The 144,179-nt window shown below is 45.0% G+C and overlaps 1 protein-coding gene across 1 annotated transcript; it reads right to left on the reverse strand.

Annotated features, from left to right (window-relative positions):
- Positions 1-5,012: 5,012 nt before the first annotated feature.
- Positions 5,013-106,182, reverse strand: XPO1 (exportin 1). Its single transcript, XM_040429734.1, has 25 exons — positions 105,643-106,182; positions 68,628-68,759; positions 48,227-48,328; positions 33,653-33,725; positions 32,905-32,966; positions 32,774-32,818; positions 32,491-32,672; positions 29,842-29,890; positions 20,864-20,983; positions 20,621-20,749; positions 20,372-20,530; positions 20,058-20,255; positions 18,021-18,159; positions 16,922-17,103; positions 16,627-16,783; positions 16,366-16,529; positions 16,028-16,162; positions 15,221-15,404; positions 15,016-15,122; positions 9,938-10,132; positions 9,376-9,544; positions 8,313-8,447; positions 7,565-7,724; positions 6,706-6,802; positions 5,013-6,048 (listed from the first exon to the last, which is right to left on the reverse strand). The coding sequence occupies exons 2-25, from the start codon at positions 68,751-68,753 to the stop codon at positions 5,902-5,904; spliced, it is 3,216 nt and encodes a 1,071-aa protein (XP_040285668.1). The 5' UTR covers positions 68,754-68,759; positions 105,643-106,182; the 3' UTR covers positions 5,013-5,901.
- Positions 106,183-144,179: the final 37,997 nt, after the last annotated feature.

The following is a 144,179-nucleotide window of genomic DNA, read 5'->3' on the forward strand; positions in this document are numbered from 1 at the left end:
GCAGGGAATCTAGCTGCAATCCCAAAAAGGTCTGTACCGTGCTGGGTTCTAATCTGGATTTTTTCATATTGATCATCCACCCCAGATGCTCTAGAATCTGAATCACTCTCCAGACAGATTTCTGACACTTCTCTCGTGATCCTGCTATTATTAAAAAGTCGTCTAGATACGGCAGGAAAAGAATATCCTCCTTGCGGATAAATGAGGCCACTTCTGCCATTACCTTGGTGAAGGTTCTTGGTGCGCTTGATAGTCCGAAAGGCATAGCCTGGAACTGTAGATGTCTGGTCTTGCCGTTCCTGACTACCGCCACCCTCAGGAATTTCTGAAAGAAAGGATGCACCGGAATATGCAGATATGCATCTTTTAGGTCTAACACTGCCATGAAACACCCTTGGAAGACTAAATGAATTGCCGATTTTATGGTCTCCATTTTGAATTTTTTTATGACTAGGGATCTGTTTAATTGTCTTAAATTTATTATAGTCCGAAATGAACCGTCCGGTTTTTTCACCAAAAACAGAGTCGAGTAAAAACCTCTCCCCCACTCCATTTCTGGTACTGGTATCAACACCTTTTTGACTATTAATTGATCTACCTCTTCTGTCAATCTTTTGGATTCCCTGGTGACCACAAATCTTTGTGGGTAATGTCTCTTGAATTGCAGTCTTAAACCTTCCTTCATAATATTTGTGACCCAAATACCTGCTATATCCTTCCAGGCAGGAAGGAAGAATCTTAATCTCCCCCCTACCTGTAGTCTGGCGTCATTTTTTGGACATCTTATCCTTCTGGGAGGAGGAGTTCCCGAACATAAAGCCCCTACCTCCTGACCCCCTGGGTCTGGTGAACTGATCCCTGTCTCCTGACTGTCCTCTTCCCTGAAATCTTGATGCATTCCGAAAGGGACGCCTGTAGGGTCTAAACTGTGAAAAAGAGGATTCCTGTGGCATCCTCTTTTTCCTATCCGCTGCTTTCTCTAGGAGAGCATCCAGCTCTGGGCCAAACAGGAATTGACCCTGACAGGGAATACCACATAAGCGCTGCTTAGAAGCCATGTCTCCTCCCCTCCAGTTCTTCAGCCATAAAGCTCTACGGCCTGAATTAGAGATGGAAGCAGACCTGGCTGATAAACGAACCGCCTCAACCGAGGCGTCGGATAAAAAATCTGCCGCCTTCTGTAAGGTGGGTAAAGAGGCTAGAATTTGTTCCCTAGGACACTTGTCCCTTAGCTGTCCTTCTAGTCTTTCAAGCCAGATGGCTAATGACCTAGCTGTGACCGAAGCGGCTATGTTGGGCCTGAAGGAAGCCGTAGATGCCTCCCATGTATTTCTAAGGCAAGAGTCTATTTTTTTATCTAATGGATCCTTCAAAAACCCCATATCTTCGAATGGTAGGGAAGATCTTCTAGACACCTTGGATATTGCCACATCTAATTTGGGCGCCTTGTCCCAGGACGTAGTGGCCTCTTCCTCAAAAGGGTATTTTCTTTTAAAATTTTTACTTATGAACGCCTTTCTGTCAGGTTTTTTCCATTCCTTATCTATTAGGGCTGATATGCTTTTATGTAAGGGAAAACATCTCTTTTTCTTTTCCCGTAGTCCCTCAAAAACTGTATCGGCCATGGATATGTCCTCTCTGACGTCTTCCAATTCCAAAGTAGCTCTAATGGTCTTCAGAAGTTTTTCTGTATCCGTTACTGGAAACAGAAATTTTTTCTCTTTCTCGTCTTCTGATAAGGATGAATCTTCAGACTCTTCATCCCTATCCTCCTCACTATCATCTACTGACTCCACCTCTGAATCTACTCTTTCCGCTGCTTTTTTAGGCTTTTTTGATGTTTTAAGGGACTCCTTAACCTCCGATCTAATGAGTGCTCTAATACCCTTCATAAAATTCGGGGACTCTTCTGCCAGTGTTCTGTCAATACATTCCTGGCATAATTTTTTAGAATAAGATGAGGACAAGGGGCATCTACATAGTGCGCATTCCTTATTCTTTCTCTTTGATGCGACCTTTTTAGGTGGTACCTAAGAAATGACAGCAGATACAAAGAACACCATCAGTATTTATATCAACCGTTGCCTCTTACCCTCTCAGAAGATCCTATACCGGCATCTGCTTTTCCGCGTCCACTTCTTCTGACCTCTTGTCCTCCTCCATAATATACCTAGAGGCATAGAGGTTTTTAGGATAAATATGAAGCAGGGAACAGCACCTCTCCTTGGAGAGTACCACATGTTCCCTGGGAGCTTTCTTGTGCCAGAAGTCACCAACCTGGTCCGGATGCAGAGTACTTTCTGAAAGGAAAAATGACTAGCAGCCCAGCGTTAGGAGAAATCTCTGCAGGTTCAATAGTGCCTGCCAACACTGAGAACGCTGCACCGCCTGGTCTCCCCTTTTATTTCCGGTCACCTGACCGGAACTTGTATCTGGAACGCACGTCTCACCTCTGTGACGTCATTCCGCGACTTCCGGTTCCTGCTCCGGTGCGTTCCACTGCTCCTGCGTCGGCAGTCTGCAGCACACACGTGCGCACCCGGAACTATCGCCCTCTGGCGTGTTCCATGCGAGCCGCTCGTGCGGCCCCACGCGGTCTCACTCCTTTGAGGGACCGGTGTCCTCAGCCTCTGTAATGAAGAATCGGCCCCGGACCGACCTCCATCGTCCCTAAACAGACCCGGCACCCGGTCTCAGGCTGGTAAGACCCATAACTCTCTAGGCTTTCCTAGGACTTCCAAGCCATGGGCCTCCTAGAAATAAAAACTACAAGTCTCCTGCTCCAGGGACAGGAAACCTCACTGAGGTGGGAGAGTGGCTCCACCTTTTTTATGCTACAGGTTTCCTGTCCTTGGAGGCGGAGCCATCTCTCAGTGGTGCTGTCGTGGGGGAGGGGAAAATTCAGTGGTGGAATGGCCACAATTGACAACTGCTGAAACCAGTTATTGGCTGCTGCAGAGCATGTGACCATACCCATGAAGCTCCAGATCCAAACAGTCCTGGGACCAGAACTTTGACATACGGACATCAACGCAGAGGACCGGAATGGCGGGGAACAGGCAAGTATGAATCTTCTATTTACAGAGGCAGGCTGCGGGAATTAGGTAAAGTCTTTATTCCCGGAGAACCCCTTTAAGCCTGTATAAATAAGACCCATTGTGCTAGATCCTGGTATAGAAAACACACTTTTCCTTGCTTATGTATATACGGTTGATCTGTCCATTTCTTTTAAAACTAAAATGTGTAATCAGGCATTTCCTAGTTATCACCCCAACTCTCTTGTGGTATTATCGCTGCCTAAGGGCTCATGCACACGAATTTAGGTATTTTGCAGTCCGCAAAAAATAAGGATGACGTCCATGTGCATTCCGTATTTTGCGGAACGGAAGAGCTGGGCCCTAATAGAACAGTACTATCCTTGTCCGTTATGCAGTCAATAATAGGACATGTTCTATTTCTTTGCGGAACGGAAATACAAACATATGGAAACGGAATGCACACAGTAACTTCTGTTTTCTGTTTTTTTTTTTTGCAGACCCATTGAAATGAATGGTTCCTCATACCGTCCACAAAAAAACTAAACCAAAACATGGAATTACTATACTAATTAGAAAAGGATGTGCTCTATAATTTGTAGAACGGTCAAATGGAACCCAAAAGAATACAGATGTGTGCATGGCCCCATAGAAGTGAAAAGGTAAGTGGCGCTATCTGCAAAAAAAAGCATCCAGAACTTAGATGAAAAATATGATCGTGTGCATGAGGCGTAAATATTGAGAAAATCTGCTCATATGCTACATTTTTTTAATCAAGGGGATTTCCAGATCTGTTCAGTCTCTCATTTGTAGTCTTGTGAAGTTAAAGGGCTTCTGTCAGCAGATTTGTACCCCTGAAACTGGATGACCTGTTGCATATGGCCATGGCAGTTGAAGGCATCTGTGTTGGTCCCATGTTCATATGTGCCCATATTGCTGATAAAAATAATGCTTTAATAAATGCAAATGAGCCTCTACACCTAAGGCTACTTTCACACCTGCGTTAGGTGCGGATCCGTCTGGTGTCTGCACAGACGGATCCGCACCTATAATGCAAACGCTTAGATCCGTTCAGAACGGATCCGTTTGCATTACCATGAACAAAAAATAAATAAATAAATAAATAAATATATATATATATATATTTTTTTTTTGTTCATGATAATGCAAACAGATCCGTTTTGACTTTACATTGAAAGTCAATGGGGGACGGATCCGTTAAAAAATTGAGCCATATAGTGTCATCTTCAAACGGATCCGTCCCCATTGACTTACATTGCAAGTCTGGACGGATCCGTTTGCCTCCGCACGGCCAGGCAGACACCCGAACGCTGTAAGCAGCGTTCAGGTGTCCGCCTGCTGAGCGGAGCGGAGGCTGAACGCTGCCAGACTGATGCATTCTGAGCGGATCCGCATCCACTCAGAATGCATTAGGGCTGGACGGATCCGTTCGGGACCGCTTGTGAGACCCTTCAAACGGAACTCACAAGCGGAGCCCCGAACGCTAGTGTGAAAGTAGCCTAAGGCTTTGATCTCTCTGCAACTGCTGCACTTTTATTGACAGGACCAGGCACAATGATATTTTCACTGCCTGGCCCTGTCAATAGAAGTGCAGAGGGCGCAGCAGTTGTAGAAAGCAAAGTCTCTAGTCTAGGTGGAATGGCAACACCCCTGTTGCCCTAGAAGTTAATTTGCATATATTATAACATAATTTTTAGCAGCAATGCAGACGCATATGAACATGGGACCAACACAGATGCCTTCAGCTGCCAAGCGCACATGTAACAGGTCAGCCAGCTTCAGGTACAAATCTGCTGACAAACGGTGTTGCAGTTCTAGATTATATATTAAGAACAGGTGCTACATATATGTTGTATAATGTCAAGAAACAGATCTAATTACAACAAAGTTGCACTCTCTAGTGAACGCCAAGTATTTCTCAGTCGCCTTTAAAAGACCTATTCGAGGCCAGAGAAATAAATGTAAACCAAGTTTATTTTGCTTTTTAAGTAGTAGTGTTCTTAAAGCACTACAGCATGGTAAACAATGTAAATTAGTACAAGTCATCTCAAAAGCCAGAGTTTTATGAGTTGTTAAAAAGATGCAAGCCTATTCTAACAGGATAAATATTTTTTTTTTAACCATTTCACTTTTCGTTAATGAAGGCTCACAAATGAGCAACACTCCTCATTGAGGAAAACAAAAAGCTGTTGTCGACAAAGCGACAGCACACACAAAAACAAAAAAAATGTGTAAAAATAACTAACTGTACTGTGTTCCCATACTTTCCATAGTTGCTTTACAATGGGATGATATGCACATGATCTTGCTGCAAAAGTCTATTCAACTTGATGTATTTAATCCAACCCACTTCAACTCAAAATAATTCTGTCACTACTTCAGAGAATGCAGCAATCCCCTACTTGTCTCCTAAAGCCGTTTTTTATTTCAATGACATTTCTTCTATGCTGCAGTACCCACCAGAGAAAACTCAATCAAAAATATGGATCTTCTATAGGGGTGAAGGAAACTATTTTGCAGCAATAAACTTAAATTAAATAAATTTGACCGCCCTTAACCCCACAGCCACAAAACGGGGAGAATTTTTTTTATATATATATAAAAAAAAAAAACGTAATTCTTTATGTCATGCAAACCTAAAGATGACCAAAGCTTTAAACAATGGAAGGATAAATTCACAGAAAATCTGTTATACAAAAAACACATAAGAAAAAGGGCCACTAGGTGACATAATTTACAAATTGGCATCATTTTGGTCAACAAGAATCAAAGTGATGTTATCCTGAACAAAACCAAATGTTCAGTGGGAGGAGGGACAGTAACGGCATAACTTGGCTTCTAAAAACTAATCACACATTTCTTCAGGAATCTCATGTGGGTTAAGTATGCCAGGAACTGACATCTGTATTCTGTGTTTCTCTTCCTGGGCTTGCCGAAGGGCAGTTTCCCTTTCTTCCAGAAACAGGTCTGAAGTATCTTCTCCAGCATACTCCTGGAGAGAGATCAGAGAAGAAAAAAATAAAATAAAAAACAGGTTGTAAATATGGATGTATCGGGATAAAACATATTTAGAGATGAGCGAATTTCCGTTCATGAAATTAATTCACACTTCGTTTGGTGGTAAAAGGTGAATTGCGTTATGGATTCCGTTACCACAGACCATAACGCAATTCTATGATGGAATGCCTTTAGAGGCATTCCATCATAATAGAAGTCTATTGGCTGCAAAACGGATCCTGTCCAGTTTCCGGCAGATCCGTTTTGCAGCCCATAGACTTCTATTAAGACGGAATTAATAACTAAATGCCTCTAAAAGGCATTCAGTTATGCATTCAGTCACAGAATTGAGTTATGGTCCGTGGTAACGGAATCCATAACGCAACTCACCTTTTACCTATAATGCAACTCACCTTTTACCACCAAACGAAGTGTTAACGAATTTCAAAATAGGAAATTATATTCAACTCTTAACAATATAAAACATAGGATACTTATTGAAAAAGCAGAAAATAAGCGGTCAAGCAACCCAAATTTTACATTACTGAACAAGCTACAATATATAATTTAAGATGACAAGAAAAAATGACACCGAATTTCAAATGCAGTCCACACAAAAACATGCCAGAATCATTAAATGTAGAATTCTTACCTTAATCTGTACAAGAAAGTCCCTAAGGTGTTCTTTAAATGCGGGAATATCCTGATTTAAGCTGAAGAGGCCAGTCACAAAAAGTTTAACTTGTGCACTAAAGAGGACAAAAATAAAATAATTCATTATGTTACACTATAGTAATACTAAGACCTGCCCCTTTTATAATTAATTTCTAGGCTTTGAGTTCCTTAAAGGGGTTCTCTGGAGAGGGGAGACATTAAAAAACAAACAAAAAAATAAATAAAAAATAAACACTACAGCCAGTGATTAGCTAAGCAGGTATTTACAACCACTCCCTGTTACAGTCCTAGTATTTCATAGAGGTAAATGATCGCTTGTCCCATAGACTGCAAAGCGTTACCATTGCAGCCTATGGAAGTTTCATTATGTTCCTATATAGAGTCCTGCCAAAGGCAGGGTTCCACAAGAACTATTGCTGTGGTAGCCTCAAGCCTTCCAACCATCAGCAACCTAATCTTTGCACGGGTGACCCGTTCAGCATTCTCGGGGAAAAAGCCTCTCAGATGCCATGGTCACGACCGTCCACTGGATCGGAGGGTAAAATTTCTTAGTGATCAGTGTTATCAGCGATCAGACACATCAGCTCCAGATGTCTGCTGTTTAAAACAGCAGAAACTTAGATCGCTCAGCTCCTGAGCAGGCAAAATGTTTAAAAACCCAATTTCCGCTGTACATTAAATGGCAGAGGTCGGGAAAGGGTTATCAACTTAAACTGCAATTTTCACATCACAGCGGCTTCAGTTCTGCCCCAGGGCCCTAACCCTTATATCTATTAGTTCTGATAAATACCTAAAATGAAAACATTTGAAATATGATTTTTAAGTTAATCACTTACTCTTGTAGATGAGGAAATGCAGATTTTAGAAGATTTGCCACATATTCCTGAATAAATAGTTGGTTATTTGGTGGATTTGCAGGATTTAATGCTGCATTTATCTTTCCTTCCTCTACCAAGTTAAACATGTACGCCAGAATTGAAGCATGCATTGTTAAACCTATGAAAAAAATAACCAATTTTGTTTAATGTTAGCGATCTGTTTAGGCTACTTTCTCATGCGCAGGACAGCAATCTGGTAGAGGATGCTGGGAATCAGCCGGACAAAAACTGTTGCGTGCAGAGGATTTTGTCCGGCTGAATCCCAGCATATTTGCTGGTAATCTGAACTACTATTTGTATATCTTGTCATTTTATCAATTTATGAAACGTCATAAGGATATGGTAGATGTTTTTTACAGTGGCAGTCTAAATGTGTTGAACCCACAGCAATGAATGAAATAAATGGTCAGAAGCATTTGGCTGAGCACTGTACCCATTCTGCTCTGATTAGCTCTCCTTTAAGTCAAGCACAGTGGCATAAGGACACATGACTTTCCATCAACCTGTAAATTACTCTGCATGGACTCAAGAGGACAGTAGCACACTAAGCTAAGCACCTCTATCCCACTGTTGCAGGGATCGTGTGGGTCTTACTAATTAAATCTCATGACATGTCACTATGAATGGTCAAAATTTTTATGGAAAGACAGTTACCCCAATTAGACCATCTAAAGATAAATAAGTGGCAATGTATAGAAATACTTACCAGCTGTATGAGAGGTATCGGTCACAACAGAAAAGATGTGCTGTAATATATCACAGAAGTATGTTTGATAGAAACTCTGTGCAGCAGCCTCCTCCTGAGCAACATTTTGCAGTAAAGTATATAGGATCTGTAATCCTGAAAATGACAGTGGATCAAGTCAGTAAAATGCACCATACAGATTTTTATCTAATAACCAAAACTAATTCTTAAAGTTGTTGTCCACTTTCTGACTTAAAAAAAAGGCCTAGATTGGTGTGTGCAGATGTAGAAGACCCTAACTTTATTTCTTACCACAGCTGCTTGGTTCCAGAACCACAATGCCCATTGTGCCTTTGGGTAAAAGGTGGATGCCAGCGGCTGTGCCCTGTAGTGATTCCTCAAGATACAATGGCCTCAGGATACAATATTTTCAACATAAAAAGTTATTTTCTGGCCCATCGTAAGTTGAAACTACACTCAACATACAATGTCTCAGACTCCGATCCAACTAGCCAAGGCCACTTCTCTGGTAAAATAACTATTAGTTGCTAGTTTTTAGCTATTCCTGACTGATATGTAAGGACTTGTTTTATCTGTCTTAGTTGTCTGCTATTTTTTCTTAAATCTTCATCATCTCATCTTGGGTGACATTTTGGGGCTTTGGAATCTTTTACTAAAGTTACAATGGTTTCAACAAACAATAGTCATCCTGGAACCAATCAATATTGTATCTTGAGGGACCACTGTACTGTGGGGGCCCAGAAAGCATTCAGTGATTGCGCAGACACGAGAATTTGCCACTAAGTGTCAGCAGAGAAGATGAGCGTCAAAGGGGCTTTATCAGAAAGCAACAGCACTCTGCAAACACAAAGTACAGTAATACTATAGTTGTAGAATTTTCTATAACTATGGCATTACTGTACTTTGTGTTTGCAGAGTGCTGTTGCATTGTGTTTTTTTCTTTGTTTCTAGCCATGCCAACGTGCACCTGCGCATTGGGATGTGCTGACTGACCCCCTTTTTCTTATCAGAAAGCAGCCAACCCCTTTAATAACATAACAGATTTCTTTTGATCTTCAAATACCTGTGTCTGCAACATTCCTCATTGTGTGTTTAAATGCCCAAATTATGGAGTCCAAAACCAGTTTAAACTGTGCTGGCGGAATAGCCAAAAAAGCAGGGAAACAGTGAGAATTTACAGCTTGCAAGAGCAGAAAAAAGTTTGTCCTGTGATCTGGATATTCCTCAAAGTCCTGGATAAAATATAAAACAGATAACGGGAGTGAATTTTTCAATACTGACAGTTCTTTGACATTTACACTGCATTCTTCTTCAATGTTTACCATGTACAGATCTGACAATATTGTAGTTGCCCACCCCGATATTACAGTATAGCCCTGTTCATCTGAATGGAATTCAGCTCCTATGAGCTTCAGTAGCTGACACAGCCACTTGAAAGTCTACAGAGCTGTGCCATGTAAAACCAGGAAGGCCCCTTCAATCAGCTGATTGGTGGCTGTGTGAGGAGTTGGACCACCACCGAGATAACATCAAAATCCCAGCAAACGAAGTATGGGAGAAAAAAATAAAAAATAAACTAGAATGTTGCAAACTCTAAACGGCAACAAAGAAATCTTTCCACATACCTTGTTTATCATATTTAATGTGCATTCAAACACAGCATCAAATATTTGAGGTATTTCAGCTGTAATATGGCCTCCAAGTTTGTTTACAATAGTGGCCATTGTGCTAAGTACTTCAGGCTCCCTGGCAGCAGGAACATTTCTCTGGTAGTCAATAAGAACAGCATCCAGCAAAGGGGGGACAAAATTTTCAGCAACCTGAGCACATAAATAAAAATTAACACACTTCAGACCAATACAATTAGTGTCTGGCACACTAAAATAAACACTCATTATAATAATTAATATTAAGCATTTGCTTTCTTCAACTACACGAGATGGACACTATACATCCAGTGGTGGATCCAGCAGGATGAATCTACATTATTATGGTTACAGTTTTATCAATTCTCTCACAGGAAAAATGTAGCAAATGGCAAAATGCAATAAACTGCACCATATTGTATTAAGAATAAATACATGGAATGATAAACTTGGCGCCAAAAAGTTCCCAATTTTTTGTGCACAAGGCCTATTTTGCGTGAAAATGTGTTCCTTTCTGCCGCTGATGGATGCCCAAGAGGTGTCTAAGGCTACTTTCACACTAGCGTTTTCAATTCCGCTATTGAGATCAGTCATAGGATCTCAATAGCGAAAGCAAACACTTCATTTTTGTCCCCATTCATTGTCAATGGGGACAAAACTGAACGAAATGCACCAAAATGCATTCCGTTCGGTTGCGTCCCCGTCACATACAGAATAACGCTACAAGCAGCGTTTTTCTGTCCACGATGTGGTGCAGAGCAAAATGGATCCGTCCTGACACACTATGTAAGTCAATGGGGACGGATCCGTTTTCTCTGACCATAGAAAATGGATCTATCCCTCATTGACTTTCAATGGTGTTCAAGATTGATCCGTCATGGCTATAGAAGACATAATACAACCAGATCCATTCATGACGAATGCATGCAGTTGTATTATGCTAACAGAAGCATTTTCTCATCCGCATCATTGGGGGAACAGGCTAGACCATGGGTATAGCTGCTGCCACTAGGAGGCGACACTAAGCACAAAAGTGTGAGCTCCTCCCTTCAAGCTATACCCTCCCTACAGGGACTAAGCTAAAACTGTTTTTAGCTTAGTGTTCGAGCAGACCTCCCTGCTTTGCTTGCAGGTCTGCAGTTCTCTTTAAAAAAAATTCCTCCTTGGAACAACTGTGTCCCCCTCTGGGGACAGAACAGAGTGGGCCTCCAGCATATTCACGGAGGCAGACATTCTACAGATTGAGTAAAATCGCTCTATCCTCCGGTCCCCAGCCCCCTCGCCTTCCACCAGGCCCTGCAAACAGTGCGTTCCCAGCAGGCGCCAGCTGCCTTTCTCTGCTGGGCATCATTTTGCCGTTCCCAGCTTCCTGTTTGGCACTCTGCTCCCTCCCTGAGGCTCTTCCGGTCAGCCCCGCCTGTACGCGAGGCCCTGCGGCCTACTAGGCTGGATCTTCCGGAGGGTTAAAGGGGGCGGGTCCTGTGCTTTCTGGGCGCAAGACCAGCAGCCCTCTGAGCTCCGCTCCAACACTCAGCTTAACCCCCTCTGAGCTGGCGCATTGTGTAAATACATTGCAGCCTCATGTCCGAGGCACCACCCTCACAGCTCTGCAAGGAGAAGGCTGATTAGTCACTCTTTATAGACTGTAGGGGATTGGGACCGTATGTAATTTTAACAATTCTTAACCCATTCGAGCTTCCGGTTCTCTGGGCCTGGTTCTCACAGCCCTATACTTAGCCCTAGCAGTTGAGATGCCATGATCACGAGGTGGTTCTCCCACGGTGAGGCTCATCCCTTACAATGGCTAAGTAGTTACCCTACCACTGGTTTCGGTAAGCCCCATCACATTCCTCTCCTTCCTTAGGCGGAATATGTGCATTTACCTGGACCCCGTATGTCAGGAGAAGGGAACGGAAAGACCTGCTTCCCATACAGAGGAGGCGAGGAACAAGCTGTGAAATGTAAGACCAGAGATATCCCTGGCCACAAAGTCTCAGAGAAAAAAAAGGAACCAGTCACAGGCCCTGGTAATACAAGCGGAGACCCACTGGTCAGAGATATTGGAGTAGAAGGACTCCAAACAGCCTAAGGAGGAACAGTTCTCCAAACGGGGGAAAGCCTCAAGAAGGCAACAATGAGGACCCAGGAGGGAAAAGGACCAAACCGGGCCCAAAGAAGCAGCAGTCATACAGAGCCTGTGCGGTCAAAATGCCATGGGTAGCTTCCCCAGAAGGGAGCGGCCAGCTGGATGGTCTAAGAAAGAGTGGGGGTCAGGGACTCCAAGCAGGATTACCTGGACAGGGGCTCAAGGAGGGTCCAAAGAACCAGACCACCTAAGGACAATAATAGACAGAAAATCAAGCAAACAACATCGGCCATGGGTGACCAACCATCCCAAGTGTAGTGACCAGCAAACTGTATAACACTGTCCCAGAAGGGGCAAGTACAGCAGTCTGGATTTGGTAAAAGAATCTCCAAACATCCAAATGTCAGAAAGGATGCAGAAGTCGGCAGGGGAAGCCGGGAGAGACTACACTGACATGTAGAAACCAGCAGCGCACATTGAAACCCCCAGGGAAGGAACTGACAGGTGCAGACAACGGCCAGGCCCAAGCGAACAGCCCTTCTGTCATGAAGCACAACTAATCAGAGAACATAAGGGAGTACCAAGAACATCCAGACCATGGAAGAGGTACAGGGCGATACCAGAGCAAGCAGTGGAAAAGGCCACCCACCGGCAGGTGTGTGGCACTCACTAGTGCTGTCACAGCCATATCAGAGAGGACATTCAGCGAAGACGCTTGTCATTGACCACCCAGAAGGATTCGGTATGGTGTAAGGACATTCAGCGATGACCCAAAACTGCAGTAGCAGCTGGTGCTCACAATGCTGCGTACGGTTGCAGGATAGAACTTCCAGTGGTGATCCCTGTACTCTGCCAGGACTGTGCCATGTAACTATCTGAAAAGAAAGCAGAGGAGCAGTAATAACGCAAGTACTCCATCATGAAATGGGGTAACGCGGCTGTGCAGCATGCAGTAGTACTTTACAACCTGCCCACGGAGGGGGGAGCAGTTTTCTGGTGCATAACAGGACTGGGAAGTCTTGTTAAATAGTGCGTCAGGTAATGAAGTAAAAAATCATTCCTAGAACAGAGGCAAAGAAGACTAGACTGGCCTGGCTCAGGAGGAACTGCACCTGGTGTCAGATCTCAACAGGCCAGCAATATACTGAAACTAACAAAGCAACTCTACTCTGCCCAGGAAGGGCGGAGACATATGGATACCAGGTATGTCATGTATGCTAGAAGCAGAAAATAATGTGAGGAATACAGCATCAGGAGATTAAAGGGGGGTGCACAGATTGTACCAATAGGGCATAGCTCCTGGAGATACTGCAAATACTCCGCCTATAATGGAGTATTGTGGCTGCATGGTGCTCATTATAATGATAGTGGAACAGAGCTACAGCATTTGGAAATGCTACATTATATGGAGGCTGTACAGGTACTCTACATAATAAGGGAGAAATACGGCTGTGTAGTGCAGACTTAAAACCAGACAGGTGTAAAGTGCACAGCATCTGGAGATGGCACAGGAACTCCACGTCAGAGGGGAGCGATGCCTGTGTGGTGCGCACTAGAACCAAAGAGGTGCAATGGCTACCCCAGGGGTAAGGCAGAGGGCTTGAGGGGGAGACTGGAAAAAAGGAAAAAAAAAAAAAAAAAAAGCCAGCCAGAGGCTGTCCTACCAGACCCCAGGTGCTGTGTCCCGAAGAGGTGCTAAAGCAGCTGCAGGTGAGATGCCGGCAAGATGGAGGCTTCTTCTCCCAAGAGAGAGAAGGATCCGCTCCCCAGGCTAAAGGCCCACGCTTATCCATGATAGGATGTAGAAGATGGCCCGGGAGGGGTTATGGAAGAAGCCCGGGAAACCAAGAGGGGGCAGGACGAGCGCGGCCTAGCAGGCTCAAAAGCCGGGGCCTCGATTTATGAGGTGGCCGCGATTGCAATGCTGTCAGCGGCAGACCGCGGGGGGCCCCCGGGAGAAGAATGGGTAGAGACGCCTGGAAAGGAGCGGCTCTGACTAAATTGAGGAAAAAGGGGCCGGAGAAAAACGCGGCCGAGTCCCGGCAAAAGCCGGGGACTAAAAGTAGATAGGAGGCCGCAAGGGAAGCGGAATGGCCAGGGAGAAGAGAAAAGGAGCCTGGGGGTGCCCCCCCCCTCCCCCTTAGGGATAAATTCCTCCCAGCCTGGGGGAGAAGGAGTTAAAGGCAGCGGAATAGCACCCCGGACTCCTCAAAAAGGTGGATCCCACCCCCTGGTCACGACAGGGGACCTCACCCGGGACCCCCAGTAACTCTGGGACAGGAACGCAGGGGAAATAGTCACCGTCCGATGTCTTCAGCCGCCGCAGGGTCACCCATCGGCAGACTCCACACGGGGACCGTGGGAATGCCGGCATGCCACTGGGGACTGGGTGACCGGTGAGGTACCTGAGTACGCGCCCGCAGGGGGTGCAACTAAAGTGGCAAGCCACGATGAAGCCCCATCCTGCAGCAGGTTGAGACCTGCAGAAGAAAGGAAAAAAATAAAAAATAAAGTGCAACAAGACCTGCGAAAAAAGAGCAGGTCATGTCTGCCTCCTACGGACACTAGACTAAAACTACACAGCCTAGTGCTGTGGAGAGGGTATAGCAAACCTGGGCGGAGACTACCTTTTTAGTTATCTAGTACCTCCTAGTGGTAGCTGGGCATATACTCATGGTACTGTGTCCCCCAATGCCATTAACGAGAAAGTTGCATATAAATTGTATGTAACGTACTGATTGAAATCCAAGCTCTTTCCATGCTTAGGAGTCATGTATGGACAACATTCCCTGTATGGGTGTTCGCGAGTCAATAATTCTTACTGAATCTTTTCTCACAAAACTATCAGTTGGCCCAGCTCTTTCTGCTTTATCACAAGATGCATGTAGACTGGATAGCATTATTATGCTGAGCGGTTACAGCAAACTGTTTAGGCTGTATAAACACTACAAGTAAAAATAGATATACTTACCATTTGGGGGTCATTAGACCTGCTCACCCAGCCGGAAATCAGTTTTAAAGTTTCCTTTTTTACTGTTCTCATACTTCGTATCAGAGGTTGCTTTGTGACCATTTCACCTTTAAAGATGGAGGAAAAAAAAAAAGTTACAATTATGACTTCCATGTGTAATGGGCGATACACTCCAAAACACAGACTGAAAATTTGTAAAGCTTACCATTTGCTTGAATAGCTGCAGAAATATTTTCACTTAGGCACTTGTACACATTTAACATATCCAAGTAAATCCTTCCAAGCTGAATAACAAAAGGGTGACCAACCGCTTTACATGCCCTAACATTTGTTTTTAGGATACTGCCGAGTTGTTTCACCGTTTCTGGATCTTTCAAGATATCAACATTCTATAAAAGGGAAGAACAAAAAATAAAAAATAAATAGCTGCAGATTCTAGAATTCAACTTTATTTGCCCATGAATCAAAAATAGACCCACACAAAGAACTTCATGACAACACTGCACCTGATCAAATTCTGAGGAGTGACACTTAGAGCTTTGGCATAGGCCATAATAATAAAATTAAAAAAAAGTCTGATTTTCTAAGTATATAAGAAAACGTTTAGATAGACATGCACTTCCCAGCACATGCTAATGCTCTACGTCCCATCTTTATACGTTGCCATTGCAGTCAGAGGCTCCAACAGCTTTGACTGACAGGACCAGGCAGTGTGAATGTACCCACACCTGGCCATGAAGTCTCATGGAAGTGCATGCGCCGAATGCATTGCCATGAGACTTTGTAACACCAATGGGGCTAATATGTTAAACATAGGGGCTTTTTTCTATGAATTGGCAGCACATATAGAGATGAGAAACAGCATTAGAATATGCAGACAAGCGAAGAGGATGATGGTTTTAGTTAAAGGTATGAAATGATTCCCTTTAAGAATATCATTGCAATTCTCTTTAGATTACTTTCCAAATGTTAATAACTTTGAAGCAAAATTCTTAATTTGTACATTACCCACCTTAGTGGCTTGTTGAATAATACTATCCCATACTTGATTTGGAAGCAACATATATTTCTCTATCAAATGTTCTTGCACAGGTTGATCTGTCTGAGCACCAATCATATATCCAACTGCTTCATAAAATGTGTGAACCTAAAAAAAATAAAAAATAATATATAATAAAATGTAAGAAATGGAAATTACTTAAATGGGGTTGTTAGTTTTTTTGTTTTATATTGATGATCTACTCTCAGGATAAGTCATCAATATCAGATAAGCTGGGAGCTGACTCTTCTCTTCAGACAGCTGATGTAGAGAATAAACATTAACTAACATTACCATAAACATTACCTTACCTGTTGCGGCTGAAGGTCACATATTATAGTATTAATATTATTTAAAATTTCATCTATGAAAGGCATCACTTCTCCAACTTGCACTTGAACAAAATGTCTACGACATTTTTGAGCGATCTTGATAAAGGTATCACATGCCATATCCTGCACACCATCGTGGGTCTCTGAAAAAAAAAAAAAAAAAAGTGTACCCAATTAGTACAAGCAACATTTGCTTAACGTCTCATATGGTGCTAGATCAGGTTAAAATATATCCCATACCATGCATAAACTCAAATAGTTTGTTCACAACTGTCTTCAGAAATTTCCAGTGGGCTCTTAAAAACCTGGGATACTGGCCAACAATGTACATTATGTTTGATGCAATTATGGCTTTATTGTCTTTTCCACGCTTTTGCTCACAGAGACCAAGGAGATCCTACAGATTAAAAAAAAAAAAGAAAAAAAAAATCTTTGCAGGTAACTGCACAGACAAAAACCTGTGACAAGTCAGAAAATGTTAGGTTTGGTTTACAAAATTGATGGACCGCCACAAACCTAATACAGCAAGACATACCTTTATAACTGTTACAAGGAACCGCTTCTCATCCTCTTCATGCATGGCTCCACTAATTGAACCAATGGCCCAACACAAAGTGTTCAGATTTTTCCATGACCATTCGGAGCCATTAACTTGATTGTGCAGTTTCTCAGTCATAATTCTTTCAGTATCTGCATAATCCAGATGTGTGAGGTATACTGAAAAGAAAACATTTCTTTGAAGGTCAGGATCGCAGAATCAACTCATCCAAATGCTAAAGCAAAAAACTGCACAGTAAATGACAACCAAGTTCTGATGACAGAGCTACTGCAAAACATGTTCTACAGGGTGCTGGAACCCCTCCAATCAGATATTGATGGCCTATCCTGAGAAGACGATAAGCTATCAATTTAGAACTACTGAAAAATCCTATTAAAGGATTTGGCCAAATTGTTTATGGCATTTTGAGATAAGTCATTGTAGTTACGTATGCTCTATACATGCACACAAGACTTTGTACTGTCCCCCAGCAGTCACAATGAAGGCCCTCAGCTGCTCCTGTATCGGTGAAGTAAACATACTCACATTACATCCTCCAGCTCATGGACAGAAGATGCTTATTCTGCCGACAACTGGACATTCGGGGAGCTTCAATGACAGCTATGGGACATTACAAAGTCATGTATGCTTGTATGACTAATTTGGCTAACCCCTTTAAAAGGGCTTTTCAGTACTTTTAAATTGATGGGCTATCTACAGGATAGACCAGCCAATATTTTATTGATGGGGGTACAACACCCTGCTGATCAGCTGTTCAGCAGTAGCTCTGGCACCAAAACTACACAGCTCAATCCACAGTGAACAAGGCTGTGTAGTTCTGGTGCCGGAGCTACTGCTGAACAGCTGATGCTATTTGTAATTGGGCGTTTGCTATTGTGTTTATAAAAAAAAAAAAAATTATTTATATATATATATATATATATATATATATATATATATATATATATATATATATATATATATATATATTTACACACAGTGTGTGATACCCCATAATTGCCACAGCTTTTTCTCTTTTGCGGGGGAGAACCTATAGTTCATGAATGGAACAACTTGAGATTTAGAATAAATTTACCTAGTGTTTCCCTCATATTCTTATACAGGTTGATCGAATCTGTGTCCTTCATAAATTCTCGAACAACTTCACCCTGATCATTCTCTACAACAAGAACTTCCTCTGGTTTAGCCATTCGACTAACCATCAACAAACGCACCTAGATAGGGAATATACGAAAACAATTAGCAATTAACATATTTCTCTTAAATCCTTCTTTCAAAAAGACACTAAACCTAGACATAAATAATGCAAGCAAAACAGGAGATACATTTGTCCCCACTGTATACTAGTCTGGGGGATTTTCTGCATGTTTCTGAAACAATCTTCTAATTTCTTCCATTTTAGGGGCTGGGGAATAGCCGATAGGGTGGTGCGTGATGATCCGTGCTGCACTGCAAACATTTAATTACCTTAAAGCAGGGATGGCCAACCTGAGGCTCTCCAGCTGTTGCAAAACTACAACTCCCAGCATGCCTGGACTGCCTACAGCTATCAGCCTACAGCAGAGCATGGTGGGAGTTGTAGTTTTACAACAACTGGAGAGCTGCAGGTTGGCCATACCTGCCTTTTCAAGAATCACCTTATCCACAACACTGTGATTGGTTTCTGTCTTAAATAAAACTTAACTTTTAGCGTTAGAAAAATATATCTTTATCTGAATTGCTAATAAGCGCTCGTTACAAGTTAAGTATGATCTGTAAGGCTACTTTCACAATGGCGTTTTGGTTTCAGTTTGTGAGATCCGTTTCAGGGCTCTCACAAGTGGCCCAAAACTGATTCGTTTTGCATTCTAAATGGATAAGGATCCGTTCAAAATGCATCAGTTTGCCTCCGTTCCGCTCTGCAGCGTTTTGGTGTCCGCCTGACTATGTGGAGGCAAACGGATCTGTCCTGACACACAATGCAAGTCAATGGTGTTCAAGACGGATCTGTTTTGGTAATGTTAAAGAGAATACAAACGGATCCGTTCTGAACAGATGCATGCGGTTGTATTATCGGTGCGGATCCGTCTGTGCAGATACATGACGGATCCGCACCAAACGAGAGTGTGAAAGTAGCCTTATTAATGAGGGGCCGTGGTGATAGCTGCTCAAATGTATAAAAAGTATTATAGGACTGATTGGAAATATTGATGTCTATTGCTAACTATTAGCCTTGGGATGGGGCACAGAGCTCTTGCCCACCCCCATCAAGTAGCGAGATATCCATTTTACAAGTAGTATGTTTCCATGATAGAATGACTTAATTAGGGTCCCTGCACAAAAAAGTAGGCCATGTTTACTAACCCAAGTTCACCTAGACCAGTGATTGTGAACCTTTTAGAGCCAGAGTGCCCAAACTGTAACACAAAACCCACGTATTTATCGCAAAGTGTCATCATGGCAATTTACCCTGAATACCAATATAGTGGATCTTCCATGTACTTTATTTAGCTATAATACCCTGCCTACATTCAGTGTGCTGCCTGTGCTCTTCATATAGTGTGCCCTGCGCTGATGAATGGCAGGAAAAGTCTAAAGCATATTGGTACACCATAGACTTTTTCCAGGGTGCGGGTGCCGCCACCATTAACCTAGGCACTGCAGTAAACTGCACTAAAATTTGTGTATTTAGTGCTTGAGAAATCCTCTACGCCTAGCTGGACATCATCCTCCCAGTAAGGATAACACTGTTCACTCATCTAACATGCCCTTAGTGGTTCCTGGTGTTAATACCAGAGGGAAAGCCCTGGGTAACATGGTATGATGCTTATTTAGTGTTCATACAGTACAACATAGTCTATCTTAGGGCAATTGTCAAGCTGTCAGAAGTGCCACAATGGATAATATGAAAGTGATAATACACCAATACCACCTTGATATCAAGGCCGTAAAATACACCATACATCAGAAGTCAGTACGTGGACTTTCATTAACTAAATTTTCCCTCAATGCATTTCTCAAAATTGCATTACTGATACTGATTTATCATGAAACAAAAACCTCATGTCTTAGATCAGAAGTAAATATGAATGACCTGGCTTTATCTTTTAGAATGAGAAGCACTAGATTATACCTTTGATAAAACCGGCAAATATAGCTGTCTTCTAGGAGGGACATCAAAATGTTGGCTGCCAGAAAGTAGCGGTGATGTTGAAGTTGAAAATGGACTCTCCCTGTACAACTCTGCAGCCAGATGGTTCCAATACTCCAGGCATATTTTGAAGATTTCAGTTTCTTCTACTTCAGACACCAGCAACATGTAATGAAGAGCCTAAATACAGTAGGGAAAAAAATAAAATAAAATTAGAAGTAAACCCCATTACAGTGTTCAACACATGAAAAAAAAAACTAAAAATGCAAAACACTGCTATGGGTAATGTAACCAACCTCCATCAGAGTTTCCCTTAAGTTGAGCCTCTTTTCAATGAGTTGTCCATGCTCTTTAAGAAAAGTGCACAGGAACAAGCTGAGGTTCTGAATGAAATTCTGCTCATCATCTTTTCCATTGGAATATGCAAGACGGATATTTGTGTTTAACGGCAACATCTGTAATCGAAAACAAAAACAAAACAATGACATCTCAAGAACAAGGATATTTTCCCTCCTTTTCAAATTAAAAATAAAATAAAATCTCACCTGTTTAAGTTGCATCATAGTCAGTGTGAAGAGTGTCACAAACTGTTCTTCATACTGGCTGACACTTACTCCGGCTATTTCAGTTAGACATTTTAGAGAAACATTTCTGAACATTGGAACATTTAGAAACTGGATGAGAGGGGGGGGGAAATAATAATAAAATAAAAAAAAAGGTTAAAGTTTTCCCAATTTCTTCCACAGCTTACACAAGTCCGAGTCATTCAGGCACATCAAATACCTTACCTTATATATTAATGTGCTGATCAGTTTGGTCTCAAATATGTAACCAAGTGGTATCCAGTTTAGAAATCGCAGAAGAGTTTCCAAGGTTGCATGAACAAGTGGAGCATTTTGGGAGTTTTCCTACAGGTAGTGAAATAAAATGAGATACTTAAGAGACATCTTTTCTATAAGAAGTATATTATAAATGTAACCAGTACCAGGTGGTAGGTAACAAGTCTATACTTTTCTATCTTCGGCTACTTTCACACTTGCGGCAGAGTGATCCGGCAAGCAGTTCCGTCGTGATCGGGCAAAACATATGCCAACTGATGGCATTTGTAAGACTGATCAGGATCCTCATCAATCTTAAAAATGCCTGAAATAAAAAAAATGCATTGAATTGTCGGATCAGTCTTTCTGGTGTCATCCAGAAAACGGATCTGGCATTTATCTTTTTCACTTTTTTTTTTCAGTCTGCGCTTGCGCAGACTGGAAGGACGGATCCGTCATTCCGAACACCGGATCCAGCACCAATACATTCCTATGGGAAAAAATGACGGATCCGGCATTCAGGCAAGTCTTCAGTTTCTTTCGCCGGAGATAAAACCGTAGCATGCTGCAGTTTTATCTTTTGCCTGATCAGTCAAAATGACTGAACTGAAGACATACTTATGCATCTCTGAACGGATTACTCTCCATTCAGAATGCATAGGGATACGGAACTCAGTGCTGGAAAAGAAAAACGGTAGTGTGAAAGTACCCTTAAATAATTTTTTCACCACTTACACAGGTAAATCTGCTTGTAACGAGCACTGATTGACAAGACAACCAAATCAATCTGTGCTTGTTTACTTCTATTTCACCATCACTACATTTGGACTCCATTACTGTCAGCACCACAAAAGGTGTGCTTCAGACAATTTTTTTTTCTGCATAACATATTAGACACGTGAACATTTGCTTTCTGGAAATGATCAGGAAGGAACATTTTTCTTCTTTTTAAGCCATGACATAAGACTGAAGGATCTGTTATGAAACATACCAGGAGCATAGTTAGGAAAACTCTAGAATCAGACTACTATTAAGAACATCTGTGCATAAATCTTTCCGTTCTTCAATAATGTTTGGCAAATAAAGTTTCCAATTTTATTTTATTTTCAATATATCTATTTGGGTATAATTTCAGTGTGACAAGTCATTTTTAACCTCTTGGGGACATAGGGCGTACAGCAGGCACCCTGGGTCAATGCCGAGTGGGGGTCCTGCGACCCCCCGTATCTGCGATCGCTGCGGATTAACCCCTTCTATGCCGCTGACCGCAGCATAGAAGGGATTTGTTTTAAAATGTAAACAGAAGGCAGCCCGAGGCCGTGCAGAGGCTGCCCAATGCATCGCATGGCATCGGGACCTGCCTTCTATGGGAGCCGAGGAGATCCAGCCTCAGGCTGGGTCTCCTAGGCAACCCGTTAGTGTTACAGGCAATACAGATGTATTGTAATGCATTGCAGAGGGGATCAGACCCCCAAAGTGAACATCAGAAAAAAAGTAAAGGGGGAAAAAAAAAGTACAAAAAAAGTGTTAAGAAAAAAAAGAAAGGACAACCCTTTCCCCGTATTTTATAATAAAAGAAACAGAAAAAACAAAACAAAAAAAAAACACACATATTAGGTATCGCCGCATCCGTAATGACCGGCTCTATAAATATATCACAAGATCCACCCTGTCCGATAAATACCATAAAAAATAAAAACTATTTGTCACCTTACATCACAAAAAGTGCAACACAAAGTGATCAAAAAGGCGTATGCCCCCCAAAATAGTACCAATCTAACCGTCACCTCAGCCCGCAAAAAATGAGCCCCTACATAAGACAATCGCCCAAAAAAAAAAAAAAAAAAGTCTCTCAGACTATGGAGACAAACCATTTTTTTTGTTTAAAAAATGCTGGTATTGGGTAAAATAATAAAATAAAAAAAATGTGATAATCGCCGCATCCGTAATAACCTGCTCATGACCTAACCCCTCATGTGAATACCGTAAATAAAAAAAAATAAAAAAAAAACAAGCATTTTTTGTCACCTTACATCACAAAGTGAAATAGCAAGCGATCAAAAAGTCATACGCACCCCAAAATATAGTGGCAAACAATCATCTCATCCCGAAAAAAAAAAAATGAGCCCCTACCCAAGGCAGTCGCCCAAAAAATAAATAAAACTACGGCTTTCAGAATGCTTTATGTAATACTGAAAACAAAAAAAAGTTGTCATATTTGAAAATGTCGAGTCTGTGACAACGGGCTCTATAAAAATACCACAAACCTGATGAATGTTGTAAACAAAATAAAAACGGTGCCAAAACAGCCATTTCTTGTTACCATGCCTCACAAAAAGTGAAATATAGATCAACCAAAAATCATATGTACCTAAAATAGTACCAACAAAACTGCCACCTTATCCCATAGTTTCCAAAATGGGGTCACTTTTTTGGAGTTTGTACTCTAGGGGTGCATCAGTGGGGCTTCAAATGGGACATGGTGTCAAAAAAAAAGTCCAGCAAAATCTGCCTTCCAAAAACCGTATATTGTTCCTTTCCTTCTGCGCCCTGCCGTGTGCCCGTACAGCAGTTTACAACCACATATGGGGTGTTTCTGTAAACTACAGAATCAGGGCCACAAATATTGAGTTTTGTTTGGCTGTTAACCCTTGCTTTGTAACCGGAAAAAATGGATTCAAATGGAAAATCTGCCCAAAAAGTAAAATTTTGAAATTTTATCTCCATTTTCCATTAATTCTTGGGGAACAAAGAATTATTTTAAAAAATAAAAAATTTTGACTCATGAAGTACAATATGTGACGAGTAAACAATCTCAGAATGGCCTAGATAAGTAAAAGCGTTTTAAAGTTATCACCCCATAAAGTGACATGTCAGATTTTCAAAAAAATGTCCTTAAGGGGTTAAAATGGCACCATTTTGGAGGGCATGCAATAGAGATTTATTAATCCTGTAGAAAAACGTAGGCAGTCTAGGAATACACGTTACATCTTAGGCTAGTTTTATACTAGCGTTAGACATCTCCAGCAGGCCACACCCCATAATCATATAAATGAAACCCCCTTGATGGCATAAGAACAGTGGATTTTCCTAGAAATAGATGCACCAGATGTATTATTCCAGTCATTACACTTAGGCTACATTCACACAACCGTATATTTTGCGGTCCGCAAATTGGGGATCTGCATAAAATAAGGATGACGTCCGTGTGACATCCATGTTGCATCCGCTTTCTTTGTGGATCCATTAAAACAATGCCTATCCTTGTCCGCAAAACGGACAAGAATAGGACATGCTCTATATTTTTTGCGGGGCTATGGAACGGACATACGATGCAGACAATGCACAATGTGCTGTCTGCATTTTTTGCGGACCCATTAAAATGAATTGGTCCTCATCCAATCTGCAAAAACAACAGAACGGACACGGAAACAAAATACGTTCGTGTGAATGTAGCCCAACTTACAGTCTATTAGATCCTGCCTCGGCCTACAAAGCTTCCGTACATTATAGAGGAGCCAGTTCAGTTTTTGGCGATTTTAGACAGTTTCTGCCTCAAAATCAGCTTTAAAAAACAAAAACGCACACTTTTTTTCTCAAGTGTATTTTTTCAAAATCAGTTGTGTGAAATGCCCCTTAGGCCTCTGGCTCCTACAGAAACCATTAGCACCCTGAAATCACAGAGATGGTGAAAGGGCCTGCCTCTGAAGTCACATCATCTAAGGGGTTAAAAAGCAAAGACTAGAGCAGTGGTGACGAACCTATGACACAGGGTGCCAGAGGCGACTCTCAGAGCCCTCTCTGTGGGAGCCCACAACCTGGAAAAAGTCTATGGCAGGGTTTGTAAACCTTAAAGACAGTCAAAAACAAACAAAAAAAATTAAAACTTATGACTACAAGGAGCCACAAGCTATACATTTACACACGAGTCACCCTACAAGATGCACCTAGGTTTAAACCAAAAAATAAGCGAAAATCTTAGATCAGACTCCTCATCAGACCTCCAAATAAGACCCCCAATGCTCGGATCAGACAACACAAATCAGACTCCCAGTGTGAGACCCTCAGTGCTCAGATCGCGTGCGAACGCCCACCCAATATGCTCAGATCTCCCCCCCCCCCCTACCCAATGCTCAGATCAGAGCACCATGCTCAGTTCTGTAATTTATGTATTGATGTAAAAGGAGATTTTTTGTGAAACTCACCCGTAAAATCTTTTTCTCGTCTTTTCCATTGGGGGACACAGACCATGGGTATAGCTTAGAGGTATTAGTAGGAGGGACACTATGTAAATACAAAAGAGCTCCTCCTCCTCGGGCTATACCCCCCCCCGACTCCACCAGGAGGAACTCAGGCGTTGCCAAAGCCGTAGGAGAAGGAGACAAGAAAAAATAATGGAAGCCATAAGGTCCAACCACAAAAACTGAATTGAAAACCCCTCCTGCAACAGGCAGAATGGGTGGGAGCTGTGTCCCCCAATGGAAAAGACGAGAAAAAGATTTTACAGGTGAGTTTCACAAAAAAAATCTCCTTTTCTCGTACTTTATTCCATTGGGGGACACAGACCATGGGACGTCCTAAAGCAGTCCATGGGGTGGGAAAAATATCAGCACCGCCAGGAGGAACATCCAACGGTCAAACAGGAAGCACAGCCTGCAAAACCCTGCGGCCAAAGACAGCATCAGCCAAAGCCAGAGAATGCAACTGATAAAACTTCGTAAAGGTATGTAAGGACGACCAGGTGGCCGCATTACATAGCTGAGATGCAGAGGCACGATTGCGCCTTGCCCAGGAAGCCCCCACCGCCCTAGTGGAGTGAGCGGTAATCCGAGCCGGGGGAACCCTACCACGAGCGCGATAAGCCGCGGAAATAGCCGAGCGGATCCATCGCGCCACAGTGACCTTGGAGGCCGCCAGACCCTTACGAGGTCCCTCAGGAATCACAAAGAGGGAATCTGAACGGCGGACGAAAGCAGTAGCCGTGAGATACACCTTCAGGGCCCGTACAACATCCAGGGAATGCAGAGCGCGTTCCTTGGGGTTTGCCGGAGAAGGGCAAAAGGAGGGCAGGACCAGATCCTCGTTTAGGTGGAAGAGAGAGACCACCTTGGGCAAAAAGGAGGGAACTGGACGGAGCACAACCTTATCCTGGTGAAAAACCAGAAAAGGCTCTTGACAGGAGAGAGCAGCCAACTCCGACACCCGTCTGATGGAAGTTATGGCCACAAGGAAGACCACATTCCAGGTGAGAAAAGTCAGGGAGACCTCTCTCAGAGGCTCTAACGGGGCCGACTGCAGAGCGTGCAGTACCAAATTGAAATCCCAAGGAGGCAAAGGGGGAACATACCGAGGAAACTAATGTGCCACTCCCTACAGAAAGGTCTTCACAGAACCCATAAGAGCAAGGGACCTCTGAAAAAAGACGGCCAACGCAGAAACCTGACCCATCAGGGAACTCAGCGACAGTCCCATCTCAAGCCCGGACTGAAGAAAAGACAGCACCATCGGAATGGAAAGGCGAAGGGGAGGGAACCCCAAGTTCTCACAAAAAGTCAGGAAGGCCTTCCAGGTACGATAGTAAATCCGGGAGGAAGCCGGTTTCCTCGCACTGATCATGGTTCTAATCACCGAATCCGAGAACCCCCCTCTTCTTCAGGATGGCGGTTTCAACAGCCACGCCGTTAAACGAAGAGACTGTAAAAAGAGCGGGCCCTGAGACAGTAGATCCTCTGTAGCGATGAGAACGGTCGGAATCCCTTCCGCCTCGATCTTGACCTTCGGTAGTAGAGGAAGCGGAGTGAAGACAGAGGAGGCTGAAGTCCTGCCACGGAGACACCAGCGTGTCCACCCCGTACGCCATCGGATCCCGGGCGCGAGCCAGGAACACCGGGAGCTTGTTGTTGAGCCTGGACGCCATCAAGTCCACATCCGGACGGCCCCATCTGCGGCAGATTTCCTCAAAGACATCTGGATGCAGAGACCACCCGCCTGGATCCACCTTGTTGCGGCTTAGAAAGTCCGCTGTCCAGTTGTCCACTCCTGGAATGTAAACTGCTGACAACACCTGAACGTGCGACTCGGCCCACGTCAGAATTATCGTCACCTCCTGCATCACCATCCGGCTGCGGGTCGCGCCCTGATGGTTGATGTAGGCCACAGCCGTGGCATTGTCTGATTGAATCCTCACCGGGCGGCCCGCAAGGAAAGGAGTCCAATGGGAGAGAGAGTGGAAAATCGCCCTCAGCTCCAGAATATTGATCGGAAGGCGAGACTCTGCCGCCGACCAAACCCCTTGAACCGTGCGAGACTGGAGAACGCCGCCGCAACCCAGGAGGCTGGTATCGGTGGTGACGATCGTCCAGCAGAACGGGAGAAAGGATTTCCCCGACCTCAGGTTCATCAGGGACAGCCACCAAGGGAGAGCCTCCCGAACCCGCTGAGACAAGCGGATGCGATCGTCCAGACCCAGAGAGGTCTTGTCCCAGAGGGAAAGGATCTCCTGTTGCAACAAGCGAGTGTGAAACTGGGCATACGGAATGGCCTCGAAAGAGGCCACCATAAGACCCAGGACCCGCATGCATTCCCGTATGGAGAGGAACGGGGAGCGCAGCAGATGCGACACTGCCCCCTGGATCTGGGAGGACTTTGAGACTGGCAGGAATACGCTGGCGGTCGAGGTGTCCAAAATCATCCCCAGGAAGGGGAGCTTCTGGGACGGGAGGAGAGAGGACTTTGGGAAATTGATTATCCAGCCGAACTGTTCCAGAGTCTGAACAGTGATCCGGACGCTTTCCTCGGCCTGCGGTAGCGAGGGGGTCTTTATCAGGATATCGTCCAGATAGGGCAGCAAAGGAATGCCCCTGGTACGAAGAAGCGCCATGATCGGTGAAAGGATCTTGGTAAAGACCCGAGGGACGGTTGCTAACTCTGTGATCGGAACATGCAGATAGGCGTCCTGGATGTCCACGGACGTGAAGAACTCCCCTGGAAGAAGAGAAACAACGGAGCGGAGAGATTCCATTCAAAACCTCGGGGGGACTGGTCTGGACAAGAGAAGGGTGATTCTGTCCAGGGGCAGGGCAGGAGGTACAGGTTCCAGTGACCGAAAGTGGGAGAAGACACTCTATACAGGACCCTATTGGGGTCTGAGAAGAGGTCTTAACAGACTTAGGTTTAGGCATGATGGCAACCTAAAAGATATAGCTGCAGCTAGAAGCTGAAAACAACCCTACCACCCAGGCAACAGCACAGGTAGCACCAGAGAGGAGCAGCCACCCGGCGAGAGCAGCTCTCAGACGCAGGAAGGAGCCGGAGCGAAGCGCTAGGCTCCGCCCCCTAGACGCGTCATAGAGGCGCGAAAAAAGCGTGCGCTCCGCTCTCAGGGCTAGTGAAGAAATGGCCCCCGGCGCCGAACGCGGCGGATAATGAAGGTATGGCAGTTCATGCAGGGGAAGGCAGAGAACCCCAATCTAGCAGGGATCCGCCGCTGGAGGGTGCAGTTGTAAAGTAGGAACCGGCGCCGGCACCGCTCAGATCAGACATGTCTGCATAACAAGTAGCCAGCATTCATGCCCAGAGAGGCCATGCCCTTAATAAAGTGCCTCCAGAGCCTCAGCGCCCCAGACAGAATGAATCACCCAATTCCCCTTCACCCAGACGGCCCATAGGTCTCAGTGCAGAGGAGGGGAGGGAGAGGGGGGAGGGGCACAGAGGATGCAGCTTTATACTTATCTGCTCCTGAAGTCTTCTCCCTCTGTCCAGTACCAGCAGGGCTCACCTCTTCAGACATCTGACTCACCTGAGTTCAGTGCTCTGGATGGAGGGCAGCGGCAGGTGACCCAGGGGCTGGTGGGATGCCGGAGCTAACAGGTCGAGCCCGGATCCACTTGACTTCTTGGGGGGAAATGGAGGCAGCCAGGCAACGTCCCAAAGACGGCGGCGGGCACTCCACAGGGGACCAGGAAGGCGCCATGCCGACCTGTGTCCCCGTCTGGAAGAAAAACAACAAAAGTGGGAAGAAAAAAAAGTAAGTGTCATCCTCCTTCACCAGACACTAAGCAAAGACTGAGTTCCTCCTGGTGGAGTTGGAGGGTATAGCCCGAGGAGGAGGAGCTCTTTTGTATTTGCATAGTGTCCCTCCTACTAATACCTCTAAGCTATACCCATGGTCTGTGTCCCCCAATGGAATAAAGTACGAGAAAATTGTGTACCTAAAACTTGTTTGTACACTTGATTTAAAATAAAAATATTGTGAAATAAATAAATAAATAAAAATCTCTTCCCTGTCCTGATCAGACACTGGGCTCCTGCTTGGGCACCTGCTACTCTGCAGGTCTGACACGCTCTCCACTGTGACCTGATGAGCACAACGTCAGGTTATAGTCCGTGTCTCCACGTACCTATGTTCTCACACTATGTGCTTCAGGACGTAGTGGAGAGGGAGCTGGAAAGTAGCAACAGTGCCTCGATCAAGAAAAGAGATCCGAGCATGGGGTGGAGAGTGAGCCGGCCTGACTGCTTCCCAGCTCCACAGCTAGAGCCACGGGTTGGTCACCCCTGGTCCATGGTGTACCAATATGACAGACTTTTCGTGCCATTCATCAGTGCAGGGCGCACTATGAACAGCACAGTCAGCGCACTGAATGTAGGCAGGGTATTATAGCTAAATAAAGTACATGGAAGATCCACTATATTGGTATTCAGGGTAAATTGCCATGATGGCACTTTGCGATAAATAAGTGTGCTTTGGGTTGCAGTTTGGGCACTCTGTCTCTAAAAGGTTCACCATCACTGGACTAGAGGTTTCTCCAATCTTAGCCATTAAAGGAGGGGTACACCTGTATTGGTAGTCACTCATTTTAGGGTTTAGTTACTGAAAGGTGGGGACCGTCACATCAACTGCCACATTTTGAGGATGATCTACCAAACAGAGGCACATGTACACTTACCATAACAAACTGACAGAGTTGAAATATCTTTGAAAATTCATTGCACATACTGTAGAAGAGGAAACAGTTGTAAGTCACATTGTAAAAACTGTTTTCAAGTTTTGCAATTGATCACAACTAAACTAAATTTAATTACAGCTTAAAGATTAGAAAAGGCACCATAACAAGCAAATCAACCTATACAAAAGTTAAGGATCATTTAGACACGAGGAGCAGCCATTTGTCGGAAGGTAATTGTCCTTCCCGACAGTTGGCTGCTCGTTAAGTGGGGGTAAAGATCTGCATTTACATGCAGCGATCTCCTCCGGAGTATGAGAACGAGGGATTGCTAGTCCTCATACAGCTGCATTATTTCCGAGAAACAGATTGCTGTTTAGATGGCACGATCTGCTGCCCAGAAAAGATAATTTAGGTGCCTGCACAAACAAAAGACTCACCCGATGAACAAGCATTTTGCACCATCAGTTGGGCAGGTTGTCTGGAACGTGCATTACCAGAACATTCATTCCCGATAATCTGCCCATCCAAACCCACCTTTAGACAATGAACATCCCCATACCACAAAGATTACTGCGGCTTGTAAAAGCAGCTCTACTGTGGCTCAAGGATAGGACAATGACCGGGAACAATCCACTGCCTGTATATTGGCCAACACTGTCAGGCCTCTACCAGCCGAAAATTATTGACATATCCAATCAATGTCCGATAGAAAAAAAAAATTCTAAACAAGTGCAAGTAGCCAAGAAGTGGTGGTTGGCTGTAAGATTACCCACAGTTTGGACTATAACTGCACAATTTTTTGGGTTCAGAAAAGCTGTCAAAAAGGGTAACCCGCTGCCAGATGTGTGACAGCAACTTAACTGCTGCTTGCCCCTTCGATAGAAAACACGCATGCTCAGTTACTCTGGGCATGCATGTTTATGAAGTTGGGAGGATTAACATTTCACAAACAAACACTTACTCAATGTGTATAGTCACCTTCAGTTCTAAACTGTGCCATGATGGCTCAGCGTTAGAATGTAAGGTTAAAATTCTGAATATAACAATTTTCTAGAAGCTTTTTTGTTGATACAAACAGGTGGAGTGTTGTCATGAAGAATGTAGGTAAAAAAAAAAAAAAAAAAAAAAAAAAAAAACACTAAAATATATATCTACTCCCTACCTGGCTTGCATAGTGCCAGTTGTGTATATCGATGGATTTGATCATTTGGATTCACACATGGTCTTCATGACAACACTGCACCTGACAAATCAGACCAGGAAATGTTGTCACAATCTCAGTGGTGCAGCCTCGGGCTCTGGAGTGTAACGTCAAACAATTTTTCAATTTTTAGCATTAGAGGGACTTATTGAAACAGTTGACCGAACAGACATACCTAGAGATAGTTGTGCGGGTAACATAACCCAGAAAGCATTGATCTCAGGCCAGTGGTGCTGCTAACGGTCTACTGATTGGTCGCTAAAACTGTCACTCAGAGCAGAGGGGAGGGGCCAGAAAGCACCCAGTGCATAGAGTCCAGGGCACTGAACAGGAGGAAGTGTTTGAACGCATGGACTTCTGAGCCATGCAACCTATATGACTATCTCTCTGGATATTAAAGAGAACCTGTCACCATGATTTTGCACACAGAGCTGGGGACATGGGCTGCTAGATGGCCACTAGCACATCTGCAGTACCCAGGTCCCACAGCTCTCCACGCTTTTATTGTGTTAAAAAAACTTTTGAGTGATATGCAAATTAGCTGATATGAGTCCTGTAGCCGGAGATGAGTCAAGCGTCAAGGAGCCCAGCACCGCCCCGCGTCCTCCGAATCTCCTCCTTGCCGGCTGACGTCACAGAGCTGGAGCGCCGAAATCTCGCGATGCGCGAGCTGGCGCATGCGCAGTGTCGGCATCATGTTCATTCCCTGTGCTGGCATCAGCACAGGGAACGAACTACGCATGCGCCAGCTCGCGCATCGCGAGATTTCGGCGCTCCAGCTCTGTGACGTCAGCCGGCAAGGAGGAGATTCGGAGGACGCGGGGCAGTGCTGGGCTCCTTGACGCTTGACTCATCTCCGGCTACAGGACTCATATCAGCTAATTTGCATATCACTCAAAAGTTTTTTTTTAACACAATAAAAGCGCGGAGAGCTGTGGGACCTGGGTACTGCAGATGTGCTAGTGGCCATCTAGCAGCCCATGTCCCCAGCTCTGTGTGCAAAATCATGGTGACAGGTTCCCTTTAAGTATGCCTGCGCAAATCTCCCAGTCACCTATAAGGCAGTTTTGAGGGTTAAGAATGAGTTATGAGCATTTCTTTCATATACAGTTAGCACACCACCATAAATCTGTCATATTTAACCAATGTCTCATTACAGAAGCAGCTCTAAATCAGGGATGCTCAACCTGCGGCCCTCCAGGTGTTTTAAAACTGCAACTCCCACCATGCCCTGCTGTAGGCTGTCCGGGAATGATGGGAGTTATAGTTTTGCAACAACTGGAGGGCCGCAGGTTGAGCATGCCTGCTCTAAATCACCTTTCAAAATGAATAAAAACAGAAATGCCAAACATTTTTGATTGGGTGTGTGAGTGAAAGCGCAGACTCTTGTCGGGACCTTAATTCTGTTTGGCATTAAAACTGAAGTCATTTTCAAATAAATCATTTACCTGTCTTTTAAGTGTTTAGCTTTTACTTGTGTTATTTGTCCACTGGAAAAGTCAAAAACCTCTTCACTCAAAAGTTTCAGAATTACCATATTGTTCTGGCAGAGGCTCTCGCTGGTTTTACTGGCTCCTACTATATCACTGATAAATGTGGGCCAATGTTTAGGCCATTCTTGTTTCAGTATCTGAAATGATACAGTAGCATTTTTACATTCTCTCCTAAAGCCTCCAGTTCACCACAGAAAGTCATGTCAGGGCTTAGACTATACTTTTTAGCTGGTCTTACCTGAACTAGTATCATGTTCAGTTTTCCAATGTACACATTCTCTTTCTAAATGAAAAACAGATTACATTATTATTACACTCCTGACAGTCCCACACTTGGCCTACAAGTTGAATGTCAAAAAAGTTACTTGCCTCAACACATGTTGCATCTGAAGAGGTTTTGATTATCAGTCCAACCACATATTTCTTTATACCTGGAAAAGGAGATTCAAAAACATTTAATAACACAAACCTGGACTGTAGAACGCGGAGATTACCCACCTCATCGATGTAGTCTTATCTTGTAGACCAATGGAATATAAAGAACGTACACAAGACGAAGCATTACTGAAATTGCCTCCACACTGCAGCACAATCTTTCTGCTTGTATGGGGGGGGCATGCGCATGGGAGCGCGCACACAGCAACGCATGCACACCAGCCCCAGTCTGGCAACCTCTTACTAGTGTCTACAGTTTCTGAAGTACAGCTCCAGGGCACGCACAGCAGCCTTGGAGCTGTTCTAGAAGCTAGTGCCAACGCTGCAAATGAAACTACTCCATTAGGAGCATTAGGAACGCACACAGTGTAGCTGCACAATGACCTTATCACAGCACCACTTGCCTGTACTGTTAACAGAGAAACCCACTCCACAATAAGCCAGGAACTGCCTCACTGCAGACGAGCAGCAGCACGAAAGGTGAGGCAAGACAACCCCTTTAATAAACAAACTGCTGCAGCCCTTAAGAAAAACTATACAATAAAAAATATTTCCCATAGCCATAACTATATCAAGCAAATAAGAGAAGTTCAAAAAGAACAGATTATTAAACTAATAATTAAATTCATAATTAGATTACAAGTTTTATAAGCAAATATTTAGGTTCAAAAAGAACCTTTACCTTCACATTGATTACGAGGAAGAATTTTCCATCGCGTCTTGATCACATTTTCCAATATTTGCAGTCCATAGTACTAAAATTGGAGAACAAAATCAGGTAAGTAAATCAAAGCTACATTTTTTTCAAAAATAAAATCACTCGCTAAATACATACATTCAAATCATTCACTCAAACACCATAGACAATTCAACTAAAACAATTCAGCTACAGGCCCATGAGTTTCCATGCAATTAAAGGGGTATTCCCATCACAGACAATGGGGGCATATTGCTAGGACACCGAGAACAGACCATGGAAAGGTGGCAGAGTGCATAGTGTGCATGTGCAGTGCCCTCCATTCATTTCTATGGGGCCACTGAAAACCCTTGGCCCCATAGAAATGAATAGGAGCGGTGGCCGCGTAAGTGTGGTGCGCTTTCATTCACTTGCATGGGGAGAGCGCTTTGTGGTGGCCACCACTCTCCCCGCTCAGTTTTCAGTGTAGGTGCGGGTCCCAGAGGTGGGACCCGCACCTTTAAGACAATGGGGGCATAACCTACCAATATGTCCCAATTGTCTGATGGGAATACCCCTGAATGTAGACTACTACCCCTGCTGTTTGATCATGATCACACCAGGAAGATGCAAATAAGCTCTCTGCAGCCAGATGGGCAACTAGAAGTCACTTTTCATAGTAAGAAAGACATACAACATAATGAGAGTTGAGGGAAGGAGGAAAAGTTAGAACAGGTGCTACAGTAGTATGAAAGTCTACTTATTTTACATAAAAGCTGCCACTGGCCACAGACTTCGCTGGTGTGAAACTATAAGTCCAGCAATGTATCCCACAGATAAAACCACCCAACCTGGCCACAGCATAGAAAATAGACACAAACTTTCAGAACTTTTATACTCTGCCAAAACAGACTGCAATACAGATTTACCTTTCAGGTATTTTTATGTAACCAACAAAAACATCTCCATAGCTAAAAAAAAAAAGATGCATATATGTATGCCCCGTATGTACGTTCCGCGATCACTCAAAATCTCAACCATCAATTTAAACAAAACTTTGTATACACATCCCTTGCAACCTGGAAAGAAATCTTGGGATATTCCCCAAAAAATGCAAATATGGCACATCACATGACCTACGTTAGCCAACAGAAGTCTGAAGGTCTCTCTTCATATCCTAACTGCCATACACACAGTCACATGTCCCTTAACAGCCAATAGAAGCTCGCAGGTCCTTAGTCTCCACATACACAGTTTCACACCAGGTTTCCATAACAACCCAGCCATTTTTCTTCACTGCTGCAGGTCAGTTTTAAAAGGGACAGGGCGCTGTGTCGGTAACAGTTTAGGGGGCAGGTAGACAGACTTAAAAACCCTCGTCTTCTTTGCTGAGGACGGCGCTGTCAGTGTATACATGTCACCTGTAGTGGTTCCCATGTGTGCAGTCACTGTGGATGTTTCTGCCAGCTTGTGTGGATGAGACGGGATATCAGCACTGCCTCGGCTCACATCATGTCCAAGCCACCACCTAAACCAGTTGAGAGAAGCCTACCCTGGGCCGCTGCCCCCTCCCTGCCATATACACAGGAGCTTAACTCCACCCTTCTGTGGGCTGCCTACCTGTGGCGACACAAGCGTCTACTGCCCATGGGCCTCTGCCGCAGTGCATGCTGGGAGCTGGCTGGTTGTCAGCACACACATGTAGCCTGGGATGCCCTTTACTTCCTGTCACTGAGCCCTTTGAAGAACTCCATGGCAGCCATCCACCAACTAGAGAGGTGACAGCCTCGGAGAGTGGCACTGCAGTGTGCCAGGTTATCAGTGGGGGGTGGTGATCTGGAGGGAGTGTGGAATTTGTCATGTCTAACAGTGCCCTAAGGAAAGTCACCAGGTGCCACCCTCCAGTAGCCTAAAAAAAACTGTGCCAGAACATTACCACACTATGCATACGGCCTCATGCACCACCACATGGGGTGAAAATGGCCGTGCATCGTATATAGCGAATACTAATAAGCACTTGCATTATGGAAGCACTCACTAGTATGCATTAGGTGCCAGGAGAAGGGAAGAGGAGCCACGGCACAAAGGAGGTAAGAGGAGTTTATTTTATTCTGATCTGAGGTCTGATTGGGGTCAGAAACAAAGGGCTGATCTGAGGTCTGATTGGGTTCTGATATGGAGGGCTAATCGGAGATTAGGTCTGATGAAAAATATTTTTTCTTCTTATTTTCCTCCTCTAAAAATCTGGGGTGCGTCTTCTAAAGCGAAAAATACGGTGGGTGGGTATATTATATATACCGTATTTTTCGACTTTATAAGACGCACCTGATTATAAGACGCACCTAGGTTTTTGAGGAGGAAAATAAGAAAAAAAAAATTTTTAACCAAAAGGTGTGCTTTTGGTGGATTTTGAACTAATGATCTGTGGATGACGCACTCTTATGGGGGATCTGTGGATGACGCACTCTTATGGGGGATCTGTGGATGACGCACTCTTATGGGGGATCTGTGGATGACGCACTCTTATGGGGGATCTGTGGATGACGCACTCTTATGGGGGATCTGTGGATGACGCACTCTTATGGGGGATCTGTGGATGACGCACTCTTATGGGGGATCTGTGGATGACGCACTGCTATGGGGGATCTGTGGATGACGCACTGCTATGGGGGATCTGTGGATGACGCACTGCTATGGGGGATCTGTGGATGACGCACTGCTATGGGGGATCTGTGGATGACGCACTGCTATGGGGGATCTGTGGATGACGCACTGCTATGGGGGATCTGTGGATGACGCACTGCTATGGGGGATCTGTGGATGACGCACTGCTATGGGGGATCTGTGGATGACGCACTGCTATGGGGGATCTGTGGATGACGCACTGCTATGGGGGATCTGTGGATGACGCACTGCTATGGGGGATCTGTGGATGACGCACTGCTATGGGGGATCTGTGGATGACGCACTGCTATGGGGGATCTGTGGATGACGCACTGCTATGGGGGATCTGTGGATGACGCACTGCTATGGGGGATCTGTGGATGACGCACTGCTATGGGGGATCTGTGGATGACGCACTGCTATGGGGGATCTGTGGATGACGCACTGCTATGGGGGATCTGTGGATGACGCACTGCTATGGGGGATCTGTGGATGACGCACTGCTATGGGGGATCTGTGGATGACGCACTGCTATGGGGGATCTGTGGATGACGCACTGCTATGGGGGATCTGTGGATGACGCACTGCTATGGGGGATCTGTGGATGACGCACTGCTATGGGGGATCTGTGGATGACGCACTGCTATGGGGGATCTGTGGATGACGCACTGCTATGGGGGATCTGTGGATGACGCACTGCTATGGGGGATCTGTGGATGACGCACTGCTATGGGGGATCTGTGGATGACGCACTGCTATGGGGGATCTGTGGATGACGCACTGCTATGGGGGATCTGTGGATGACGCACTGCTATGGGGGATCTGTGGATGACGCACTGCTATGGGGGATCTGTGGATGACGCACTGCTATGGGGGATCTGTGGATGACGCACTGCTATGGGGGATCTGTGGATGACGCACTGCTATGGGGGATCTGTGGATGACGCACTGCTATGGGGGATCTGTGGATGACGCACTGCTATGGGGGATCTGTGGATGACGCACTGCTATGGGGGATCTGTGGATGACGCACTGCTATGGGGGATCTGTGGATGACGCACTGCTATGGGGGATCTGTGGATGACGCACTGCTATGGGGGATCTGTGGATGACGCACTGCTATGGGGGATCTGTGGATGACGCACTGCTATGGGGGATCTGTGGATGACGCACTGCTATGGGGGATCTGTGGATGACGCACTGCTATGGGGGATCTGTGGATGACGCACTGCTATGGGGGATCTGTGGATGACGCACTGCTATGGGGGATCTGTGGATGACGCACTGCTATGGGGGATCTGTGGATGACGCACTGCTATGGGGGATCTGTGGATGACGCACTGCTATGGGGGATCTGTGGATGACGCACTGCTATGGGGGATCTGTGGATGACGCACTGCTATGGGGGATCTGTGGATGACGCACTGTTATGGGGGATCTGTGGATGACGCACTGTTATGGGGGATCTGTGGATGACGCACTGTTATGGGGGATCTGTGGATGACGCACTGTTATGGGGGATCTGTGGATGACGCACTGTTATGGGGGGAGGAATCTGGATGATGCACTGTTACGGGGGGAGTTCTATGGATGATGCACTGTTATGGGGGATGTGTGCTGTGACACTTAGGGTCATGAGGGGGGCCAGGATAAGATGCTATATGTGTGGATGACACACATATAGCATCTTATGCTGGTCCCCCTCATGGCCCTATGTTTCACAGCATTACAGTACTTTATTCTTTGTATGTAAAGTCTTTCTTTAATCCTGAATCAATCGCTCTCCTTTTGATAAACTAGCTGACACCGATATATCGCCAGCCGCTATGCTGCACAGGGTGGCCGGCGATACATCAGTTACAGTGCGGGGAGGGAGGAGGCGCTGGACGCAACTGTGCACAGAAGTCTTTGTATGTAAAATCTTTCATTATTCCTGAATCAATCGCTCTCCTATTGATAAACTAGCCTAATCGCCTGCACCAGTACTCACTATGAAGTCACGCTCCTCCCACTTCATTAATTGGGGGGGGGGGGGGGGGGAGGGAGTGCGTCTCATAAAGTGAAAAATACGATAGATATATATATATATATATATATATATATATATATATATATGTTACTACCTATCCCCTTCTACCAAAAATATACTAAACCCTGAGAAAACATTGGTCCTTGCTTTTTTTTGGGGGGGGGGGGGGGGGAGGAGTGTCTGCGGTAGCTGCATTTTTTTTTTTTTGTCCCATCACTAGAAGGGACTATGCTTGTCTACAATATGGAGTACAACAGGACATGTTCTATAATTTGTGGAACAGTCATATGGATGCAGACAGCACACAGATGAACCATAGAAATTAATGGATCAGTGTGCAAAAAACTGATGGGCGCGCTTTAGTGCTGTCCTAGCCGTTTTACTGGCTAGGGCAGTGCTAAATCCCGCCCATAAGTGCCGGTGACATCACAGGGCTTCCAGGCAGCCCCATGAAGAGCCTGGTACGTCACCAAATCTCCAAAAAAAAAAATGCCTTTGCCCTGCGTGATTTAGCGCAGGGCAAAGGAGAGCATTGGCGCAAGTCAGTGGGGCTGCCTGGGTAAAAATGGAGGAATGTCCGGGTTCAGCTCTGAACCCGGACAACCCCTTTAAGGGCCCATTCAGACTTGGATCCATTCATCTAAGTGGGGCCGCAAAAGATGCTGTCCGCATCCACGGTTCCGTGGAACACTGGAAAATATTGGATTACACTTACCGGTAATCTGGTTTCTTTGAGCCTATGACAGCACCCCTGGCCTGGAGAGACCGCCTCCAACTCCTCAGGACAGGAACCAGAACCACCTTTTAAAGGAGGGAATCATACCCTCCATCACCAGTCCTTTTCTCAAGAACTAACAAACAAACATTTTAAAAACCTAAGGCCCCATTCACACGGGCGAGAATTCCGTGCGGGTGCAATGCGTGAGGTGAACACATTGCACCCACACTGTTTTCAGACCCATTCATTCAATGGGGCTGTTCCAATGAGCGGGGATTTTCACGCATCACTTGTGCGTTGCGTGAAAATCGCAGCATGTTTTATATTCTGCTTTTTCTCACACAACGCAAGCCCCATAGAAATGAATAGTTCTGCGTGAAAATCGCAAGCATCCGCAAACAAGTGTGGATGCGGTGCGATTTTCACGCATGGTTGCTAGGAGAGGACCCCATTAAAGTCTATTCACTGTATTTTCCCTTATAACATGGTTATAAAAGGAAAATAATAGCATTCTTAATACAGAATGCTTACTAAAATGTGCCTTTAGGGGTTAAAAAATTAACTCACCCTATCCACTTGTTCGCACAGCCAGCATAGTCTTCTTTCAGGACCTGCAAAAGGACCTTTGACGTATTCTCTCACCACGTGGCGAGCGTGATTATGTCAAAGGTCCTTTTGCAGGTCCTGAAAGAAGAAGACAGACTATGCCAGCTGCGCGATCAATTGGATGAGGTGAGTTATTTATTTTTTAACCCCTCAATCAACATTTTAGTAAGCATTCTGTATTAAGAATGCTATTTTCCCTTATAACCATGTTATAAGGGAAAATAATAAAATATACAGAACACCTAACCCGAACTTCAGTGAAGATGTCCGGGTTCATGTCTGGGTACCACATTCAGTTTTTTCTCACGCGCGTGCAAAACGCATTGCACTCGCGCGAAAAAAAGCTGTACATCAGAACGCAATTGCAGTCAAAACTGACTGCAATTGTGTGCCTACGCGCGGGTTTTCTGCAATGCACACGTGACGCATCTGGAGCAAATCCGGGACACCTGTGTGAAAGAGGCCTTAGGCATGACGGATTAGGTCTGGATGCGTTCAGTGAAACTCGCACCATTTTGCAAGCAAGTTCAGTCAGTTTTGTCTGCGAATGTGTTCAGTTTTGTTCCACATGGGTGCAATGCGTTTCGATGTGGGTGATAAAAAAACTGAAGGTTTACAAACATCTCTTAGCAACCATCAGTGAAAAACACATTGCATCCGCACTTGCTTGCGGATGCAATGCGTTTTTTTCAGTGAAGCCCCATTCACTTCTATGGGACCAGGGCTGCGTGAAAAATGCTAAATATAGAACATGCTGCATTTTTCACGCAACGCAGAATTCATGCGTGAAAAAAGAACACGCTCATGTACACAGACAGATTGAAATAAATGGGTCAGGATTCAGTACAGGTGTTATGCGTTCACGCCACGCATTGCACCCGCGCGGGAAAACTCGTTCGTGTGAAAGGGGCCTAAGGGTACTTTCACACTTACGTTAAAGTTTTCAGGTATTAAGTTCCGTCCTAGGGGCTCAATACCAGAAAAATTATCAGTTTTATCCTAATGCATTCTGAATGGAAAGCAATCCGTTCAGGATGCATCATGAGGTCTTCAGTTCAGTCCTTTTAAGTTATTTGGACGGAGAAAAAACTGCAGCATGCTGCATTTCTCTCTCCGGCCAAAAATCCGGAACAATTGCCGGAATGCCGAATCAGGCATTAAAATTAAAAGCAGTGTGCCATAAGCTCCGACAGCCCGCTCAAACTGACCAATAACAAGGCCCCTTACTGTAAGGAGCCTTGTTATTGGCTGTCTCAGGCAGCAGCAGCATCGCTGCACTGCCTGTGCCGTTCACAGTGCTGAAGAATGGCAGGGAAAATTCTAAGGTGTATTGGTACACCTTAGACTTTTTTCAGGGAGTAAAATGGCCTGAACAGGCAGGCGTCCATGTCGCTTGTACAGGCGTCAGTGCGACCTCTGTCTGAACCACAATACGGGATTCACACAGCTGGTGCCCGTGCATTGTGAACCGCTACCATACGGTTGTCTGAATAAGCACTGAGATGACCTGTAAACTCTCCTGACATGTCTGTTTTAACAAATTGTAATCCCCCATGTAATAAAACTTCTGGAACATTTATTATGACTATGTTGTGATGTTCTTCTCTTATACCTGCTAGAAGTTTATGGGAAAAGGTGGCTTTTACCAGTTGGGGGTGTGTCCTTGCATGTTCTGACATTTGGCAGTGTCAGATTGTACAGGGACACATTCCCAATTGATAACGCCCATCAGTACATTTATCCATAAACGGCACAACACAGTCAAAACAATAGATGCTCCAGAACTGTTGCATGGGGGGTGAAAGTAGTTACTAAAGCAGACATGTCAGGAGGGGAGTCTTTTTTTTTTTTTTTGCATTTTTCAGATTTTTCTTTTTTTTTTCTTTCCATACATAAATAATCCATATATACAGGAGGGGAGTCTTTAACAATGGCATATACATTTGTTTTTAGAGAGCATTCTGCTTCCCGATCGTAGGGAACAATTTAACAAAATATACAAGTGCAGTCATAATGTCACTTCTGAACAGTAAAAAAAAAAAAAAAAAAGGGGGGGGGGGGGGGGAGAGAGAGAGACAATACCATTACCTTCCAGGGTGCTGCACAAAGTACTGCAGAGTCACTGACAGCGTTTTCTGTATCAGTTTGAATACCAAGTGGTTGCAGTGATTACTAAAAAGGGACTTTATGTTATCAGTAAGAAAAGGTTTACAATGGTAGGAAATCTTAATACGATACACTTTTGTATCCATTCCTCAGGGATCTTTGCTTGCCGTTATTCAATAGGAACCTTCATTGTTTACTAAAAGACTTGCCCCAGTCATGAGATGCAGGACACACTGCAGGGGAGCTCTGCACTGTTAGGCCGTGGTCACAAAGAGCAGAATTTCTGCAAAGAAACTGTACTATATTGCCGTACCCCTGACAATCAGCTAGTGATAGCCTATCCTCAGTATAAGCCATCAATTTGAAAAAGATGGACAATTCTTTTGAGGTATAAAGTATATTACAGAACCAAAAAAACAGACATACAGCAAATAAGTTTTGCTATAGTTACTTAACAAATAGCAATTTTAAGCATATTACAAAATGTACATATTTGAATACATAAAAGCATAAAGTACACAACTTGCTATTTCACATTCCAAAAGATTCACCAAAAATACCCCAAAACACTATTTGAAGGCTACATTTATGCACACTACTGTCTCCATGGTTGCAGACTTCAAACACCTGTTGAAGTCTGTCAGCCTCCATTCTTGACCCCCCCCTCCCCCTCCAAAAAAAACCTGTAAATTATATATCAAACTCAAGTTATATTTAAAATCTGGCTTACAATGGCTCCTCCAGCAAGATATGATTTATATAACTAACTTGAAACAAGTCGATATTATCATCTTTTTCATATCTCCACATGACCACCAGGTAAGTGGTTACTACAACATACATTACTATACAATTTTAGATTCCATAGTGGACATTATGAAAATAAATTAAATTTAAATAGTCTCTTAATAGAACTTAAATTACACAAGAAAAGGGTTTCTGTAAAGGCCAACCAGTGCAGCAATACCTGAAAGGTAAATTTGGCAGATTCTGCTAATAATTTGACCCAGAATAAAAGTTTTTACGGCAAGAGGTTAGTCATTAGATGACAAAGTTGATCAATATAACTTCAGCCAAAGGGATCATAGAAGCAGTTCACACAATGTGCAAGCGACATAACTGCAGCTGGATGCTGTTGGGAATCTAGAAAGGACATCACAACAGATGTCTAGTCCACCTATGTGTTCACAGAAGATTGGTGGCTTTTGTTTTGCTTTACGGCTCATGCACACGACCGCGGTTTTGTGGTCTGCAAATTGCAGACCTGCAAAACATTGATACCAGCCCGATGCATTCCGTATTTTGCAGAACAGAATCCCCATAACCAACCAGTCCTAGAAACACTAAGGTAATCTTTAAAGGGTTATCCCGGAATTAATACTGAAGACCTATCCTCAGGAGAGGCCATCAATATCACATTGCCTGGGGACTGACACCTAAGATGCCAGCGATCAGCTGTTAGAAGAGGCCAGGAGCTCTGTCAGTGCTACAGCCTCTTCCTAGGCCATGTGATGTCACCAAGCACAGCTGCTATACAATGTACTGGGCCAGATGAACTCCCCAGAGGCCGCCACCATCACCAGAGCTCCGGTGAGCGCCATGGCTTCCCAAAACAACTGAAAGGCAAGGAGACAGGACTCAGACACCTGCCGATGTGATAGGTCATCAATATTATTTCCCAGAAAACCCCTTTAAAAGTAACTAAACTGGTAACATACTTGTAAGAGGCCCCTAGGGCCTTAAGAGCGAATCCACACAGCTATGAGCATATATACACCGATTTTGCTATAGCAGGGATGGTATGCCGATGGGAACAGAATGATACAAATGGCACCCAGCAGACCACATTGACTATAATAGGGTACGTCAAGTTTCCATTACGAGGCGAGGCATGGCATTTACCAGAAAAATAGAGCTGCATTCTGTGCCATTTTGTCCAGAAAAGTTAATGGAATATGAAACTGTGCCAACATAGATGTGAACTAAGCCTAAGGCTCCATTCACACATCCGTGGTGTGTTGCGGACCCGCAAATTGCGGATCCGCAACACACCCGCCCAGCACCCTATAGAAATACCTATTCTTGTCCGCAAGCTGCGGACAAGAATAGGACATGTTCTATCTTTTGCGGAGCTGCGGGCCTGAAGATCGGGGCCGCGCTCTGCAAATGCGGACAGCACACAGTGTGCTGTCCGCATCCATTCCGCAAAATTGCGGAACGGATGCGGACCCATTTGCGGACGTGTGAATGGAGCCTAAGGCTGGGGTCACACACATGACTGATTAGCTTTTGCGGATTTTTATGCGGAAAATCCATGGCATTGTACAGTACCAGCAAAGTGGATGAAAGCTGAAATCAGCAGCCTGTCAATTTATACAGCGTATTTCCCCCTTCTCAATGGAAAGTGTGAAGTCTGTTGCTGTTCCACCATAAAAATAGCAGGTAATGTGTGCAGTTTTATTGCAGAAATGCAGCAAAACTGCAGTCGATTTTTCTGCTAGATTTTCAGTAATTTGTGAACCCAGCCTTTAAGGCTATGTACACCTTTGGGGGCAATTTTTTTTATTTATTATTGCATTGTACTCATTTTGAGCTAAAATAATTTTTTATTGGTCTTTTTGGATCGTTTCCGTCACACCATGAGCAGACGGACTCCTTATCTCTGCTCTCTGACATTATAAACACTCATTATAGCACAGTTCTTAAATAAGGACTTATGATCTCTCAGTAATTTAGAGATGAGGTTTATAAGATATGGCCCAAAGTGAAAGTCAAACAAGTCACAGGCTGAGTTCACATCAGCATTCAGCTTTTCCATTCTCCTGCTCCGTTAGGTTTCCGCTCAGAGGAAGATTTTTGAAGCGGAGACAAAAGTTGTGCCCGCAGGACTTTTGTCTCCAAAAATCTTCCTCTGAGCGGAAACCTAACTGGCCACATTATAGACTATGGGGTCCGTAGGCTCCGTTCCGCTCAGTTATGTGCCGAATCTGTCTTTTCAGTTCTCCTGCTCCTATAACTGAGCAGGAGAAGGGAAAGGCTGAACGCTGATGTGAACTCAGCCTAAGAAAAACAGTTAACCCTGTGACATCAATATTTTTAATAAAGGCCAATTGAAAATATGATTTTTAGCCAAAATTGATTAACATGCAATCATACAAAAAAAAAATATTGCCTCTGAATATGTACATAGCCTTTAAATCATCTTGGTACTTTGGGAGAACATTTGATATGTCATAAAGAGTTTTGATCAGTGGGAGCCCAAGTGCAGAGATCCCTGTCAATTCCAAAAAACAAGGAGAGAGATAGAAGAGCCGCCAATCGAATCTTTTGATGTTATGACATTTTAAATGTTTCCCCCAAATACAGTGCCACTGTGCAATTCCAAATTTAGACAGACTAGTTTCATAATCCTGCACCAATCCATCTCTCACCTACAAGCTTCAGAACGCCAATTAGCGATTGCTAGTTATTAAAGTATTTTGGGTCTAAAGATTCATAAAAAAAGGAAGCATGAAAAACTCTTCCATCCCTTTAAAAATCTATCACACATTTTTGGACTGAAATATAAAATCATGTTCATAGCTGGATGTGCTCTTCAGCACGGGACGTTAGCTAATGGACAGAGCATGCCAACAGCAAATATGTATGAAAATGATCCCTGTGGCTGAAGTTTGTAAATACTCAATGATATCTATCCACTGGTCCCCAAACCTCCCAAACCCCCACCCCCACCCATGAAACAAAACAATTGATGAACAGAATTCAGTTAAAGGGAATGAAAAGGGTAGACCTTGTGGAGGCCTGCCGTCAAAGCCTAGCTGTGTCAGTTGCACAGGAAGACACCCCTTTTCTTCCTATTACAAGCAATCAACATAATGGAACATTATGATTAATATCAGGAAGCGTTAACAGCTTAATAAATCAAAATTGCATAAAAGCAAAATGTAATAGTGCAGAAAATTTAGCACCAAATCATTTGCAGTTTATGTAAATTGAAGAGTTCTTTACCTGCTGCTTTCTTTCTGTTCCGTTAATCATGTCATTTTTTTCACAAGACAATGATTTTTTTTAATTTTTTTTTATAAAAGTACTGTTGATAAATCAACTTAAAACATTAGTAATGTCTGTCAGCATTTTAACAGCAGAAAAAAAACATCCAGGCAAGTAAAAACTGTTAACTATGGTTAGCACTTTGAGGAAGATTAAACAATGATGCCTTAAAAATAATAAAAAAAATATATTATAAATACACAAATGGGGCGCTTTATAGAATAGGCAGTCAACAGCAAAAACTGGCATACATTGTACACAACTGCAAGATAAAGTCAATTTGAAATCCATTAATTACACACATTTACATTATTGCAAATACGTCAAAATGGTTAATGCATGTGACTTGTGTTGAACAAACCGCCAAATAAACTATTTGTTTGATACACTGTCAGGTCACTGATGGGTATAAAATGTGGTCAGGAGAAGCAGCTCAAAGTACTTCTGGGATTTATAAAAAAAACACTTGCTTAACCCCTTCAGGACCCTGGGATTTTCCAGTCCTAACTTTTATTTTTCCATTTCACATAGCCCTATGAGGGCTTATTTTTTGCAGGACAGGTTGTACTTTCTAATGGCATCATTTACGGTTGCATACCATGTAGTAGGGAGCGGGACAAAAATTCCAAATGGGGTAGAATTGGGAAAAAATGCAATTCTGATAAAGGTTTTTTTTTTTTTTTTTTACACTGTACACTATGCGGTAAAATTGACCTGTTATCTTCATTCTCCAGGTCAGTACGGTTCCAACGATACCACACTTGAATAATTTTTCTTGCGTTTTAATACTGGAAAAAAAAATTAAAACCTTTGAGGAAATTTTTTATTTTTTTTTCATAACCATATTCTGCCCTCTAACTTTTTTGTAGCTATGTGTACGGGGCTCATTTTTTGCGGGACAATCTGTTCTTTTCAGTTATACCAATTTTAAAGTGTATATGATTTTTTGATAACTTTATTAAAAAATTATTGGGTAGTTGAAGTGACAAAAAAAGGCAAGTTGGCTGTATTTAGTTTTCTTTGCTATTATATTTGTAAAAACTTTTTTAAGTCACCTTGGGTGACAATAATTGACAATCATTCGATTGCCCATAGTATTCAGTGATGGCAAAATAGCCATCATTGAAGACTTCATTAGCACTATATCAATACAAGGCTGTCACCTAGTGGCCTGTATTGATATATACATCTAATTGACTGAAGCCTGCATGAGGCTTCAGTCAATTAGATCAAGGTAACAGGTCCCCTGATCTCAGCCGGGGAACGCTGTTACAGGAACGGAAGAGCGCAACTTCCGGTTCTGGTCTGCGCAGATGCAGTGGTCACATTTGACCACGGCATCTGAAAGGTAAGATGTATGCAATCAGCCTTATGGCTCATCGCATACATGTGCTGCAGGTCTCTGCTATTTAAAATAGCAGAGGCCCCACGGCTAAGGCACCGGCTGCGCGGGCGCCATGTTTAGGGATCGGACCCATGACGTACAACTACGTCATGGGTACTTAAAAGGTTAATAATGTATTAACAAAGGTGGCCAACATACAAGTCACAGCAAATAAAACGGTTATGGGACTAATCAAATTTTTTGAGCAACCAATTATTCCTTTCTGAAACCAGATAATTGGGAGGCATCTACTCTGCAGAAAACAGGATTCTAGAGTCCACTCAGCACAGGCATCTCAAAAACACAAGCATTAAAAGGGGTTGTCCGGGATTGGGGACATTGGTGTAATAGTACTAGAGTGACATACATATTACATACATGCATGTCCTTCCTTTGCCACGTATTTCTGAAGTCCCGTTTTCATAAAGGAAATTCTTAGCCGGAAGGGACTGTTTTCTTATACTCTGACGTACCAGGTCTCTTGCAGGCGAGCTGAAGCCTCTTCTACTGGCTGCTCATGGAGCCCGGTGACATCACTGGCACTGATGGCCTGGCTTTAGCACTGCTCTAGCCAGTAAAATGGCTAGGACAGCGCTAAAGCCCACCCATCATAGCCGGTGAAGTCACCGAACACACTGCCGGGCAGAAGCCTCCGCCCGGCAGTGTGTTATTGTAAACAAAAGAGCCTTTGCCCTGCGCGATTTAGCGCAGAGCAAAGGAGAGCATAGGAGCATAAACTGCTCCGATGCTCAAGTCAGAGGGGCTGCCTGGGTGAAAATAGAGGTTTGTCCGGGTTCAGCTCTGGATTCTATACCATCTACACTAAAAAAGGGCCATCGGAGTAAAGCTGGAACCATAGTCCCTTTTAAACATTTTGATTTGTAAAAAATAATCTAGAACTAGTCTTAGCAGACAAAAGCTGGAGCCGAGCAATAAAGCCACCTTCCTCAAAGTAGTGCGCACAACAGTGTAGAGGAGCAAAGCAATTACGGGTATTGTGCTGTAAACGTTTCATGTTCTTACTTTGGTGTTCATGTTCTGTGAAAACTCCAGGATGGTGTCGACTCTTGTCCAGGCGTCAGGATGTTCTTTTAAGTGAGTTAATACTTCCTGAGCCATTCTTTGCTATGATTAAAGAGATAAGCATACCTTTGTAAGGTAAAAATCATGTAGACAGTGGTTATGTACATTATTCAAATGCACCATTTATATGAAAAAAAATAAAAAAAAAAATAACTCATTTTCTACCATTAATAAACAGACTCACCACAGAACATGCCCTAAACTACTCTAATAGTTGGACAGTTTAAGAGACAGACCTAGAATAAGTAATGTGCAAGAGATTGTCCTGTACTATATTATGTCTGATATTTTCTAACAAAGCCAGAGCCCTGTATCTCACATGGATCCAGAGATCTCCTTTTCATTGTTCTGGGGTAGCAGCTCATCAGGGAGTGTCCTTTTTTTAAATCACAGCTCTAATAGTAGATATGGCTGGTGGCAATTAAAGAACTGAGCATGTGTGACCACCACCACATTACATCAGAGCTTAAATGGGTTGGCCACTTTTTGGTTACTGGTAACCAAAGCGTATGCAAGATCAGTATATGGCACTTACCAAAATATTTTTGTGGATATTCTATGCCGTCTGCTAGATTTCATAATCCATGCTGCCTTCTCAGGCAAATCTTCTGTGCTGTTCACACAAAGGTTCTGTCCATAAGATGGCCGCCGATGAAGGGTCATTTGACCAGACATCACGCAGCCTCCTTCATTTACACATACAGCACCTGCACAAAACTCCCAACAGTGCAAATGTAGTGTAATTGAATGGAAGCTGATTTGCCTGGTCACATGACTCACCATCAGCAGCCAGTTTATGGACAGGATTTCCGTGTGTACAGTGTAAAAGAGTTGGCAAAGAAAATGGCACAGAATTTGAAAGACTATATTAGTAAGTGCTATATAATCAGCTTACAAACACATTGGTCAACCGTAAAACAGAAAGTGGCCAGTCTCTTTAAGAATCCATGGCATGCATTGGCATACTGTACAATAACTTTAGAGGAATACAAGTCAGTAAAAACAAAGATGAAAGGGAACCTGTCAATGGGATTTTGTGTATAGAGCTGAGGACATGGGCTGCTAGATGGCCGCTAGCACATCCGCAATACCCAGTCCCCATAGCGCTCTCTGCTTTTATTGTGTAAAAAAAAAAAGAAAAAAAAAAAAGAAGATTTTATCCATATGCAAATTAACCTGAGAGCAGTCCTGTCCCTGAGAAGATCCCAGCCCCGCCCCGCATCCTCAGAATCTCCTCCTTGCTCCCCGATGTAAGAAAGCTAGAGCACCGTAATCTTGCGATGCGCGAGCTTGCGCATGCACAGTGTCCTCATAGTGTTCCTTCCCTGTGCTGGCATCAGCCTCAGGGAAGGAAATGCGCATGCACTAGCTCGCGCATCGCAGGTATACGGCGCTCTAGCTTTCTGACATCGGGGAGCAAGGAGGAGATTCTGAGGATGCGGGGCGGTGCCGCGCTCCTTCATGCTGGACTCATCTCATGTTAATTTGCATATGTATCAAATCTGTTTTTCTTTACACAATAAAAGCACACAGAGCTATGGGGACTGGATATTGCGGATGTGCTAGCGGCCATCTAGCAACCCATGTCCTCAGCTCTATACACAAAATCCAGGTGACAGGTTCCCTTTAAGGTCCCTTTTCATAGGCCAACAAAGCAGAGAACTATCGAAAAGGAAACGTTCTTTTCCTGATAACTGCTTATCAGAGGAGGCGATCAATCATTTCCTCTGTGTATGTAGGGAATCACTGTTTCTGGGCAGGTTGCTGTTTATAAAAGGACAATCAGTTGCCCGGGAACAATGATTTTGGTGTCTGCATCAACAATGCTCACATACAACGAATTTGTGTTTTCTCACTTATTGGGCGATTGGCAGCACTTTTACACAGGGCAATTATAAGGAACCAGTGTCCCGAGGAATGCTCCTTCCTGATAATTGCCCTGATTTGATGGCCAGAGTGAAAGGACCTTCACATATCCTGAAATTCTCTCTTTTGCATCATCCAGGCATTACAGTACCTGGGATTGAGGGGTTGTTGCAGTGACATTAGGACTGAAACTATTCATCGATTTAAAAAAAAACAAAAAAAACCCGATAAAATAGAGGCAAAAAAATCCTCGATGCAGTTTCCCTGCATCGAGGATTCATTTGAATCACGTAACCACGGAGCGTGAGTGAAATGAAGCTTCTCACTCATCGCTCCGTGGCCTCCCGACTTGGCACCGCAGGGCCTTGCGTGCACATAGTCAGCGCGCTGGCTAACGCTGTGTGCAATGTCAGGTCCCTCCCAGTGCCTGCTGGGATGAAGATGCGTCTCCTGCGGACTCCATGTGTCAGCACACGCAGCACTGCCAAGAAAGGCAAGTATATTAGTGGCGGGGGGAACCTGTGATTTGGCATGGAGGGGCTGATCTGATGGCACTGGGGGAGTGGGGGACATGGCAATGGATGGCATGGGAGTCTGGCTCTGATTGCAGCAAGGGAGAGTCTGATAGTGGCAGCCTGGGGGTCTGATTGCAGGCTTGCAGCATGGGGGGACTGATTCGAGGGCAAGGCTGACTGACTTGGAGGGGTCTTATCAAAATGATATGTCACTTTGCAGCATTTTTTGCCCGGATCCCCATTAGTCAATGGGCATCCAGCTATGACAAATGCAGCCAGTGAACTCCGGCAGTCTGATCCTCCACTGGAACAAACTGCCGGAGTTAACAATATAACCTTGGATACACATTCTGGCCGAAGAACAGCCTGCAGGAGTATACCGTATTGGGTACAGCCGGATACAACCAGCTATATGCTCTCATTGACTATAATGTGGTCCAAGGCCACCTGGCCATGTTCCGGCATACATGCTGGGTATCGTCCAAAGTTCTTAGTTTTTTTTGGTCCAGCCAAAACCCAGCTTGAATGCTGTAACAAGGCCGGACCCCATTACAGTCAATCACTGCAGCAGCCGGCAGTATCCAGCTATACCTGATACGGTACATTCCGGCTGTTCTTCTGACAGAATGTCTATTGCAGCTGTGAAAGAAGCCTTGTGTGTGCAATTATGTGCTATACCACTGTAAGAAATACAAATATTGTTTTTATAAAGAAATGCGTTATTATAAGGTCTTTCTTATTCGATTAATCGTAAAAATAATCAATAGAATACTCGATTACTAAAATAATAGTTTACTGCAACCCTAATTGACAGAGCATATATCAAAGTCACAGTACAACGTCACTGAGCATATACTTCAACAGTTGAAATACTTTCTACATAAAAAAAAGGGATCTTCAATTTGCATGGTAACGGCATCCGATTCAGTTCTTAGCACAACACACAAAGCAGATGTAAAGGGGTATTACAGCTTAGAGGGTTGTCTCACTTCAAACAGCATTTATCATGTAGACAAAGTTAATACAAGGCCCTTACTAATGTATCCCTATTATCCATGTCGCCTCCTTTGCAGTGCCATCCTATGTGCACTCCCATGATCCCGGCCACCAGTGAGGCCGGCGCTTTTTCCTGTAGTGTTCCAAGTACAGCCACCACTGCTGGATTGTAGGGTGGCTGTAATGATTTGAAATTATATACTTTTTTTTACACTTTTTAAATAGTTCCTTTAGGGAACATGAACAGGCAATGGCAATTGAGAATTTTACTGTGTTCCTATGGAGCCCCTACTTGTGACAGGGATCCATAGGAACTAACCTGCAGCAGCCTTGGATCATTCAGGAGGACCAAGGCTAATGCACACACCATCCGGCCCCCCTGATCCTCACTAGAGCGAGCCAGCTCAAGGTCAGGAGCGCATGCTCCTGTTTTTTTAATCCTCACCGGTGCCATGGTCACATTTGATCACGGCATCTGAAAGGTTAAATGTTTGCGATTGACAATCGTTGATCGTATACACAGGTCCAGCAACCAGCACCATATTTAAATACCCAACCACTGATGTATATACACTACTCACAAAAAGTTTGGGATATTTGGCTTTCGGGTGAAATTAATGGAAAACCTAAAAAGTTCACGCTACAGTGATTTTATGTCATGAGAGTAGGGCAGTGGTGATTTATTGAAACAAAAGCCAAGAGTGGTGGGTACACCCCCACAAAAACGTCAGTGTCTCAGTAACTTGTCATGTGGCCTTGAGCATAATTTACAGCTCGACAACGACGTCTCATGTGGTTCAAAAGTAGACATATTGACTGGTGAGCCATGGCATCCCACTCTTCTTGAAAGGCGACCCTCAGGTCATTGAGGTTCTGGGGTACAAGGTTATGCGCCTCTACACAGCGACTCAGCTGATGCCATAGATTTTCAATGCGATTCAGGTCTGGAGGAAGTGCAGGCCACTCCATTTGAGGTACCCCAGTCTCCAGCAGCCGTTCCGTAATGATGCGACCTCTATGAGCTGGCGCATTGTCGTCCATGAAGGTGAAATTAGGCCCGCGTTCATGCAGAGAAACAACCCCTTTAAGGACCCATGACTTAGCTGTACGTCATGGGTCCGATCCCTAAACATGAAGCCTGCTCGCACATGCAGCGGGCACCTTGGCAGAAAGGTTTCTGCTATTCTACATAGAGACCCGCGGCACATGTATGCGATCAGCCATAGGGCTGATCGCATACATCTCACCCTTCAGATGCCGTGGTCAAATGTGACCATGGCATCTGCGCAGACTGGAACCGGAAGTCGCACGATTCTGGTCCGGTAACAGCTTTCCCCGGCTGAGATCGGGGAATCTGTTACTTTGCGCTAATTGACCGAAGCCTCAAGCAGGCTTCAGAGTTAATTAGATTATATATAAATACAGGCCACTAGGTGGCAGCCTTGTATTGATATAGTGCAATTAAAGTCTTCAATGATGACTATTTAGCCATCACTGAATACTGTGGGCAATCAAATGATTGCCAGTTATTGTCACCCAACGTGACTTAAGGTAAAAAGTTAATTAAAAAAGTTTTTACAAATCTAGTTCAAATATATAGTTCAAAGTTCAAATCACCCCCCTTTCCTTAACCCCTTAAAGGGACACTGACAGGCCTTCTGAGCATAGTTAGCTCTTTATATGCCCCCCTAGGTCTTATAATAAGTTCCCAATTCATATAAGTATTATCCCTGTGCGCATTATAAAACGTTAAAAATAATCTTTATAATCACCTGTCCTTTCTGCCCAAGGGGCGTTCTTTGTGGCGCATTAGTGCCCAGCCGCGTCACAACTGCCGGGTCCTTAGACACGCCCATCTCATTAGTATTCACTTCGCTGGGCGGTATTTCTCATTCCCCGACATTCAGAGATCATGCGCATGCGTCTAGGACCCTCGTTAGCCGGGATCACATTGCGCCAAGTGAATACTAATGAGATGGGCGTGTCTAAGGACCCGGCAGTTGGGACGCGGCTGGGCACAAATGCGGCACAAAGAACGCCCCTTGGGCAGAAAGGAGAGGTGATTATAAAGATTATTTTTAACGTTTTATAATGCGCACAGGGATAATACTTATATGAATTGGGAACTTATTATAAGACCTAGGGGGGCATATAAAGAGCTAATTATGCTCAGAAGGCCTGTCAGTGTCCCTTTAAGGACTCAGCCCTATTTCACCTTAAGAACTTGGCCATTTTTTGCAAATCTGACCAGTGTCACTCTAAGTGCTGATAACTTTAAAACGCTTTGACTTACCCAGGCAGTTCTGAGATTGTTTTTTCGTCACATATTGTACTTCATGACACTGCTAAAATTGGGTCAAAAAAGGTAATTTTTTTTTTGCATAAAAAAATACCAGATTTACCAAAAATTTAGAAAAATTTGCAAATTTCAAAGTTTCAGTTTCTCTACTTCTGTAGTAATACCCCCAAAAATTGTGATGACTTTACATTCCCCATATGTCTACTTCATTGTAGCATTTTGGGAATGATTTTATTTTTTGGGGATGTTACAAGGCTTAGAAGTTTAGAAGCAAATCTTGAAATTTTTCAGAAATTTACAAAAACCCAATTTTTATGGACCACTACAGGTCTGAAGTCACTTTGCGAGGCTTACATAATAGAAACCGCCCAAAAATGACCCCATTCTATAAACTACACCCCTCAAGGTATTCAAAACTGATTTTACAAACTTCGTTAACCCTTTAAGGTGTTGCACAAGAGTTATTGGCAAATGGGGATGAAATTTGAGAATTTAATTTTTTTGCCTAATTTTCCATTTTAACCCATTTTTTTCCCACTAACAAAGCAAGGGTTAACAGCCAAACAAGACTATCTTTATTGCCCTGACTCTGCAGTTTACAGAAACACCCCATATGTGGCCGTAAACTACTGTACGGGCACACAGTAGAGCGTAGGGAAAGGTGCGCCGTATGGTTTTTGGAAGCCAGATTTTGCTTGACTGGTTTTTTGACACCATGTCCCATTTGAAGCCCCCCTGATGCACCCCTAGAGTAGAAACTCCATAAAAGTGACCCATCTAAGAAACTACACCCCTCAAGGTATTCAAAAGTGATTTTACTAACTTTGTTAACCCTTTAGGTGTTGCACAAGATTTAATGGAAAAGAGAGATAAATTCAAAATTTCACTTTTTTGGCAGATTTTCCATTTTAATATTTTTTTTCCAATTACAAAGCAAGGGTTAACAGCCAAACAAAACTCATTTATGGCCCTGATTCTGTAGTTTACAGAAACACCCCATATGTGGTCGTAAACTGCTGTACAGGCACGCGGCAGGGTGCAGAAGGAAAGGAATGCCATACGGTTTTTGGAAGGCAGATTTTGCTGGACTGGTTTTTTTGACACCATGTCCCATTTGAAGCCCCCCTGATGCACCCCTAGAGTAGAAACTCCATAAAAGTGAACCCATTTTAGAAACTACGGGATAGGGTGGCAGTTTTGTTGGTACTAGTTTAGGGTACATATGATTTTTGGTTGCTCTATATTACACTTTTTGTGCGGCAAGGTAACAAGAAATATTTTTTTTTTTGTTATTTACAACATTCATCTGACAGGTTAGATCATGTGGTAATTTTATAGAGCAGGTTGTCACGGACGCGGCGATACCTAATATGTATACAATTTTTTTTAGTTATGCAAGTTTTACACAATGATTTCATTTTTAAAACAAAAAAAATGTTTTAGTGTCTCCATAGTCTAAGAGCCATAGTTTTTTCAGTTTTTGGGTGATTATCTTAAGTAGTCTCATTTTTTTGCGGGATGAGATGACGGTTTGATTGGCACTATTTTGGGGTGCATATGACTTTTTGATCGCTTGCTATTACACTTTTTGTGACGCAAGATGACAAAAAAAAATTGCTTTTTTACACCGTTTTTATTTTTTTACGGTGGTCACCTGAGGGGTTAGGTCATGTGATATTTTTATAGAGCCGGTCGATACGGACGCGGCGATACCCAATATGTATACTTTTTTATTTAAGTTTTACACAATGATTTCATTTTTGAAACAAAAAAAAAAAAATCATGTTTTAGTGTTTCCATAGTCTGAGAGCCATAGTTTTTTCAGTTTTTGGGCGATTATCTTGGGTAGGGTATGATTTTTGCGGGATGAGATGAATTTGATTGGTACTATTTTGGCGTACATGCAACTTTTTTGATCACTTTTATTACCTTTTTTGGGAAGTAAGGTGGGCAAAATTTCAATTTCCTAATAGTTTTTATTTTTATGGCGTTCACCGTGCGGGGAAAGTAACATGACCGTTTTATAGATCAGGTCGTTACGGACGCGGCGATACCAAACATGTGTAGGGAATTTTATTTTTTTCATTTTTAATCAGTGATATGTTTTTTGATTTTTACTTTTTTTTTCACTTTTTTTTACCCAGACCCACTTGGTTCTTGAAGATCCAGTGGGTCTGATGTCTGTATAATACAGTACAGTACACTAGTGTTTGTACTGTATTTTACTTACACTTTGTCTGAACAGATCTCTGCCTTTAGCACAGATCTGTTCAGCACCATGGACAGCAGGATGCCTGAGACGGCGTCTTGTTGACATGGGAACCTTCCCCGTCTGCTCAGTTGTTGTCAGAACTTCGCAGACGGGGAAGGGTAAGGACGGGTCTGTCGGGGGGCTGTCTGGGAGCTCTCTCCCTCTCCATCGGGGGGCTGCAAAGGCACTGCAGCCCCCCGATGGGAGAGGGAGGGAGCTCCCTCTTACTGTTAACTTTTTCCATACAGCGGTCCGTACGGACCGTGGTATGGAAAGGGGTAAACGGCTGAGGGACACTAAAGTTTCTGATCCCCGCGGTCAATGCCCAGACGGATCCGCTCATATAAGGCAGACTTTGGATCCGTTCAGAACGGATCCGTCTGCATTATATTGTAGAAAAAATTCTAAGTCTGAAAGTAGCTTCAGACGGATCCGTCCAGACTTTACATTGAAAGTCAATGGGGGAAGGATCCGTTTGAAAATTGAGCCATATAGTGTCAAATTCAAACGGATCCGTCCCCATTGACTTACATTGTAAGTCTGGACGGATCCGTTTGCCTCCGCATGGCCAGGCGGACACCCGAACGCTGCCAGACAGATTCATTCTGAGCGGATCCGCGTCCACTCAGAATGCATTAGGGCAGTACGGATGCGTTCGGGGCCGCTTGTGAGCCCCTTCAAAAACAGAGCTCAAAGGTGGAGCCCCGAACGCTAGTGTGAAAGTAGCCTTAAAAGTACAGATCGTCCCGCAAAAAAATAGTCCTCACACAGCCCCGTACACATAGCAACAAAAGTTATAAGGGACAGAATATGGTTATGAAAAAAAATTTTTTTCCTCAAGGTTTTAATTATTTTTTCAGTATTAAAACGCAAAAAAATTATACAAGTGTGATATCGTTGGAACTGTACTGACCTGGAGAATGAATTTAGAAATTTCACTTTTTTGGCATTTTCCATTTTAATCCATTTTTTTTTCTTTTCTTTAACACATCGAGGGTTAACAGCAACACCCCAGATGTTGTTGTAAACTGCTGTATGGCCACACGGCAAAGCGCAGAAGGGAAGGAAAGGAACGCCATATGGTTTTTGGAAGGCAGATTTTGCTGAACTGGTTTTTAGATGCTATGTTCCATTTGAAGCCCCTCTGATGCACCCCCACAGAAGAAACTCCCAAAAGCTGAACCCATTTTGGAAACTAGGGGATAAGGTGCCAGTACTATTTGAGGGGGGGGACAAAAAAAAAAAAGACAATGCAGCAGCACTCTGCAAATCAGACAAAGTACAACAATGCTTACAAAAATTATGGTGCTAATTTTATTTATAAAAGCGAGATGCTTGGACAATGCATTTTGTACAAAACCATCTAAGCCCGTCTGCCGAACGTCAAGGCGATCTCTGTTAGACGGGTCCTAACACTAAAATACTACCTGTTATGCGCCATAATGACCGCCATAAAATTCAGGGAGTGTTGGACCCACATGCATGTTGGATCCACTCTGCCTTTTTCCATTTTTTGTGCCAAAATGGCCTCCATTACAAGGGATGCAGGCACCAACATGCATGCTGAGCCCACTCTATACCCTTCCTGGTGCTAGACGGCTTCCAATGAATGTAGTGAGAGCAGGCTACAGCTTTATACTGAAAGTAATTAAAATTAGCCTATGGGGCAGACAGGCTAATCAGGAGTGCACGACTCGCTGGAGTGCCACATCTCCAGCATTTTTTATTTATTTATTTTTTAATGCCAGTACATAATTGCATTGGCTCTCCAAGTTCCATTTTTTATTCTAACACATATTATATATATATATATATATATAATATATATATATATATATATATATATATATATATATATATGATTCGGCTTTAATTTCCCCCTACCTCACCATCATGTACACTATGTTCTCCTATTACCATTACTTATTATTAATTTTTTCTCTATATCACGCATCATTTTTAGTCACTATTTATGAACTTCAATAGTCTCTCGCTTACACCATTCCCTACATATATTTATACTAGATGTATAATCTTCCCTTATTCTCACATCTATACTACATCTTCCCTTACATTTATACTACATGTATAATTTTCCCTTATTCTCACATTTATACTACATCTTCCCTCACATTTATACTACATGTATAATCTTCCCTTTCCCTCACATTTTTAGTATGTCCTTCCCTATTTATTTATATCATGGTTATTGTCCCTCACTTTTTAAATTACACTTTATTATGATCATGTACGGTATTTTTCAATTATGTCGCTGCATTTTTTATGTACAATATGTATACATTTATATGAATGCATTTCATTGTATCTGTTATTTTATTTTATGTATATTATCTTCTGAATTGTTCATTCACATACTTATTGTCATATAGTCAGACATGCCGCATCGATGTATCAATATGGTATGGTTACTATTTTCGATCCGAGAGGTAGCTTGTTGAATGATTATTTCTCAATGGCTATCCGCTGGTTTCCTGACTCTCCTCCCCCTCTGTGATGCGTGCGCGCGTCAACCGGGTGCCGCCTCCGGCGCCTCACGCCCGTGCGTCCTCACGCCGGAGCCGCCCGATCATGTGACTTGTCACATGGTGTGGGCGTGCCGGCGGGACGCCGGCCGTGGAGCGGCTGGATGCGGGTCACCTGGATCTTCGCACGCCTCTCCAACATACACACCTGGGGACGAGTAAGTATTTATTTTCATTGGCTAAGAGAGCCTATTTATACCCGATTCACAGTGATGGTGTTACCCCCTGACGAAGGCACGCCGAAACGCGCGTTGGGGTAGCGCCACCCTGGGTCTCTTTGCACACGGTCTGTTCAGGTGAGCTTTGGTCTCCTGCTGCCCCCCTCTGGCTATATGATCTTGTTGTTCACCTATACCTGGTCGTTCACCTGACGCATTGCACCCGTGTGGAATTCTCGCTCGTGTGAAAGGGGCGTTAGGGTCTCATTTTCTGTGGGATGAGGCGACTGTTTTATAAGTACCATTTTGTGGGACATAAGCCATTTTGATCACTTTGTGATGTAAGGTAACAAAAATTGAATTTTGTTGACAATTTATTTTTTTATAGTGTTTATCAGACGGGGTGCATCATGTGATATTTATAGAGCCGGCTGTCACAGACGCAGCAATACCAAATATGTCTATTTTTTCTAGTTTTAACTTTTTTTTTTTATTACTTAATTGGGGAATTTTTTTTTTTTACATGTGAAACCTTTTTATTTTTTATGTTACACTTTGCGTCTACCATAAGGTCATGCAAGACCTCTGGGGGACATTTAACGTCACATTTTTTTTCACTATTGATATCTTCTGTAAGGCTACTCTCACACTCGCGTTTTGTGCGGATCCATCATGGATCTGCACAGACTGATCCGTTCAGATAATACAACTGCATGCATCCATTCAGAATGGATCCATTTGTATTATCTTTAGCATAGCCAAGATGCATCAGTCTTGAACACCATTGAAAGTCAATAGGAGACGGATTAGTTTTCTATTGTGCCATATTGTGTCAGTGAAAATGGATCCGTCCCCATTGACTTACATTGTGTGTCAGGACAGATCCGTTTGGCTCAGTTTTGTCAGACGGACACCAAAACGCTGAAAGCAGCGTTTTGGCGTCTGCCTCTAAAGCAGAATGGAGGTGGAACAGAGGCAAACTGATGCCTTCTGAGCGGATCCTTTTCCATTCAGAATGCATTAGAGTGCAAACTGATCTGTTTTGGACCGTTATGAGAGCCCTGAACGGATCTCACAAACGGAAACCAAAATGCCAGTGTGAAAGTAGCCCAACTGGGGCTGACATAGTAGACCCAGTTACAGGGAAAAAACACCCCCCAGAGAGGCTGTGCAGCAGAATACTGCGCTGTACAGCCTCAGTGCAGGGCTGCTTGAGGTCTGTGAAAGACTCGACAGCTCCTGCACTCCCCAGGCACCAGCAGTCACATGACCACCGGGCTGGGACAGGAAGCACATACCGTTGAGAGATGTGTATACAGCGATCTATAAGGCAGGGACACCTGGGAACTGTCCCTGCCTTCTCTCTGGGTTGCCCTGCTGTCTCTGAATATACGTTTGAGAACTTCCATTTAGAGATAAACAACCGCCCATAGGACGTTTATATCCTATGGTCGGTCAGGAAATGGTTAAGAAACAGGCCATTTTTAGCATATCTGACACGTGTCACTTTAAGTGGTAATAACTTTAAAACTCTTTTTCAGGCCATTCTGAGACTGTTTTCTTGTCACATATTGTACTTCATGACAGTGGCAAATATGAGTCAAAATATATATTTTTTTTATTTATGAAAAATAAAAATAAAAAAAGTTAAAATTAATTTTTTGTTAACAATTAGCACATTTCCAAATTTCTATTTCTCTACTTTTAAAATAAAAACAGTAATACCTCCAAAAATAGTTAGAACTTTACATTCCCCATGTCTTCTTGTTTGGATCATTTTGAAAAACGAGATTTTTGTATAACTTACCAGTAAAATCTCTTTCTCGCTCTTTCCTTGGGGGACACAGAAGACCTTGGGTATAGCTCATCTCCCTAGGAGGCGTGACACTAAGTGAAGACTGTTAAGCCCCTCCTCCACAGCTATACCCTCAGCCTGGAGAGAGAGACTGCCAGTTGCGTGTCCAAGTAGTGAGAAAAGGCAAAGTCCAAAAAATTGGAACCAACAAGCCAACTACCCTAAGGGTAAAACAAACTCGGAAACAGTCAGAGAAGAACAAAGAATGGGTGGGTGCTGTGTCCCCCAAGGAAAGAGCGAGAAAGAGATTTTACTGGTAAGTTATACAAAAATCTCGTTTTCTCGCCCAATTTCCTTGGGGGACACAGAAGACCTTGGGACGTTCAAAAGCAGTCCAAAGGGGGAGGGACCACAGCACCAAGGCGAAGCACCCGAAGGCATCAAAAAAACCCGCCGCCTGCAGACCAGGCGGCCCAAGGCAGCATACGCCGAAGCCCGCGTATGCACCCTGTAGAACTCGGTAAGGTGTGCAAGGAAGACCAGTGACCGCCTTGCACAAATGGATGGCCGAAGCCTAAAGCCTCCGGCCCAGGAAAAAACAGACGGCCCTGGCCAAATGAATGGTGACACCAAAAGCAGGACCCTGCCCTTGGTGCGGCAACCACAACAAGAGCCACTCTGAGAAAGCGGAAGAAAGCCACCCTGGAGGCCGTCAACCCTTTGCTCGGACCTCCTGGAAACATAAGAGACCGAACTCGACAAGAGTCGGAGATCTCCAAGTAAAAACTGCAAGGCCCAAACAACGTCCAAATCGGTGAAGTGTCCGTTCCCGGGGGGGGGGGGGGGGGGGGGAAGGGGAGGACGACTGCCTCAATGAAATGAAGGACAAATACCACCTTCAGAAGGAAGGAAGAGACGGAATGGAGAACAATCCTGTCCTGGGGGAAGACAGAAGGCTCGGAACAAGAAGGGCCGCCACTCAGGCACCCGTCAGAGACACGATGGCTACAGAAAACCCAACCGTACAGGACAGAAGGAGTAGAGAGAACTTCTGTAACGGCTCCAAGGAAAAATTGGAGCGCCAAGAGCCCAGTATGTAGTTCCCAGGACGGTACCGGAGGGCAGTACAAAGGAACCCAAGAGCCGCTCCATGGAAGAAGTTCCTGACAGGAATGACACTTGATACTTCAAGCAACAGAGTCCCAGCCCCAGGTCCAGGCCGGACTGGAGAAAGACAGAACCATGGAGAAAGGCAGAGTGGGGGAACGCCCAGCTTCCCACAGAACCCCAGGTAAAGCCCTAAGTCCTACCACAGATCCTGGACGAAAACTCGGCTAGAAGCGAACACTAGCGAGCCCACTAGAGTCGCCTGGGCAAGCGGGTGAAAACCCAATGATCAGGCGCGGACCAGTAACACGGGTAGAACAGTCGGTAAAACTGGTCCCGTCGGCCCCCGAGCAAGGTTGTCCCGTATCCCCCCAGAGTGGGGAAGCAGAAGGACAAACGGACAGGAACCGAAGGGTCTGCCCAGCAACCGCCAGGACAAGACAGGCTAAAGCCGAAGCCAATGTAGCCACCACAGGAAGACAGACTACAGTTCCGGTGTGGGAGATCAAAAGACAATCCTGACCAAATGGTAGTCCTCCCAAGTTACCGAGAAGGTGAATCCAAAGCCGAAACATTGCCTAGAATGGAAAAAACGCAATCTGCACCCAGCGGGAGGACAGAAAGCGGTAGACCCGGTAACTAGGCACACAGCTAGTACAGCCAGTGTGGACAAGGGAGACTGAAAAGGAACACCATAACCATCCAAATGAACAAACATGCTCTCCCCAGAGGGAAGGGCAGTGAAGGAACAGCCTCTGAAGCGTGGCCGGAACAGACGCCACATCGGAATGATCTGTACCGAGTGGGAGTCAAACAGAGCCGGCGAGAAAAGGCAGGCGAGACAGAGGCCGGTATAACACCCTCCAACAAAAAAAGGGGGGGGTGGGCAACAGAGAGGCCATAGGACAGCTCAAAAGCAGAACACCGCTACACAGAGACGCCCGGTTCACCGCCACGCAGAAGGCGAATACCCTGAAGAACCCAAGGTGGAGGTCCCCCGGACCTGTATAAGCGAGCACCCAAGAAAAGTTGGGTGACCTCCCCAAGAAGAGCGCCCGAACCTGGTAGCAGGTCAGACTGAAGCACCGAGGGCGCCAATCCGGAAAGAATCATACCACACTGCACCAGAATGATCTCCTTAGAGAATAGTGCAAGGCTTGCGGCAATCATCGTATCCCAAGAGAAAAAGAATGTCGCAGGAGGAAGGAGGCTACGTACGAGTAGCCCCGTAAGCAGTGAGAAGGCCAACCCACCTACAGGACGAGAAGGCATACACGGCCCAAACAACGCACAAGAACGTCCGCTCACTGCAAAAATATAACACCGCGAAGAGGGCCAGCCACAGAGTGCCACAGTATCTACGGGAGTGCAAACTGAAAGGAGTTATGCACAAGACTAATATGGAATGCGATGGAACGCAAACTGACCGCCCCGAAAGGGAGGAAATGTACCTGGCAAACTGCAGTGGGCAAGAATGCAAAGGCCTGCCCCAAAAAGGGGGAGATGCCCAAGGCCGGACCTACGTCAGAGAAGTAGGGCATACCATACTTCGCCCAGAAAGGCGACATGCACATGGCCACACAGTATCCAGCGGAAACGCAGGAGGTCCACCTAGGGAAAAAGGGGGACATGCATAGGGCTATCCTAGCATTAAGTGAGTGTGCGACAATTCACCCAACACCGAAATTTTGTGAGAGTGTAACTACTCCGCCAATGAAGGGGAACATGTGCAAGTCCAGTACAGCACATACAAGGACAGCCTTGAATCTTGTGAGCGTGCAAAATTCCACCCATGGAATGAGGGGTGGTCACGCCAAGGCCAGCACCGTATCCAAGGGGAGCGCAAGCGTTCCGCCCATGTTAGAGGCCATGCTCAAGGCCAGCAACGTATCTGGTGAGCGTAGTATGCCGCCCAGAAAAGGAAGGGGGGGGGGGGGGAATCATGCACAAGGCCAGCATCGCATTCAGGGAGAATGCGAGCAGTCGGTGAGAATGCGTGTATGCCACCAGAAGGAGGCATGCCCATGGCCGGCAGCGAATCCAGTGAGAGTGCGTACACCGCCCACGGAAGGGGGGTCATGATGTGGCCGACGGTGGATCCAGAGAGAGTGCATGTATAGGGGTCATGCACATGGCCAACAATGTACAGGCGAGAGAACAACCACCGACCGAGGGAGTGTATGTATGCCGCCACCCGGGAAGGAGGCATGCCCAAGGCCGGTAGTGAATCCAATGAGAGTACATCATATCGCCTATGGAAGGTGGTCATGCACATGGCTGGCAGTGAATCCAGTGAGAGTGCCGAATGCCGTCCACAGAAGGGAGTCATGCCTATGGCAGGCAGCGAATCCAGAGAGAGTGCAGCGTTCCGCCTAAGGAAGGGGGTCGTGCACATGGCCAGCACCGTATCCGGTGAAAATGCAGTATTCCGCCTAAAAAAGGGGGGTCACGCACATGATCGGCAACGAATCCAGTGAGAGTGTAGCGTTCCGCCTATGGAAGGGGGGCACGCACATGGCCGGCAGCTAATCCAGTGAGAGTGCAGAGTTCCGCCTAAGGAAGGGGGTCGTGCACATGGCCAGCACCGTATCCGGTGAAAGTGCAGTATTCCGCCTAAAAAAGGGGGTCATGCACATGATCGGCAACGAATCCAGTGAGAGTGTAGCGTTCCGCCTATGGAAGGGGGGCACGCACATGGCCAGCAGCGAATCCAGTAAGAGTGCCGTGTTCCACCTATGTAAGGGGGTCGTGCACATGGCCAGCATTGTATCCGGAGAAACTGCAGTAGGCCGCCAAAGAAAGGGGGATCATGCACAAGGCCAACCCGCAGTTAGGGAGAGTGCAGTATCCCGCCCAGGAGGGGGGTCCTGCACATGGCAGGCACCATAACTGGAGAGGGTGACGAATGTTGCCTACAGAAAAAAGCATGCACCTTGACCAGCGCCGTAGCGCGGAGAGGGCAAAAAAACCCCCAGAAGGGGAAAAAAGAACCTGGCAGCGCCGCAGCCGGGGAGCGCGACACCATGCCGCCTATGGAAGGGGGGCATGTATACAGGCAGCACTCTGAGATGAGGCTGCAGCGTCCTGCGCAGCCCACAAGTCATATATATAATAAATATTTTTTTTTTTTTTTTTTTTTAAACACACAGCCTCACTGAGGCAGATGCCACCTACAGGGCACAGATCCACCCATACAGGCCTATCCTCTGTGGGCGGGGGAACCTCCAGGCGGGAAAAATTTGCGCCTGGAGAAGTTCCAGCCCCCTCCAACAGAGGCCTGAATTTTTGCGGCCTAGTAGGCCGTGAAGCTGGGGCCTAAATTTTTAGCGGCGCCCGGCGAACCGGGGCCGCACAGTATTTAAAGTAGCGTCCGGGCCTACGGAGCGGCACATACCGGCCGCGGGTGCCCACCCCGCGGGCCGGAAGAGCCGGGGCCTAAATTTTTAGCGGCGCCCGGCTGACCGGGGCCGCAAGTACCTAAAGTACCAGCCGGGCCTACGGAGCGGCACATACCGGCCGCGGGTGCCCACCCCGCGAGCCGGGGACCCGGATAGAGCGGGATCGTCTTGAAGTGGAACACAAGACTTCGGCGCCCGGCCGACCGGAAGGTTCCGACGGTCAGCCGGGGCTGTTGAAGCGCTCCTTTGCAGGCCGCGGTGCCCACCCAGGTGTCCGGAAGTCAGGACCCTGCACCCGGCAGCCATTTTACCCCTGGAGCGGGCCCTTGGCCTAGAACAGCGCTCCATATGATTTCACCCCTGCCGGCAGCTACAACCACCTTTCCCCTGGACCGGTGAGAGCAGGGAGGGTCAGTGGCAGCAAGGCGCGGGCCCTCTGGCCCTGAAGTAGTGGCCGGTAAGAGGGAGGGGGACCCTGAGACCGGGTCTGTGAGGGTGGGACGCCTGCATGACCCCTCCGTCAGGGGCAGCTAGGTGCGGACCTCCGCAGCTCCCTAGGCATTCCTCTTGTAGGAACAAGGGTGCCAATGTCCTGGAGGCCAGGAGAGAGGGAGCAGATGTCGACCTGCGGCAGCCCAGGGCCAGCCTAGGTCTAGCAGGGACAGAAGGGTCCATAGGCCCAGGTAAGGGTCAGGCACGCAGGAGACCGAGGGGGGAGGGGGGGGACGTAGGGCTGGAGAAGCCAATCTCTCACCATAGCCGTCTTCACCCTCGGTCCGTTCCAGCAGGGTCGCCCCTTCAGCTACTGGCACCGTAGTGGCAGGACGCCGGGGGAGGGACTTGGCGTGCGGGCGACCCTTGCGCTGGCGGGATGCAGGGGAGCTGGGCTGCCCTGGTCCACCTTGCCTTCTGTGGGGGAGGCAGCAGTGCGGGTGACCGGCACTGGCGCAGCTCAACCCCGGGAGAACAGAGAGGTCTAGTGCGTCTCTGTTATCCCTGATGATCTGGAACAAAAAGAAAATAAAAAAGTAAAAATCTAAAATTGAAACAAGGAGAAAGCAGCCCTGCAGAGCAGGGAGTGTCTTGCCTCCTTGGACACTAAGCAAAAACTGGCAGTCTCTCTCTCCAGGCTGAGGGTATAGCTGTGGAGGAGGGGCTTAACAGTCTTCACTTAGTGTCACGCCTCCTAGGGAGATGAGCTATACCCAAGGTCTTCTGTGTCCCCCAAGGAAATTGGGCGAGAAATGACATTTTATTTTTTGGGACGTTAGAAGGCTTAGGGCCCTTTCACACTTGCGTTGTCCGGATCCGGCGTGTACTCCATTTGCCGGAATTACACGCCGGATCCGGAAAAACGCAAGTGAACTGAAAGCATTTGAAGACGGATCCGTCTTCAAAATGCGTTCAGTGTTACTATGGCACCCAGGACGCTATTAAAGTCCTGGCTGCCATTGTAGTAGTGGGGAGCAGGGGAGCAGTATACTTACAGTCCGTGCGGCTCCCGGGGCGCTCCAGAATGACGTCAGAGCGACCCATGCGCATGGATGACGTGTCCATGCGATCACGTCATCCATGTGCGTGGGGCGCCCTGACATCACTCTGAAGCGCCCCGGGAGCCGCACGGACGGTAAGTATACTGCTCCCCCGCTCCCCACTACACTTTACCATGGCAAACAGGACTTTAGCGTCCTGGCAGCCATGGTAACCATTCAGAAAAAGCTAAAGTCGGATCCGGCAATGCGCCGAAACGACGTTTAGCTTAAGGCCGGATCCGGATTAATGCCTTTCAATGGGCATTAATTCCGGATCCGGCCTTGCAGCAAGTGTTCAGGATTTTTGGCCGGAGCAAAAAGTGCAGCATGCTGCGGTATTTTCTCCGGCCCAAAAACGTTCCGGTCTGGAACTGAAGACATCCTGAACTGATTTCTCTCCATTCAGAATGCATTAGGATAAAACTGATCAGGATTCTTCCGGCATAGAGCCCCGACGACGGAACTCTATGCCGGAAGAAAAGAACGCAAGTGTGAAAGAGCCCTTAGAAGTTTAGAAGCAAATCTTAATTTGAGAAAATTTCCAAAACCCAATTTTTTTATGACCAGTTCAATTATGAAGTCACTGTGGGGCTTACATATTAGAAACCACCCATAAATCACCCCATTTTAGAAACTACACCCCTCAAGCTATTCAAAACAGATTTTACAAACACTGGAGTCCACTGCCTGACCTGAGGAGACCAGTGCCAACTAGTTCAGCACCGGTCACCTCCCCATGACCCCCCTTCCCCAACCATCCCCAACCATCCCCACAGCTTCCTTCTGCTTGGTGCCTTGATTCCCCCGCGATCCTGCCCCAGCACCCTGCGGACCTTGTGTCGTACATGTACAGCGCTGGTCCTTAAGGGGTTAAACTATCAGGGAAGTTTAAATAGTAGAAAACATTTTTCAAATTTCCTATTGTGTAGACCTTGGGGTGGGGAGCGAAGAAAACTTAGGCTACTTTCACACTTGCGTTTTGGCTTTCTGTTTGTGAGATCCGTTCAGGGCTCTCACAAGCGGTCCAAAACGGATCAGTTTTGCGATAATGCATTCTGAATAGAAAAGGATCTGCTCAGAATGCATCAGTTTGGCTCCGTTCCGCCTTGGAGGTGGACACCAAAACACTGCCGTTTTGGTGTCCGTCTGACGAAACTGAGCCAAACGGATTGGTTCTGACACACAATGTAAGTCAATGGGGACGGATCCGTTTTCTATGACACAATCTGGGACAATAGAAAACGGATCAGTCTTCCATTGACTTTCAATGGTGTTCAAGACGGATCCGTCTTGGCTATGTTAAAGATAATACAAACGGATCCGTTCTGAACGGATGCAGACGGTTGAATTATCTGAACGGATCAGTCTGTGCAGATACATGACGGATCCGCACAAAACGCGAGTGTGAAAGTAGCCTTATAGTTAGGCGAGTCTTACAGTCCAAAAATAAGATATATTACAAAAACTTGTACCTTGTAATTATACAGTGAATAACTTGGTATAGCTGGGGGGGAATAAGTCACAACAATATAATGTATCTGAATTTATTTTTTTCTCAAAAGGAACTTTCATTAGTAATTGGGAGCTCTAATTGACTGCTTTTCACACAAGAGCAGAGGTTTCCCTCTGTCCATGTATAAACCACAGTTTATTGTCTACAGTACATAAGGGGCCAATGATCTCTACATAATGTAATAGTCTTGTTCTTCAAGTAGAAAAATTAAACAACCGTAGTTTGCCATTTTGGAGCCAATGGTAAAATCACCCATTTCAGGCAACTCCTCTGGGGAATGACAAATATGCAATTCTGGTTTTACTACATTACAGGATAATGGGACTGTAGATTAATAAATACATGCATATAAAAATGTTCTTATTTACCTGTGCACCTTCTCCATGATATAAGCAATTGACCACATTGTCCAAAAGATTGATGTCCAGTTTCTGGCTGAAATCCAGCAGCTGCCGAGCTGCATGGTCTGCTAACATGGTCATAATTGCTGGCATAGATTACTGCAAAATAAGATATTACATGTTAAATACAAATACATGGATGAGGAACAAAAAGGTGAAAAATACAAAAGACAGAACAAAGCGGCTACACAGAAAACGAGTTCTATTTTATAATGAAAACAAAAAAATGAGTTCTTATTTGTTTATTTTTCTAGACTATGGGGGTTCATTTATGAAACAGAAATACGCTTAAAGAGGACCTTTCACTTGTAAAAACTATGTGAACTAAGTATGCTGCCATGTAGAGCGGTGCCCGGGGATCTCACTGCACTTACTATTATCCCGCCGCTCCGTTCTCCCGTTATAGACTCCGGTACCTTTGCTCCTTAAGTTATAGTAGGCGGGTCTTCCCTTGTCCTGTGGGCGTCTCCTTCTCCTAGGCTGCAGCGCTGGCCAATCGCAGCGCACAGCTCACAGCCTTGGAGGTTTTTTTCTCCCAGGCTGTGAGCTGTGCGCTGCGATTGGCCAGCGCTGCAGCCTAGGAGAAGGAGACGCCCACAGGACAAGGGAAGACCCGCCTACTATAACTTAAGGAGCAAAGGTACCGGAGGGCATAACGGGAGAACGGAGCGGTGCCCGGGGATAATAGTAAGTGCAGTGAGATCCCCGGGTGCCGCTCTACATGGCAGCATACTTAGTTCACATAGTTTTAAAAAGTGAAAGGTCCTCTTTAAATTAGGTGTATTTCTGGTGCAGATTGTGACTTCTCCCCACTAAACACCAGGTCTAAAAAAATAAATAAAAAATATATATATAAAGGGTGTGGCGTGGGCGAGGAAGGGCCGTCTCATTTACCTTTTTCTATGCCTGTTTTAGGTGTAGAAAACGGTCTAAATGTAAGACAGCAAGAAAGCGGCGGTGGATCCGCCAAAGGTTTGAAGAGGCCAGCGCCTCTTCATAACTTTGGAGGATCCACCGCCAGGTGCAGGTCTTATCAAGACTGGCGTCTAAAATGCTGGTCTTAATAAATGTGCCCCTATATACCGTATTTTTCGCTTTATAAGACGCACCCCCCCCCCCCTCCAAACAAAGATGGGGGGAAATGACAGTGCGTCTTATAAAACGATGGTGGACTTTTTCTTACAGGGCGGACACGGATATATCGCCGGCCGCTATGCTGCACAGCGTGGCCAGCGATACATCAGTTACAGTGCGGTGAGGGAGGAGGGGCTGGAGGCAACTCACAGCGGTGCCCGGTGCAGTTACTGTATTTCACCGGGCCCCGCGCACAGAAGTCTCTTTGTATGTAAAATCTTTCATTATTCCTGAATCCATCGCTCTCCTATTGATAAACTAGCGTAATCGCCTGCATCAGTACTCACTATGAATGTAGCGTGCGGTCCCTCCGGCACATGACTTCATCCTGCTCCTGCCTCATTAATGAAGTGGGAGGAGCGTGACTGACTGAGTGACGTCAGTCACACGCCGGTCGGACAGCACGCTACAGCCATAGTGAGTACTGATGCAGGCGATTAGGCTAGTTTATCAATAGGAGAGCGATGGATCAGGAATAATGAAAGATTTTACATACAAAGACTTCTGTGCACGGGGCCCGGTGTAATACAGTGACTGCATCGGGCCCCGCTGTGAGTTGCCTCCAGCCCCTCCTCCCTCCCTGCACTGTAACTGATGTATCGCCGGCCACGCTGTGCAGAATAGCGGCTGGCGATATATCAGTGTCAGCTAGTTTATCAAAAGGAGAGCGATTGATTCAGGATTAAAGAAAGACTTTACATACAAAGAATAAAGTACTGTAATGCTGTGAAACATAGGGCCAGGAGGGGGACCAGCATAAGATGCTATATGTGTGTCATCCACACATATAGCATCTTATCCTGGCCCCCCCTCATGGCCCTATGTGTCACAGCACACATCCCCCATAATAGTGCATCATCCAGAGAGCCCCATAAGTGTCATCCCCAGACCATTAGTTCAAAATCCACCAAAAGCATACCTTTTGGTTCAAAATATATTTTTTCTTATTTTCCTCCTCAAAAACCTAGGTGCGTCTTATAAAGCGAAAAATACGGTATTTTCTTTATATCATGGGGCAACCATTGGGCTATGAAATTTGGGAGGTACTGAACAGTCTAGGATCTATATCTTCCTTTTTCTTACCCTACCCTCTGATGAGAAATAAAGACTTTTTACTTCCATTATAGTAACATGGATACAACAAAAATAAGTAAAAGATTACATTTAAACATAAAAACTTGATCTGATCAAACTCTAGGGATTAATAGAAAGGGACCCATCCCTCACCCTCCAAAATGCAAAGCAGTCATAATTTAAGAGCCAACAGGTCAGTTATCAGGGATGAGAGCCTGTAGAAATGCTCATTCCCATAATTGGCATGTGTAAAAGGTGCCAGCAGTTACCCGCTAAACGAGCACATGCTCATTCACGATTTGATACATATTCAAATTAATCTGAGATGAGTCAGAGCTTGAAAATATGACTCTTCCCTGGTCACACAAGAAAGATATGACTTACGTTAATTTGCATAAAAGGCGGGAAGTACAAAAAAATGCATAATACTTATTGAATTCGTCTGCAAATGAAATTAAAAGTGTAATTTATATGTTTAGGGTAACACAATGAACATCTAGAAACGCTCAGTGAGGGTAGCATAGTAGAGGTGACAGGTTCCCTTTAAGTGTACCTTCACACTTGCGTTATTCTTTTCTGGCATTGAGTTCCGTCCTAGGGGTCAATACCGGAAAAAAACGCTTCAGTTTTATCCTAATGCATTCTGAATGGAGAACAATCAGTTCAGGATGCATCAGGATTAGTGTTGAGCGAGCATGCTCAGCCGAACTGCTGTTCAGCTCGAGCATCGCTATGCTCAGCAGATTCAAGTGCTCGGCCGAATACTGTGGGAGCTAGAGTACAATTTAATACAAAGAAAGTCAATGGGAGACCCGAGCATCAAACCAGGCACCCCTGCTCTAAAGAAAAGAGGGTGTCTTTTTTTTTTGTGAACCAAAGTTAGAAATTGATGGAAACCCCTTTCTGAGCACCTGTCATGTTTCCTGAGGTTCTACAATGCCCAGACAGTACAAACACCCCAGAAATGACCCCATTTCGGAAAGTAGACACCCTAAGGTATTCACTGATGGGCATAGTGAGTTCATTGAAGTTTTTATTTTTTGTCACAAGTTAGCGGAAAATGATGATTTTTTTTTCCTTACAAAGTCTCATATTCCACTAACTTGTGACAAAAAATAAAAACTTCCATGAACTCACTATGCCCATCACGAAATACCTTAGGTGTCTTCTTTCCAAAATGGGGTCACTTGTGGGGTAGTTATACTGCCCTGGCATTTTAGGGGCCCTAATGTGTGAGAAGAAGTCTGGAATCCAAATGTGTAAAAAATGCCCTGTAAAATCCTAAAAGTACTCATTGGAATTTGGGCCCCTTTGCCCACCTAGGCTGCAAAAAAGTGTCACATATGTGGTATCGCTGTACTCAGAAGAAGTAGGGCAATGTGTTTTGGGGTGTATTTTTACATATACCCATGCTGGGTGAGAGAAATATCTCTCTAAAAGTCAACTTTTCCCATTTTTTTTATACAAAGTTGTCATTATAGAGAGATATTTCTCTCACCCAGCATGGGTATATGTAAAAAGACACCCCAAAACACATTGCCCTACTTCTCCTGAGTACAGCGACACCACGTGTGACACTTTTTTGCAGCCTAGGTGCGCAAAGGGGCCCAAATTCCAATGAGTATCTTTTAGGAGGGCATTTGGATTCCAGACTTCTTCTCACGCTTTAGGGCCCCTAAAATGCAGGGCAGTATAAATACCCCCACATGTGACCCCATTTTGGAAAGAAGACACCCCAAGGTATTCCGTGAGGGGCATGGCGAGTTCATAGAAGTTTTTTTTTTGGCACAAGTTAGCAGAAATAGATTTATTTTTGTTTTTTCTCACAAAGTCTCCCTTTCCGCTAACTTGTGACAAAAAAAATAAAATTTTACATGAACTTGCCATGCCCCTCACAAAATACCTTGGGTGTCTTCTTTCCAAAATGGGGTCACATGTGGGGTATTTATACTGCCCAGGCATTCTAGGGGGACTAAAGCGTGAGAAGAAAAATTTTTACGCATTTGGATTCCGTGAGGGGTATGGTGAGTTCATGTGAGATTTTATTTTTTGGCACAAGTTAGTGGAATATGAGACTTTGTAAGAAAAAAAAATAAAGAAAAAATTTCCGCTAACTTGTGCCAAAAAAATGTCTGAATGGAGCCTTACAGGGGGGTGATCAGGGAGTCTATATGGGCAATATGTCATTGATCACCCCCCTGTAAGGCTCCATTCAGACGTCCGTATGTGTTCTGCGGATCCGCAAAACACATACGGACGTCTGAATGGAGACTTACAGGGGGGTGATCAATGACAGGGGGGTGATCAGGGAGTCTAATATGGTGTGATCAGGGGTTAATAAGTGACAGGGGGGAGGGGTGTAGTGTAGTGGTGTTTGGTGCTACTTATTACAGAGCTGCCGGTGTCCTCTGGTGGTCGATCCAAGCAAAAGGGACCACCAGAGGACCAGGTAGCAGGTATATTAGACGCTGTTATCAAAACAGCGTCTAATATACCTTTTAGGGGTAAAAAAATAAAAATAAAAATAAAAAAATAAAAATAAATAAAAAAATCGCATCTACAGTGTGCCAGCGAACGATCGCCGCTGGCAGGCTGCAGATCAGCTAGTTTACCTCCGATTCCTGTGAACATGCGCGCGTTCACAGGAAATCTTGCATCTCGCGAGAGGACACGCCGGCGCGTCCACTCAGAATAACAGGGCCGCCGCAAAGACGCAATCCTGCGTACGGCGGTCTTGTAGTGGTTAAAGGGCATATTAAGAGCCTTATTGGACGACTATTCCCTATATAGGGCTCTTACCTTGTTCTGTGGCTTCGTTTCATATAAAAAAAAAAAAAAAAAAAAAAAAAAAAAATTGAGCTTTTAAAATATGCAAATGACTTCACTACCAGCAAGTAGGGCGTCTACTTGCTGGTAGCCGCCGCATCCTCCTTTTAAAAAACCGCCCCCTCCTCCAGTTGATTGACAGGGCCAGCGAGCGCTCTTCTCCTCCGGCTGGCCCTGTCAGCATTTCAAATCCCGCACCTTACGCGTCTTCATTCAGCGCCGATGACGTCACCTCTAAACCTGAAAGAGAAGATGTCATCGGCGCAGGCGCACTGAGGGAGTGCTGAGGAAGCGAGCATCCTTCTCTCAAAGCGCCTGCGCCGAATGAAGACACTTAAGGCGCAGGATTTGAAATGCTGACAGGGCCAGCCGGAGGAGGAGAGCGCTCGCTGGCCCTGTCAATCAACTGGAGGAGGGGGCGGTTTTTAAAAGGAGGATGCGGCGGCTACCAGCAAGTAGACGCCCTACTTGCTGGTAGTGAAGTCATTAGCATATTTTAAAAGCTCGATTTTTTATGAAACGAAGCCACAGAACAAGGTAAGAGCCCTATATAGGGAATAGTCGTCCAATAAGGATTTTAATATGCCCAAAAATGAAAAAGGAGTTTTGAGGGGGTGACAGAAGCCCTTTAAGAGGATGGCTGGATGCGTCTTAGACTCCGATTACCTATGACATGCATTAGACAACCACACAAAAGGGTATATGCCAAAAGCCAGGTATGTGCAAGCCATCAATCTATCCATGAGACAAATAACAGCCTTGTGCAGATATTTCAAACCAGCGCTATTGAGTTATGAACAGCGCCATCTGTTGGTTTCAGTCTTATTACAAGAGTAGACTAATCATTTTGTCAGAAGACTATAAAAGCAATAGATGGCGCTGTTCATAACTAAATAGCGCCCTCTATTGGTTTCATAGTCTTCTGACAAGAATATTAGACTGAGTCTTATGACAAGCTTATTAGTGTAGCCTTTTGCATAGAAAATTCGCAATAAAAATTTGCGTTTGCGAATATTCTAAATCTATACTAGGATAATATCTGACACTGGGAAAGCTGGGTAATAACTCAGTGTAGATCGCAAATATTCTAATCGCTAATTTTTATTGTGAATTTTCCATGCAAAAGGCTACACTAACGGAAACGGATCCGTCCCCCATTGACTTTCAATGTAAAGTCTGGACGGATCCGTCTGAAGCTACTTTCAGACTTAGAATTTTTTCTAAACTATAATACAGACGGATCCGTTCTGAACGGATCCAAACGTCTGCATTATAGGAGAGGATCCGTCTGTGCAGACACCAGACGGATCCTCTCTGAACGCTAGTGTGAAAGTAGCCTTAGACGCATCCATCTATCCTCTTAATGGTTTCCAAACCATTTTGATTGGGTTTCCATCAATTTCTAACCTTTTTTTTTTTTTTTTTTTATGAACCAGACACCCTCTTCTCTACCGAGCAGGGGTGCCTGGGGTTCTTCCATTGTGCTCGATATACCACACGAGCATACTGATGTGTTCGGCCAGAGCACCCGAGCACTTTGGTGCTCGCTCAACGCTATACGGATATGGCATTGCGGTCAGCGCATGCTCAGACCGAAAAAAAAAGTGAGACGGATCCGGCATTTCAATGCATTTGTCATACGGATCAGGATCCTGATCAGTCTGACAAATGCCATCTGTTGGCGTCCGTATTGCCAGATCCGGTGACTGAACTGCATACCAGTATCCTCTGCCGCAAGTGTGAAAGTACCCTTATCCAGGACATTCAACAGTGATCTGCTGCCCAGGAACAACGATTCCCAATCAGGGACAAGCAGCTGCATGTAAATACAGCCCTTATCTCAGCTGACAGGCAATCAGGAACTTTTGGTTTTTCCCCCAATAATTGACAGAAACTTTGGTCTGTGTAAAAAGACTGTTAGACTGATTATTGGGTATAATTTAAGCGAGCACCATTCAACTTGTATATAGTCTATTAGCACTCATTCTGGGCTGTAATTGCCTTTAGATAAACGCTGTGCGTGGTATTGCAGCTCAACCCCATTAAAATAAATTCAATGGGGGCTGAACTACACCTAGGCCGTGTGACCAATGAATGAGTCCTCTCCTGCATAACGAAAACAGGACGGATCTGTTTTGCAGCCCATAGACTTCTATTATGACGGAATGCCTCTAAAGGTATTCTGTTATGCATTCATAGAATTGAGTTATGGTCCGTGGTAACGGAATCCATAACGCAATTTACCTTTTACCAGTAAACGAAGTGTGAATGCATTTCATAACCTGAAATTAGCTCATCTCTACAGTAAACTTCTAAGTTACTAATTTAAATTCCTGCTCTTTCTGGGCTTTGAAATCAAGGAGGCGGTCCTATCATAGAGGCCTTCCCTCTATGACTTTATACACAGATGGCTGTCACCAATAGGATCGCATGCTTGACTGCTGAATTAGGATCTTCTATCTTCATTCAGCAGGACCTGCGGTGACGTCACCAAGTGGTGAGCACGATGACGTCAGCGCAGGTCCTTTTGCAGATCCTGCAAGAAGAAGACGATAACGGCTGCGCGATCAAGTGGATGAGGCGAGTTATTTTTTTTTTTAACTTCAAGAGACATTTTACTTAGCATTCTGTATTAAAGAATGCCATTTTCCATTATACCCATGTTATAATGGAAAATAATAAAGTAAATGGACTTTAATGGCGTGCCGGGGCTCATCCCTATTTATTCACATCTCCTTAGCAACCATCTGTAAAAATCGCATTGCATCCGCACTTGCTTGCGGATGCAATGCGATTTTCACGCAGCCCTATTCACTTCTATGTTGCCTGCGTTGCAGGAAAAACAATCACTCATGTACACAGCCCCATTGAAATGAATGAGTCAGGATTCAGTGCGGGCGCTATGTGTTCACGTCACGCATTGCACCAGTGTGGAAAACTTGCCCGTGTGAAAGGGGCCTAACTTTTTCTGGCACCAGATAGGCTATCAAGCCCATGTATTGTAAAGCGGGCAGTCACCAGCACCAAGTTCACAACAGGAGTGAACCAGAGTGCTCTGAAACGGCTCACAGCGTAATAGTATCCTACAGAGCCTATGTAGACAGTACATACAGAGCATTTATAGATAAAGTCCAAACATCTGCCATCACTTAGGTCTGTAGGGTCCTTTGGATAAATTTGATGTATGCATCAGGATCTCACACACCAATGGGCTGTCCACGATGCTGAGGAATCCCCGCTTCCTGCTGGACTCAGAGCTGGACATCTCCGCTTTCATTCCCTGTGCAAGCGCTGCTACCTTCCCAGGTTGCGGTGCATGAATATTTGCTGCTGCAGAAACAGCCCCTGCTCTTCCACCACTACATGGAGCGGCACTGCAGGCACAAGTTTGTCACAGCCAGGCGAAATGTCCAACTCCATTATTCAAGCGGCAGGGGAGATTCTTCAGCAGCAGGGACACTGCCTCACAACTGAAGAACGCTTGTTGATGAGACAATTTATTTATTCATCCCTACCATTTCCCCCAAAAATAAGACCTACCCTGAAAAGCCCCAGCATGATTTTTCAGAATTTTTGGAGGATGCTTAAAATATGAGCCCTACTCCAAAAATAAGTCCTAGTTCCAGTTCATAAAAAAAAGTTTATTTAAAATAGTGTCCAGGAAGCTATAAATGTAAGAAAAAGGAAACAGAATAAAGCAGGACAGATACAGTAGATCGTTCATCAAGGAAAGCAGACACCCTCAAAAGACCCCACAAGAACATTAGGGGTTGGCTAGTGCCGGGCTCACATACAGATTGGGTAGTCCTGTTGGTGTCACTTCACTTCCGAGATGTATGGCTGTTTCCAGTTTTTAAGAGGAGTGAACAGCTACACCTGGCTGCAGTGTAACGGCAAGGGACGTGCCAATGACGAAAATGAGCCCCAACGCATCTTTGAGCAAAAATTGATAAAGACCGTGTCTTATTTTCAGGGAAACACGGAAGCGCTAAATATAGAGGAAAATCTATATGTGAACAAAACCTTAGGAATTAATCTGATCTACCTGTAGATTGTCCTCAGGATAGGATATCAATATCTGATTGGTGGGGACCTGCACCCCATCAGCTGTTGGAGTACCACAAAGCTCTAGCACAAAATGTTGGTGGGGTGCAGTGTTGGACCCCCACTGATCAGATACTAATGGCCCATCCTTAGGATAGGACCTTAACATAAAAATCCTGTGCAAGCCTTTTAAAGAGGTTCTCACTTCAGCTAATAGCATTCATCACATTATACACTGCTCGTTTCCATGGTCACGACCACCCTGCAATCCAGCAGCAGTGCAGTGCTCCAGACTAAAAAAAATACCTAGTAGCCATTGGCTCCTGAACTGAAAAAATTTAGGAGCCAAATCAAAAGCGAATCAAAATTTTGGTATCGTGACAACGCTACGCCGATCAGATCGGCGTAGGGTTGTTTAGATACCAAAATTTTGATTCGCTTTCGTCACCATAAATACCGCACAAAAATTAATTTTAAAAAACCACCAAAAAAAAGCTGCGTGCATTTCGCATTTTAGGAAACGTTCGGCCCATAATAGAACAGTCCTATCCTATTTTTTGGGGTGACTAAAAAATGGCGAATGCTCACCGCATAGGAGATATTTTTTAATAATTTAATAGTTTGGACTTTTCGGACGCAGCGCTACGTAATTATGTTTATTTATTGTTTATATATTTTATATGTAAAATTGGGAAAGGGGGATTTAAACTTAATATTTTAGGGTACTTCCACACTAGCGTTTTTCATTTCCGGCATAGAGTTCCGTCCTAGGGGCTCTATACCAGAAAAGAACTGATCAGGTATATCCCCATGCATTCAGAATGGAGAGTAATCCGTTCAGGATGCATCAGGATGTCTTCAGTTCAGTCATTTTGACTGATCAGGCAAAAGATAAAACCGCAGCATGCTACGGTTTTATCTCCGGCAAAAAAAACTGAAGATTTGCCTGAATGCCGGATCCGGCATTTTTCCCCATAGGAATGTATTAGTGCCGGATCCGGCATTCAAAATACCGGAATGCACCCGAACTGAATCCGGACCCATTCACTTCTATGGGGCTGTGCACATGAGCGGTGATTTTCACGCATCACTTGTGTGTTGCGTGAAAATCGCAGCATGCTCTATATTGTGCATTTTTCACAACGCAGGCCTCATAGAAGTTAATGGGGCTGCGTGAAAATCGCAAGCAAGTGCGGATGCGGTGCGATTTTCACGCATGGTTGCTAGGTGACAGTCTATTCACTGTATTTTTTTCCCTTATAACATTGTTATAAGGAAAAATAATAGCATTCTTTAATACAGAATGCCAAGTAGAAGGTCAATATAATAAACATATACACCCCTGTATAATAAACATTGGTGGCGCAGTGTGCCCCGCCCCCCCAACACAATGTGCCCCCCCAACACCCTGGTGTAAAACATTGGTGGCGCAGTGTGCCCCCCCCCACCCCAGTATAATAAACATTGGTGGCACAGTGGGCAGTGCCAATGAAGGTTAAAAAATAAATAAAAAATTAACTCACCTCCTCCAATTGATCCCGTAGCTGCCGGTCTTCTGTTCTTTCTTCAGGACATGTGGTGACATCACTGTGCTCATCACATGATCCATCACCATGGTAATGGACCATGTGATGAGCTCAGTGACGTCACCACAGGTCCTGAAGAAAGAACAGGAGACCGGCAGCTACGGGATCAATTGGAGGAGGCGAGTTAATTTTTTAACCCTCATTGGCACTGCCCACTGCGCCACCCATGTTTATTATACTGGGGGGCGCACTGTGCCACCCATTTTTATTATACTGGGGGGGGGGGGCGCACTGTGCCGCCAATGAAGATAACTATCTGTTAATACAAATACAGGAGGCTGGTGCCGGCACCTGAACTCTATGACAGGGAGCTGCAATCAGCGGCAGTTAACTCTTCAGGTACCGCTCCCTGTCATAGAGGTCGGGTGCCGGCTATTTGATTCCAGCACCCGCCTCCTGTATTTGTATTAACAGATAGTTATCTTCATTGGCGGCGCAGTGGCCACAGCCCCTCCTCCTCCTGTCTCTCTTATTGGCGGCGGCAGCACAGGGGGAGGGAGAGACTCCTCCACTGCGCTGCTGAGAAGAACATCGGCGGTGGGGCATCTGTGCCCCGCCGCTGTATTCAGAGCAGCGGGTCTAGTCGCAAATGGCGACAAGACTAAAAAGTCTTGTCGCCATTTGTGAATTCTAAGTCGCAAAATGGCGGGGGGGGGATTCCTATCAACAGGATAGGGGATAACTATAAGGCTACTTTCACACCTGCGTTAGGTGCGGATCCGTCTGGTATCTGCACAGACGGATCCGCACCTATAATGCAAACGCTTAGATCCGTTCAGAACGGATCCGTTTGCATTACCATGAACAAAAAAAATAAAAAAATTTTGTTCATGATAATGCAAACGGATCCATTTTGACTTTACATTGAAAGTCAATGGGGGGCGGATCAGTTTGAAAATTGAGCCATATTGTGTCAACTTCAAACTGATCCGTCCCCATTGACTTACATTGTAAGTCTGGACGGATCCATTTGCCTCCACACGGCCAGGCGGACACCCGAACGCTGCAAGCTGCGTTCAGGGGTCCGCCTGCTGAGCGGAGCGGAGGACAAACGGTGCCAGACTGATGCATTCTAAGCGGATCCGCATCCACTCAGAATGCATTAGGGCTGGACGGATACGTTCGGGGCCGCTTGTGAGAGCCTTCAAACGGAACTCACAAGCGGAGCCCCGAACGCAAGTGTGAAAGTAGCCTTAGATTGGTGGGGGCTATACTGCTGGGACCCCCAGTGATCATGAGTGGTTGGTTGGGAATGTGTGTGAACTACATTCATTTCTATGGGAGTTCCAGAGATAGCCGAACACAGACAGCTGCTCTGTTAATTTGGGGTATGGGGCTCCTGTTCTCCTGATCGGTGGAGGACCCAGCTGTAGGACCAATCTAAGTTATTCCCTATCCTGTGGATAGGGGATAACTTTATAACCAGAATACACCTTTAATGCAAATGATAAATGTCACAGACAAAGCACTTTTGCTTATAAATAAGCCATGTACAAGATCACCGATGGCCAAACATACAAATGCCACATGTGCGATACTCCTTTCACCTGCAGTCCCGTGTACACATTACATTATATGCAGAGATTCGAGCCGACGATGCTCAAGCTGAAAGTATTTTCTGCTCATCTCTAGCTACTTTGACAGGCTAGGCTTAATGGGTGCTTATTAAACTACCAGGATGTTGCTGTAGGGCTAGAAAATACCTTTATAGGTGTGTCCTTGTTGAAATCACCAGTTTCTGTACAGAGGAGAAATCTAGCTGTAACACCAGGGCACACCAGTTTATACTGGTCATCTGGGTGGGACAGCAGGAGTGACTAGCCACGGTTGTAATCAGTGCCTGCTGTGGTCACGGCCACTCAATTGATCAAAGACCAGCATGGAGTGTAAAGTCTGCACTGGCAATGGTGAATGGGATGTCAGTCAAGTGCAAAGTAGCAGTGATCTGTGACTAGTCGCTGCTACAGCCAGGTGACCAGCAGAGCGGCGGTATTAGGCGCCAGGCTGCAAACTATTTTTCAAGCCGCTCTGCACACAAGTTCCCAAAATAAGAGAAAATGTATGAAGAAATGTGAATATCCACAATCAGGTGCGAGTCAAATGATTAATGTAAGCATCAACTTTAGAGCCATTTCCCCAAGGGTATGTTCAAACAATTCACATCATGGTTTTTGTAGGAAGAGGTGGGGGGAATATCACAGAATTAACCCTAATGGTACAAGCATACATGGACCTTACCCATCCCCTTTCTTTCACAGATTGTAGGGAAGAATACACACACTCTAGATTATAGCAAATGTATGTAAACCCAGGGATGCTCAAGCTGAGGCCCTCCAGTTGTTGCAAAAACTACAACTCCCAGCATGCCCAAATAGCTGTAGACTGTCCAAGCATACTGGAAGTTTTAGTTCTGCAACAGCTGGGTTGCCGCAGGTTGGGCACCCCTGTGTTACCCATTGATCATCCACCAATGGATACCGCAGATGTGCACAGGAGGATATAGCACAGGCTCCGGAGCGGAGAGCAATCCATGTGTATTGTGATGGCCGTTACACCCATGACACTGGCCTGCAGTCACTAGAGCCAAGTCCTGGCCATTTAAAGCAGCTCTGTCACCAGGATCAACCCTATACAACCAGGGATAAAGCCCGGTAGGGTTGATGAAGCCGATTAGAACGACACCTTTATTTTCACTGCAGGTGCGAATGTTCAGGAGAAATTCAGACTTATTCCTATGCAACTGAGGGGGGGCTTATGCAGTATGAGCAGCTCCAGCGGCCGAGATCTCACGCCTGCACTCACTAGAATAGTGCTTATGCACGTCTTTAGCAAAGATAAATGCTGCGCAGGTGCCGTTCACATCACTAAACCTGACAGTATTCATCTTCTCTGCTCTGAAAGCAGCCAAAAAAGATGTTGTGCGCACGCACCGCTCTAGCAAGGGCGCAGGATCTCAGCACTAGACCTGAAGTCTAGAGCTGTCAATCTAAGGCCTCCTGCACACGACAGTATTTGTTCCATTTGTTCCGTCGTTTTTTCGTCTGTGGGTCTTCCTTTATTTTTGGAGGATCCACGGACATGAAAAATGAAAAAAAAAAAATCTAAGTCAAGTTTGCCATTGAAATAGGAAAAAACGGACACGGATCACGGACGCGGATGACAATCATTTGTGCATCCGTGATTTCTCACGGACCCATTGACTTGAATGGGTCCGCGAACCGTTGACCGTGAAAAAAAATAGGACAGGTCATATTTTTTTCACAGCCAGGAAACACGGATCACGGATGCGGCTGCCAAACGGTGCATTTTCCGATTTTTCCAGGGACCCACTGAAAGTCAATGGGTCCGCGAAAAAAAACAGAAAACTGAACCGCGGATGCACACAACGGCCGTGTGCAGGAGGCCTAAGGGTAAGAGGGATGTTTTGAAGGAGAAAGGCATTAGTATTTAGCACCAGGGGAGTGGCTGGAATAAGTCAGAATGTCTGCTGAGCACTGGCACCAACTTCCCGGAAGAAGCCAGGTGTTACTGGCGAAACGACGTCGGGAGGAGGCGACTGAGGGTTCCACACGCATTCTTGGGTAGTTATTTGCTTATTCTTTCCACACATAGGTCCGTTTATGCCTTACTTAGGATTTTTATGTCTGATGGCTTCTATTGTCTTATTGGCCTGCTTGTGTGTGGCTTCTCTCTGCAATCTATATACCCTTGTGTGTTGACCCCTCAGCCGCCTCTAGGGTTGTTTTTTTTCCCTCACTGAAGGTTTCCCCCTTCCTTGCTGCTGTTTTTATACTTGTTAAATTAATGTATGTTAAATAAAGACTCTTTCATGTTTATATATACACGTTTGATGCTATTTTTTGGTGTGTTTAGTACATTGAATTGTTTGGGCTGCTCTCAGCACTATATATTCATTATAACCCAGTGATCAAATCTAGTGGGTATTGCCTACCATGCTATATGCCTGGTTGTGTAGGTTTCAACGTGGTGATAGAGCCTCTTTCGTTACAGATTATCTCAGAGTCCATTCAGGAAAAAGTTCAGTTTTATCTGTGACTGCGTTTAGAGTTTCATTTTTTTTCACGCGGGTACAAACATTTTTAATCAGTTTTTCAAGCACATAAAAAAAAGAACCACCTATATCTCCTAGCAAGAGTCAGTGAAAACCGCTTGGCATCCAGACACTTTCACGGAAGCCCCATTCACTTCTATGGAACCAGAGCTGTGTGAAAAACGCAGAATGTAGAACACGCTGCGCTTTTTCCTGAACACAGAAATGATGCATGAAAAACCACGCTCATGTGCACAGACCCATTGAAATGAACGGGTCAGGATTCAGCTTCACACATCGCACCCCGACAGAAAATTCACTCGTGTGAAAGAGGGCTTAAAACTTCAGAGGCTACAGCCAATTTAAACCGCAGCACCTGACTGGTTACACAGAGAGAGGGGGCACCCTGCCTCCACCATGACAAGGCCAGGCTTGTAAGTGCTCCTATTACAGCTTCCCAGAGGCAGGGGGTAATAGGAGAATGGAAAAGACACTATAGAAGGACTGTAATGTATAGCACAAGCAATCGCAGGTTCAAGTCCCCTACAGAGACAGTTCTCCAGAAAAAAGAAAAATTACCTTGGAGTAACTGGCTCTTAAAGGGATTCTGTCACTAAGTTTTGGGCTATAAGGAGCCCAGCACCGCTTATGTCCTCCGAATCTGCTCCTTTCATCAACGATAGATTGCCGCGAGCTCGCGCATGTGCAGTTCTTTCCCTGAGGCTGATGCCAGCACAGGGAAGGAACACTATACCGGCACTGCGCATGCGCGAGATTACGGCAATCTATCGTTGATGAAAGGAGGAGATTCGGAGGACATAGGCGGTGCTGGGCTCCTTCACAGGCGGGCGTGGCTGGGCTCCAGGAAGGTTCCTTAACCACTTAACATCTGGGCCATTTCCATCTGAGCCTAATTTTGCAAACCTGACATGTCACTTTATGTGGTAATAACTTTGTAACACTTACTTATCCAGGCCATTCTGAGATTGTACTTCATGACAGTAGCAAATTTGAGTCAAAATATTTCACATTTATAAAAAAAAAAAAAAAATAATCCAAAATGTAAAAATTTTTTATTTTTATTTCTCTGCTTTTAAGGGTACTTTCACACTTGCGGCAAGACGGATCCGACATGCTGTTCACCATGTCGGATCCGTCCTGCGGCTATTTCGCCGTGCCCCCGCTCCGTCCCCATTGACTATAATGGGGACGGGGCGGAGCTCCGGCGCAGCACGGCGGTGCACGGAGAAAGCCGCCGGACTAAAAAACCTGACATGCAGTAATTTTAGTCCGGTGGCTTTCGCCGTGCACCGCCGGAGCTCTGTCCCCGTCCCCATTATAGTCAATGGGGACGGAGCGGCGGCCCGGGGGCACGGCGAAATAGCCGCAGGACGGATCCGACATGGTGAACAGCATGTCGGATCCGTCCTGCCGCAAGTGTAAAAGTAGCCTAAAAGAGAGAAAGTGATAACACATAAAATATTCATTAGTTAACATTACCCATATGTCTACTTTATGTTGGCATCATTTTGGAAATGTCCTTTTATTTTTTTTAAGACGTTAGAAGGCTTAGCATTTTAGAAGCAATTCTTAAAATTTTGAAGAAAATTTCCAAAACCCACTTTTTAAGGACCAGTTCAGGTCTGAAGTCACTTTGTGGGGCTTACACAGTGGAAACCCCAATATAGAAACTATACCCCTCAAGTTACACAAAACTGATTTTACAAACTTTGTTAACCCTTTAGGTGTTCCAAAAGAATTAAAGGAAAATGGAGATAACATTTCTAAATTTCACTTTTTTGGCAGATTTTCCATTTTAATCAATTTTTTTTCTTTAACACATTGAGGGTTAACAGCCAAACAAAAAACCGGAATTAGTCTTACCGGTAATTCTGTTTCCATGAGATCATCACGACGGCATACAAGGAGATTGATCCCCGACCTCTGTAGGGGCAGGAACAGAGAAAGGTTAAATACCCTTCTCCCACCACCAACACCAGTGTTTCCAAAATCACACAGAGCAACCCGGTGGTGGAAAATAGTGAAAAAAAGGTATTACTTCATACCTTCTAGAGACCTACTAGGTCAAAAACGATTTAAATCATAGGGAGGGAATAACGTGCCGTCGTGATGATCTCATGGAAACAGAATTACCGGTAAGACTAATTCCGGTTTTTCCATAGCATCATCACGACGGCATACAAGGAGATATAAAAAATATATCAGTTAAGGGGGGGCTACAGCCTGGAGGACTTTCCGCCCGAAGGACAGATCAGAAGATCTGGAAAGATCCAGGCGATAGTGTTTTATAAATGTATGAATGCTGGACCAAGTGGCAGCACGACAGATTTCCTCCAGAGAAGCCCCAGCTCTCTCCGCCTGAGAGGAAGACATGGCCCGAGTGGAATGGGCCCTAATGTTGACTGGACATGTAAGGTTTTGTATTTGGTAACAAAGACTAATGGCTTCTTTGAGCCATCTAGCTATAGAGGACCGGGAGGCTTTTTGGCCCTTAAATCTTCCTCCAAAAAGGACTAGTAGATTGTCAGATTTCCTAAACTTCCCCGTCACCGTGATATAGTTTAGGACTGCCCGTCTAACGTCCAGAGAGTGAAACGCCGATTTTGTCATTAGAGGGGTGCTGGCAAAAAGAAGGTAGGGTAACTTCCTGGCTCCGATGAAAATTGGATACGACTTTGGGGAGAAATCCAGGATCCAGACGGAGAATAATTCTATCATCTAGAATACGGAGGTAGGGTTCCCTGATTGATAGGGCTTGTAATTCCCCTACTCTGCGGGCCGAAGTTATCGCAATTAAGAAGGCCGTTTTCAAGGACCATAATTTTATTGGACAGTCAGACATGGGTTCAAAGGGTGGTAAAGTAAGGCCTGTAAGAACGACGTTCAGATCCCAGGAAGGGACACGGGCGGTGATCGTTGGGCGGAGCCTCGTCGCTGCCTTAATGAATCTTTTGATCCAACGATGGCCGGCTATATCTTGGTCAAAGAAACAACCTAGGGCTGAGATTTGGACCTTCAAGGTAGAGGGTCTAAGTCCCAGGTCCAGACCTTGCTGTAGGAAATCCAGTATTCTTTGGATGTTGGGTTTACGCAAATGTGGCGATTCGTCCCCACTCCAGGAACAAAAACGTTTCCAGATCTTAAGGTAAATTGCTGACGTTACCTTCTTTCTGGAGGCTTTCAAGGTAGCAATAACTTCGTCTGACAGGCCCTGAAGCTTCAGGGTTTGGGACTCAGGATCCAAGCCGCCAATTTCAGAAACTGCAGGTTTGGGTGTAGAACTGGACCCTGCTGGAGTAGATCCCCCCGCACAGGAAGGAGCCATGGATCTTGTAGGGAAAATTTTTGGAGGGATGAGAACCAGCTTCTCTTTGGCCATAGGGGAGCGATCACAATCACCGTGGCCTTGTCTTGGAGAATTTTTTGTACCACCTTCGGAATTAGAGGAAGTGGAGGGAAGGCATAGCACAGATTCCAATGCCAACGAATGGCGAAGGCGTCTAAGGCATGAGGTCTGTCCCTGGGGTTTAGGGAACAGAATGTTTCCACCTTTGAATTTGCCCTGGTGGCAAACAGATCCACGTCGGGCATCCCCCATTTCCTTACTACTAGCCCGAATATTTCTGGACTTAGAGACCATTCTGTATGGTCGATTCTGTGGCGACTGAGAAAATCCGCTTCCTGATTTAGTATTCCCTTCAGATGAACTGCCGATATAGAGGCCACATTCTGTTCTGCCCAAGCAAAGATTTTTGTTGACAGTGCTTGTAGGGTTACGGACCGTGTTCCCCCTTGATGGGAGAGGTAGGCAATGGCCGTAGTGTTGTCCGACAGCACTTTTATGTGATGATGACACAACATTTCCTCTGCTACCTTTAACACCTCCCAGACTGCTCTCAGTTCCCTGAAGTTCGATGACTGGGATCTGATCGAATCTGGCCAAGTGCCCTGGAACATACGATCCCCCACCTTTGCACCCCAGCCGGACAGACTTGCGTCTGTTATTACCTGGACCTGGGGAGTCTTCTGCCACAGATTTCCCCGTGATAAGTTTCCGTGGTCTTTCCACCAATTTAGGGACTGCAGAATCCGAGTTGGTGGACTTACTTGATGATCTAGAGAGGATTGGCACTTGTTCCAGACACTCAGGATCCAGGACTGTAGGGGTCTGAAGTGTATTTGACACCAGGGAACTGCCGGAATACAAGATGTTAGCAGGCCCAGCAAACTCATCGCCTCTCTGATAGAGCAAGATCTTCTTTTCTGAAAGGACCTGATCTTTTGTTGGAGGACTGATATTTTGTCTCGAGGTAGGAATACCGCTTGCTTTCGGGAGTCTAGGATCATCCCTAAGAAACTAACTTCCCTTGAGGGGGTGAGGACGGACTTTCCTTTGTTTACGATCCACCCCAGATCGTCTAGGATGGAGAGAAAAAGCCTCAGGTTCGAACTGATTTGGCTGAGACTTTCGCTGACTAGAAGGAAATCGTCCAAATAAGGGATAATCATAAGTCCCTGTCTTCGGGCAAAGGCGACCATCTCTACCACTACTTTGGTAAATATTCTTGGCGCAGATGAAATCCCGAAGGGAAGGGCCCTGAACTGGTAGTGATGGACGTTCCCTGATATATCCTGGATTGCAAACCGGAGAAACTTCTGTGAGTCGGTGTGAATGGGAATGTGGTAATAAGCGTCTTGTAGGTCTATTGTGCACATGAAGACGTCTTTGCTTAGCAGAAGGGTTTGTAGATGCTAGGGTCTCCAGCCTGAATTTCTGATAACGGATGAACCCGTTTAGTGGTTTCAGGTTTATGATAGTCCGAAAAGTGCCTTCTTTCTTCCTGATTAGAAATAGGGTTGAATAGAAACCCCTGCCTCTTTCTGGAGGCGGGACCGGTGAGATTACATTCATTAAGTGAAGTTTCTGGACTCCTTGCCAAAGGTTCATTTGGAACCGTGTCAGTGAAAATTTGTTTGGGGGTCTTGAAGACCACTCTATTTGGTAGCCTGCCCCGACTACCTTGGAAATCCAGGGGTTCTGGGAGATGGATTCCCATGACCCCAGGAATCTTGAGAGTCTTCCCCCCACCCCGACGTCATTGCTTATCGGAGGATTTTGGGTGGGGGAAGGATTGGCCTCTTCCTCCTTTTGGATAGCTCCAACGTCCTGATTTCCCTTTCCCCCTGTAGCTTTTTTCTTGACCCGAGGAGGGGCGAAAAGGATACCGGCGTCTGGAGGGGCGATCTTCCGGAAACCCCTTCTTTCTGTCCGCGGCCTTCTCTAGAATCTTATCTAGCACCGGGCCAAACACATATTCTCCAGAAAAGGGTATGGAACAAAGCTTAAATTTAGACGTCTTGTCCCCCGACCAGCACTTCATCCAGAGGGCTCTTCTGGCTGCATTGGAAAGTGCCGCGTCTCTGGCAGAGAATCGGACTGATTCAGTAGAGGCATCCGCCAGGAAGGCCGTGGCGGATTTTAAAAGAGGGAGAGAACTAAGAATTTGTTCCCTAGATGTTCCATCTTTAATATGAGTTTCCAATTCTCCCAACCAAAGATACATGGATCGGGCGACTGAGGTAGCCGCAATATTGGTTTTAATATTGAACATGGACGCCTCCCAGGATTTCCTGAGAAGACTGTCCGCTTTACGATCCATTGAATCTTTAAGTTGGGAGGTATCTTCAAATGGGAGAGATGTTTTCTTGTTCACTTTGGCCACCTGTACATCGATCTTGGGAATTTCATTGAAAATTTTAGATTCCTCTGGATCAAAAAGCAACCTATTTTTGAACGCAGCCGGGACTCCCAGACGTCTTTCTGGATCTGCCCACTCATCAAGGACCATATCCCTAATACTGTCGTTAATGGGGAACACACGAGTTTTCTTGACTCTTAGGCCCCCAAACATTTCTTCTTGTACTGAATGGGTACGTTGCACTTCCTCCACGCCCATGGTCGACCTTACTGCCTTTAATAGGTCGGACATTTCTTCTGTAGAAAAGTAATATCTACGACCGTCATCCACTGAGCCTGTATCAGAGACTCTCTCCCCCTCTTCCCATGACCTAACGGAGTGGGCACTTTCATCCGCCATAACTTCTAGGTCCGAAGGGGATGGAGACCTAGCCCGCTTCCTCTTAGGTTGCGGCAAGTCGGGGGGATTAGTGGACAGGTGGGCCAGGGATGAACGGATTTCTTCCTGAATCATGGTTTTCAATTCCTCTTTTAAGGAGGGTGCTTCATCCCATACAATATTAGAAATACAAGACTTGCACAACTTTTTAGGGTAGTAGTCAGGAAGTCTGCAATTGCAGGAGATACATTTGAGTGTTTTTTTGATTTTTTTCGGGGCTTCTTTAGCCTAAAAGAGAGGAGAAGGCAGGGCATCAGGGTATGACCACTAGAGGGAGAGAGAGAGAGCAAGAGGGGGTCAGCAGAAGCGAGCTAGCTGCCCCTGGAAATAACTTTCTCTCTCTTTTTTCCCCTTCCCCCTATTACAGCAGGAGAGGGGGGATCAACAGACTCCCTGACCTGCACATACAATACCCCCGAAGGGGACTCACAGTTGGTAGCAGCGCCGGTGGCTCAGCTCTAGGGGATCGCTCAGATGCAGACATCGTCCTCTCTGCAGGCAAGGGTTCCGCACCAGTGGGGACCAATCCTGGGAGCGTTTTGACACGGGCGGTAACCAGCGTTCATGCCTCGGTTTTAAACTGGGCTCCACGCTGCCGGCCGTGACGTCATAAACATGCGCTCCATGCGCCAGCGTGCACCCAGCTATCGCCCGAGTAGGCTAGGAGGGAGTCTGCGCCAGGGAACAGGCCCCGGAATAACCAGGACGAGATAGGCCCTGAACCCCCTGCCCAGCGTTAGTACTTGGACCGCGGGAGGGCAGGGGGACGCCATGCTGGATGCCGGCGTTTTTCCAAAGGTAACGGAAAAATAAAAAATAAACTGGTTCCATTTCCTTAGCTTCATCTCCCTGCATACAGGGAGACCTTTCTCTGCCCTGTCCTCTGTAGGGACAGGAAACACTGGTGTTGGTGGTGGGAGGAGGGTATTTAACCTTTCTCTGTTCCTGCCCCTACAGAGGTCAGGGGTCAATCTCCTTGTATGCCGTCGTGATGATGCTATGGAAAACTCAATATTTATTACCCTGATTCTGCGGTTTACAGAAACACCCCATATGTGGTTGTAAACGGATGTAAGGGCACACGGCAGGGCGCAGTAGAGAAGGAGCGCCGTATGGGTTTTGGAAGGCAGATTTTCCTGAATTGGTTTTTAGAAGCCATGTCCCATTTGAAACCCCCCGATGCACCCTTAGGCATTTTGCACACGACCGTATGGCTTTTTTAATATTTTGCGGTTCGCAAAAAATACAGATGACGTCCGTGTGCATTCCGTTTTTTTGCGGAACGGAACAGCTGGCCCCTGATAGAACAGTACTATACTTGTATGTTATGCGGATAATAGTAGGTCATGTTCTATCTTTGAACGGAACGGAAAAACTGAAATATGGAAACGGAAGGCATACGGAGTACCTTCTGTTTTTTTTCCCGGATCCATTGAAATGAATGGTTCAGTATACGGTCCGTATACAGAATGCAAAAAAACAGAACGTAAACGGAAGAAAACGTTCGTGTGCAAGAGGCCTTACAATAGAAACTATAGAAATTTTGGGGTACATATGATTTTTAATTGCTCTATATTACGTTTTTTGTGAGGCAAGGTAACAAAAAAAATGGCTGTTTTGGCACTGTTATTTTGTACAACATTCATCTGGCAGGGTAGTTCATGTGCTATTTTTATAGAGCAGGTTGTTATATCAAATATGTCTACTTTCTTTGTTTCAGTTTTACATAATAAAGCATTTAAAAAAAATAAAAATGTTTGTCTCCATTCTCTGAACTCCATTTTTTTTTTTTTTTTCTGCCGAGCGTCTTGTGCAGGGGGCTCGTTTTTTTGCAGATAGAATTTATGTTTTTATTGGTACCATTTTTTGGGTACATATGATTTTTTGTTCGTTCATTATTACACTTTATGGGGCAAGTTAACCCCAAAAAAATTGGTCGTTTTAGCACAGCTTTTATTTATTTATTTTTACAACGTTCACCTGAGGGGTGTAGGGCTCTTTCACACTTGCGTTCTTTTCTTCCGGCATAGAGTTCCGTCGTCCGGGCTCAATGTCGGAAGAATCCTGATCAGTTTTATCCTAATGCATTCTGAATTGAGAGAAATCCGTTCAGGATGCATCAGGATGTCTTCAGTTCTGGACCGGAACGTTTTTTGGCCGGAGAAAATACCGCAGCATGCTGCGCTTTTTGCTGCGGCCAAAAATCCTGAACACTTGCCGCAAGGCCGGATCCAGAATTAATGCCCATTGAAAGGCATTAATCCGGATCCGGCCTTAAGCTAAACGTCGTTTCGGCGCATTGCCGGATCCGACGTTTAGCTTTTTGTGAATGGTTACCATGGCTGCCAAGACGATAAAGTCCTGGCAGCCATGGTAAAGTGTAGTGGGGAGCAGTATACTTACCGTCCTTGCGGCTCCCCGGGCGCTCCAGAGTGACGTCAGGGCGCCCCACGCACATGGATGACGTGATCGCATGGACACGTCATCCATGCGCATGGGGCGCTCTGACGTCATTCTGGAGCGCCCCGGGAGCCGCACGGACTGTAAGTATACTGCTCCCCCGCTCCCCACTACTACTATGGCAGCCAGGACTTTAATAGCGTCCTGGGTGCCATAGTAACACTGAACGCATTTTGAAGACGGATCAGTCTTCAAATGCTTTCAGTTCACTTGCGTTTTTCCGGATCCGGCGTGTAATTCCGGCAATTGGAGTACACGCCGGATCCGGACAACGCAAGTGTGAAAGGGCCCTAAGTCATATGAAATTTTTTATACAGCAGATTACGGACTTAGTAATACCCAATATGAATACTTTTTCTTATTTAAGTTTTACACAATAGTATTTTTTAAACAAAACAAATTATGTTTTAGTGTCTCCATATTCTGAGTCATAGTTTTTTATTATTTGACCGATTGTCTTAGTTGGGTTCTCATTTTTTGCGGGATGAGGTGACGGTTTGATTGGTTTTATTTTAGGGGGCATACGCCTTTTTGATCGCTTGGTGTTGCAATTTTTGTGATGTAAGGTGACAAAATTGCTCTTTTTGGGACTTTTTTTTTACGGTGTTCACCTGACTAGTTAGGGCATGTGATATTTTTATAGAGCTGGTTGTTATGGACGCAGCGATACCTAATATGTATACTTTCATTTATTTCACTTTAACACAATAGCATTTTTGAAACAAACAAAAAAAAAGGATGTTTTAAACCAATTGATTTTTTTAGAGCAGATACCGATAATCTGAACTTTCAGACCGATAATTTATACCGATATTTTGTGCATTTTCATTTTAAAAAAATAATAAATTCTACACAAATCTGCTGAAAATGAACATGTTTATTGTTAAGCTTTTTTTTGTAAATCTTTTTCATTTACACTTAATATTTTGATGTTTGTTTTATTTTTAAACTTTTTTTTTTTTTACTAACTTTCAGCCCCCTTAGGGGCTACAACCCTTGTCCTATTCACCCTGATAGATCTCCATTAGTGTGACTAGGACTTTACACTCTCCCTGCTGCTCTGTGCATAGTACACACAGCAACATGGAGCAGCCAGAGCTTCAGTAGCGTCCTGGCTGCCATGATAACTGATCGGAGCCCCAGGCTTACACTGCTGGGGCTACGATCAGAAGCTGCCACTGCAGCTTCCGCCTCCTGTTGAATTTGAATGAGTTAACATCATTGGTGGCGCAGTGGCCACTGTCCCTCCCCTCCTCCTCCTCTCTCCTTTCATTGGTGGCAGTAGCGGCATAGGGGAGGGGGAGACACTGCTTCCTTCTCCCCTGTGCTGCTGAGGGAACACAGATCGTGCTGACAGCAGCGCGATCCTTGTTCCCGATTCAGAGTGAGAGATTTAATAGGTTGGACTGTTTGGATGTGGCAATGTGATATGTTTATTTATTGTTTATATATGTTATATGTAAAAGTGTGATTTATACTTAATATTTTGGTGGTTTTTTTTATTTTACTTTTTATTTAATAACTATTTCCCCCCTTAGGGGCCAGAACCTGGGATATTTTCATCCCTTGTCCTATTCACCCTAATAGAGCTCTATTAGGGTGAATAGGACCGCACGCTCTCCCTGCTGCCCTGTGCATAGTGCAGGGAGCAGGGAGATTAACCGATCGGAGCAGCAGGATTACACTGCTGGGGCTCCGATCAGAAGGTGCCACTGCACCACCAATGAAGAGAGGAGGGGACCCTGCTCCACCAATGATAATTAACGTTTAATACAGGAAGCGGGTGTGCCGGCGCAGAATCACATGGCCTATATGACAAGTAGCTGCGATTAGCAGTTAACTCCTCAGGTGCGGCACTGATTGCAGCTTCCTGTCATATAGGCTGAGCACCGCCTCCTGTATTTGTATTAGACGTTAATTATCATTGGTGGCGCAGTGTGCCCGCCCCTCCTCTCTCCTCACTGGCAGCATGGCACAGGGGGGAGGGAGAGAGTGACTCCTGTGCTGCTGAGGGAACATGGCTGAGAGCAGTGTGCTCATGTTCTGTGGTAGCACGCTGGATGCATTATCGGTAAGGTTAGCTGCAGATACCGATAACACGAATATCGGCCGATAATATTGGTAACTCCAATAATCGGTCAATCCCTAGTTTATACAATTAAATCTCTCCTCTTTCTGACGTCCTCATTCACGTGGGAGATAGGGATGAGCAGATCAGTTCTAATGGATTGATTCATCTCATTGGCAGGAGCTCTTCATCGGTGAGGTGTTGTCCCCACAGGAAAAGCACCCACCTGCTTGTTAACAGGTTGGGACACCTAGCCTCCCCGTGTTAATCTGCTCAATTTCGGCTTTGAAAGCAGCGAAGTGAACAATGAAGTCAGAGACAGAAATAGATTTAAATGTAGAAATTAAAAGTCTTACTGCATCTTTTCCCATAAAACTACACATCGTTCTGCTCAGCTTCTTCGGCTCTTACATGATGCCTGCAGACTGCACAGCATTCAGTCATGACAAGTCTTTTTTAACAAAGGTTACCATAGCAGAATACTTGAAATTTCCTTTTAAAGGGGTATTCCTAATCAACAGTTTTCATACTTACCTGAGGCGAGCGCGACGTTCACTTCCTGGATTCGGCTGGGCGGGCTCAGTCAGCTTGATTGAGGTCTTCTCCATGCCGGGCGCTGTCTCCCACGCGCCATGGTGACTTATTCCTGGCCTGTATAGTACAGAGTCGGCGTGCGCGTTCGCGGCTCTGTACTTTACTAGCCAGGAAGAAGTCATCATGGCGCATGCACGGTGGCGTGCGCGTTCAGGACATTGCGCAGCCCGGCCGGGAGAAAACCTTCAATCTTCTGCACAAGCACGGCCACGGGATTCGAAAGGCGAGAGGTGGCCGTAACGAGGGGAGACGAAAGACAACAATCAGGTAAGAGGACTTATTTTCTCAAAAAGGGTGGGAATTGGGTAATAAAATGTATTTACAAAAATGATCACTGTCAAATCCTTAACAGATTTAACAGTGATCATTGTGAAGGGAATACCCCTTTAATGACCAATTACTTTTTACTGGCCCTGTCAATCGGGAAAAAAATATAAAGTTATGACTTAGCAGGCAAAAATGAAAAATATTTTCAACACCAAAATGAGAGATGTTTACATGGAATTAAAATGTTGATTACACCAACATCTAATCAGTGGGGTTGGGCTGCAACGCTTGGACGAGCCCTCCAGACTTCATACAAGCACAGTGCCATGCATTGTATAGTGGCTGTACTTGGTGCTGCAGCTCCTGCCATTCACTTAAAGGGAACCAGTCACCTCCTAAAAACACCCCAAGCTGGCAGCAGTACCTGAGAGTAGCGATCATTTTCTTCCTGCAGGTAGTTGAAACAAAAGCTGTAAAAACGTTCTTTAATCCCCTGCCCGGCGCGCTTCTCTAGTCAGGCTTGAAATCACGGGGGCAGCGGCCGCCTTGCTCCAAGTCACGGTAACCACGCCCCCTTCGCTGTGATTGACAGCGGTTTGCCGAAATGTCGGCTGTCAGTCACAGCGAAGGGGCAGAGAAGGGGGCGTGGTTACCATGACGGCAAGGAGGTCGCTGCCCCCATGACTTCAAGCCCAACTACAGAAGCGCGCCGGGCAGGGGATTAAAAAAACGTTTTTACAGCTTTTGCCTCAACTACCTGCAGGAAGAAAATGATCGTTACAAACACGCTGCTAGCTACTCTCAGGTACTGCTGCCAGCTTGGGATGTTTTTTGGATGTGACAGGTTCCCTTTAAATAAAACTGACCTGCACAAAGGCCATGCGACTGATGGACGATTCCCCACAGGCTAAGGGCTCATTTACAGGACGGTAGAGTTTAGTGGTCCACAAAACACAGATACCGACACGTGTGTTCCGCATTTTGCAGACCGCACATGGCCAGCCCTATGACAGAAAGGCCTATTCTTGTAGGACATGCTCTATTTTAGGAGGCTGCGGAACACAACTACGGATGCGGACAGCACACGGTGTGCTTCCTGCATCTTTATCGGCCCCATTGAAATTAATGGGTCTGCACGTGTGAAAGAGTTCTAAGAATGAGAAAAAGAAAAAAAATACTAAAATCAGCCAAGCCACAGTTGGTCAGGGAAATGATTGCAAACATGAATCTGGTCTAAATGAAAGCAATCTACCACCAGCAACAGTGGCTTTTAATGGCTACTCCTCCACTTTCAATGCCCACTGGACTGGGAGTCTGAAGTGCCGTCGACACACGTAACGGCTGCCGATTAATCTGTGGCCTATCCCAGCGGTCATATGCCGTGCTTATACATATCTGTGAGGCCAGCAGCAAGGACAAACTATCTTCATCCTCTGGACCCTGCTTGGCAACATGAAAGGGGGTTCCAAGCCTCAGAGAAGCACTTTAATTTGAGATGTACAACACTTTTTGATGATCAGTCATGTAAACAATTCTGTAGTTTATTTAAAAGTAGCCAAAAAGAAAGTAACAATAGTTTTTCTCCAAAACCGTTCATATGATTACAGGTTTAATATTTGTTAAACCGAGTCCTCTGTCCAGATCATTACTACAATAAGTCACTGGTTTCAAAACACTTCCAAACAGGGTTGGTGTAAAGTTCCCAGCAGCATGTGACGGCTCATCAGCAAGTGCATATCATTACACGTGGTTATACAACAGGGAGAGGGCGGCACTTCCCCCGAGTATTACAGTAACACGCGGCAGTCTACCCTTACTAGACTCAACACAAAACCAGACGCTAAACAATGCATTCACATTTGTCAGACTTTTCCAATCCCCTTCACAGGAACAGGTCTGCGAATTTACAGCATGGTTTTCCACCACAGAAATAAGTGGTACGTCACTTATACAGATGAGCGAGGCTAGAGCTTCAGATGCTACATGGAAAGCCGCTTCGCTAAAAAAATGTGTTATAATACTGTACGGTGATAAGTCACTGTGCAGTATTAGAATGTATGGGCTCTGATGAGCTGAAGTTATTCATGAAGTTGCACGAGAAAACTACTTCAAAACTTGGAATTGAACTCGGGCTTCGGTTCCGAGTGGCACCTTAGTCATGAGACCACCAGGACTAACCGCTCTCCTGCCAGGAGAAGACAGAAGCGGTAATAAACCGCTTGTCTTCTCCTCAGGGTCCCCGCTGTGTCTCACACCCGGGACCTGACCTGCTCCTGCTGATCAGCGCTGGGATTAAAGCGCTGCCTGAACATTTATATACGTGCTATACGCACAGGTTATGTGCAGATAGGACGTATATATCCAGTGGGTACCAAACAGCCACAGTTAATAGTTTTAGGCGATAGCCATACGTGGTCACCGTGTATGGTGGGAGCGGACGACCCTTCAACAAGCCATAAAGGCAGAGTCTACGTGTAATACGACTAGGGATGAGTGAACTTGTGTTTCAAGTTCGGGTTATCTAAGAATTCGGTTATGGATTCGGTTACCACGGACTGCCACTTACCATAACTTACGGTCCGTGGTAGCGGAATCCATAACGGAACAGCCAATATGGTGTGTGAATTAGGTAATTTGTAATTAGGTAATTATGCTCTGTTCACTGAGTTTTTCCCCTACCTTTAGTGTACATGCCAGGAAAGCTCCCATTGAATATGCTGACCATATCCATAGGCCCTGATTCATTAAAGGGGTTGTCCAAGTTATTTTTTTATTGATGACCTATCCTCAGGAGGTCCGACACCCCCGCCGATCAGCTGTTTGAAGAGAAGGCGTGCGCAGTGCCAGTGCTGCCTCCTCTTTGTTTACCTGCTCACCGTCACATCTGCAGGGGTGAGCAGGTGTAGTTACACCTTAGCCATCCCATTCATTCCAATGCTGATCGATGGGGGGTGTCAGGAGTTGGATCCCTGCCAATCTGATATTGATAACCTATCCTGAGGATTTGGCACATCTAGGCTTAGAGAAATTATCTGCGCCCAAGTTCCAGCAAATGGAGGTGGCTTTGCAGGAATAGGGACATGGTCCAATATATGTGGTATTTAGCACCAAACCGAACCACAATTCACATAAAATTCTGTCTCAAACTAAGGCCTCATGCACACGACCGTTTTTTTTTTTGTTTTTTTTAAGGTCCGCAAAAACGGGGTCCGTAGTCCGTGACCGTTTTTTCGTCCGTGGGTCTTCCTTGATTTTTGGAGGATCCACGGACATGAAAAAAAAGTTGTTTTGGTGTCCGCCTGACAATATGGTGCAACTGCAAACGGATCCGTCCCCCATTGACTTTCAATGTAAAGTCAGGAGTCCCTTTTATACCATCTGATCAGAGTTTTCTGATCGGAATTTTAACTTGAAGCGTCCCCATCACCATGGGAATGCCTCTATGTTAGAATATACCATCGGATTTGAGTTAGATCGTGAAACTCAGATCCGACAGTATATTCTAACACAGAGGCGTTCCCATGGTGATGGGGACGCTTCAGGTAAGAATATACTAAAAGAACTGTGTACATGACTGCCCCCCTCCCCCCCCCCCTGTATTTAACTCATTGGTGGCCAGTGCAGCCTCCCCTCCCTTCCCTGTATTTAACACATTGGTGGCCAGTGCGGCCGGCCCCCCCTCCCCTGTAGTACTGTAGATTCATTGGTGGCCAGTGGGCCCCCCTCCCTCCCCCTCCTAATTAAAATCTCCCCCACTATCATTGGTGGCAGCGGAGAGCACCGATCGGAGTCCCAGTTTAATCGCTGGGGCTCCAATCGGTAACCATGGCAACCAGGACACTACTGCAGTGCTGGTTGCTATGGTTACTTAGCAATTTTTAGAAGCATTATACTTACCTGCAAACTGCGATGTCTGTGACCAGCCGGGCGCTCCTCCTACTGGCAAGTGAAAGGTCTGTGCGGCGCATTGCTTATAGCACAGACCTGTCACTTACCAGTAGGAGGAGCGCCCGGCCGGTCACAGACATCGCAGCTTGCAGGTAAGTATAATGCTTCTAAAAATTGCTAAGTAACCATGGCAACCAGGACTGCAGTAGCGTCCTGGTTGCCATGGTTACCGATCGGAGCCCCAGCGATTAAACTGGGACTCCGATCGGTACTCTCCGCTGCCACCAATGATGGGGGGGGGGGGGGGGAAGGGAGATTACACCTGAGGGGTTAATTGTGCGGATCACAGCCCCCTGTAAGGCTACTTTCACACTAGCGTTCGGAGCGGATCCGTCTGATGTTTCATCAGACGGATCCGCTCCGATAATGCAGACGTTCGCATCCGTTCAGAACGGATGCGTCTGCATTAAAACTTAGAAAATTTTCGAAGTGTGAAAGTTGTCTGAGCGGATCCGTTCAGACTTTCCATTGAAAGTCAATGGGGAACGGATCCGCTTGAAGATTGAGCCATATTGTGTCATCTTCAAGCGGATCCGTCCCCATTGACTTACATTGTAAGTCTGGACGGATCCGCTCGCCTCCGCACGGCCAGGCGGACAGCCGAACGCTGCAAGCAGCGTTCAGGTGTCCGCTCACTGAGCGGAGGCTGAACGCTGGCAGGCGGATGCATTCTCAGTGGATCCGCCTCCACTGAGAATGCATTGGGGCCGCTCGTGAGCCCCTTCAAACGGTGCGCACGAGCGGACACCCGAACGCTAGTGTGAAAGTAGCCTAAGAGATCGGGTGCTGCCAGGCAGGAGGGGGCAGTCATGTACACAGTTCGTAGTATATTCTAACTAGAAGCGTCCCCATCACTATGGGAACGCCTCTGTGTTAGAATATACTGTCGGATCTGAGTTTTCACAAAGTGAAACCTCAGCTCTGAAAAAGCTTTTATGCAGACGGATCTGCGGATCAGTCTGTGTGAAAGTAGCCTACGGCCACAGACGCCAATCTTGTGTGCATCCGTGTTTTTTCACGGACCCATTGACTTGAATGGGTCCGTGAACCGTTGTCCGTCAAAAAAAATAGGACAGGTCATATTTTTTTGACGGACAGGAAACACGGATCACGGATGCGGCTGCAAAACGGTGCATTTTCCGATTTTCCCACGGACCCATTGAGACTATTGGGATGGAGACCCGATCATTATTATTTTCCCTTATAACATGGTTATAAGGGAAAATAATAGCATTCTGAATACAGAATGCATAGTAAAATAGTGCTGGAGGGGTTAAAAAAAATTAAATTTAACTCCCCTTAATCCACTTGATCGCGCAGCCGGCATCGCTTCTGTCTTCTTTCTTTGCTGTGTGCAGGAACAGGACCTGTGGTGACGTCACTCCGGTCATCACATGATCTTTTACCATGGTGATGGACCATGTGATGACCAGAGACGTCACCACAGGTCCTGTTCCTGCACACAGCAAAGAAAGAAGACAGAAGCGATGCCGGCTGCGCGATCAAGTGGATTAAGGTGAGTTAAATTTTATTTTTTTAACCCCTCCAGCGCTATCTTACTATGCATTCTGTATTCAGAATGCTATTATTTTCCCTTATAACCATGTTATAAGGGAAAATAATACAATCTACAGAACACCGATCCCAAGCCCGAACTTCTGTGAAGAAGTCAGGGTTCGGGTCTGGGTACCAAACATGCGCGATTTTTCTTACGCGCGTGCAAAACGCATTACAATGTTTTGCACTCGCGCTGAAAAATCGCACCTTTTCCCGCAACGCCCGTCTGAAAGAGGCCTAACGGGATCTGTTTGATTTCTGCTTTTTAAGAGGAAAAAAAAAGCCATGCGTGCATGACCTTTGTCCACTATTTTTGCCACAACCTGAATGGAGCCTCCTGGGCAGATATGAACAAGCCCTTTGACAGTATTGATACTAGTAATGAGCTCTTCACCTATGAAGGGTTGTCACCGGTACTGAAGAGGCGCACCGCCACATGACTGACGGGGCTGGATATCTCACCCTGCACAGAGGCTCTGCTTCCACTACCGGAGCAGCAACTGTGCGTGTGCCACTGCACTTCTGGATAGCGTTTCAGAAGCAGAGCCTCTGCGCTTGTGCTACTATTCTGAAAAGTAGCGCAGGAATAAAATGGTCAGTGCCAGGCAACATGTCCAGCCCCATTAATCAAGAGGCAGGGGGAGCTTGTTCAGGTGAAGAACTTGTCGATGAGCAAACTGATTCATATGAAATTGGTTCACTCATCTCTATTTTTTTCTCATCCATTCTGTACTCTGCAGCTCTTTCGACTAAAACCCAATTGCGGACAAGATAGTAATTTCTAGTGATGGGAGTGAGAAAATTGTGAACTGCACAAGGAAGATATCTGGAGCGGCAGTTTAAAGTAGAGTTGTTGCGATACCAAATTTTTGATTCGGTTTCGATACCATGAAAAAGTATTGCGATACTCGATACCACGCGAAAAAAATAAACAAAAAAAGCCACGTGCATTCCTCATTTTTAAAAATGGCGAATCGCGCAGTTTTTATTTTATTTTTTCTGTTCCGGCATTCACCACCTAGATTTTTTTTTTATATTTTAATAGTTTGGACTTTTCTGACGTGGCGATGTAATATGTTTATTTATATATTTTATATGTGAAATTGGGAAAAGGGGGGTGATTTATACTTCATATTTTAGTGTTTTTTTTTTTTCACTTTTTATTTAATAACTATTTCCCCCCTTAGGGGCTAGAACCTGGGATCTTTCATCCCTTTTCCTATTCACCCTGATAGATCTCTATCAGGGTGAATAGGACTCCACACTGTCCCTGCTGCTCTGTGCTTTGTGCACACAGCATCAGGGATGTTACCATGGCAACCAGGGCTTCCTGGCTGCCATGGTAACCGATCGGAGCCCCAGGCTTACACAGCTGGGGCTCCGATCAGAAGCTGCCACTGCACCACCAATGAGGGGGAGTGGAGAGGTCCCTGTGGCCACTGCCACCAATGATTTTAATACTGGAGGGCTGAGAGGGGCCGGCGCACTGTGCCACCAATGATTTTAATGGGATGGGGGGATTGAGGGGGGGGGCACACTGCACCACCAATGATTTTACCCCTTTATACAGGAGGCGGGTACTAGCAGATCAGCGGCAGTTAACTGCCGCTGATCGCAGCTCCCTGTCAGGGGCAGGGTGCCGGCAATGCGATTCTGCTGCCGGCACCCGCCTCCTGTATGTGTTAAAGACTACTGTATATGAGTCCAGACTTTCACTATTAGGCCACACAGAGCGGCGCCCAGCGATGTCTCAGCACTCACCATTTAGTCCTGGGCGCCGCTCCGTTCGCCTGCAGTGCCCCATTACTGTCTCCTCTCCTGCTCCACATGCTGCTGATTACTATCGGAGCGATGGGAGGAGACATCAGCTTCACTAGTGGGCGTTCCTTCTCCCTGGCTGTAGCGCTGTCCAATCGCAGCGCAGGAAGAAGGAACGCCCACTAGTGAAGCTGATGTCTCCTCCCATCGCTCCGATAGTAATCCTATCATTGGTGGCGCAGTGCGCCCGCCCCTCCTCCGCCCCTCTCTTCTCATTGCCGCCCCTCCTCCACCCCCTCTCTTCTCATTGCCGCCCCTCCTCCGCCCCTCTCTTCTCATTGCCGCCCCTCCTCCGCCCCTCTCTTCTCATTGGTGGCAGCGGCAGCAGCACAGGGGGAGGGAGGACAGCTTCCTTCTCCCCGTGCTGCTGAGAGAGAACATGAGCGCGCCGATAGCAGCGCGCTCATGTTCAGAGATACTAGACTGCGCAGAAGCGCAGCCCAGTATCGAAAAAACGGAAATCCCGGTATCGTATCGATACCGGGACAAAAGTATCGATTGGGTATCGAAATTTCGATACCCGCAACAACCCTAGTTTAAAGCCACGACCGCGCCAAGATCTTCAGCACTGCTTCCTACTGAAATGAAAGGGAGGCAGAAAGGACGCGGCCGCCGGTGGAATTTTGGCACTGGTGTCTGTCAAAATTGTGCAGGAAAAAAACGCTGTGAACAGGGCCTAGGACTCATTCAATGGTGTACTCCTCCAACAGAAACCACACCAAGAGAGGACATGTCCTTTCATGGTGGACTGTAAAACCACAAGGAAATAAACTGGCTGCATGAATGGAATAGTGACTTCCAGTGACGTTAATGAGAGGCGTGCACAAAAAACTCTGCATGAACTCACCCTAAACTCTTTGGTATAAGTACACACATGAGCTACACTGGAAAACACATTCTATATGCAAAGGGGTATCTCCCAAGGAAGAACCATCTTGTCAGCGCCACATATTGCACTGGTAAGATTGTTATCTTTCCTTGGGAGATAGCTCTTTGCATACGTTTCCCATGGAGCATTGCCAGTAAGTGTCCATACCATGAAGCATGTCCAGTGAGGGCCCATACAGGACTGGTCACATCACCCTCACCTACTGTGTCCTTCATCCATACTTTGTAGATTGTAGGCCCTCTCTCCTTCTGTACCTCATCTGGTTCATGCTTAGTGCAATTGTCAGTATTATGTATGTGCACCCCTTATCATATGTACAGTGCTATGGAATGAATGGTGCTTTAATAATAAATTATTATTATTCAAGGCATCACACTGAGCCAGCCAGAATCCTACTCTTTAGGCTATATATACATGACTGTTTCGTGAATGCGGGAAAAAAAAAAAAAAAACTGTCCGTATGGCATTTGTGTGGATCCATTGTAACAATGCCTATCCTTGTCCGCAAAACAGACAAGAATAGGATAGGTTATATTTTCATCAGCTAAGAGGCCAGATCTCTGCAGCCTCTTCCTAGGCCTGTGATGGCTAACCTCCAGCACTCCCGCTGTGGTAAAACTACAACTCCCAAGATGCACACACACTTGGCTCTTTACAGAACTCCATAGAAATGAATGGAGCATGCTGGGAGTTGTAGTTTCACCTCAGCTGGAGTGCCGGAGGTTAGCCATTACTATAGCAGCTGGGCCATGTGATGTCACTGGGCCTAGTTGCAGTTCAGCCCCATTGAAGTGAAGGTGGCTAAGCTGCGATACTAAGCACATCCCGAGTACCATATGGCACTCCGGAGAGCGCGGCAGCACCCTGTAACAGCTGTCCCAGTACCCTTGCTGATGTGATAACGAATACCTATTTGAGGATAGGTCATAGTTATGTTTACCTGGATAAGACCTCATGCACACGGCTGTTGCCTGGCAGTGCCAGTATTGTGGCCCGCAAACAGCGGCCGTGTGAAGCCATCTCACAGATGTGGAGGCACAGAGGCAGAGATCAGAAGACCATGCTTTTTCTGCCCGTGCATCTGCACAGCAAAAAAGTAGTGCATGCACTTTTTTTTGTTGTGGTACAGACTATTGGGTGGGATCGCAGACCACATTCAAGGGAATTGGTCAGCATCTGCAGACGGCGGCCATATGGTTGGTGCCCGCACACTGGGGACCGCAATTTGTGGTCCGTAGCACAGGCATGGTCGGCACACAGTCACGTGTATGAAGCCTAACCCATTTGAGGAGATTCAGCACCCTGGCTAAGACAAGAGGTCCACTACAAAAGCATAAAACTCAATACTAATTGAATACTGGCCAAACACATGCAGCCCTCAAAGTGAAACTAGTTTCAAAGTCAACACAGAACCAAACGAAGTGCACACTGGCTTGAATGAGCAAGGAATCGAGAGTGAAAGCTATCCCGTCACAAGTGACAACTACTACGCCACATGACAAATTACTCTGTTCTACATGCCCACACCTTCCTAAGGTCAGGACTCTAGGTATCTATGGCGCACTGTATGCAGAAACCCAGAACATTAAGCCACATTAGAAGAGATGATCAAGTTCCCCTTCACCGCAGGTCACACTGGACCTTCATGCACCATTTACCTTGGGTCCAGTAGAGGTAATATCTGACCTGCCAGACTGACTACCAGTCCTGAGCACATAAGTCTTCCTGCCATGTTCAGTGTCCCCAGGATGAAACCCCATAGAGCCTGCATGCATCTATCAGTTGAAGGTTTGCTGCAGTCTCATCCACCTTCAGCTAACACACAGGTTTATATCCTGATCTGATGGCTTGCTACAGTTTGAAGGTGGAGAGCACTGTAGATAGTAGTAGTCTCCTCTACTGAGCAGCACATGGTCTGCAGGGGGCAGGAGAAGAGGTTTCCGGTCCCTGACAGCAAGCAGGGGTCTCTAAATCGTGAGGTATGGCATGGCCAATTGCATGAGGAGGACCGGGGCAGCAGGCCCACACAGGCGGCGGGTGACAGCGGCAGTGCGGCCTGGCGTCTCCCTCACACAGAGCGGCCTCTCCCTGCCCCTCCCTCCTGCACAGCACGTGACGCGCGCGGAGCTCTCCACACACTGAGCAACATTTCTGGAAATTTCCACTCCGCCAACAACTCGTCAAACCCCGGGCTCACGAGCGGCTGCCCCTGACTGCACCCTGCGGCGGCTCCGGCTCCAGGAAAGCCCCCTAGAAGCCTGAGGCCTACTGTGGGGGCAGCACATCCTCAGCTTACATCCATGTGGGCCGGATATTTAAGTCACAGATAAATACACGAGGGTTATCCCCCCTCCCCCCCAATAAGACGCGATTACTGACGAGCTATAAAGTAGTACTTACCCCCGACGAGTACTTACCACACGTGGGGGCAGACAAATTACCACAACTCTGTGTACGGAGCGGTACACACCCCCTCAGTCACGTACACACAACATACGGGCCACTTACCGAGAGCGGGAGCTGCCTCTTCCTCAGCCGCGGGGGGAATAGAAGGGGAGATAATCCAGCGACACCCGGCAGAATCAGCCCCCGACCAGCGCACATAGAACTAGCACGGAGCGGCGAGTCTCCCCTCAGGGAAGGCTAATGGTACAGCGTGCGGGGAGGTTACGGGTGGGCACGGGCTCGCAGTCCGCCCTTGGGCTCCAATGAATGGAGAGGAGAAGGGGGGAGTTTCCAGGCCTCAAGCCTTACACACACACAGTCAGTTCAGAGCGGGGAGGTGTAATGAATGGCACAGAATCTCTCCGGGGCCCCTAACACTTTATACCACAGGCTTGCCAGGCGACTGACTGCAAGGCGGGATCTGTTTTTCAAGTTTCTCGCCGTCACTGAGACGCGGCGGACGAGCGAGCGGGTGGGTAAGCTGAGAGAGGCGCTTCTTCTGCTCTAGTGCCACACACTCGCAACCGGCTGAAACCGGTTCAGACTGGGACATTCCATCTCCGTTTAGTTCTCAAGCCCATGGCGCCGCCGAGCGTTTGGAAACCCGTGTAACTCCGCCCCTATCGCCAGCTCATTGGCCAGAAGCCTAATGAGGGCTGAGCTGACTGGTTATCACCTGAGTCCATCAACTTACTCATCGTCACGCCCTCTTTCTATTCTATTCTGTTTTTTTTTTTTTTTTTTCAGCTCATTGCCGCGAAGAGACTATGGACGAAGCTGCGATGACGTATGGTTTGATCTGGTCTCCTATTGGCTGCGCTCAGACGTCAGTCATGGGACAGGGTTTGGTTACCGTAGAAACAGAACATTTTTACCCGCCAGTATCTGTGCTAGTCGAGTGTTTGGTACCCAGTGGGTTTACTGCTAGTAGGAGCACTTACTGACTTTACCTGACTCTTAACTTGTCCCTGTACCGGCGGGGACTGGTTGGCTGAAGGGGAATGGCCGTTTTAGGGAAAGGTTTGGTTGCCGTGGAAACGGTCCTTTCCTCTGCGGCTGTATGGGCTCTACAGTTGCTGATTATGTAAAGCTTTTGGCGCCCAATCTCTCAGGTGTTCTCACCCTCTTCAATTTATGTTCCTTATGCTTCACTACAATGTAGGATTAGATTTAGTCCTGGTGAGTTTAGCAGCAGCAATAATTTGTAGCTACAATCCGTATAAACTGTATAGCACTAGTCCAGTCCATTCTTCATTGACATCACTATAAGGGTCCAGTCAGACATCCGTGTGTTTTTTGCGCATCCGTGTATCCGTAAAACACAGACATTGGCAATTGCGGACAAAAATAGGACCTGTTCTATTTTTTTCTGGTCCGCAATTCCGGATCCGGGCAGCACATCGTGCTGCCCCATAGAAATGAATGGGTCCGCAATTTTGTGGAACGAAATTACGGACGTGTGAATGGAGCCTAAGGGTATGTTCTCACAGCGGGATTTAAACCTGTCAGAATCTCTCTGGTTTTCACTTTAAATTAGGGTACTTTCACACTTGTGTTGCTGGATCCAGCAATCTGTATGCAAACAGATACCATTTGTGGGCGGATCCATCTCACAAATGTATTGCAATATCGGATCCATCTCTCCGGTTGTTATCCAGAAAAACGGATCCAGTATTTATCTTTTTCACTTTTTTTAAAGGTCTGCACATGCACAGACTGCAAAACCGGATTCATTTTTCTGGAACACTCGATTCCGGCAAGTGTTTCGGAATTTTCTCCGTCCAAAAACCATACAGTGACTGAACTGATGCATCCTGAACAGAATGCTCTCCATTCAGAATGCATTAGGACAAAACTGATCATTTTTTTCCCAGTATTTAGCCCCTGTGACGGATCTCGATACCAGAAAAAAAGTGTGAAAGTACGCTTAGTTGTATTGCATGGAGCAAGACCAGGAGCGAAGACCTGCCATGGTTTCCAGTTGGGTATAGGCAGCATCGAGAAGGGACATGTGCCTTCTTGGCGCAGCCATGGCTTTAAACCACCTGCTGTATTAACGGCAGCTCTAGAGGCTGACACTACTGCGCGTACGCCACCGCAATTCTACTTTAATTCTGGCAGCGTAAAGCACGTATGGGTGCCGGGCTGGCCGTGTGATGGCCATAGTACCAAGAGAGAACACTTCTCCGCTGACCCCGGACTCCTAGCATCATATTGATTGATGAAGCTGTGAGTTCCTGCCCAACCGCAGGTCTATTGTACATAATGGTGTGTGTACAGTAGACCTGCAGTCAGACAGGAATTCACAGCATTATAAATCATTATGATGCTGTCAGTTCTAGTCAGAGCACCAGTGTTCAGTCTGGAAAATGCAGCCATTGCATGGAGTGTGTTTCTGGTACTGGACATGCCCATGTGAAACTGGCCTTAGAGCTCATGGAGGGCTGGAGAAGAAATCCCTCCATGAGCTGTGCAAGAGATTTGCCAGCTCATCTGGGAGGTCTCCACTTGTTACGTGAACTTCCTTGATGTTTCAGGAGAGTTGGCAAAGTATGCGCTAGATGGAAGGGGCAGTGGAGCTTGGAATATACATGCTGACTCTGCTTGGACCCACCAGCCCATGGCTTTATAGTCATTCAATGGTTGTTCTTATAGAGACCAGTAGAAGGGCACTTTCCTACCACTGGGCAGGTGTCATCATGGTTGGTCTTCTGCCAAATCGGAGTCATGTGCAACCAATGTCTTTGATAATGTCTATAAGGAAAAACATGACTGGAATAAGTGGCATGGTTTTCTGCATTTTCCCTGCTTTATGGGTGGCAAGTTGGGTCCTAGACTGTCCCTCACATAGGGACGTCCCATAATAGCATAGCACACGTGTCCAGGGAATGGGAGAAGATGTGGATGAAGCAAAAGTGTAGAGTAAATTTTAGAACTTTTTCCCCCTAGGGCAGGACAGAACCTAGTGTTTTCAAGACAAGTGCTCACCATCACAGTCCCTGACAGGTCCATAATCTCAGGGATCTACTAGTCCATTAGTAATCTCTAATACTACCTGTTTCTCCCAAAAGAAGGACGAATAGGAGTCTCCTTCAGGCCTAATACAAACAATAGGAAAATGCAACACACAGAGCCGAAACAAAATACAAAAAGGGAAAGGAAAGACTAAACTTCAAAGGGGCTATGGAAGCACCAGGAACTCCAACGAGATCCACACACCAGCTATCCACAACTGAAGCTATAAACCGCACAGCATTGTGGGAGAAGCAACAATAAATAAGGAAGGTTAAATGACCACATAAGCAACACCTGAGGCTAGGGGTGTGGCCATTACGAGAAACAACACAGACGCCTATTGATCCACAAGGAAAACAGGTCAGATCAAACCACGTATATTGCCAGTCTCACCGATCTCCTGCCACCTGTCACGGGAACGTCCGTGACAGCCAAGTGTTTTTATGGTACGTTCTGGAACATCATCTAAGCATATATTTTAGCCCAGAGGAGGCAGGACAGAGAACACAGGACCAGAAGAGGGACCCACAAGGAGGACGCCGGAGGGAACATCTGCCACTTAGCATTGTGCTTCATCAGGCTTTCTAAGGGCCAATTCACATAGCGGATTTTACAGCGTAATTTTGGTGCGGACAGTTACACCAAAATTTCACCTAAAACCCACCAGCAGTTGTGTCCTTTCTGCCTCCCATTTAGTTCAATGGGAGGCAGTGTTGAGGATTGTGGAGCGGCCACAGCTATAAGCCACTGCTCCGTGATCCTCATCACTGCCTCCTTTAGAGATGTATGGGAAGCAAAAACGACGCGGCCATGGGCGGAATTTCGGTGCACCAAAATTACTCTGTAAAACTTGCCGTGTGAATGGTCCCTAATACCTAATGGAGAGGTATACCATTTATCTTTATCCACTAGAGAAAAAGGCTGCAGATGAGGGGTGTGTTAAGGTGGATTTAGACGGCCTGCAAACGCTCGTTCCCGACAATCTGCCCATCTAAAAGTGTAGCCAATAACCCCATGAACGAGCAAAACGTCTTTGTGGTAATTGTAAAGGAGAGGAGGAAGTAACCTTCATTTTATATACCGTAAATTATTTATCATTAAATCATAATTTGTCGTTTTTCATTTCTTTGTCACATCATCCCAGAACTTCTCCCAATATTCTTGAAAAAATACTCTTACAGGGGAGAGTCATTTTTTTTAATTTTTTTGTTAAAATAGCACAACATGCAACTGCATTTTATTTTTATTTTTTTGTTATGCTGCCTTTCCATATCTGTCATTTTGATATATGGTTTATGGTCGCTGGGGGCAGGGCTAGAAGCTGCAAATATGGGACGCTAAGACCCAGCAGCTCTTGCAGACTCCTGAACACACATACACAGTCACATCTATATCACCCATGTGAAAAGTGATTGCTTCCTAAACCTGTTAACTGGTTGTGCCACCCTTGGCAATAACAACTGCAATCAGATGTTCGCAATAACTTGTGATGAGTCTTTTACATCACTTTTGAGGGTTTTTTTCGGCTTCTATTCTTTGCAGAATTGTTTTAGTTCAGTTATATCAGAGAGTTTTTGAGCATGAATTGTCTGGCGCAGCAGATTTAAAACAAAGGCTTTCAATTGTTTCTTTTACTCAGTTCTATATATCCTATAGAGTTGTGCTCCTGTTTATGAATTTCTTGTATGGATTTCGTTTTACAGGCTCTGTTTGACCATGTCCTTGATCCGTTCACTGAATTTTGCTCCAGCTGCTAGATTTAGATGAGTACGACTCCAAAGTACTAGCTGCTGCTGTTTGCCATACTTAGCTCAATCTGTCTACATTCATTTGATATGCTGTGCCAATAGGTTACCACTGCGGAGAGACAGTTGCCGTTGTCTGGTATACTTTGCTGCAGTTGTCTCTCCAAGTGATACTCCTCGCCAGTCCTAAAATGCTATTCCAGAGTGCGAGATACTGTTATCTATCTTTACCCACAAGCCTTTTCATTATCCAGCATGTTATCTTACATACTCACCCACTGTTTCTCCATTTTTACAAGTTTCACCAAGTGAATTATGAACATGGTGCTTTCAATAGTCCCCTAAAGATTACTACATTCTAAACTTCACTGTGCAAGGGCTGCTGAATATGTAAGGATCCACAGGATTCCCTGAAGCCTAAGAGTTATACTTCTCCCAAGTCTGTTATAGATAATACAACATTTTAAGCAATTTGAGCAAATATTCCAGAAATGCTCATCTGAATTGATGACTTTGACCATCGATCTACAAATCCATTAACAAACTGAGACAGTACCTACAATCAACTGAACAAGAATTAAATAATTGCCAGAAGGAGAATTCAGAGCTCTTAAAGAAAGGGGAAACTATATCTAAGGCTACTTTCACACTCGCGTTTTGTGCGGATCCGTTCAGATAATACAACTGTCTGCTTCCGTTCAGAACGGATCAGTTTGTATTATCTTTAACATAGCCAAGACGGATCCGTCTTGAACACAATTGAAAGTCAATGAAGGACGGATCCGTTTTCTATTGTGTCTATTGGCTCAGTTTCATCAGACGGGCACCAAAACTTGGTGTCCATCTCCAAAGCGGAATGGAGGCGAACTGATGCATTCTGAGCGGATCCTTTTCCATTCAGAATGCATTAGAATGCAAACTGATCCATTTTGGACCGCTTGTGAGAGCCCTGAACGGATCTTCCAAACGGAAAGCCAAAACGCGAGTGTGAAAGTAGCCTTAGCAGATCAAGTCAAATAAACTGAAAAGAAGAAGAGACTGAAGTTTATGCATCTACAAGTTTGGGCCTATAGATGGCAGGATGCCAATATATTAACATGCTATGCCTTGTGGGTGCAACTCCACATCAAATCTATCAACATCCAGTTTGAAAAGCAAATACTATGGAAATTTAAGAATTCCACAGATTAGCTCTTTTTTTTTAGGCAGAGATTGGAGACACTTCTGAAAAATACAAGAAGAGAGGTTGAGGACCAATGTGGCAAGTCGACCAGATTCCAAGTAGGGACACTTTCTCATTAACCTTCTACACATCTAATCAATTGAGAATGCATTTTTTAGAGACTAACAATCTTAGAAATAGATTATTTATTTAAAAAATCCCCATAAACGTGGAGTGATTTGGCATTACATAATAAGAGTGACTTTAACCCACCAAAAAACGATAAAGGTGTTGAAACTTTTATTTCATGTGTGTAGATAAAATTACTGTCTCTCGAGGAGATTTTTACTGTTCTAAGAATCTCTCTAGTATTGAGAAATAGGCCCTTAAAGGGATTGTTTCAGTTCAGCAAGTAGCATTTACCATGTAGAGGAAGTTAATACAAGCCTCTTAGTTTACTTTCACACTCACGTTTTGGCTTTCCGTTTGCTCTCACAAGCGGTCCATGATGGATCCGCACAAAACGCGAGTATGAAAGAAGCCTTACTAATGTATTGTGATTGTCCATATTGCCTCCTTTGCTGGCTGGATTATTTTTTCCCTCCCATTGTACACTGCTCGTTTCCATGGTTGCTACCATCCTGCAATTCATCACTGGTTGTCATGCTTGCACACTATAGAAAAAAGTGCAAACCTCTCTGGTGGCCGGGACAATGGGAGCTCATACAGCCTATGACTGGCTACCCCTAAGTATATAACTAACCTTGCCCAGTGTGATGGTGTCTGAGCTTTAAGGGTCAGCCTACAGCCACACTATTTTAGAAGCTGCAGCCTGGTGGATTCCTCGTGGCGAAGTCCAGATCCCTATACAGCGGCTAAAGGTTATGTACACCTTTGGAGTACATTTTTTTTTTTTACGATTGCATTTAACTTATTTTTGGCTAAAAATCATATTTTTATTTGGCCTTTAATAAAAATATTGAGCTGTTCAGTTGAATATTTTACTTAGAGTTTATGTTACGCCATCATGGCTTAATAAATGTGGTTTGAGAAATACATCTAATTGTCCACGGTGTTATTCACCTGGGGCTAATTATTTGCATATGTTCTGGTTTTGTACAGAACTAAAAGAGTATTGGGGAGCAAGTGACACAGTTATTACCGGAAAATTAAAAGTAGGGACCCCTTTTATGGTGGAATGTTGGGTATTGGGTGATCTCTCTAAGGTAAACTGCCATAAAGATGAATAGATTCTTTTGTTAAAAGTAATGTTTCTGGCAAGACTCTTGGTTACACGGGTCTGGTTTTCACGGAATACACCAAACGTAACTACATGGTTAAACTTGGTTAATAAGATCAAGAGATATGAAAAGGTTCTTTATAAAGAAAAAGACATATAGAGGAAAAAAGGACTAGGATATAGGGTGTTTGGAAATTGTAGTCTTTGTTCACTTAACTCCTTCTTTAGAGAGACGCATCGCAAAGAGGAGGGTGGGTAGTGGGGGTATTATGGGTAAAGGTAGAAAAGTAATAACAATGTTGATTTGAATATTTATGGAAAATAATAGTTTGATCTTGAATAAAAAAAATTGGGGAAAAAATATAATATTGAGCTGTTCAGTCACAAAGGGTTAATTATTTTTCTAACTGTGTGACTGGTACTTTCACTTTCACTTTGTGCTGGTCATCTAATTACCCTTATTTCTAAACTACTAATAGGCGATAAACACTTATTTAAGCCACATTCTTATCAGTAAGATAAGGATTGGGCTTTAATGAGTGTTTATGATGTGAGAGAGCACAGGTAAGAAGTCCGTCTACTCCTCAGATGACGGAAAGGACAAAAAATCCACAGGCAGCTAGTAGAGCATCTCTGCTCTGTACAGAAAAAGATTCCATATTGTTAATAAAGACCAATTTAAAAAAAGATTTTTAGCTCAAAATAAGTATAATGCAATAATAAAAAATAAAAGAATCCCAAAAGGTGTACATACTGTAGCCTTTAAAGGGTGAATACCAGGGAACTGCCAGGATAACACCCTTAGAGTGTCAAACTGGTTAGTACAGTGGGTCCACACCCCCTGCTGTAACACATTTATTTGAAGATAGTCTTTCTAAAGTTTAATACTTTGGAAAAAATTCTACATTATGACCAATCTGTTTTCATAGTAAACCATAAACATTGGTGATCACTGGAACCCAGATTTTCTTCCATATTAACACCGTAACATAGTTTATAAGGCTGAAAAAGACATCTGTCCATCCAGTTCAGCCTGTTATCCTGCAAGTTAATCCAGAGGAAGGCAAAAAAAAAAATATAAAATAAAAAGATTTTTTTTCCCCTTACTTTAACCTCTTCAGGACACAGGGCGTACAGGTATGCCCTTATGTCCTGGCACTTAAGGACACAGGGCGTACCTGTACGCCCTGTGTATTTCTGATCACCGCCGCACGGCGGGCGGTGATCGGAAGTCGGTGCCTGCTCAAATCATTAAGCAGGCACCTCGGCTAAATGCCGGGGGGGTCCCGTGACCCCCCATGTCGGTGATCGCCGCAAACCGCAGGTCAATTCAGACCTGCGGTTTGCGGCTTTTACCTATTGCTGTGCCATCGGGTCCCCATGCGGCTGTAGGGGGGACCCGATGGCATGGAAGGCAGCGCGATGTCTAAGGAAGGCATCGCGCTGCCTTCCTGTGACATGCCTGTGAGATCCAGCCCCCTGTATCTCACAGGCCTTAAGCTGTATGAGTAATACACACAGTATTACTCACACAGAAGTATTGGAATGCATTGTAAAGGATTAGACCCCAAAAAGTTCAAGTCCCAAAGTGGGACAAAAATTTTAGTGAAAAAAAAAAATTGAAAAAATTAAGTTTTCCCGCCAAAAAATGTAAGTTTCAAGTAAAAATAAACAAAAACGTCATTTTCCCCAAATAAAGTAAAAAAAAATAGGGGAAAAAAAAAAGTATACATATTAGGTATCGCCGCGTCCGTATCGACCGGCTCTATAAACATATCGCATGATCTAACCCCTCAGATGGACACCATAAAAAATAAAAACTGTGCTAAATAAACAATTTTTTTGTCACCTTACATCACAAAAAGTACAACAGCAAGCAATCAAAAAGGCGTTTGCCCACCAAAATAGTACCAATCTAACCGTCACCTCATCCCGCAAAAAATGAGCCCCTATCTGAGACAATCGCCCAAAAAATAAAAAAAACTATGGTTCAGAATATGGAGACACTAAAACATTGTTTTATTTATTTTAAAAAAGCTGTTATTGTGTAAAACTTACATAAATAAAAAAAAAGTATACATATTAGGTATCGCCTCGTCCGTATCGACAGGCTCTATAAAAATATCACATGACCTAACCCCTCAGATGAACACCGTAAAAAAATTAAAACTGTGCTAAATAAACCATTTTTTGTCACCTTACATCACAAAAAGTGTAATAGCAAGCGATCAAAAAGTCACACTCACCCCAAAATAGTGCCAATAAAACCGTCATCTCATCCGGCAAAAATCATACCCTACCCAAGGTAATCGCCCAAAAACTAAAAAAATGATGGCTCTCAGACGATGGAAACACTAAAACATGATTTTTTTTGCTTCAAAAATGAAATCATTGTGTAAAACTTACATAAATAAAAACAAAGTATACATATTAGGTATCGGCGCGTCCGTGACAACCTGGTCTATAAAAATACCACATGATCTAACCTGTCAGATGAATGTTGTAAATAACAAAAAAAAAACAGTGCTAAAACAGCAATTTCTTGTTATCTTGCCTCACAAAAAAGTGTAATATAGAGCAACCAAAAATCATATGTACCCTAAACTAGTACCAACAAAACTTACACCCTATCCCGTAGTTTCTAAAATGGGGTCACTTTTTTCGAGTTTCTACTCTAGGGGTGCATCAGGGGGGCTTCAAATGGGACATGGTGTAAAAAAAAAAAAATATTGAGTTTTGTTTGGCTGTTAATCCTTGCTTTGTTACTGGAAAAAATTGATTAAAATGGAAAATTTGCCAAAAAATTGAAATTCTGAAATTTCATCTCCATTTGCCAATAACTCTTGTGGAACACCTAAAGGGTTAATGACGTTTGTAAAATCAGTTTTGAATACCTTGAGGGGTGTAGTTTCTTAGATGGGGTCAATTTTATGGAGTTTCTACTCTAGGGGTGCATCAGGGCGGCTTCAAATGGGACATGGTGTAAAAAAAAAAACGTCCAGCAAAATCTGCCTTCCAAAAACCGTTTGGCATTTCTTTCCTTCTGCACCCTGCCGTGTGCCCGTACAGAGGTTTACGACCACATATGGGGTGTTTCTGTAAACTACAGAATCAGAGCCATAAATATTGAGTTTGGTTTGGCTGTTAACCCTTGCTTTGTAACTGAAAAAAAAAAAATTAAAATGGAAAATCTGCCAGAAAAAAAGTGAAATTTTTAAATTGTATCTCTATATTCCATTAATTCTTGTGGAACACCTAAAGGGTTAACAAAGTTTGTAAAATCAGTTTTGAATACCTTGAGGGGTGTAGTTTCTAGAATGGGGTCATTTTTGGGTGGTTTCTATTATGTAAGCCTCGCAAAGTGACTTCAGACCTGAACAGGTCCCTAAAAATTGGGTTTTTGAAAAATTTCAAGATTTGCTTCTAAACTTCTAAGCCTTGTAACATCCCCAAAAAATAAAATATCATTCCCAAAATGATCCAAACATGAAGTAGACATATGGGGGATGTAAAGTAATAACTATTTTTGGAGGTATTACTATGTATTATAGAAATAGAGAAATTGAAACTTGGAAATTTGCTATTTTTTACAAATTTTTGCTAAATTTGGTATTTGTTTTATAAATAAAAATGAATTTTTTTTACTTCATTTTACCATGAAGTCATGAAGTACAATATGTGACGAAAAAACAATCTCGGAATGGCCTGGATAAGTCAAAGCGTTTTAAAGTTATCACCACTTAAAGTGACACTGGTCAGATTTGCAAAAAATGGCCTGGTCCTTAAGGAGTTAAGGGGGAAAAAAATATTTTCCGACTACAATCAGGCAATTAGAATAACTATAGCATGTAATATTATTACTTTCCAGAAATACATCCAGGCCTTGAACTCTTTTATTGAATTCACCATCACCACCTCCTCAGGCAGAGAGTTCCATAGTCTCACTGCTCTTACCGTAAAGAATCCTCTTCTATGTTTGTGTAGAAACCTTCTTTCCTCACAGTCACAGTCACAGTCCTGGGGATAAATAGATGATGGGATAGATCTCTGTACTGACCCCTGATATATTTATACATAGTTATTAGATCTCCCCTCAGTCATCTTTTTTCTAAAGTGAATAACCCTAATTTTCATAATCTTTAACCTCCGACACCAGATCCCCATTAGTGAATACTGAATCTAAAATGTTATCTCCTCTTGTTGGTAATTTGACAACCTGTTTCAAAGATGTTCCTATAAGTGCATCCATTAGATTACTGTTCCTGCATGTAAGAGCACTAGAAATATTCCAATCTGCATGAGGCATCTTAAAGCCACCCATAACTACAATATCTCCCTTTAATGCTATTTTAGAAATGTCATTAACCTACTTGATATCAGAATCTTTAGTTTGGTCTGGAGGCCTATACACCACAACAATTCTAATGACACGTTTCCAACTCTTAATTATTGTAAATTATAGACTTCCTTGATATAAATGGCTACTCCCCCACCTCTTCTGTCCTCTCTGTCTTTCCTGTACAGTGTTTATCCAGGTATGACTATTTCCCAGTTATTATATTCCTTAAACATTGTCTCAGTTATCGCAACCAGATCCAAATTATCCCTAGATATGATCGCTATTAGCTCACATAGCTTGTTTCCTAACCTACGAGCATTAGTACAACTACACACTGTATGAAGAACATTACTATTCCCCATCGTATTATTCTTGACCGGTATCTACTGGACAAGCAACCACATGCTGATCAATACCAACACACTGCTTCTTTCTAACTGGGGATAGAAATCATCCTGATCTACCAAACTTCTGTCCCCTTCATCTAGTTTAAATGTTTATCCCCAAAATTTCTGAATTCTGCCCCAGGTATTTGTATAATGCAAACCATCCTTGTACAATTCCTATTAGACCACCTACTAGCATCATGGCTAGCAAAGCCTTCAGATTTACACCTCTGTTTTAACCACACTTTCACACTAGCGTTTTGGCTTTCCGTTAGTGAGATCCGTTCAGGGCTCTCACAAGCGGTCCAAAACAGATCAGTTTTGCCCTAATGCATTCTGAATGGAAAATAATCCACTGAGAATGCATCAGTTTGCCTCCGTGCCGTCTCCATTCCGCTTTGGAGGCGGACACCAAAACGCTGCTTGCAGCGTTTTGGTGTTCGTCTGACCAAACTGAGCTAAACGGATCCGTTCTGACACACAATGTAAGTCAATGGGGACGGATCCGTTTTCTATGACTAAATCTGGCACAATAGAAAACGGATCCGTCCTCAATTGACATTTAATGGTGTTCAAAACGGATCCGTCTTGGCTATGTTAAAGATAATACAAACGGATCCGTTCTGAACGGATGCAGACGGTTGTATTATGTGAACGGATCTGTCTGTGCAGATGCATGGCAGATCCGCACCAAACGCAAGTGTGAAAGTAGCCTTACATTACCAAGCTCTTGGCTGAAATTATAGAATTCCCCCAGAAAGCAAAGCATTTTGTGACCAGATCAACTTCACAATTCCTACTTGCTGCCTTAACTATATTTGTAATACGCTTCTTATCCATATTGACTGTGGCACCTGGAAGACATCTCATCTCTTTTAGCACATCTCCATTCTGTCCTAAATCAATACCTCTAATGTTTGCCTTCTCTTCTTGGTTATTCCATCCACCGCACCTTGCTGGTTTGCACCTCTCTGTACCTCATGCAAAACCATCTCTCCCTTAGAAACAACATCATTCTGCACATATGAAGTCCTATTTGTATTAGCAGCTACATCACATTCCAGTTCAGAAGGCGCACCATAAAAATCAAATAAGGATAGCCCGAAATTAGTTGGTTCACTCTCCCAGAACCAACATTTGTCCACTCTGCACTCCTCTCTGAGATCTTTGCGGGAGAGATAGTTGTTTATAGGGCTGCTTCACATCAAACACTAGCTGGGAAAGACTTGTAACCTCACACTGAAGAGTACAAACCAAAGACTGTAGCCTAGAAATGTCACCATATAAACCAGCCAACCGCATACTAATTGGACAGCACCCCAAGTTCCAAATTGTACTACGAAAAACAGTAGCCAGACAAGTATTACACTGCACCAATCCAGACTCCTTATGACTGATACATGAAAAAATTACTCAATAAAACAAGTACTCACTAAATATATCTAGCAAACTTCTGTTTTTAAAACAACAAACACTTCTGTCTTCCTGTACTCCTGTTGCAATGCAGTCACCTGGAGCAAACTCATCAAAATAAACTTTCCAAAGCTAGTACCGTCCTTAAATACAGCTGATTTAGGCAAATGACTTGTGCTTGCTCTAAGTCTTTAATATTTTAAACTGACAAATACATAATCTTAAATACTCCTGCTTTTCTGGAACATACCAAAGAAATTAGATCTGTTGAGTTAATTCTTCTGACTTCTTACAGATGGTCTAATGAAGGTTAGTTGACCAGAACCTTCATCTGTCTATTATGAGATAAATAAAAAAATGTTATTAAAAAGGTTTTCCAGGCTTCTGATATTGATGACCTAAAACATAAAAACATTAGCAGCCGATTTGTGTAGGTGGGCTTGAAAATGAGGGAGTGGTGGCAGTTTAGAAATCATGTCCTGATTTTTCAGCTCACACTCTAGCTTTTGTCACTCTGCTGGCTACTCACACACCTGGATTCCTATGGCAACTCACTCTACAGCAAGGGCAGAGAAAAGCGGTTAAAAACAAACTGCTCCAACTTGCTCACTTCACTGGCGGTTGCCATCTTCAAACGGTTGTAGTTTAAAAATTATAAATACTACAGCGAAGAGCTCTCTGAAATGAAGGCACAATCGCAGTTTAGAAATTGCCCTTCAAATTTGAGTTGGCTAGAGTGGAGTTTCAATTAATATCAATGGGCAGCGTGAGTTGCAAACAAATTGTCATATTGTGAAAACTATTAGGACTATGGCTTAGCCGTGGACATTTTTAGTGGCAGCAGGGATAGCTGAACGTTTTGATATAAGATTTGTGTAGGTGGGCTTGATAATGAGGGAGTGGTGGAAGTTTAGAAATTATGTCCTGATTTTTCAGCTCCCACTCTAGCTTTTGTCAGCTCCCACTCTAGTTTTGAACATTCCGCAATTCATTCCTATGGGACCAATTTCGCCACAAAAATGCAGATATTTCATGAACCATTCGGCGAAACGTGTCACAAAGTAATAGCACACCAATCGGGAACAATCCGCACCTTTCGGTATATTATTGTCTATGTAGTGTAAAAACTGTGGAAGGCGTTAGGGTGGTAAATATGGCTATAATAATAAGAATATATATGTGAGATAACAGTAAGTGGTCTTGCCATGCAAGAACACTTAAATATAGCATATACTTTGGCAAATATGGTGTTAACATAGTCTTATATTGACATTTTCCTACAAAAGTGAGGTCCACATTTATTAAGTGGCATTTCATATACCAGGCTAGAAAAAAAGATTGATGGAGCAATTTGTGCCAAATATATAGAAAGAAGCATGCATTTTGGGCTTTCCTTAAAGAGGACCTTTCACCGATTCTTACCCTATGAACTAACTATACAGACATGTGGAGCGGCACCCGGGGATATCACTGCACTTACTATTATCCCCGGGCGCCGCTCCGTTCTCCCGTTATGCCCTCAGGTATCTCCGCTCACTAAGTTATAGTAGGCGGAGATTCCAGTCCCTAAGTTATGGTAGGCGGAGTCTGCTCTAGCGCTGGCCAATCTCAGCGCAGAGCTCACAGCCTGGGAGGTTATTTTCTCCCAGGCTGTGAGCTCTGCAATGCGATTGGCCAGCGATACAGAAGAACAAGGGCAGACTCCGCCTACCATAACTTAGGGAACGGAGATACCGGAGGACATAGCAGGAGAACGGAGCGGCGCCCGGGGATAATAGTAAGTGCAGTGAGATCCCCGGGCGCCGCTCCACATGTCTGTATAGTTAGTTCATAGGGTAAGAATCGGTGAAAGGTCCTCTTTAAGTTAGAAAATGAAATATACACTTGTCATAGAAATTAAATCTATACCAGGTGTAGATCTGCACAACAATTTGTGCCATATTCTGTTTTGGGCAAATTTCAACTTTTTGAAATATGTATTTTACCTACAGTATGCCTATATTTACTTTTGGCTATATTTATTTAGTCATAATTAACCACCTCAGCCCCCAGTGCTTAAACACCCTGAAAGACCAGGCCACTTTTTACACTTCTGACCTACACTACTTTCACCATTTATTGCTCGGTCATGCAACTTACCACCCAAATGAATTTTACCTCCTTTTCTTCTCACTAATAGAGCTTTCATTTGGTGGTATTTCATTGCTCCTGACATTTTTACTTTTTTTTTGTTATTAATCGAAATTTAACGATTTTTTTGCAAAAAAATGACATTTTTCACTTTCAGTTGTAAAATTTTGCTCTAAATTTATTGTTCTACATGTCTTTGATAAAAAAAAAATGTTTGGGTAAAAAAAAAAAATGGTTTGGGTAAAAGTTATAGCGTTTACAAACCATGTATCCGTGGATCCGTAAAAATCATACGGACATCTGAATGCAGCATGACAGGGGGGGGTGATCAATGACAGGGGGGTGATCAGGGAGTCTATATGGGGTGATCACCCCCCCTGGAAGGCTCCAGGGAGACGCCTGTATGTGTTTTGCGAATCCGATCCATCTTTCAGTGGATCCGTAAAAATCATGCGGACATCTGAATGGAGCTTTACAGGGGGTTGATCAATGACAGGGGTGTAATCAATGACAGGGGGGTGATCAGGGAGTCTATATGGGGTGATAACCACAGTCATTGATCATGCCCATGTAAGGCTTCATTCAGACGTCCGTATGCGTTTTGCGGATCCGATCCATCTATCAGTGGATCCGTAAAAATCATGCGGACATCTGAATGGAGCTTTACAGGGGGTTGATCAATGACAGGGGTGTAATCAATGACAGGGGGGTAATCAATGACAGGGGGGTGATCAGGGAGTCTATATGGGGTGATAACCACAGTCATTGATCATGCCCCTGTAAGGCTTCATTCAGACGTCCGTATGCGTTTTGCGGATCCGATCCATCTATCAGTGGATCCGTAAAAATCATGCGGACATCTGAATGGAGCTTTACAGGGGGTTGATCAATGACAGGGGTGTAATCAATGACAGGGGGGTGATCAGGGAGTCTATATGGGGTGATAACCACAGTCATTGATCACGCCCCTGTAAGGCTTCATTCAGACGTCCGTATGCGTTTTGCGGATCCGATCCATCTATCAGTGGATCCGTAAAAATCATGCGGACATCTGAATGGAGCTTTACAGGGGGTTGATCAATGACAGGGGTGTAATCAATGACAGGGGGGTGATCAGGGAGTCTATATGGGGTGATAACCACAGTCATTGATCACGCCCCTGTAAGGCTTCATTCAGACGTCCGTATCAGGGGCTAATAAGGGGTTAATAAGTGACGGGGGCGGGGTGTAGTGTAGTGTAGTGGTGCTTGGTGGGACTTTACTGAGCTACCTGTGTCCTCTGGTGGTCGATCCAAACAAAGGGGGCCACCAGAGGACCAGGTAGCAGGTATATTAGACGCTGTTATCAAAACAGCGTCTAATATACCTGTTAGGGGTTAAAAAAAACACATCTCCAGCCTGCCAGCGAACGATCGCCGCTGGCAGGCTGGAGATCCACTCTCTTACCTTCCGTTCCTGTGAGCGCGAGCGCCTGTGTGCGCGCGTTCACAGGAAATCCCGGCTAGGGTTATTCACTTTAGAAAAAAGACGACTGAGGGGAGATCTAATTAATATGTATAAATATATCAGGGGTCAGTACAGAGATCTCTCCCATCATCTATTTATCCCCAGAACTGTGACTGTGACGAGGGGACATCCTCTGCGTCTGGAGGAAAGAAGGTTTGTACACAAACATAGAAAAGGATTCTTTACGGTAAGAGCAGTGAGACTATGGAACTCTCTGCCTGAAGAGGTGGTGATGGGGAGTACAATAAAGGAATTCAAGAGGGGCCTGGATGTATTTCTGGAGCGTAATAATATTACAGGCTATGGCTACTAGAGAGGGGTCGTTGATCCAGGGAGTTATTCTGATTGCCTGATTGGAGTCGGGAAGAAATTTTTTATTCCCCTAAAGTAGGGAAAATTGTCTTCTACCTCACAGGTTTTTTTTTTGCCTTCCTCTGGATCAACTTGCAGGATAACAGGCCGAACTGGATGGACAAATGTCTTTTTTTTGGCCTTATGTACTATGTTACTATAACAGGAAATGCACCAAAGACTGTGGAAATGTCCAGAAAACAAATGAATATTAGAGGTATCTGCCTTTTGTCAGACTTCTTAATTCTGTGCCTACCAAGATGCACCAGGCTATTGCCAAAGGCCGTGAAACTTTGACCTCTACTTATCTCTAGAATGAGGAGAGAGAAGCACTTGCGTATAGTGCTCCTCACTGTAAGAGAGGAAGAGAGACAAACTCAATAGAAAGTCTAAGGCCCATTTCACACGGGCGAGTATTCCGCGCGGATGCGATGCGTGATTTGAACGCATTGCACCCGCACTGAATCCTGACCCATTCATTTCTATGGGGCTGTGCACACGAGCGGTGATTTTCATGCATCACTTGTGCGTTGCGTGAAAATCGCAGCATGCTCCTCTTTGTGCGTTTTTCACGTAACGCAGGCCCCATAGAAATGAATGGGGTTGCGTGAAAATCGCAAGCGGATGCGGTGCGATTTTCACACACGGTTGCTAGGAGACGATCGGGATGGGGACCCGATCATTATTATTTTCCCTTATAACATGGTTATAAGGGAAAATAATAGCATTCTGAATACAGAATTCATAGTAAAATAGGGCTGGAGGGGTTAAAAAAAAATAAACAAATAATTTAACTCACCTTAATCCACTTGCACACAGTCTTCTTTTTTGCTGTGTGAAGGAAAAGGACCTGCGGTGACGTCACTCCGATCATCACATGGTCCGTCACATGATCTTTTACCATGGTGATGGATCATGTGATGACCGGAGTGACGTCACCACAGGTCCTTTTCCTGCACACAGCAAAAAAGAAGACAGAAGAGATGCCGGGCTGCGCGAGCAAGTGGATTAAGGTGAGTTAAATTATTATTATTTTTTTTTAACCCCTCCAGCCCTATTTTACTATGCATTCTGTATTAAGAATGCTATTATTTTCCCTTATAACCATGTTATAAGGGAAAATAATACAATCTACAGAACACCGATCCCAAGCCTTGGGTACCAAACATGCGCGATTTTTCTCACGCGAGTGCAAAGCGCATTACAATGTTTTGCACTTGCTGGGAAAAATCGTGCATGTTCCCGCAACGCACCCGCACCTTTTCCCGCAACGCTCGTGTGAAAGGGGCCTATGGGCCCGTCTCAACTCTGTTTACTGCAGTGAGGAGAGAGTATGATATTCTCTCTACTCATTCTAGTGATCAGTCGGAGTCTGAGTACTCAGACCCCAACCTCTCTAAACCTTTAATATGTCTCTAAGACATATTAAAAGTTTTCTGAAAATTTAAGTTTAAGTATCATAACTTTACCGTTGGTAAGATCAGTTCTGCTTGTAGGAGTTCCCTGAGCTTTTATTGATCGCACCAAACCAGGAAAGTGGAAAAGCTTACAAAATGTGAAAATGTACATTTAAAATGGAAAACAGTCTATGACCAATAACTGGGGAAAAAAGTTTATATTTCCATTTCAAGATATTTTTCTTGATCATGCAGGGGGAATAGTTATCTTGACCTGATTATGCGTAATTGGCTAGATGCAATATCAAATGTTTAGGTCCAGGAACACATGGGCAGTAGTACCATAATATGGTTAGTTTTAATGATATGATATTTGATATTTAATAACATGGTGCAAACAGTAGCTGTAGATATGAGAGATGCAAATTGCAGTGATCAAAGGGATGCATTTAGTCTTGTAGACTGGGATTGTGTACTGTTAACTCTTTCAGCTCCAGGTGTTTTTGCATTTTCATTTTTCACTCCCTGCCTTCCCTGAGCCACAACTTTTTAATTTTATTTTTTTGTGGGACAAGTTGTATTTTCTAATGGCTATATTTAATATTACATTAAATGTAGTGGGAAGCTGGAAAAAATTCCAAATGGGGTGGAATTGGGAAAAAACAAACAAACACAATTCTGCCATAGTTTATGAGTTTGGTTTTTATAGCATTCTCTATGCGGTAAAACTGACCTGTTCTCTTGATTCTATGGGTCAGTACAATTGCAGTGATACCACATTTACATAGTTTTTCTTGTGTTTTACTACTTTGCCACGATCACCGCGGATCGTGGCAAAGTAGTAAAACGCAAGAAAAACTATGCTAATAGGAGCAGTGTGTGTGGTGCTCCTGGGGAAAGCTACCTCACAATGTACAGTGGTCACAATTAACCTTGGCATCTGAGGAGCTAAATGTCTGTGATTGGTGTTATTGGCAACTTTAGCTCTAGATATCGCTGCTGTGTGAGTGGGTGCCATCTTTGAAGACCTGACCAGCGCCCACAGGTCAGGAAGAGGTTAATGTACAGAAACAAAAATGAGGACTTTTCACAATATGGAAAATGAATTGTGTAATAAGTTTATACCCAAAATGTTTCAGAATAAAAGGAAACCAATTTGTATAAATAGTATATTCTTGGGCATCATACGAGAAAACAATAAGACAACATTTATAGTCAAAGTACCCTTATATTGCTAAGTCATAAGTTGGAGCAGTAGGCAAGATTAATGTCGATAAATGTAAAGTAATGCACATAGGCCATAGGGAAGTTGCAAGTACCCTTTTCTTTATTTACCCTAAAACTTTTGTTTTTTTAACAAACTACCTAATAATTGTTACTTGCGCCTACAGATTTCCCTTCCGCCACCTTTACATTTCAGATTTGTATAAATTCTTGCAGTTGTCATTAATTCTGCATTCAATCCTTTTTAGTGTAATTCTGCAAAATATATGTAGTGTTGAGCGAAGCGAGCTTCCGATGCTTGTTCCGAAGTCACTTTGTTCAAAACTTTGGAAAATACTGTATGGAGATTCATCCCCGTACAGTATTAGAATGCATGGGCTCCGATGAGCCGAAATAAGTTATTCAACAAACTCACGCGCGACTTTGCGAATAACTAACTTCGGCTCATCGGAGCCCATACATTCTAATACTGTGCGGAGACGAATCTCTGTAGTGTTATTCCGAAGTTTTGAACGAAGTGACTTCGGATGAAGCATCCGATGCTCGCTTCGCTCAACACTAAATATAATGTTGTTATATAAATAATAATTGTGCAAAAGACAATTGTTTAAATCTCTCAGTGCATTGTATACATACATTAACAGTACCATGAAAAAGTATTTGCCCCTCACCTCATTTCTTATATTTTTGCTAATTTGTCACATTTAACAGTTTCAGATCATTCAACTACTTTTAAAATTAGGTAAATGCAATACGAGTAAAAGCAAAATGAAGCTTTTAAGTGATCCTTCAATTTATTGAATATAAAGATTTACTCAAAACCTATATCAACCAAGTGAAAAAGTAATTGCCCCCCTAGACCCTTGGCAGTAACTACTGCAATCAAACATTTGCAATAACTTGTGATGAGTCTTTTACATCACTGTAGAGTAATTGTATATCAAACAATCATTAGGACAGTTTTCATCCTGTAACTTCAAACAAAAGAGGAGTAAGGTTTTTTGAACAGGACCAATCTGGTTTAGGCATAAAACAAGCAGGTAAACAGCAGAATCTTTTGGATCACAACAAGAAAAACTGCATAAATAAATGAAGCCCGAAGGCTCTTCCATAAATCTACCTAAAATAAATTATAAGTTGTTTTCCCAATTTCAAATTATCAAAAAAAAAATCATCTCTTTCCACAAGTTGTATATAAAAATTATAGTGATATGAAAATTCAAGATTCCAGAAATCTCTTCACTTTACATGCTATTTTAGTGAATGGTTTCTGATCATGAAACAAAAGGTAATATTAGATAATAGTAACCTGGGCAAATACATATATTGTATATATAAAAAATGTTATTGAATATCTATATCTTACATGTGAAGAGGTAAGTGTGCCCATAAACTCATTGACCCATAATTCTTCATGTAATTGCATCTAGACCTTGTTGTAAAATGTGTTAATTCTGGTGCATTTTTGGCACAAAATGTTTCATTAAGTATTTAGGCATATTTATGAAGCAAAATGCACCAAAAATAATAATCGTCGATTGACAAGAAGGTGTTTAGTAGGAATGTAGGCCTCAGGTGCAAAAATTTGCACTAAAATAGGTGATATAAAGTTCTGGAAAGGTGTCCAGCATGAGGTACTGTGTTCTGTGATAAATTTGGAACATTTTGAACACTGTCTATATTTTAGACAGAATAATTAAAACTGCCCCATTGTACCACCTTTAGAGAAATAATTGAAACTATGTCCATAATTTTGTCATGGAGGACGCAGGGAATTTTTTAAATTTTGCCTCACTGTGTTCTGACAGCCATACTTTTTTTTTATTTTTCTACTGATATACTGTACATATATACATACACTCACCTAAAGAATTATTAGGAACACCATACTAATACGGTGTTGGACCCCCTTTTGCCAGTGCAGTTTCTAGGTAAAATTTCTCTCAGGGCGAGTGTCAAAAAAACCCCCCCCCCCCCCCCCTTCCCCTCAAAACTGCTCGATGAAATAAGTGTCTCATTGTAAAAAATGTGGAACCACATTGCACGGACGGTCACAGTGACGCACCCAGTGACCCACTGTCCCACAGTCTCAGGCTCTCACTCACAGCAGGCTTCTTTCTCAGCACTGCTCCGGGCAGGCGGTAACAGGCAGGCAGGCGGTAACAGGCAGGCAGTGCGACGTACAGTGAGTGAGCGCCGCCGCCCGCACTGCCTGCCTGTGGGGGGACATTATTTTTAATAAGGATCACTATGGACATTATTTAGAATGGAGGCTGCTGTGGGTGTCATTATAACTGTATAATGTCTGATAGGCCTAGTCCTGAGTTATATTACCCTGCTCTGTATAATAATGTACCCTGATACCCCTTAGTTATATTACTCCAGCGGGGTAATATAACTAAGGGGTATCAGGGATGGGTACATTATTATACAGGGCATGGGCAGGGTGATATAACTCAGCTCAGGACTAGGCCTATCAGACATTATACAGTTATAATGAGTAATGACACCCACAGCAGCCTCCATTCTAAATAATGTCCATAGTGATCCTTATTAAACTTAATGTCCCCCACAGTGACAGTGGCCCCCATTTTCATGTCTCCCACAGTGGCCCCCCCCCCCATTGTAATCAATGCCCCCCCCCCATTGTAATTAATGTCCCCCCATTGTAGTTAATGCCCCCCCCATTGTAATTAATGCCCCCCCCCCCAGACCATCACTCACCTCACAGCAGGCATCAGCACTGCTCAGGGGCTCAGGCAGGGCGGGCGGTAACAGGCAGGCAGTGCGGCGCTCACTCACTCACTGTACGTCACGCGCCTACGCCGCCTAGTGGGAGGAGCAGGCGCGTGACGTCAGTAAGTGCCACCCGCACTGTCTGAAGAGTGAGAGGACTCGGGCCGGCACTCGGGCGCAGGTCAGGCGAGATGTCAGAGGGAGGGAGGCAGGGCGCACAGCAGAGAAACGACAAGAGGGCGCCCCTGCTGGCGCCCCCCTTCTGACAGCGCCCCGGGCGGCCGCCCGTCCCGCCCGCCCCTAGAAACGGCACTGCCTTTTGCCTTCAGAACTGCCTTAATTCTACGTGGCATTGATTCCACAAGGTGCTGATAGCATTCTTTAGAAATGTTGGCCCATATTGATAGGATAGCATCTTGCAGTTGATGGAGATTTGAGGGATGCACATCCAGGGCACGAAGCTCCCGTTCCACCACATCCCAAAGATGCTCTATTGGGTTGAGATCTGGTGACTGTGGGGGCCATTTTAGTACAGTGAACTCATTGTCATGTTCAAGAAACCAATTTGAAATGATTCGAGCTTTGTGACATGGTGCATTATCCTGCTGGAAGTAGCCATCAGATGATGGATACATGTTCTCATTCTGTTTACGCCAAATTCGGACTCTACCATTTGTATCTCTCAACAGAAATCGAGACTCATCAGACCAGGCAACATTTTTCCAGTCTTCAACAGTCCAATTTTGGTGAGCTTGTGCAAATTGTAGCCTCTTTTTCCTATTTGTAGTGGAGATGAGTGGTACCCGGTGGGGTCTTCTGCTGTTGTAGCCCATCCGCCTCAAGGTTGTGCGTGTTGTGGCTTCACAAATGCTTTGCTGCATACCTCGGTTGTAACGAGTGGTTATTTCAGTCAACGTTGCTCTTCTATCAGCTTGAATCAGTCGGCCCATTCTCCTCTGACCTCTAGCATCCACAAGGCATTTTCGCCCACAGGACTGCCGCATACTGGATGTTTTTCCCTTTTCACACCATTCTTTGTAAACCCTAGAAATGGTTGTGCGTGAAAATCCCAGTAACTGAGCAGATTGTGAAATACTCAGACCGGCCCGTCTGGCACCAACAACCATGCCACGCTCAAAATTGCTTAAATCACCTTTCTTTCCCATTCTGACATTCAGTTTGGAGTTCAGGAGATTGTCTTGACCAGGACCACCCCCCTAAATGCATTGAAGCAACTGCCATGTGATTGGTTGACTAGATAATTGCATTAATGAGAAATAGAACAGGTGTTCCTAATAATTCTTTAGGTGAGTGTATATGAGGGCTTGTTTTTTATATCTCACTGTGTTTTTTGTTTTTGTTTTTTAGGGGGGTTACTGAAATAAGCATTGCCTTCAATCTTTTTTAGCTTTATTAGGCCTCATGCACACAAGCGTTGTTTTGGTCCGCATCCGAGCCGCAGTTTTTGCGGCTTGGATGCGGACCCATTAACTTCAATGTGCTGTCCGCATCCATTGCTCCATTCCACGGTCCGCAAAAAAAATATAACCTGTCCGTTTTGCGGACAAGAATAGGCAGTTATATCAATGGCTGTCCGTGCCGTTCTGCAATTTGTGGACCGCAAAACACACAACGGTCGTGTGCATGAGGCCTTAGGCTGTTTACTGTGTAATAGAAATAACTTGTAAACTTTATTTGGTGGGTCTTAATGTTTTCAGAGTCACCAAATATATGTAGGTTTTTGTTAATGTTTAAACACTTGAAAACACAGTTGAAAATGGCACTGCCATCGGTAGGGGCCCCATTGATCCTGTGGTTAAAGTGGCCCTACATGGGGCCTTTTTAGCCCCCTGGCTACCATATTTAACCAATGCAACTAGGTCAACAAACAACCTGAAATCAGAGTTATCTCTAACGGCAACCAGTGCCATCAACTTCAACCATGTGGCTGTCAACCACATGCAAGGCACGGCCATCAATATGCTGTACAGTTACTGCTATGGTTCTCAACAGCATGGCTCTAACTCAAAAAAGTACAGCATGTAGAGCCAATGTGTTAAAGGAATATAGTGTATGTTATTTAATATGGTCAAATCACTGATGGTATCTATGAGACTCCCAGATTCCTATTGTACACTTTGCTGAAAGCTATTTATAAAGGGTTAAAAGGGTATTTTGGTTCTTAAAAGTCATCCTCTGTCCACAGGATAACTATTTGATCCATGGGGGTGCTACTGCTGGGACCCCCACCAATCATAAAAATGAGTACCCTGTACCCCCAGAGCCCCCCCAACCAAAACAAAATGAACAGAGTGGCAAGTTGAGCATGTGCACTGCCACTCCATTCATCTCTACGGGAGTTCTGGAGACAGCAGAGTACAGCATTCCTATAAAGATATGAATGGAGTGGTAATTTGCGTGCCTGACCTGCCATTCGGGTCATTTCGGGGGGCTCTGAGGGGCATGGGGTACCAGTTCTCATAATCAGTTAAGGTCATATTGTTGATAACTTCTCACAAACAGAATATCCCTTTAAATCTAGAAGCTGTAGCCTGCGTTTTGATGAGGTACACTGTGTTCTTACCACACATCAAAACCACATGCTTTTACCATGGTTCTGAGATGTGCTTTTTGGCCATGAAATTTGTACAGGTGAAGCATATAAAAAATGCGTTACACCTCTGGAAGACCTTTGAACCAAAACTACATTGCAAAACCGCAGCGAATCCAAGAGGTTTCACTGCTCAGCACACTTCTAGAGCATGTAAACCCTGCCTTGGTCCCTCAGCCTAGGAAGTGAGAGAAGCCAAATCTTACTGAGAGGACACTGCTACAGTGTGCAAGGAAACTGCAAGTATTGTATAACAGGTTGCTTTGTTTGGACTTAGATTGGTTCAGACCTGTTCAAGTAGTGAGTGACAAGTTCTGTTTAGTATTTTGTTTTCATGTTTTTCTTTTCTGTGATGTGCAACTGGCAGAAATTCCAGTTTAACAATATATCAGTCTCCACAGACCTTATTTTTGTGCAATAAGCAGAATACACCTTTTACCCCAGAAAAAGTGGCTCTCGCAAGATTTTCTGGGCCATTTTGGCAAAATAAAACAAAGGGCCCCAAAGGCAGAAATATTGTGCCAAAAACACAGTCATGCAGTGTCACGACCGCTACCCCAGCAGCAGTCGTGTCGCACCAGACGGAGGGGTAGGGGGACCCTTATCTACGGATGGGAATAGTATGGCCACCCCAGACTAACCCTAAGCTGGCACCTGTCTGCACTGATACCCTAGACGGGGTGTGAACCCGTGCGGCGAGCAGGATGCCTAAACCCTCAGTCACCCTAAAGCTTAGAGTGGGGAAAGGCCGATGGGAGCACTAGTCACCATCACTCATGTCTAGGAGAACAGCAGGGGAAGACAGCAACAAACAAACTTATATCAGAGATAGACTTATCCAGTCACGAGCAGAGAAGGCGATCCCAATCACGACAGTCCACGCCGGACAAGAGCTCCACAGCAACACCATCAAACGATCTCCTTCAAAGGTCAGAATAGAACTGGAAGTAAGGACTATATCTGGCAATGACTGCAAGTGAAAGTGAAACTAATATAGTAGCTGGGAGTGGCAGACAGGACTCACCTGAGAAGGATGCCTACAAACTCCCAGTCAGGACAAAAAGGTTCACAAGGCAAAACCCAGATGACATACCCTGAACCACGGAGCAAACTTACAAGCTATCGCGAGTAGCAAGTCGCCTTTGACCTTCTCCTCCCAGACCTGTCTGGATCAGTCACAGTCGTGACAGTACCCCCCTTTCTACGAAGGGCCCCTGGACCCTCAAGACCAGGCCTCTCCGGATGCGAGCTATGAAAAGCCCGAATGAGTCTGTCCGCTTTTATCTCTGATGCTGGAACCCACATTCTCTCTTCGGAACCATAACCTTTCCAGTGCACCAGGTACTGAAGAGAGCGGCGAACATATCGTGAATCAACAATCTTTTCTACCTGAAACTCAAGACTGCCATCAACAACCACCGGTGGAGGCGGTAGTGGCAATGGTTCAGGAGGTTCTACATATCTCTTAAGCAGAGATCTGTGGAAGACATTATGGATCCTTAGAGTCTGAGGTAGCTCCAGACGAAAAGCCACCGGGTTAATGATCTTAATTACCCTATAAGGACCAATAAATCTCGGACCTAATTTCCACGAGGGAACCTTCAACTTGATATTTCTGGTAGACAACCACACCAAGTCATTCACCCCAAGGTCCGGACCTTCAGAGCGCTTCCTATCAGCCGCACGTTTGTATCTACCACCAATTCTCTTCAAACTTTCTTGCACACTCTGCCACACTGAACAAAGTGAAGACGCAAATCGTTCCTCCTCGGGAATCCCAGACGGCCCCCCCTCACTAAACGTACAAAACTGAGGATGGAAACCATACGCACCAAAAAATGGTGACTTATCAGTGGATTCTTGACGACGATTATTAATGGCAAACTCGGCTAACGGTAAATAAGATGACCATTCCTCCTGATTTTCGGAAACAAAGCATCTCAAATATGTCTCTAGGTTTTGATTGGTACGTTCAGTCTGACTGTTGGACTGTGGATGGAAAGATGAAGAAAACGACAGATGAACCCCTAAACGAGAACAAAAAGCTTTCCAAAATTTAGAAACGAATTGGGTACCACGATCCGAAACAATATCGGAAGGGACCCCGTGAAGCTTCACGATGTGGTCAATTAAAACCTGAGCCAGTGTGTTAGCATTAGGCAATGCGGCAAGAGCAATAAAGTGCACCATTTTACTGAATCTGTCAACAACTACAAGAATAACAGTCTTCCCCGCTGATACTGGTAGATCCGTAATAAAATCCATTGACAGGTGCGTCCAAGGCCTGTTGGGGATGGCCAGAGGTAAAAGACGCCCTGCCGGACGAGTATGATCTACTTTAGAACGAGCACAGGTAGCACATGCAGACACAAAATTCAACACCTCCTGGCGCCATTTAGGCCACCAGAACCGACGAGACACTAACTCAGAGGTTGCCCTACTACCTGGGTGTCCTGCCAGTGTGGAGTTATGGTGTTCTTTTAGTATCTCCAGTCGTAAATTTTCTGGCACAAACAGTTTACCCGAGGGGCAGGAGGCCGGGGCGTCCCCCTGAGCTTCCAACACCCTCCCCTCCAAACCTGAGTGTAATGCAGAGACCACCACCCCCTTTTGCAAAATGGGCTCTGGTACCTCAACATCACCCCCTCCAGGAAAACTTCGAGACAATGCATCCGCCTTAGTATTTTTTGCCCCCGGGCGATAGGTTATTACAAAATTAAACCTAGTAAAAAATAACGACCACCGAGCCTGTCTAGGGGTGAGACGTTTAGCAGACTCCAGATATAATAAGTTTTTGTGATCAGTAATCACCGTGACGGGATGAACCGCCCCCTCCAAAAAATGACGCCACTCCTCAAAAGCCAACTTAATAGCCAAAAGTTCCCTGTTGCCAATATCATAGTTCCTTTCTGCAGTAGACAATTTCTTCGAAAAGAAAGCACACGGACGCCATTCACCAGGGGACGGGCCCTGAGATAGTACCGCTCCCACCCCCACCTCTGATGCGTCAACCTCTACAATAAAAGGAAGCGAGACATCTGGCTGTACGAGAATAGGGGCCGAGGTGAATCTCTCCTTCAGAGATGCAAAGGCAGTTTTGGCTGCATGTGACCATTTGGAAAAATCGGATCCCTTTCGGGTCATGTCCGTCAGTGGTTTGACCACCAAGGAATAGTTTTTTATAAACTTTCTATAAAAATTGGCAAACCCCAGGAAGCGTTGCAATGCCTTCAGGTTCTCAGGCAGATCCCAGTCCATAATCGCCCGGACTTTCTCTGGATCCATGCGGAAACCTGAATCTGACAACACATACCCCAGAAATGGCAGTTCTTTTACGGCGAACACACATTTTTCTAACTTGGCAAACAATTTGTTGGCCCTTAATATCTGCAGCACTTGTCTCACATGGATCTTATGTGTATCCAGATCCGGGGAATAGACCAGGATGTCATCAAGATATATCACAACAAATCTCCCGATAAGGTGACTAAAAATATCGTTGACAAAATGTTGGAATACCGCAGTCGCATTAGTAAGACCAAATGGCATGACCAGATTTTCATAATGCCCTTCCGGAGTATTAAAAGCCGTCTTCCACTCATCCCCCTCTTTGATGCGAACCAGGTTATAGGCTCCTCTGAGATCCATTTTGGAGAACCATTTAGCACCAGCAACCTGATTAAAGAGATCGGGAATGAGAGGAAGAGGATAGGGATCTCGGATAGTTATCCGGTTTAATTCCCGGAAATCCAGGCAAGGACGTAGGCCCCCATCTTTCTTTTTAACGAAAAAGAACCCTGCAGCCACAGGTGAAGAAGAGGGTCTGATGTGTCCCTTAGCCAAACTCTCCGAAATATAATCTTTCATAGCCTTCCTCTCCGGGCCGGAAAGATTGTATAACTGGGTTTTAGGTAGTTTGGCCCCAGGTAGTAGATTAATCGGGCAATCATATGGACGATGAGGTGGTAACCCCTGACAACCCTTCTCAGAGAACACATCCATAAAATCTGACAGAAAAGCAGGTAAAGATGTTACAGAGAGTGTAGAGCACCTACTACTCAAGCAGTTGTCCTTACAATGTTCACTCCACTCCACAATCTCCCCGGCCTGCCAATCCACCACTGGATTGTGAGTCACCAGCCAGGGAAGCCCCAATACCATAGGAGCCGGAAGACCGTCCAGGACATAACACGAGATATGCTCTTTATGGAGGTCCCCTACCTGCAGATGGATATTATGAATGATCTGAGTTAACTCTTTCTGAGTAAGAGGGGAGGAGTCGATGGCAAAAACAGGAATAGTTCTGCGTATCGGTTCTGGAGTAAAACCCAGAGCCTGAGCAAACCGTGAATCCACCAAGTTGACCCCCGCCCCACTGTCCAAAAAGACGTAACAGATCTCAGTCTTATTGCCCGCCTCAACGGTAGCGGACAACAAAAACTGAGACATGCGTATGGAGGAAACGAATACGCCCAGACTGTTATCCTCCGCACAATCTGGGGACTCTAGTTTTCCCGGCGGCTCCTTTGTTTGTGGTCTCTTGGGTTCTGAGGGACAAACCTTTACAAAATGACCCCTCCCCCCACAATGAAAACAAACCTCTGACCTACAGCGGAACTTAGGAGGATTCACCCGTCTAGTGGCGCCCCCTATTTGCATTGGTTCGACTGGATCATAACAAACCGATCCCTGCCCTATAGAGGCCTCCGTAAAATTTAATAGTCTCTCCCTGAGTCGTCTGTCGATTCTTATGGACAGAGACATAGCAGCCTCCAGAGACCCAGGGACCTCGTATACCGCCAGCGCATCTTTTAATTTTTCAGACAACCCCTGGCAGAACTGACTCCTAAGGGCCGAGTCGTTCCATAACGTATCAGTAGCCCACCTACGGAATTCGGAACAATATAGTTCAGCAGACCGGTTCTCTTGCCGAAGTCTACGTAGCTTAGACTCAGCCAGTGAGACCTTGTCCGGGTCATCATATACGAGACCCAGGGCTTCAAAAAACTCCTCCACTGATCGTAAGGCCAGAGAGTCTGATGGTAGGGAGAAAGCCCAAGCCTGCGGATCTCCTTGCAGGAGAGAAATTACAATACCCACCCGTTGTTCCTCACCGCCGGAGGATCTAGGGCGTAACCTGAAGAACAATTTGCAAGCTTCTCTGAAGGTTACAAATTGATCTCTCCCTCCTGAGAACCTATCAGGTAAAGCCACTTTTGGCTCAGGAGTACCTTGGTTTCCCGTAGCAACGGTGGAACCCAAGGATGGCTGCTGCTGCTGCCGCACTGTTGTTTTTAATCCTGCCACTTCAAGGGATAATCCCTGTAATTGTTTCGCCAAAACCGTAACCGGATCCATAGTGGAACAGAAAAATACAAAGCAAAACAGCAAGCAAAAAAAATAAAAAAGAAATGTCATTTTTTTATATTTTTTTTTTTAAAGGCCAGATATACTGTCATGACCGCTACCCCAGCAGCAGTCGTGTCGCACCAGACTGAGGGGTAGGGGGACCCTTATCTACGGATGGGAATAGTATGGCCACCCCTGACTAACCCTAAGCTGGCACCTGTCTGCCCTGATACCCTAGACGGGGTGTGAACCCGTGCGGCGAGCAGGATGCCTAAACCCTCAGTCACCCTAAAGCCTAGAGTGGGGAAAGGCCGATGGGAGCACTAGTCACCATCACTCATGTCTAGGAGAACAGCAGGGGAAGACAGCAACAAACAAACTTATATCAGAGATAGACTTATCCAGTCACGAGCAGAGAAGGCGATCCCAATCATGACAGTCCACGCCGGACAAGAGCTCCACAGCAACACCATCAAACGATCTCCTTCAAAGGTCAGAATAGAACTGGAAGTAAGGACTATATCTGGCAATGACTGCAAGTGAAAGTGAAACTAATATAGTAGCTGGGAGTGGCAGACAGGACTCACCTGAGAAGGATGCCTACAAACTCCCAGTCAGGACAAAAAGGTTCACAAGGCAAAACCCAGATGACATACCCTGAACCACGGAGCAAACTCACAAGCTATCGCGAGTAGCAAGTCACTGCGACCTTCTCCTCCCAGACCTGTCTGGATCAGTCACAGTCGTGACATGCAGTCAGTTTAGAAGGGGGTGTGCAGAGAGCTGCATCACTAATCCCCGGCGCTTCCAAGAGTGCTACTAGTCTCTTACAAGATCAGGGGCAGGGGTGCACCACCAATGAGGCCAGGTGAGGCGATCACCTCAGGCAGCACCAGGTAGGGGCAAGAGGGGGGGGGGCAGCTGAAGGGCCATGGGCTGAAAGGAAGGCGCTGTTTCAGTTTTCGCCTCAGGCAGCAGAAAGACTAGGTGCACCCCTAATCAGGGGCACAAGCCCCAATACATGTCGCTCCACACAAACATATTTATATAAATATATAGCTATCAATATCAAAAGAAGTAAGCAGAACAATGCCTTGGATATGCCAGCTTATAGGTGGATGCAACACAGCAGTGTCCTGATTCATTGGACTTCAGCATACATGTTAGAAGAAACCTCAACCCTCCAAATTAGTTTTGTGTTTGTTCACATGAATGTGTAGAACACTATTTCAGCCCAACAATTGAGAAAGACCAGCTCAAAAATCTATTTAGTCAGGTCTTAGGCAAGTATATAGGAGTAACAAAAAGAATAGAGGAGCGAGCACAATAAGCATAAAGTTAAGGCACTTTATACAAAATATAACAAAAAGATAAGTTATTCTTTGTGCACAGACAGATGAAGGGACACATGACAAGAGACTTACCATATTTTTCGTCCTATAAAACAAACTTTCCCCCCCCCCCAAAGTGGGAGGGAAATATCAGTGTGTCTTATGGGGCGAATACTAATCCATTAATAAAGTGCTCATTAGTTCATGAGGACCGAGAATTGGTGAATGCAGCGTTCCCCGGGCTCTGTACTCACCGCTTCCTGGTCTTCTTCAGACGCTCGCTGTGCTGTGACTGTCCACAGTGTGAGGACATCAGCTTTCTGTGACCTCATGCTGTGCGTGTCAGGTCACAGCACAGCAGGGGCGGACTGAGAACCCTCAGGGCCCCCGGGCAAAATAAATCAAGGGCCCCCTTACAGGCCCCACCCATGTTCTGCTGCAAGCCCCACCCTTGTCCCGCCTCCATGTCCCGCCTCCAGCCACACCCTACACAATCTTTAATAAGATTTCAAAGTTAAAGCGACACAAAAGGCACCCAGACCCCTTCAGCTCATTGAAGTGGTCTGGGTACAGTGTCCCTTTTGCAAATCGAGCTGCAATGTTCTAGAGAAACTGCATTGTTTACGTTCCAGCAATAAGTCAGCCTCTAGTCGCTGGCAGCCACCTGAGGGCTTCCTGGAGTAAAACAGACCTTTGGTCCGGTATCTGACGCTGGACGTCCTCACACTCTGCATGATGACCTCCAGGGTCAGATTTTTCCCCATAGGAAAGCATTGATTCAATGCTCTCATATGGGGTGATCTAATCTCAGCGTCCATTAGTGAGCCTCTGTTAGAAGCAGTGTGGGCATAACTACTGTGAAGGGGGCACATATCTGGGCATAACTACTGTGAAAGGGGGGGAGGCCCTTCACAGTAGTTATTAACCCCTTTCAGCAGTCCGTCCTTCAGTGAATGGGGGACTGCTGAAAGGGGTTAATAACTACTGTGAAGGGCCTAGCCGTCTGAGCAACCCCACAGATCATGCCCTCCACCCACCTTGTACTTGTTCCACTGATCCGCTACTTGCGGGCTACATGGGCATGAGTTTCGTCACTTCGGTGCGCAATCCCATCCTGCGGCGCGTGATCCCGTGAGACCCGTGACCTACAGCGGCGGGTCTTGCGGGATCACGCGCTGCAGGACGGGATTGCGCACCGAAGTGACTGAACTCATTCCCGCGCAGCCCACAAGTAGCGGAACAATTACAAGAGGGGTGGGGAATAGCCAAATTAAAAAATATTTTTAACCAAAAGGTGTTATGGGGGCTCTGTGGATGGCACTGTTATGGGGGCTCTGTGGATGGCACTGTTATGGGGGCTCTGTGGATGGCACTGTTATGGGGGCTCTGTGGATGGCACTGTTATGGGGGCTCTGCGGATGGCACTGTTGTGGGGGCTCTGCGGATGGCACTGTTGTGGGGGCTCTGCGGATGGCACTGTTGTGGGGGCTCTGCGGATGGAACTGTTGTGGGGGCTCTGCGGATGGCACTGTTGTGGGGGCTCTGCGGATGGCACTGTTGTGGGGGCTCTGCGGATGGCACTGTTGTGGGGGCTCTGTGGGTGACACTGTTGTGGGGGGGATCTGTGGGTGACACATATATAGCACCTTATGCTATATATGTGTCATCCACAGATCCCCCCATAACAGTGTCGCTGTGAGTGAATGACCCCCAATACAGGGTCTGGGGGCCGGCATCTGGTGTTGTAATGGCAGCAGGGCCCGGTGCAGTCACTGTATTCTATTACACCGGGCCCCGCTCACTGTAATACTAATATTCATATGTGAACAACTTGAAATCCTCTGCGATCCTCTCCCTCTGAGCTCTCTGTACTCACAAACTCAGTAGCAGGCAGGGCGGGCGGCAGCGCAACTCACTGACATCACGCGCCTGCTCTGCCTGCTTCATTCATAAAGTGGGAGGAGCAGGCGCGTGACGTCAGTGAGTTGCGCTGCCGCCCGGCCTGCTACTGAGTTTGTGAGTACAGAGAGGGAGAGGATCGCAGAGGATTTCAAGTTGTTCACATATGAATATTAGTATTACAGTGAGCGGGGCCCGGTGTAATAGAATACAGTGACTGCACTGGGCCCCGCTGCCATTACCAGGCCAGCATAACATTCGGAATCGGGGTGCTGGGCACAGTGCTCCAGACTAAAAAAAATACCTAGTAGCCATTGGCTCCTGAACTGAAAAATTTAGGAGCCAAATTAAATTTTTAGTCGCCAAATCAAAACTGAATCAAAATTTTGGTATCGTGACAACGCTACGCCGATCAGATTGGCGTAGGGTTGTTTCGATACCAAAGTTTTGATTCGCTTTCGTCACCATAAAAAAGTATTGCGATACTCAATACCGTGCAAAAAAACACCAAAAAAAGCCGCGTGCTTGGGGTGACAAGGTGACTAAAAATGGCGAATGCTCACCGCATAGGAGATATTTTTAAATAATTTAATAGTTTGGACTTTTCGGACACAGCGCTATGTAATATGTTTATTTATTGTTTATATATTTTATATGTAAAATTGGGAAAGGGGGGATTTAAACTTAAAGAGGACCTTTCACCTGTATAAACTATGTGAACTGAGTATGCTGCTATATAGAGCGGCGCCCTGGGATCTCACTGCACCTACTATTATCCCCGGGCGCCGCTCTGTTCTCCGAGAAAAAAACCTCCCAGGCTGTGAGCTGTGCGCTGCGATTGGCCGGCGCTGCAGCCTAGGAGAAGGAGACGCCCACAGGACAAGGGAAGACCCGCCTACTATAACTTAAAAAGCAAAGGTACCGGAGCCTATAACGGGAGAACGGAGCGGCGCCCGGGGATAATAGTAGGTGCAGTGAGATCCCCGGGCGCCGCTCTATATGGCAGCATACTCAGTTCACATAGTTTATACACGTGAAAGGTCCTCTTTAATATTTTAGGGTACTTTCACACTAGCGTTTTTCATTTCCGGCATAGAGTTCCGTCACAGGGGCTCTATACCGGAAAAGATGTCTTCAGGTCAGTCTTTTTGACTGATCAGGCAAAAGATAAAACCGCAGCATTCTACGGTTTTATCTCTGGCGAAAAAAACTGAAGATTTGCCTGAATGCCGGATTCAGCATTTTTCCCCATAGGAATGTATTAGTGCCGTATCCGGCATTCAAAATACCGGAATGCCGGATCCATCCTTCCGGTTGAACCGTGCGATTTTCACGCATGGTTGCTAGGATGAAAGTCTATTCACTGTATTACTTTCCCTTATAACAACATGGTTATAAGGGAAAATAATAGCATTCTTTAATGCAGAATGCGTAGTAGAAGGTCAATATAATAAACATTGGTGGCGCAGTGTGCCCCCCCAACACCCCAGTATAATAAACATTGGTGGCGCAGTGCGTCCCCCCCCAACATAATAAACATTGGTGGCGCAGTGCGCCCCCCCCAGCACCCCAGTATAATAAGCATTGGTGGCGCAGTGCGTCCCCCCCCAACATAATAAACATTGGTGGCGCAGTGCGTCCCCCCCCAACATAATAAACATTGGTGGCGCAGTGCGCCCCCCCTCCCTAGTATAATAAACATATAAACATTGGTGGCGCAGTGCGCCCCCCCTCCCTAATATAATAAATATATAAACATTGGTGGGCAGTGCCAATGAGGGTTAAAAAAATAAATAAAAACATTGAGTGCGGCGCCCCCCCCCCCCCAGTATAATAAACATTGAGTGCGGCGCCCCCCCCCCCAGTATAATAAACATTGAGTGCGGCCCCCCCCCCCCGTATAATAAACATTGGTGGCGCAGTGGCCAGTGCCAATGAGGGCTAAAATAAATAAATAAAAATTAACTCACCTCCTCCAATTGATCGCGTAGCAGCCTGTCAAAGGACCTGTGGTGACATCACTGTGCTCATCACATGATACATCACATGATCCATCACCATGGTAATGGACCATGTGATGGAGCTCAGTGACGTCACCACAGGTCCTGAAGAAAGAACAGGAGATCGGCAGCTGCGCGATCAATTGGAGGAGGTGAGTTAATTTTTATTTATTTATTTTAACCCTCATTGGCACTGCCCACTGAGCCACTAATGTTTATTATACGGGGGGGCCGCACTCAATGTTTATTATACTGGGGGGGAGGGCGCCGCACTCAATGTTTATTATGCGGGGGGGGGGGGGGGCGCCGCACTCAATGTTTATTATACTGGGGGGGGGCGCCGCACTCAATGTTTATTATGCGGGGGGGGCGCCGCACTCAATGTTTATTATACTGGGGGGGGGGGGCGCCGCACTCGATGTTTATTATGAAGATAACTGAGCTGTTAATACAAATACAGGAGGCGGGTGCCGGAATCAAATAGCGGCACCCGACCTCTATGACAGGGAGCTGCGATCAGCGGCAGTTAACCCTTCAGGTGTCGCTCCCTGTCATAGAGGTCAGGTGCCGCTATTTGATTCCGGCACCCGCCTCCTGTATTTGTATTAACAGCTCAGTTATCTTCATTGGTGGCGCAGTGGCCACAGCCCCTCCCCCTGTCCCTCTTCTTATTGGCCGCGGCAGCAGCACAGGGGGAGGGAGAGACTCTTCCACTGCGCTAGTGCGCTGCTGATAAGAAGTGATAGTTCAACTTCAGCTTCTGTCTGTGCCCGCCGCTGTATTCAGAGCTGCGGCGCGGCTCTAGTCGCAAATGGAGCCCTGGGGGATAACATTAACAACACATAATGTTATTCTGCGGCGGGCCCCCATCCCGCCCGGGCCCTCGGACCATGCCCGAAGTGCCCGACCGGTCAGTCCGCCCCTGCAGCACAGCGCGCAGCAAGAGGAGGGCTGGATGTGAGGAATGGTGGCGGGGTCTGGAGCAGGAAAGGTAAGTAAAAAAAAAAAATTGTCTGCTCTGCTGTCTGATCAATATGGGTGTCTGATTGGGGGTCTTATTAACATTGGGGGTCTGAGTGCGGCTCTGAGCTGAGGTCTCATGAAAAATGTATATTTTTTTATTTTCCTCCTCTAAAACCTAAGTGTGTCTTATTGGCAGGTGTGTCTTATAGGGCGAAAAATATGGTTAATATGGTATGTCCAGTTTCCTCAATGTCCATAACCTGCACATTCACAGTATGTTTAATTGGTGATTGTGACAGAAATTTCTTATTATGCATCCCCGCTATACATATCCATGTGAACAAACACAAAAGTAATTTGAAGTGCTGTGATTTCTTCTACTGTGTGTACTGGGAGGAGATGCACACCTATGCTTGACTTCTGAAATAGCAAAAACGGTGCAAAACCTCTACAAATAATTTATTAGCAAGTTGCTCATTTTAAATGTTTAACACACACTTGAAAATACATGGACAACCCATTTAGGCTAGATTTTCACATTCAGTTTTTCTTATGCCGTTTTTAAAGCCAAATCCAAGAATGGATCATAAACAGAGGACACTGGAGTAGATTTATCAATATTGGTGCAATTGAAAATTGGCTTGGTTGCCCTTTTCAGAGCTGCTTTGGAAAATGAAAGAAGCAATGTGATTGATTGCTATGGGAAGCTAAGCTAGTTTTCCTTTACACCAGTATTCATAAATCTTCCCGATTGAGTCTTCTCCTATCTTTAAGTCCACACTTGCCTTAGGCTTATAGGCCATAGACACCTTTTGGTAGGGGGGGCGGAGCAATTCTTTTTATCATTGCATTGTACTCATTTTGAATTAAAAGTAATTTTTTATCGTTTTTTTTATTAAACATTTTCAACAGTTTTTCATGTATAGCTGTCAGTTTCTCTGCATCTACAGACTATTGCTCTCTGCCTCGCTGATAAACACTCATTCTATCTAAAACTGATTAGAGTATGGCTTAAATAAGTGTTCATGTGCTCTCAGGAGATCAGAGATAAGCAGCTCCCTGATGGATTCAGTGCAAGGCAGAGAACAATAGTCTGCAGATGCAGTGAAACTGTCAGCTGTAGAGTAACAATTTCTTAATAAAGACCAATTGAAAAAAAAGATTTTAGCCCAAAGTGAACAAAATGCAATAATAAAAGAATTGCACCCAAAGGTGTCCATAGCCTTTAAAAACTGCATCTAAAGTTTCTGCCTAATCATAACAGCATCCAGATACTGCTCTTTCTAGACTGCTTTGTTATACAGCAGAGTGAAGACATATTAATTCTATTTCCAAAGTAACACATTTTTTGTTTAGCTACACAACTGCCTATGCCGTGGTCGGGATGCTGTGGATGTCACAGTTAAAGGGGCGGGCACTGTGGAGGTCTCTGTTAAGAGGGCAGGGAACGGTGGAGGTCACAGTTAAGGGGAAGATCCGCTATGGAGGTTAGTGTTATGGGGTGTTGTGGAATTTAGATTTTAAGGTAATGGAGCTCTGTGGAGGTCACTGTTAAAAGGGTGGGGTACAGTGGAGGTCACTGTTAAGGGAGCGGGGTACTGTGGCAGTCACTGTTAGAGGGGCAGTCGCTGTGGAGGTCTCTATTAAAGGGGCCAGAATGGTGGAGGTCAGTTAAGGGGACTGCAACCTATGGTCAGTGTTAAGGGGCGGGTCCTGTAGAGCTCACTGTTAAGGGGGCAGGCCCCTGTGGAAGTCACTGTCAAGAGGGTGGTGTGCTGTGGAATTAACTGTTAAAGGGACAGG

This window comes from Bufo bufo, chromosome 4 (genome assembly GCF_905171765.1).
Source record: "Bufo bufo chromosome 4, aBufBuf1.1, whole genome shotgun sequence".
NCBI lineage: Eukaryota > Metazoa > Chordata > Amphibia > Anura > Bufonidae > Bufo > Bufo bufo.

Excerpts from the sequence above, each read along its gene's own strand:
- XPO1 (XM_040429734.1), bottom strand. The coding sequence starts at position 68,753 with ATGCCAGCAATTATGACCATGTTAGCAGACCATGCAGCTCGGCAGCTG. Across the intron at positions 17,104-18,020 it reads GAATATGAGGGAAACACTAG|TATACCTCACACATCTGGAT; the intron begins GTAAATTTATTC and ends TTTTCTTTTCAG. Across the intron at positions 15,123-15,220 it reads TGCAGCTATTCAAGCAAATG|GTGAAATGGTCACAAAGCAA; the intron begins GTAAGCTTTACA and ends CCATCTTTAAAG.